The sequence below is a fragment of the Cornus florida genome, unplaced genomic scaffold (assembly GCF_030987335.1).
Source record: "Cornus florida cultivar Cherokee Brave unplaced genomic scaffold, ASM3098733v1 CherokeeBrave_3.0.0_Hap2_Chr07, whole genome shotgun sequence".
In the NCBI taxonomy this organism is placed as follows: domain Eukaryota; kingdom Viridiplantae; phylum Streptophyta; class Magnoliopsida; order Cornales; family Cornaceae; genus Cornus; species Cornus florida.
Genome location: NW_026775577.1, coordinates 12524296 through 12651017, shown reverse-complemented (window position 1 = coordinate 12651017; position 126722 = coordinate 12524296). Strand labels below are relative to the sequence as shown.

Here is a 126722-nt window from a genome sequence, read left to right as displayed (position 1 = left end):
TCAATTTTGCCCTTCTAATATCTGAAATGACATCTTTAACCTCCTTCACCCGTACGCAATTACAAAATTGCCCTTAATTTGTTAACTAAAGTATACAAGAAATTCCAGCCTTGGCAACAGCCTCGTCGTCTATCTCCGTCGCTTTAGCCTTCCCCTCTTTCACTGTCGCCGTCCAGTTTGGACCTTCTAAATCCCCAAAAGTAGACTTCACACTCGCCGACTTCATTATCTTCACCGGCAGTTAGGTGGAACTGATGGTCATCTGTGAGCTGATTGTAAATCTCATCCATTATTCGTAAATCGTCTCCAATTTTATCAAATGATTTGTTTCGGAACAAAATGGGTCTCCATTTCTAAACCTTATTGTTTTTAAGGCATTGAGGATACATAATCTTCAAACATGGTTACTTAGAGAGAGAGAGGAGAAAGTCAGAGAGGATTGTGGCTTCTGCAAATGATTTTAGAGAGAGAAACAATGCTAGAGAGATAAAAGGAGAGACAGACAGAGAAGATAAAAAATAAAAAATAAATAAAAACAATTAAAGCATAAAACTTCATTAAAAAAAAAAAAAAAAAAAAAAAGAAAAAGAAAAAGAAAAGAAAAGAAAGAAAGAAAGAAAGTGGTAAAAGTGGTACAATCTGGCAATCCAAACATGAGCGCCTTCTATTCTTCGCCATCGACGTCCACTTCGGCAGTGGTGGCGACGGAGGAGCCGACATCCACTTTGTTTTTCTTCACAGGAATGGAATCAGATTCTTAGGGTTGTGATGGTGATGGTTCGGATGGTGACGAAGTTACAAAGCTAGGCCGAATTCTTATACAGAGCTCTGGCGTGTGTATGGCCGTTTTGAATTGGGTTTCACCGAGGTGGGTTGAGGAATCGCTGCTCGCCGGACTGAATTGGGTTTGGTCGAACTTAGTTCGTTCTAGCTTTGAGAACGACTGAATCGCTGAACTGGGTTTCGTATGACTGAATCGCTGCTCGCCGAACTGAAAAAGGAGGAATCCTTAGTGCAGTCCAAACGCCGGTCTTCAACGCCGTCGAATCTACCGCCGTGTAGACACCGTCGTAACGCTGGACAAGAACGAGGTAAGCCGGATAAAAGACGACGGCGGCAAAGTTCCCAGCAACCTAGACCCAGTTCAGTCCGGCGATCCCAAGTCCTATGAAGCTCAATTCAATCCGACAAAGCTTCGTCGCCGGGAACAATGAAGAAGATAGGGAAAAAAAAAAAAAAAAAAATTTGCAAAAAACCCCCTGAACTATCCACTTTTTTGCAAATTCCCCCCTAAACTAGGCAAAGCATGCAAATACCCCCATGGAAGTCACCGGATCAGCTTTCCGGGCATGTGTAATGCCACGCGCCTGGTCAAAGTATTATAACGCCGAAAATGCCCTCCAGAAACTGAAGCACGAAGCCGAGAGGGAAGATCGGTGAGATTGGAGGGTAGTAAAAAATAATATAGACCTTTCTGCACTGAAATAGGGAAATATTTCATGTTTGATCCCTCACCAGCTGCCAACAATATTATTGGACTGTTCCGGTTATCGTCTTGAGTCAATCGGTTCATACTACCGGCCTGGTAAGATGTTGCGCCATTCGGTGGCCAAGGCGGAGATCAATGGGATGATGGCATATACAATGGGGTGGCAATTTGATAGCCTTTATGGAATGAAGTGTCTTATTCAAACTTGGGCCAGAGCACATATCATAGTAAACTATCCAATTCCACAATAAAGTCATGCCGGAAGATTGAAGAAGGCCGAATAACAAGGACTGTTGTTCATTACTCAACAAAGAAAACCACTCCTTTATACAATCAACAGGAAGAGATTTACTGACAATTGCTAGAAACTCGATATTACTCTTAACAAGGTCTTCAAAATTGACAGGAAGAAGCCCGAGTAAAGCAGTTATGGCAGCAATTCAAATGGAAAGACCCAATTTTCTTGTAGAGTTCTGAAATAAAAAAGAAGACAACCAAGATCTCAGGTATCCAACTCTAATGTCATCATATCCATTAGCATCAACTCTAATGTCATCAAGATCGGTGAAATTATTTTTTGTCGACGATGGGAAGATAGGTGAGATTGGAGGACTCTGCGGTGTAGAGAGCTTTGTATAACCCACATCAACGAGTAAGGATGTGCTCGAGACAGCGAGTTGAGGAAGACGGAGCTCACTGCCTTATCACAACCAACATATAAGTTCTAACCTCATCATCTCCCCCGCATCGTTTTAACACCAAACCAGTGTCGCGCGACAAAAACCATCAATTGGTTTGTTCGTTAATTACTCCACCATTGATGCCAAGTAACAATCACATAGCATCAGTGGCGATGAGGACGATGACTACCATGGCTGGAACAACATTGAAGACCCATCAGTGGCCGGAGTTCCAACATTGAACCGGCTTAGTTAGAACCCATATTTCCATTAAAAAACAGCTGATTAGACCAGCAAAAATCGACGAGACCTACTGGTAAGACGATGAGGCATGTTCATCGTGAATATCAGTGAAAGCTACAACTTCCTTCATCAACATGAACAAGTCCAGCCAGTTTCACCTTCATAGACCCACCAACTCCAGCAAAGTTGAAGAGACGGAACTCAAGTGAGAATTGCAGAACGATGAAAATTTCTCTTTCTAGCAACAACACCGGCGAGGAGCTTAAGCTCTCGACGGCCAACTGCAAGTGACAAATTAGCGAGACGCCGAGACCCAATTGCAGCAACAGTTCCGGCAAGCTTCAGTCCGGTGAAAAGTCTTTCTTTCCAGCAACAACACCGATTTGTGATTGTTGAGTTATCAGATCGGTGAAGATTCACAAAGAGAGATGACAATTTGTCAAAGAATGAAAGCTTAGGTGACATATTTGTGGTTGAATTTGGTGGTCTTGGTTTAGGGTTTTAATTGAAAAACAAAACTTTGTTACTTTTTTCCCAGCCTACACCAACCCATCATCACCTCCAATTATCCAAATAAATATTTTTTGTCCAAATCTTCAAACCCAATAATTGTGGACAACTCAATCATGGCGGCGACGGATTCCGATGGCCATGGCTGCCGAGAGAGGAAAAGCAGCAACGATAAAAGCAAAAATCCAGAGCAAAATCTTGGCAAGAATCCCATCCACTTATGAAAAGCAATACGGGTAAATTTGGATTCAAATTCAGGAAAAGAAGACAACACAATATTGCTTCATATGAAAATCAATGTTTGCAGTTGAGAATTCTCACTCACTCTTTCTCCATCAATTGCAGCCGCCACATTGATTGACTTTTGCAGGAAGAGTTATCTATTATAGGAATGAGCAAGATGCCTAATATTCATTAAGTTGAGGTTCTTTCTCTTGCCGAATTGACTGCTAATCAAGGCCAGTGAAGAAATTCCCCATTGTTCACTAAGGGTCCCCAGTTCTATCCACTCCCTATACTTGAGAGACCCAACATCATATGATGTAATCCTTAATATGAGAAATCGGGGTTTCACTACTCTCTCTCTCTCTCTATATATATATATTAAAAAGGGCAGTTTGGGCATTTTTATAATTTCACCAGGCGCGTGACTTTACACACGCCGGAAAAATTGATCCGATGAGTTCCAGGGGGGTATTTGCACACTTTGGTAGTTTAGGGGGGAATTTGCAAAAAAGTGTATAGTTCATGAGGTTTTTTGCAGTTTTGCCAAAGAAAAATGTATATATATATAATATATAGTGTGTGTATATATTTATATATATAATGGTGTTAAGGGTGTTAAAGTCTTTTTTTTTTCAGTTATAAATTTTAATATATAATTTAAGAGTAAAACGGTAAAATTACACATTTTTGTTAGTAAACTTGACGGTAGTTACTGACAGGGAGTGTAGGTGGAATTATGAAACATAAATGGGACGTGTGTAAAATATAGACAAACGTTAGGAGGTGTAGGTGAAATTAACCCTTTTAAATTTAGCCTTAAAATGGAGGATCAAAGTTTTTTCAACAAGGCGGGCTAAATCAAAATCTATTAACCAAAATCAACTATTATTTAAGTCAAATCAAAATATATCAACCAAAATCAACGGTTATTTAGGTCAATTTTAGTTAATTAACAATGTTTTCTTAAGACAATTGGCTGATTAAGGCATAGAAAATTCTATTTGAGTAATTAATAAAAAAAATTATCAATTTATATATAAACAATTCACCACTCAGTACCTATCTCTTCTTTTGACCAATTTACATCTTCAAAAAGCTTGCATGTTGATAAAAAATTGTTTCAGATTCAATCTCTGCAGATTTCTAATCCAATTCAGATTCTTTCTTCTTCTTCTTTTCTTTTATCAAGCCCAGATTCAAATTTTATTGTACACAAAATTGACAACCAAAAAAACAAATAGAAATAGAAGTTATAGAAATAAATTTTAAAAAAAAAAAAAAATTATTTGATTTGCTGAAACAAAATGAAGATTACGGTGATTGCCTCAAAATGCAATGCAAATTTTGTTACTTTATATTGTTATAAAAAAAAAATTATATTAAAGAGATCATAAAGATTAGTTTAACAAAATGCTCAATGTTAATAATCACTTCAAAAAAAATTTGTTGATAAGGATTGAAATTGAAAAGTTCAACTACCCTTCAAAATTGTAAAGCAAGAGACCAATTTTATTTTATAAAAAAGAATCTTGGCTTAGATAGATGGTATGTATACAATATCATGACCATATCTACAGAACAGTCCAGTGTATGATTCTTTATATATATATAAAACACATGTTTGTGTGATAGATATTAGTAAGAAACTTCAAAAAAATCAAACAAAAACTAACTAAAATGATGAAAAGAGGGGAGAGATAAAGAAAAGTGTAGGGCAATCCCCTCGCTTTGGCTGCAAATCAGATCAGCAAAGCGGTCATGGAGAGTCCCATATTGTTAATTTGCGCCTATCGCACTAACGTGCGCCACGATTAAAACCTCTCCCGGCATATCACGCCACCCCTTCCCTCACGGGGGAAGCGCTCGGCCTTAGGCGCTTTTTAGGGCAAGTTCAGAGTTGAGAACGAGAATAGAGATGGAAGCGATTGGGGAGGCTGAAATGATTTGCCCTAAAAATAGCATGGTCTGGTGGCGCATCGTATAAAATTTGAAGCCCTAGACGACCCGACCCGCCTTTGTCACCTTGGGTTAGGGCCGGTCCCGGGCTTATTTGGCTTGGTCCTTTATTTTAGTATGATAGCTGAGTTGCCTTGGGCTTAATTTTGGGATGGGCTAATACTATTAATAAAAAAAAAAAATTAGGCTGGGCTAAATTTAGTATAAGAGAAATATAAAATAAAAATTTTGTTGGCTCAAGCCCACTAGAACCCACTCCTACATCCGCCCTAACTGATAAGTTAAGACACTGTTTACATAAAATTTTATCTCATTTTTAGTTCTACTTAGTGTTTTCATAGATAAACAAATTATGTTATCAAACGTACTTAATTTGATAAGCTTAATCCATTTAAAATAAAGCGTTGAGTTGAGTAATCAATTGCACCTTAGAGAGATTGAAGAGAAAAAAAATATATTTCCAGAGATACAAATTCCGAATGTTAGCCTTCCTATGACCAAGACTATATTTTACAACTCCAAAAAAAAAAATAGAAAAGAAAAAGAGTTAGACACAATACTATTAATATAATAGTATAAATTTTCAAATATATACCAATTAAATATGAAAATTATAAAATTTAAATTAATTTATAATTTCTATAAAAACAAGTGTTATAATTTAGGAAACTATTTGAATATATATAAAAAAATATTAATATATTATATATGATACTTGTTATCATAGTTATATTTTTGTTCATTACATTATATTTCCTCATTCACACCTGCACAATCTTCATCAACACATCATATTTCCTCCCCTCTTTCATCTCCTTCATCACCTACTCCTAGCCCAACACCCAATGATAACAAGAATAAACCCAATCATGTGACATTGTCTGATTATGCTATTGAAACCTCTTCATCCAGTGAAGCAGTTAAATATCAACAATGGCGAAAATATATTGGATTACAATTATTGAATGTCGCACATGTACCACAAAATCCAAAATAAATATGTCTAAAAATACTAAATGTCAAGTAACACAACATCATGCATACACAGTTCTCCAGCGATTCCGTGTAGGGCAAGCCAAAGTCCATGAAAATAGATTTATAAAAAATAAATAAATAAATAAAAACAAAATATTAGGCAAAACCATAGAAACAAAAACAAACACGAAATGTGATGTACATAGTTTACACAGGAGACAGAATCAGAGGACTTCAATAGTCCAGTATGTATATGTATATTTAAGTTTAACTCACCGTAATTCTCGAAACTCTATGAGAAGAAGCGATGAAACAAATGCGGTCTTCAAGCGATTCCGTGTAGGGAGAGGCCAGAGTCCATGAATATTGTTTTTAAAAACCGAAAAAAAAAAACAAAATATTAGGCTGAGATTCAAAACTTAGAAACAAAAACAAACATGAAATGTGATGTTCATAGTTCACACACAGGAGGTAGAATCAGAGGACTCCAATAGTCCAATATGTATATGTATATTTAAGTTCAAAAAGTTGAGTATGAGAACTGACCGTGGTTCTTGAAACCCTATTAGAAGCTGAAAGAAATGCTGTCTTCAGACAGCCATCTTGGGTTTCTTGATGTCACAGAGTGGGATTTATATAAAATGTAAAATTGGTATATATTGTAGAAGAAAATCTGTGATAAAATGTAAAATTAAAAATACATAAAGAAGTCAATAATATAATTTTAAAGTATAAATAATTTACCGTATTAAAAAATGGTAAATTTTGTAAGCGGTTAAATGGAAAAAAAAATGAACTGGCTTCCATACTGTAAAAATTATAATTTTTTTTTTTTAACCCAACTTAGAAAAGAGAATAAATAAAATTTTTAGTGATTTGAAACTCAAAGTGAATAAAACTATCAAAAGTGGGACTGGTTGAAAATAAATAGGCCTATATGTCATTTTAAAGGAAAAGTGTGAGTTAGAAGTAAATAAAGTAAAGGGAAAATTACATATAAATGGAGTCAAAGTTTCATATTTACTTAGAGGCTGAGTCAAAGTTTCATATTTCTCTAAAATGGATTGCTGAGGTGGCACATGGTTTTTTACTGTTTAGAAATTGTGGTGCCTAAAATACCCTTCCGCGAAGGTACTACTTTTTCTTCGAAGGTACTACTTTTTTGAACTGAAGGTACTACTTTTTGGTGTCCAGGTACCATGTTTTTTAAACACCCGCGAAGGTACTACTTTTTCTCCGAAGGTACTACTTTTTTAAACTGAAGGTACTACTTTTTTGAACTGAAGGTACTACTTTTTTGTTAGGGAAGGGCATTTTAGGCACCACAATTTTCTAAACAGTAAAAAACCATGTGCCACCTCAGCAATCCATTTTAGAGAAATATGAAACTTTGACTCAGTCTCTAAGTAAATATGGAACTTTAACTCCATTTATATGTAATTTTCCCTAAAGTAAATGGCCTGATCACAGTATTTCTTAATTAATACGCTTATGCATATCCACCTATATAATCCACCGCGCAATGGTTGTTCCTAGCATGAAGTGGGAAAAATAAAAAAATAAAAAAAAACAAAAAAACATTTGGTCGGAATAAGTATTGTAGTTGAGATCAGGTTCAAATTTTGAAGTTGAATTCATTGAGCATTTAATTTATTGCAATAGAAAAAAATATTTATGTAGGTAAAAAAAAATGTTTAGGTACAAAATCTAATAATAAAAAGGGATAATTACATATAAATGGGGTTAGGGCTCCGTATTTACTCAGAGGCGGAGTCAAAGTTTCATATTTCCCTAAAATGAATTGCTGACGTGGCACATGAATTATTACTGTTCAAGAAATGTTTTGCCAAAAATGTCATTCTCACTTTTTTTAGTGTTGCCTAAAATGCCCTTTCTCCATAATTTAATATATTGCCCTAATTCGTTCGGTAAATACGATCTTCTTTGGCCCTAAAAATAAAATTCTCTCATTCGCTGCTCTCTCTCATCGCTGCTCTCTCTCTCTCTCTTTCTCCACGACTCTTTCTAAGCCGGTCCCTCCACCCTCTCTCTCTAGCTTTATCGCTGTAGGAATTGAGAAACCCAGCTCAATTTTCAGTCCAGCTACAATGGGCTCAGAAGAGGGATCAAGGGTTCTCGGTGAGCTTCAAACCATACATTTGTCAGTGCATTTTCATTGTTTCAGTTGAATTTTTCTTGTTTTCTTTTTTCAGCTGTAAATTTGGATTGAGTTATGATGATTTGGTGTTTCTTAAGCTTTTTTGTTGTAATGGTTCTTGTTTTTGTGTTTTCTTCTTATTGTAGGCTATTGGGTTTTCTAAAATTAGGGTTTTCTTCCTATTGTAGGCTATTGGGTTTTGTAAAATTAGGGTTTTCTTCCTATTGTAGGCTATTGGGTTTTCTAAAAATAAATATAGAAACTACACAACAGGAGCCAGCTGCAACTCCTTTTTTTTTTTCACTCAATTTAATAGGAAAAATGTAGAGAGCGTGATTTTACATCATGGATCGCTGGCACTTATAAAATGTTTTACATAGCACTTGAAAAACAAGAGTTCAAATTTGAGGAGTTGTCACTTAAGAAGCAAGGAATTACTCTTATCGTGCACTATGGTTGGTGTCTCTCAAATTCGTTGTGAATCAGTTGCTCTGTTTCCAATTTATTTTAATTTTAATTTTTTTTTAAAAGAAATTGTCACTAAAATTTTCTTACTTCATCATCAATCAATTGCACAGAGCACCATCACATCAATCACTACAGACTCAACTGATTGATTTAACTGTCTAACAAGCTATTGGTTGTTTGTGAATAGGGGAGTAATGGTGAGGAGCCAATGAAGCTGAAGCTATATTCTTCCTGGGGGAGCTCTTGCTCTTGCCGTGTTCGTATCACTCTCAACTTCAAAGGTCTCTCTCACTCTACTACTTTCGCTCTCTAAATTTTGATCAGTCAATTTCTTCTGCCGGTTTCACTTTCTAAAACCCTGATTTTTTATTTGATTTTAGTTAAAATTTTTTTTTTTTTGTTAATTATTGACCATTAGTTATCGCCTCTTTCAACATAGATCTCAAATATGAGTACAAAGCAGTTGATGTCATGAAATGAGAACATTTAGTCCTGGTGAGAACATACATGGTGTCTCAAGAAATTTCTTGTAGTATTTAGGCTTATTTATATGATGATAAAGTATGATATTTATAATAATTAACATATTGGGTGTCTGGCATTAATGTTACACTATGGACATTCAAACTTCAGAATTCATTTTTTGTTCACACATTATGATCAGTAACTTTTGTTGGTGGTGGATAATTTATCAAAGAAAGTTACTTTCAGCTGGAAATAGACATCAATTTAAAGGAGAAGTCACCCTCTCTTGAAAAGAGTCATAAGCTCTCTTCACTGGCTATTCGATTGAGAAAAATATCGTAATTTGTGAATGTAAAAACACAGTCTGAGAATCTTATATCAGTCCTATCCATAAAGAGAATTCATGGCTCTTGTCAACTGGAGATCTTTGGATAGCTTTACTATTAATTTAAAAGGTTTATTTGGAAATGCAGAAATGTAACACTAATTTCATAAGTTAGTGTTTGTCTTAACTTTTTGATCCATTTCATGCATCTAATAAGTGAAAACAAAATAGAAACTTGATTATTATCTATTGCTTGTAATATTATATATATATATTCAGTTTGGCTTTATAAAATAGAGTCTTGAACGGTCGTTGCAATTTAATCATTGGCCTAAAAGTTTTTGGGACTCTAGCTCCATATTCTTTTTTGGTAGTCTTTATATATCTTGTTAATGTGTTATCTGTTTTTTGAGTATAGAATATTTAAATATCTTGTCAATATCTTGCTATTGTAGGCTATTGGGTTTTCTAAAAAGAAAGATAGAAACTATTAGATATAAGGGGACTACACAAAAGGAGCCGGCTGCAACTCCTTTTTTTTTTCACTCAATTTAATAGGAAAAATGTAGAGAGCGTGATTTTACGGGTTGGATCGCTGGCACTTATAAAATGTTTTACATTGCAATTGAAAAACAAGAGTTAAAATTTGAGGAGTAGTCACTTAAGAAGCAAGGAATTACTCTTATCGTGCTCGTATCATACTCTTTAAATACTAACCAATATGTGTTCCATACTTTTTAAACTTAGTGCTTTCTAGACAGTGGCTTTAAATTGAATGTACCCACTAAATGGTTGATTTGCTAAAATAAGCTATATCCTATTATGCACTAAAATAATTGGATTGGTTATGTACTTTCTGCTACAATGGTTTTCACATAACATAATTGTCTGTGTTCGATGATTAACACTCGCAATCAGCATCTTTCTTGAGCCTCTTTGTTCTTTTGAAAGAATATTCTTTGAGCATTTGACTTGACCAATATATGAAAAATGATATATCTCAAATTTCTGTTGTTTCGAGACAGGAAACCTTCACTGACTTCAATTTTTTGTAAATAATGACAGGATAAGTTCTCATCTAGTGAAGATAAAGTGGAAGTTGTTATTAAGATTTTTTAAATTGATGTCATTCCTGTTATTGTGAACTTCAGAAGGTTAGTTTCTATAATCCTCTTAAGAATGTATAATCCTCTGAAAAATACCCCTGCACACTATCATACTCTTTAGGATATATAATCGAAATCGTTATAAATTATAGGGATTATTACACATAAATGGACTTAGGGTATCATATTTACTAAGAGATTGAGTTAAAGTCCCATAGTTTCTTTAAAATGGGTTTGACCCAAAAGCTGAGGTGGCACATGAAAAAATACTGTTTGATATTTCTGTTGCCTAAAATACACTTCTTCCTATTTTATGTGTTGCCTAAAATGCCCTTTTCTACACTTGCCTAATTTCAAGCCCTAAGGCCTTTCATATTCCATTCGGTGTAACCCTCTCTCACGACTCTTTCTCCCTCACTTGTTTCCTGCGATACAGATACAATATGCCATGGCACGAACAATCTTCGATCTGCTAAAGGGAAATCAAATACTCAGGCTCAACGGTTCCTCTTTCCCTCTTTGCTGAAACCCTAACCTTTCTCTTTCTAATTTCTGGTGTAGCGGCAATAACTGGACGGTTGCAAACAATTGGGGTTTTTTACCGTCATCTCAGCCTCCGGTCACGTTATAACTCTTGAAATAGGTACTTTGACCTAATTAGAGCCCTAATGCTCTTTCATATTTCTATTTGTGCAGACCCTTCTCTCTCCCATTCTCAAATGAGACCTAGCCCTCACTCTATTGAATCCATCAATGAAAGCCTAACCCTTTCTAAGCACTGACATAACTTTGCCTCAATCACAAAGGCTGATTGTTTGAAGCTTTGTCTTTTGCAAGTTTCACCTTCAGAGGAAAATCGCCCAGGTACTGGCCTTGTTCTCCTTTCTTCCTTTTCTAAACTTTCATTGATCTTTATTATTCTGCTTTCTTCCTTCTCTGAACTCTCATCAATTTTCTAATTTTTTCTTCAATCGCAGAAGTTATTTCTTCAAGCATAGGGATAAGCCCTAACCCTCTCTAACCCGGGTACTATTTTCCAATTTCTTCTTTCATCTCTGCCTTCCCCTAGAAAGTTGTAGAGTCTCTCTGTAAATGATACTATGTGTTGAAAATTTTAATCAATTAAGTTGTTGTTACTTTCTGCTGACATGATTTCAATTCATGTGTTGTTTACATATTCACTAGATTTGAGGATTCATATGTTGTAAGCTGTGTTTTTCTGTCTTATGAAGTTGCTGGTTTTTTTTATTTTCTTTTATTTATTTATTTTTTTAATAGAAGAATGATTCAGTTTTATCCTTTTTGGTTTTGGTTGTGCTACTGCTCCAATTGGGTGCATACTAATTTGCAATAAAAAGTGGAACTAAACTTTCTTGTTTCTCCAAAGATAAGATTAGAGGATTTTTTTTACTTTAAAAAAAAAAGATAAAAAAATATTAGAGGATTTTTCAAAATAACTGCATACCAGTAATACTGGTAATTTCTTTGTAGTCTCATTGTAAATATGACTATGATTACTATTGATAACTCCTCTGTTCATGGTAGGTGTGATGGCAATACAATTATTGGTTATATATTATGCAAGGAAGTAAATAAGTCAAATCCAAAAGTTAAGGGAAAAATAACTGTGGTGTTAATGAGTTCTCATTGGGAAACACTTGTAACTAATCATGCAGAATTTCATAAAGTTGTGGTAAATCTCAAATTTCTGTTGTTTCGAGACAGGAAACCTTCACTGACTTCAATTTTTTGTAGATAATGACAGGATAAGTTCTCAGCTAGTGAAGATAAAGTGGAAGTTGTTATTAAGATTTTTTAAACTGATGTCATTCCTGTTCTTGTGAACTTTAGAAGGTTAGGTTCTATAATCCTCTTAAGAATATAATCGAAATCACTATAAATTATATTAACCCAAAAAGACAATCAGAGCTACTTCACCAAAAACCCATAAGCCTGAACTCTCTTCAAGGACTTCACAACTGTGACTAGTACCATGTGATGAGAGGTTATATACAAATTTATAAACTCAATCTACCATAGAGCACAAATCCATGTATAATGGGTAAGGCAGTCAAGTAGTTCCTAATATAGTAGTAGTTATGTAAGGAAGAAGCTCTTCAATATTGGTATGTATAGAAGAGACTACGTACCTATGCTATGTCTGGCTGTGTAGTTAAAAATGCTATTTTATAGCCAGAAGTTAGACACATACGCGATAACTAAGTGGTTGCCATAGGGAATATCGGAAAGAAGTAGTACCTTAATCTGCTACAAAATAAGGAACTACGGCTACAAAATATTTGCTACAAGATATATGTATTGGCTACTAACTACCTCCTGGGACATAGTATGCACTACCTCCAATAATGATACTAACATTATATTTCTTCAATTATTTGGTACAATTTCAAGAATCTTGTTTAGTCACTTTTGTTTTTTAGATAATTACTCCAAAAATATTATTTTTAAGTTTTCTAGTTAAGTTTAATGGTGGTTAATAGCATGCTTTTTACATACGTGCTTTAATTTTGGTGAGAAGGTGAAGATAATGATTATGGAAGTATCAACTAGGTATAATCTCTTATATAGGAATAAGTAGTTGATATATTCTACCAACAATTGCAGTTATCTTATACAATAAATGTGTTAATTATTTCATCTTTGTCTTAGTTTTGCATCTTTAATCTTATGACTTTACTTCTCAATTATTAGGGATTAGATTCCATATTATGCCTATTTGATTACTGAAATGTCACAATTTTCTCCCCTTACCAGAAACATATGCATACTAAAGATTTCTTTCTATTAAAATGTTGAATTCCAAGCGAATAATGTACTTCTTTTGTAGATTTTATACCTCAAGTTGCTAAAATTTTGTTCCAGACATTCCATCAAGCTAAAGTACAATTATTTCTAATAACGTAACAGTAGAAGTGCATGTTATTCCCAGCCATGAAAATGGTATTTTCTCTCTATTTTTTTTTTCCTTGGCAAACTAGAAGGAGAAAGGACTCGAACACAGGAAGCTGGCCACTCTATCAATTAGGCCACTGGGTGATACTCTTTTCTCTATAGAATGAACAAGTTGACTGAAAAATAATTTAGGATAAGTAGATTATTGTTGATTAATTAATCTCATTTTGTTGGATTTGTCTTACTAATAATGGTGTATATGCAAAATTTCATTTTGTACCATATGTGGATGATGTTTCTTTGTGTATGTTGAGAATTAACAATGTAGGACAAAGGGCTAGCTATGTCATTAAATTTGTTTGCTAGAAGGCATGGACTTTGGTATTGATCATCCCAATCTTTTATAAAAGTTTAAGTCTTTGCTTGGACTTTTTAAGTTAAGATGTAGGTTAAATTAGGCTAGAACACAACAATTTTGAACTGTCTATTATTTGGTAGCAGAGAAAATAAGGAAAGAAGAAAAACTTTAAGATTAACAAGTTTCTATAAAGGAGTAGAATTGTTACAAGATTCCATGTTTCCTAATTTCTTCTTGTTTTCCCAATTTCTTGGCAACCAAACATAGGATAAAGTATAAGGACTTAGGAAAAGATTGGTTGAATGGACTTGTATCCAAATTTTCAGATTTTCCAATAGTTATTAGGAAGCCTTTTTATGCATAATGTACAGTTTATTGCAAATTTCAATCACTTGTGAAAGTAGTACAGCAATTATTGAACCTTTTTTTACTATTTCGTTGTTATTATTGTATATATGTTTGAATATTGTTGATGTAGCAAGTCTCATGATTGTTTTTTCCTTTATACCTTATGTGGATACATAATTTGAAACTTTGAACTAGCATTTAGAGACATCGTAGAGCATTCCTTGGCAGATTATCCTGTTAATTTAAGTTTTTCATGCGTTTCACCTATCTTTTAGATTTGATATTCATTTGTTTACAGAAAAAGAAGTCAATGGTCCAAATTTAATCAACAATTAAAACTAAGAATCTACAGTCACACAGACACATTTTCTCAATCTTTTGCTCCAACAGTGAGAAGTTGCAAAGCATGACGCGCGTATTTTATTTTGACTAACAATTATGATAACAAGGCTCCAAATTTCCCATCCTCCAGAACTTCTTAAGAACTCAATTCATTTATGCGAACCGAGCTGAGTAATTGGTTTATTTGAGTGAGTCAAGTTTGATTACAACTGTTAAAAAATTAACCAAGCTCAAACTAAGCTCAGACACTGCTTCTAACCAGCCAAGCTGAGCATAAGCTCTATAAAGTTGGCTTGACTCAGCTTGTTTACAGCCTACGAAATGGCTGATCTCATACTTAAATATGTCTCCTTATAGTGGCCAGTTTAAGCTTTCACCATGTCACCTGACCCCTTTTTTTTTTATCAAATATATATATATATATATATATATATATATATATATATATATAAAGTAGCATTTTGAATACTAAAGAGTTGAACTATCACAAAAATATACTAGGCCATGTAGAAATTCCCACGTCTTGAAGAACCGGCTGGCTGGTGATTGTCCCTTCCACTTCCAAAACCTTTTCTCCTTTTGCTGATCGAAATGCAGAAAGGAGAGATGACCCTGATTGGGTCTTCAATTTTCTTATTGCCCTTTAAGAAAGACAAAAAAATTAATATTTAGAAGTTGGATTTGATGTGACCTTATTTATAAATTCATGATAGGATAAATTATTTAAGCTTGAAACTTGAACGGAGACTCAAGAAAACGTCATCAGAATATCTCCCATCAGTTAACTGGACTCATGTACACATATTTTTCTGAAAGTAACATGTATGTGTGAGATTTGTCAAACCACCAAATTACAAATTCTGAGTTTCAACAAGAGTATATCTAAAGAAAACAAGGGTTGAAGTAGTTTTTAGTTTAGCATACAGTTGCCAGTTTGAAGAGAGCCTTGCATTCCTATGCATGCTAACTCTATTTTCTTTCATTAATTCTTTCTTTATTTCTTTGTTTCTGATGCACACTTTCTTATTTCTTTACACTTAGAATAGCCTTCCTTAATTTATAATTATAGTAACATAAAAGCTAAAGCATGTGGTTCCTATTTTGTAGCATAACTACTGCATAAGACTCAGCTTAAATGAAGACTGGACTTATAAATTTGAATATCTGTGTCATGTTCGATTTTCTATTAATAGTTAATAAGTTGGTGTATATGTCTTAAGATGACTGTTCGTGTTCATTCTAGCTTCTCGTGTTTATGGTTATCTTGTTCTGAGATTTGTAACTGTAATTCTTGTTTTGCAAACTAAATCCTATTTGGTGAAAAATTTTATGATCTTTTTTATATACTTTTTTTTTTTTTTTTTTATGAATTTTAGTTATAAATATTTGTGAAGATAATGACTGAAACAGGATCTCCCTTTGCAGGATTTGAAAGACTAATTGGTAAATTTGGGTTGAACTTTAGTCTTGAACAAGCTGAAGGCCCTTATTGTGGATTATAATTTTTACAATTGCAGCACCCTACGGTCTTACCATATTTTAGAGTGCTTTCATCACTTCATACTGGTAAGTCATATCTTTAATTATTTAAATATATATATATATTTTTTATTCCAGTTTTTTTCATGCTAATAATAAATTGGATGTTAACCGCATGAAGCATAAATCTGTCAATTAAGACAGGCACCCAATTGTATATGAAACAAAGTACAATATAAAGTAACAAAATTTATTAATATATAAACAACAAAATTTTCATTTTTTTATTTTTTTATTTTCTTTTGTGTGTGTGTTTTTGTGTTTGAAGGTTGAAAGATTTGTGTAGTTATTCAGTTGTAGAAGCAACAAAAACACTTCCAGTGCTTCCCAAAAATAAAAATCATCATTATCATGGTGTTGTCATAAAACTTTATTTGAAAAAGGATAATTCTTAACTTATTTATTTGACTCGAGAAACTGATGTTATTAATATTTGTGGGCCAATTTGGGTGCTTAATTGGTAATTGATTGTGTGTTTGAATTTTGAATGTCCTAGATTCAAAGGGGGAAGCCACATAAACTTGCACTGAGAATGGCATAGACTTTATAAGTTGTAACCTTCCAGCACAAAATGAGTAGTTGGTAGTCCAAAACTCCTCAATTAAAGGATCACAGTGCTGTTTATTCAGTCTATTAGACAATAATAAAACTCCCAAATATCTAATTGGGAGGGTCCTAATAGAGAAATTAAGCTTTCTGAGAATTAGGTTTTGAGTAGCAGTCTCTATACCAGATCAGAATATGACACCTCTTTGCATTATTTGGAATCAAGCTAGAAATAGAAGTTAAAACTAAATTGAGCTATTGATTCTGTCAGTATTTTAACAGATTCAACATCCCAGCTGTGATTAACATAAGATCATCAACAAAAAGGTCCATTACTTATCCTCTGAGCTGAGCATTTCCAATGGTAATCAAAACCCCCTAGAGTTATTCTCTAATTAAAAATACGAGGTAGAACCTTCATTCCTATAACAAATGGTATGAGGACATTGGATCCTTCCTCCTTCCCTTATTAGGTAAACCATACGACCATTAACATCCAAGGAAAAGAACTTTTCAACAATTTCAATAAAAGAAATAAAAATAAAAACTGTAAGTGTTTTTTTTTTTTTTTCCTTTTATCTATTCGATTGGGTTAAGTGATGCTTTATATATGCTTATTTTTGTGTGTTTTACCTATCATTAACGTGCTTAGTTGGATTAATTCCGAAGAATGTGTATTGAATTAATGAATTAGGAATATATGAGTACTCCCAAGTGCCTTTGTAAGCTAGCAGATTTGAGATTGAATCTTTTCAACATGTAATGTGTAGAAGTGCAAATTGGTAAATTTAAGTTGGACTGTTATGTCCATATATGTGCTCTATCCTTCCTTTTTGTATCTAATGTGCCTGTGTTGGTAATTTATTTGTAGATGTTGAATACCCGGTGTTCTCCAAATAAATTCAAGGAAACGGTTTGCAATTTAAGTGAAGACAAAAAGGTTGCCGTACAAGAGATTGGGTTTGGGTCCCTTTTAGACATCGAGTGTACCATTTTGAAGCGCAACCTGTGCTTATGGTTGGTAGAACACTTTGACCCTAGAACATCTCATCTCACCCTTGAATCTGGCGCTCGGATCCATGTTACGCCAAGTGACGTTGAAGAGGTACTTGGCCTACCCTCGGGAAGAGGAGAAGATGTGCCAAATTATATTGTACAAAGTGTGCATTGGTTAGAAAATGGCATTTTTTTAAAGGACGGTGTAATAGAAGTGCCAAACTTAGTGCATCAATTAGACGTTCTTCCTGTTGGGGATGACTTCAAGAGGGCTTTTGTCCTTTTCGCTTGCGGATCACTTCTAGCACCCATATCGAAAAATGAGACAAGCAAAAGGTTATTGGCAGCGGTTGACAATGTGGATGCTATTAAATCGTATAATTGGGGGAAGTTTGTTTTAGATTGGTTGAAAAAAGGAATTGCGTCCTATAAAGGAAAGGAAGGAAGAGAAGGTTGTACATACATACATGGATGCTTGTTCTTTCTCATGGTATGTTCTAAGATATAATATTTGTAATGTGTCTATCATTTTATTTTAAATAGCTATAATGTCATTATCATAATGGCTTATATGTTGTAGCTTTTCTACCTACACCGTGTGGATGTCAATGGACCAAAACCGAAGCCTGAGATGTCATGCGTACGTGGATGGACCAACAAATTAATAGGCGAGAGGTTGAATTTGGAGAAGCATAAATATAATGGTTTCGGCTTCGGTGAGGTAAAGTTTACAACTGATACATCTGAAGATGCCGATAAGGTAATCACGTCAATTATGGCTTTTTATAATTGGTACTAAATATACGGTTATATTTGCATATTCATAATTACTTGGAACTCTACGGTTACATTTATATATTTAACTGATATATATATTTATTAAACTTGTTTAAAATTGTTAGGAGTTGGCATATGAAATTATTAAAGTTGTTAAGAAATGGAAGCAACGGCACAATGTAGGCCAAGGCAGGGGGTCGAGATCCTCAGAACCCAGTTCATCCACACGACAACCTAACCCATCTTCGCAATTGTTTGCACAACACAATCCGATTGAGGAGGAAGATGAATCCCACATACCAGTGGAGGAGGAATTCGAAACCTCCACAAGACAAGCAAACTCACCCTGGCAATCTTTTACAAAACACGATCCCATGGAGGAGGAAGGAGAAATCCCCGCACCAATGGAGGAGGAAGTGGGAACCTCCACAGCAATGGAAGAGGAGCGTGATGTGCAGGAAGCAGTGATCCCTTTATTACGTGTTATAAAGCCTGGGCGCCATAAGGGATCACCTTGGGTTGAAATGAAGGTCAACCGATTGCGTGTCCTTCGTCCAGAAGCAAAGGCAGTCATCTCATATGCCATGGATGAGAGCAGAAATGATGAGTGAGAAATTATATAAATAATTTCTTATTTGCTCTATATTTACTTACTTTCTATGCTCAAACACTTAATATGTTATTGTTTAATTATAGTGAAATGCTGGTGAACATAAATGATATTTTCCTCACAAGAAAAGAGATGAGAACAATCTCTTACAATCATTGGATATCAAATATGGTATGTTCACTTAAAGTTCATTGATTTTTCAAACCAATCACACGCATGCATTAATGGTTTAAATGTGATCATTGTAGGTGGTTGAAGTCTATTGCCAAATGCTCCAGCTGAAACAAAAGCGTAGAGGAACCAAATTTTTCTTTCCGCCTTCGATTGGGGTAACAAATTCTTCTATCTATAGTGAATGTTTGTTTGACACATATTAGGTTATCAATTGTGTGCATTTTCAGATTGAACTTTCCAAGATACCTTCAAAAGTGGTTGATAGGAAAGGTAAAATACAAGCAGTTTGGAACAACTATAAAAGGATAAGGAATGTCGATGATAACAAAGTTTGCCAATTCAATATGGTAATATTTATCGCTTGCAAACATAAATAATTATTATACTTTTATCAAAAAAATATGATTCTAAAAGTAATTAAATTTTTACATTGTTAAATATGCAGCTTTTCTTTCCAATACTTGTAAATGAGAAACATTGGTGCTTGTATGTCTTTAACATTTGCGATAGTCGTATGGATGTGTTGGATTCAAACAAACATTCTTCGCATGATAAGCGTACTCCAGACAAGATGTCAAAAGATTTGGTAAACGCTTATTACATATGAGCTCATTTTTTTGATTATGTATTCATTTACTGTTAAATTAAGACGGTAAAGTATACAAGTTGAAGAACGTGGTACTGAATTTTTTACTCTAATCATTTATATATTGTGCATTTGTAGGTAATGTTGGTTGAGGTATTCACCGGAAGAGATCTACAAAACTTCATATACAATGTGCCCAACGTACCTCAACAGCCCGATAGGTAATTTTATCACTTAATGTTCCTAGTTTGGTGTACTGATTATGTTCACAATTATAATTAACAGATACCTAAACAGTCTTTTATTCAGTGATAGTTGTGGTGCTTTCATGTTGGACTTCATGGAGAAATGGGATGGTTCACTCAGTCACCCAAAAGAGAAGGTGAAGCCCAATTCTATTTTTTACATGGTCTTATTTATTTTTTTCCCCGAATGAAGAAATTACCGAATTACTAAATCACACAATCTCCTCGATACTCTTCGTTAATCATTTAATTCTCTGTTTTCTTCTAAACCATTGGTGCATTGTTAATCTAAGCACCAACTGGTCATTAGTCTTCAAAGGAAGAAATGGGTCTTGCCTTTAAAGGTTTCAAAAAATATATTTGTAAAACTGATCCACATTCCTACATACTTTTGTTCAAGGGTTGAAACTGGAGGGTCTTCAATTCCAATACATGCAAACATAATTTAAAAAATTAATGCAACCACAAAATGCATCCACTATAACGTTTTCCTTCCTCTTCACTGCACTCCCCATTCTGTTTTTACACGTTTTCCAGCTTATACCTTTCTTTTTTCTTTTTGCATCTTTTAAACCCATGTTTGTGTGCAAGTACTTCGCTTTCCGATCTCTCCCCGCTAGGCTGCAATGTCGTAGTGTCAATAGCGGGAAGACCAGGGGACTATGGCACGTGTTGAAACAAAGAGAGCGGTAAGCAACCCCTTTAGGCAACAAAATTTTCAACCTTAGAACCCCCTAATGCAGTATACCCTTAATGTGTGCCATTTTTTTGAAAGAGAAAGCATCCAGCTCTAGTGAGTTTTAATCTAACATGAAGTAAGCAACAGTACTCCCTTGTAATGAATGATATAGAAAATGTTTGACATCCACTGTATAATGGGTCCTATCGAGTAGAAACCAGCTTTGCTAGATGAGGTTTAAATGAATAGCATATTCTTAAATATTTTCAGACAGTTTTTCATTGTCAAAGAATTCAGTATGAGATCAGTAGCTTAAATCATTAGTCAACCTTGTTTTTCCTACATCACCTAACCAATTAGATACGCAAATACTGGACTCCTGTCATTTTAAATGAACATATTGCAGTTAATATGGTCACTTCACTGTACTTAGTGGTGCTCATTAAAAATGAACCGAACACAAAAGATACTGAAACTACGACATATTGAAATGAATGATTAAAAAATTTCAAAATAAATAGTCACTTTAAGATTACTTTTGGAATGTCAGAAAAAAGGTGTGTGCCATTGAGTGTTTGGAATCAGTAAAAAGGGATAACTATTTTGGGACAGGGAGATCTTTCGTATTATTAGATTTGTTTTGGTTTTGTTTATGTTCTGTCTCTGTGCTGATCTGACCAAATTGCTAACATATTTCCCAAGGATGAAGCTACCTGTTTATGCAATATTTCACATATAAAAGTTTAGTATCACCGAGATTTTGTGCATATGCCAAATTCAACATTGTTGAAAAAGTTTTCTTTATCAAATATATAGTTTCTGCAACACTAGATTCCTATCTATTTACACTTATATGTATTCACGCATGAAGTCCATTTCCCAATCCTATATTCATGATTTGTCTTTACCTGGTTTAATTTGCAGGTGGATGTTGATAGATTACGTGCAATTATTGCTTCAAATTTGCTTTCAGATGACAATAACACAATGAAGGATTTTGTAAAGAACAAAGCACTTTATCCATTTGGTCAAGCATGTTGATTTCAAGTAAGCTTCCATCAGCTTACTTGTGGTTAGTAATTTTATTTTTTATTTTTTATTTTTATGATTCTAACATCACCTCCATCAGCTAACAAGGTACCATTTACCTCAAGGAACCTCACATACCAGTATTTGCCCAGTTGGAAGCTAGAGGAAGTGGGATAGGACGATCGTTGAATTTTCTAAAAAGTGGTACCTGAAATGATGTGGGATATGGGACATTTGTATTGTTGAATAGTGTCATTTTTTTTTCATGTATTTTGCACTCTGTTGGTGTTAGCTATTTTTAAAGTTTTAAAGAATAGTAGCTTTGCAACTTTTGATTGTGGATTAGGTTGGTATATTTTTGTAACTATTGTATGGCTTATTATATTGGCATCTACCTTACATGAAATCAAATGAAGTTGCTCTTTTGGGTTCTCAGGAATTAGTATTGTATGGCTTATTATATTAGGGTCTCAATGAAATTTCTTTCACTACTATATTAATGTACTAATTTCAAATTTGATGGAGTTTAAAACTGAAGCAGTTTATAATGAATGAAAAATTGGTTTGGATCTTCCTCGGTTCCATGGTGTCGATAAATGGATAGTTTAATGAATGAAAAATTGGTTTGGATCTTCCTTAGAGAAAACGTGGTACCTTGACGCCAAAAAGAAGTACCTTCAGTTCAAAAAACGTGGTCCCTTTGGGAAAAAAGTAGTACCTTTACAAAAGGTACCAATTTTTGCAATTGAATATGGTATTACACCTCACATCGCTAATTAAGTTGCACATTACATCCACAAACAGTTCCATTAGCGCCATGAATAAGTGTTTAGAGAAAACGTGGTACCTTGACGCCAAAAATGAGTACCTTCAGTTCAAAAACGTGGTACCTTTGGAAAAAAAGTGGTACCTTCGCAAAAGGAATTTATTTTTACAGTTGAAAACGTGGTTTTATACCCCACACCGCTAATTAGGTTGCACATTACATCCATAAATAAGTGGTACCTTTAGTTCAATAACATGGTACCTTTGGAAAAAAAGTGGTACCTTTGCAAAAGAGATTTATTTTTGCAATTGAAAATGGTATTGCACCCCACACCGCTAATTTTCTTGCACATTACATCCACAAATAGCTCCATTAGCGCCATGAATAAGTGTTTAGAGAAAACGTGGTACCTTGACGCCAAAAAGTGGTACCTTTAGTTCAATAACATGGTACCTTTGGAAAAAAAGTGGTACCTTTGCAAAAGAGATTTATTTTTGCAATTGAAAATGGTATTACACCCCGCATTTCTAATTAAGTTGCACATTACATCCACAAATAGCTCCATTAGCGCCATGAATAAGTGTTTAGAGAAAACGTGGTACCTTGACGCCAAAAAGTGGTACCTTTAGTTCAATAACATGGTACCTTTGGAAAAAAAGTGGTACCTTTGCAAAAGAGATTTATTTTTGCAATTGAAAATGGTATTGCACCCCACACCGCTAATTTTCTTGCACATTACATCCACAAATAGCTCCATTAGCGCCATGAATAAGTGTTTAGAGAAAACGTGGTACCTTGACGCCAAAAAGTGGTACCTTTAGTTCAATAACATGGTACCTTTGGAAAAAAAGTGGTACCTTTGCAAAAGAGATTTATTTTTGCAATTGAAAATGGTATTGCACCCCACACCGCTAATTTTCTTGCACATTACATCCACAAATAGCTCCATTAGCGCCATGAATAAGTGTTTAGAGAAAACGTGGTACCTTGACGCCAAAAAGTGGTACCTTTAGTTCAATAACACGGTACCTTTGGAAAAAAAGTGGTACCTTTGCAAAAGAGATTTATTTTTGCAATTGAAAATGGTATTGCACCCCACACCGCTAATTTTCTTGCACATTACATCCACAAATAGCTCCATTAGCGCCATGAATAAGTGTTTAGAGAAAACGTGGTACCTTGACGCCAAAAAGTGGTACCTTTAGTTCAATAACATGGTACCTTTGGAAAAAAAGTGGTACCTTTGCAAAAGAGATTTATTTTTGCAATTAAAAATGGTATTGCACCCCACACAGCTAATTTTCTTGCACATTACATCCACAAATAGCTCCATTAGCGCCATGAATAAGTGTTTAGAGAAAACGTGGTACCTTGACGCCAAAAAGTGGTACCTTTAGTTCAATAACATGGTACCTTTGAAAAAAAAGTGGTACCTTTGCAAAAGAGATTTATTTTTGCAATTGAAAATGGTATTACACCCCGCATTTCTAATTAAGTTGCACATTACATCCATAAATAGCTCCATTAGCGCCATAAATAAGTGTTTAGAGAAAACGTGGTACCTTGATGCCAAAAAGTGGTACCTTTAGTTCAATAACATGGTACCTTTGGAAAAAAAGTGGTACCTTTACAAAAGAGATTTATTTTTGCAATTGAAAATGGTATTACACCCCGCATTTCTAATTAAGTTGCACATTACATCCACAAATAGCTCCATTAGCGCCATGAATAAGTGTTTAGAGAAAACGTGGTACCTTGATGCCAAAAAGTGGTACCTTTAGTTCAATAACATGGTACCTTTGGAAAAAAAGTGGTACCTTTACAAAAGAGATTTATTTTTGCAATTGAAAATGGTATTACACCCCGCATTTCTAATTAAGTTGCACATTACATCCATAAATAGCTCCATTAGCGCCATGAATAAGTGTTTAGAGAAAACGTGGTACCTTGATGCCAAAAAGTGGTACCTTTAGTTCAATAACATGGTACCTTTGGAAAAAAAGTGGTACCTTTACAAAAGAGATTTATTTTTGCAATTGAAAATGGTATTACACCCCGCATTTCTAATTAAGTTGCACATTACATCCATAAATAGCTCCATTAGCGCCATGAATAAGTGTTTAGAGAAAACGTGGTACCTTGATGCCAAAAAGTGGTACCTTTAGTTCAATAACATGGTACCTTTGGAAAAAAAGTGGTACCTTTACAAAAGAGATTTATTTTTGCAATTGAAAATGGTATTGCACCCCACACCGCTAATTTTCTTGCACATTACATCCACAAATAGCTCCATTAGCGCCACGAATAAGTGTTTAGAGAAAACGTGGTACCTTGACGCCAAAAAGTGGTACCTTTAGTTCAATAACATGGTACCTTTGGAAAAAAAGTGGTACCTTTACAAAAGAGATTTATTTTTGCAATTGAAAATGGTATTACACCCCGCATTTCTAATTAAGTTGCACATTACATCCATAAATAGCTCCATTAGCGCCATGAATAAGTGTTTAGAGAAAACGTGGTACCTTGATGCCAAAAAGTGGTACCTTTAGTTCAATAACATGGTACCTTTGGAAAAAAAGTGGTACCTTTACAAAAGAGATTTATTTTTGCAATTGAAAATGGTATTACACCCCGCATTTCTAATTAAGTTGCACATTACATCCACAAATAGCTCCATTAGCGCCATGAATAAGTGTTTAGAGAAAACGTGGTACCTTGACGCCAAAAAGTGGTACCTTTAGTTCAATAACATGGTACCTTTGGAAAAAAAGTGGTACCTTTGCAAAAGAGATTTATTTTTGCAATTGAAAATGGTATTGCACCCCACACAGCTAATTTTCTTGCACATTACATCCACAAATAGCTCCATTAGCGCCACGAATAAGTGTTTAGAGAAAACGTGGTACCTTGACGCCAAAAAGTGGTACCTTTAGTTCAATAACATGGTACCTTTGGAAAAAAAGTGGTACCTTTGCAAAAGAGATTTATTTTTGCAATTGAAAATGGTATTGCACCCCACACCGCTAATTTTCTTGCACATTACATCCACAAATAGCTCCATTAGCGCCATGAATAAGTGTTTAGAGAAAACGTGGTACCTTGACGCCAAAAAGTGGTACCTTCAGTTCAAAAATGTGGTACCTTTGGAAAAAAAGTGTTACCTTCGCAAAAGGGATTTATTTTTGCAATTGAAAATGGTATTATAACCCACACCGCTAATTTGGTTGCACATTACATCCATAAATAAATCCATTAGTGCCATAAAGAGTACAAACTTTATTCCAATCTATCTAACTTGAGGGAATGAGTAATACAAAATATAGTCCAACATCACTTAAAACATTACACATAAGCTAATTTTTTTTTTTTTCTATAAGATATCCTAAAAACAATTATTCTCTCCCTAATAGGTAAAGAAGCTGCTTTTAAGCCAGTTCCATTATGAAATAGTACTTTGCAAAAAGTTCTCCTTACCTGATTTGTGTCCATAGTTCTTCAAAGTTTTTCTCCCGGAACGGAGCTCTCAACGACTACAACTTCCACCAGCGTTCCTTAAGCAATTTGATAGAGTTTTACCTTCCAAGTCTATAATTAGGAGTTATGCAAGCAAATCGTAGCGGGTTGAAGTGAGAGAGGTTAATAACACAAAATATTTTTACAAGGGTTAGCATGAATTTATGGAAGACAATTCACTAGAGTTCGAAAATTTCCTACTATCTTATTATATATACTGAGGAGATTTCCTAGTATTTTCTTATATATGAAGGAAGAACATTTGATGGTTGAAGACAATGGCAAGCAGCAAAATCCTATACGTCGGAGGGGTCTCATGGCCTCACGAAATGTCGTGAGGAGTTAAAAATGGAATAGTTTCAAATATGAGGAGTTAAAAATGGAATAGCTTATAATGCTATAATGAATAGAAGCCAAATAATAGCAAAATAAATACAGGGTACATTTGTAAAAACACTTTTGAAACGTTTATTGAGGGAAAAATAAATACACACTTGAACACATTGAAAAATAAATACACACCAAATCTCGATGGAGGCGACGATGATTACATGCCAGGTTAGTTTTACAAAAAAAAATGAACCATCGATGTGAGGAATTATAAATGGAATAGTTTTGAGAACGATTGAGAATGTAAAACAACTACTTTCAATCCATGCATCTCTTAACGAGTACTTTCGTTCTATATACTTTCGATCCATAGATCAACAACTGAGATTTACTAGTGCTAATGTTATGGTTTTGTGCATATGCCATATGTCTATTTATAGAGCCCAATTCACAGACATGTGAATGAATTTTACCCATATCATGATTTGACAAAAGGGACTTACACATCTCTCTCTTTGGCATGATAGGGGTGTCTTCATAATAGTTGTCGTGTTATACACCTAACACCACTATTTTAAACTTTACCCATGTGATGATAAGATGAGAAAGTGGATTGGTTTTGTGTATCTACAAGAGCTGATTTTTTCAGTGAGAGTCATATTCTGTGACTAGCCATGTGATTGAAAAAAAAGCCAAATAATTTGAAGTGGCCTTACACCATGGCAGATAAAGATGAATGGTCACATCATCAAGAAAAAGCCTTAGTGTCTGAAAAAGTTATAAATAGTGGCATTGTTGTCATGAGGCAGAGTATTGACATCCGTATTTATAATTACAATTTACTAATCTAAAGTTTTTATTTTAACAAAACTATTATAATGTTAATTTATTTTTTAAATAGATTTCTAAGTGCACTTTGATTATGTAGTATCTTTATTTTTTCTCATATTTGATCAAAGCTATTAAAAAATCTATATGTCAGATGTTGCAGGAATGAGAGCATTTCCATTGCAAAGAAGATGCATAAGGATCCAATTGAAGTTATTCAAGCCATTACTAATGATCCAGACTTATAAGTTGCTTCAGAGTTGTCAGATTATTCAGATACAGGGGATGATGACTTTGTAATTCCACCTCCCCGTTATTGCTAAAAAAAACTTAGTAGTTGAGTTAAATTTTATGCAGTATGTATATGAAATGTATGTATTTTTTATTTATTTTATGCAGTATTTTGTATGAATTCCACCTCCCCGTTATTGCTCAAAAAAACTCAGTCCTTGAGATTTACTAGTGCTAATGTTATGGCATTGTGCATATGCCATATGTCTATTTACAATGCCCAATTCACAGACATGTGAATGAGTTTTACCCATGTGATGATTTGACAAAAGGGACTTACACCTCTCTCTCTCTCTTTGGCAGGAAGTGGGGTGTTTTGCATAATAGTTCATGCACCTACCACCACTATTTTTAACTTTAGCCATGTGATGATAAGATATGAAAGTGGGTTGCTTTTGTTTATCTACAAGAGCTGATTTATTCAGTAAGAGTCCCATTCTGTGTCTAGCCATGTGATTGAACAAAAAGCCAAATAATGTAAAACAGCCTTACACCATGGCAGATAAAGAGGTATGGTCATATCATCAAGAAAAAGCCTTAGTGTTTGAAAAAGTTATAAATAGTGCCATTGTTGTCATGAGGCAGACTATTGACATCCCTATTTGTAATTACAATTTACTAATCTAATGTCTTTATTTTAACAAAACTATTATAATGTCATTTATGAATCAAATAGATATCATCATCATTGACAAACAAAAAGTAGCGAAGAAACTACTACCAAAACGTACGAACAAAATAACATACATAAATAAACAAAACCAAGATAAGAGAGCCTAGTGCTAATTTGGGCAGTAGGCAACTTAATTCCGCCTACTCCTGATAAACAATACTGCTTTCCCATACAATTAATTTGGGTAATGGAGGTCTAAATCCCCGTGACCCGCCTAATTTAATTCCAAAGGTTTTGTATTTTCATGTAAATTTTGGTATACACCCAGAAAGACCAATTAATTATATTGGATTCTCAAGTACAAGTATAATTTAACTTGATTATCAGTGAACAAGATATGTAAGTAGTAATAGACTAAATAGTAAAGGGAACCAAGATCCAGTATAGGATATTTTCAGCAAGGGGTAAGAAAACAGGATCATAAAAGAACTGGACAAAGAAACTGCAACTATATTTCAAGATTAACCAGTTAAACATCACCTTTTGAGTCTTTAATTTCTTTAATAACCCTACTTTGGGATCACTCCTACACCAACACAGTTATTTTATTTTATTTTTTTTTAGTATTTTCTTCAGCAGTATCCTAAAGCCATCATCCATACCAAGACAGTTTTTGGTTTCTTTTAATTTTCTAATACAGTTTTCTAATACAGTGTGTGATTGTCATTGGATATCAAGAGAACCAACCCTTGAACTATGCCCGTCTTGCAAAGTCCTTAGCTGTTCAGAAAAACCATGAAAAATAGAGTACAGGATGGAGAGGTGGCACCAGAAAAATCAAATCTAATGCCTAGATCATGAGAAATGTGACAATTTGCAATAAATACATTTCATTTCACTCCAAATAAAGAATATAATACTCTTAGTTCTAATATTTGTTTTCTAAAATATAGGCCAACTATACAAGCCATAATCCTTCATAGTAGTTCACTTTATGCATTATATCAGTATAATAAAATCTTCAATGATACATGCCTCATTCAACCTTGCACTTCACCACTAAACTGGACTTTGTTCTCTTCCAAACTAAAAAAAACGTAAAAGAAACTACCAACTTTATCAGAACTTAAATGGGATATAAAAATGCATGTTGTGTTGCATTTAAACCCATGTTTTTCTTTAAGTTTTTCTTTTTCCACACAAAATGCAGTTAGAGAAACTGACAGAAGCCCAATTTCTTTTTCCACACAAAATGCAAGGATCCTCTTCCTGTAAGCTTCTTTGGCTGGAGAGCATGGTGTTGGGCTTTCTTTTCTTACCATCCCACCGTTGAGCATGTAATGTGCAAAATCAAAATCCATTGCAGATCGGTTGGGAATAAACCTATCCAGCTGCCATCCCAAAAGAACAAGATTAGTGTGAATTTCCAATAAAACCTATATATATATATATAAAAAGGCAAAATGACAGGAAAAAATCAGCCATAGAGTTTAAAACCCAGGAGCAAGATTAGTGTGAAGCCTATTGCGATGACAAAAGAAGGCAGGCAAAGATATTAAAAAAAAAATTAAATAAATAAAGAGAGTATATTTTGAAATGTAATATTTTCTTTATATGGAACACAAAAACAAAACCTGAAACTATCGTTACTGTCTTCTACAACTATTTTGGTTCCTTTCGAGTAAAAATTCTTTGTAATCCAAGACAATAGGACATATGATAATATTACATTATTATCTATTTTCCTCACTTAGAAACCTAACAACTGGAGAAATGAAAATGCTTACCGGTTCACCTTATAGCCTGTTGGCTTATGGTTTGAATTATAAACCCACTGGTCAAGGTTCGAGACTGGTATATATAGAGAGGAAGCTATATGAGAAGTCACAGATGTTAGATTGTGAATCTTTTGGTCATTCAACCCAATCTTGCTCTTCTAAGCCCACTACTAAGCATACACAAAAATGGAGAATGAAGGAGGACGGCTAGACCTAATTCGAATTAGTGGGAGGAAGTTATAAGGGGAAAAGGGAGAAGTGTTGTGGATCCCCCCAATGAGGAATTGTGAAAGGAAAGCCCAAAAATGGCTATACCTATTGCTTCATTATCAAATATATTTGAATTCACTTCTTCTATTTGATGTGTCTTTGATCACAATCTCATTGCACCTCTCTCAAGAGTTTATGGGACCTATTGATTATTTAAACTTTATTGGGTCTATTTCTCTGAATAAAGAAAGAACTACGTAAATCCAAATTTATACAAATAGAAACAAAAACATATTGAGTGTGTTTTCCCTGAATCTTCATGTTGAATCCCATGGAAATCCAAACCATCCAAAAAATTATCTAATGATGTCAAAAATTATAGTCGTGCAGAATCTATACAAGTTGAACAAATAAACCCTAAATTCCTGAAAACTCATATTCGTAGACAATAAACCATCCAAATATGCTAAAGAAACCCTTACGTGAAAAAAAATCAAAATCCAAGAAATTAATGGGAACATCAACCACAAAAATCTAAAGATATTGCAAACAACACTAGATATCGTCTAAAAAAAAGAAACATTCAAATAGTAGACGAAGAAACCGTAGTTCACAGTAAATCCAAAAGTCCAACAAATTCACGAAGACAAACAAAAGAAAGAAAATCAAAAGGAATTCGATACAAAAGCTAAAAGAATTTAAACTTTTCTCGTTTTCTTGAATTCATTGCAACGAAACAGAAAGCCGAAAATATCAATTGGTTGGCGAACATACATAAACACACACAAGCAGATGGAAACACATACTTTTTCGCACAAATTTTGCCTTCGAAGTTTCTGATCGGAGAGAGGGAATCGCAACATTTTTGTGTCCAATTCCTGAATCCAAAATTGATGTTTTAGGAACAGCATATATATATATATATATAGGGATTAAAATTGTATAAAAATAGAGTAGAAATCCTAGCAAAACGATGAACAAGACTAGAGAGAGAGAGAGAGAGCAAGAGAGCGTTGATGAATGAGTTGGGTTTAAGAGAAAATTAGCAAAACCTCTACATATCAACATGTACGAAGAACGTGAGAACTTGCATTAACTCATTAAACAACATATCAACAACTTCTCCTCCACAACAATCAATCAAAACCTCCACATACGATGATCCCATACTCCCATGCTTTCAACATTTTAAAACAAGAAAAAAAAAAATGGGCTCCACATGGGCCGATGTAGCAATAAGGTAATAAAGTTCATGATACACCATAAAATTGGTCACTTAAAGGCATGTGACCCCCCCGAGTATGAGTATAAAAAGCATTACAAATGTGCAATCATAAAAGATTTTTATCGAACATAAAGACCATATAACTTACAAATTTGATGTACTTGATAGCCATGCAATCGACGCTCCCGTTGTTATCTCTTCCCAGCCCCTAGCGGGAAGACTACATTTGAAGTACATGCAAATCAATTAAACAAAATATAACACCAAAATATTGTACAAGTGGAGATGGTTAAATGAAAAAACTCAAAAATAAGGGACATATGAGCAAACAACTTTTTTATTAGGCGCTAGTAACCAAAAGCAAGACTCTAAACAAAATAAATAAATAAATGGGGTAACAGTAGTCAACTAAGATTATAGCAAAATCCTTTTTATTATTGTTTATTTATTTTTTTATTCTATCAAACATGATTGGACAATTTGGACAACAAAAAATCAGAAGGAAGCCCAAAAATCTATTTGAAACAATTTTTCCCAGAAATACATACTTCACTTTGAAAAATCAATAAAAAAGAAATTCTCAAACAATTTGCATGAAACCAAGTCCATTGGAAGCTTAAACACACAATTTTTCTTCTATCAATTTAAATCAATAAATTTTCTTACCGATTAAATAAGGTTTGAAGGAAGAGATAGGAAGAATTCTGCTTACAAAACAAGGATCACAGCATGTTAAGATTAACTTCAAAAATCCATACTAATTTCAAAATCCAATCAATTTGAGCCAAAACAAAAACCTGTAAACTCATTAATAATAACTGATATCACATAATTTGAAGTGATTATTGTCAATTATGCTCGTGAGTTTGAAACGTATTCGTTCACGTGATCTTTTGGACATTTAATAGAGAAACAAACAAGTCTTTTTCTTTGTCATTGTATAAAAAAGAACAAGTGATAAATACCAAAAAGTGCCATACATACCTCATCGGTTCGCAACACAACAAATTGGTCTCTGCTGGTTATATGTGACAACACCTCACTTCAGGGACGGATATAAGTCCAAAATCCTTAATAAAGTAGTCCCCAAAGGCTCTAGACATTGCCAATCTGGGGCATTCCTCATTCGGCAGCCAAATTTTATGCACCACAGGCTTGTCGTTTAAACTGAACACTCTTCCTTTGTACTGATTTATCCATTCAGCCTCATCTGTCAAACAATGTTGATAATGTAAACACAATGTTCATATAATTTTTGAGACACAAAGAAAGTGAGGAAGAGAGAGACTCACGAGGTAAATTGTGGTTGAAATAACAGTCATAATGCAGTAGGGGAGCTCCAAGGAATTAATAGTGAGGAAACAAGTCATAATGACTTTAATATGATGTTATTTTCCTAGCCTTCCGTAAGCATGTAACATGTAAGCCCGTCCATTGTCACATAATCCCATAACCTCCTTGCTTTCACGACCCTCCAGCTGCCAGAAAACTCACACACCTATGATTTTTAAATAACACTCCACATGAGACTCATACGAGGACCCAGGAAAATAATTTCAATACCAAAATAAACCACCAGACGAATAATACAGATTCAACTTAGAATAAGTTACATCATACTTAGAAATGTTTTCTAAATAAGTTAGAAATACTATCACAACATAGTTATACTAATGCAGTAGGGGAGCTCCAAGGAATTAATAGTAATTACAAAATAATTCCATATTTAAGGCCTTAACACCTTACAAAATAACTCCACTAGAATTAGCAATTATATAACTATTCTATCCAGGTATAGGAGCCTTGCACTTTCGACGATTATGACCATTCTCGCCGCATCGCGAACAGTGTAACGACCTTACATTTTGAAATTGTGATTCGATTCGTTTAATACGAGGTCGTCCAGGGGGACGTGTTACCGCAGGAGGCCTAAGATGGGAAGCACCTTCACCGTCAGCTGCAGCAACAACAGCTGCATTCGGCATATCATGCATGGGGACAGAAGACATGAGATGTTCACATAGTTTTTGTTGTGTTTCAACCCTAAACCATGGATCAACCATCTCATAAATATTTAAAGATAATTCATGGATGGCATAGCATGCATGCGAACAAGGAATCCCACTCATGGTCCACTTCAAACAACTACAAGAATTTTCACTGCCAAATACCACCCTGAATGGTTTTCTGTCTCGATCATATATTGTACACTCAGTAGGCGAAACACGCATCGACTGAAAACCAAGAGCTAACTCTTGCTCTTTTTTTATTTTCTCCTCAATACGATCCCCAACTGGGATAGTCCACTTCTGAACGTCCAAACTCTTTTGGTATAAAAATTTGCTGAGTCTTTGCATGTGTGTATCCATCAACCTTGTGATTGAAAAAACCCTCTCTTCTTTCACCCATGCATTGAAGGACTCTGCTTGATTGGTGTATAATTTATCCCAACGCTTGGAAGTAAACATAGCATTTGACCAATGTTCAGGTGAATTCGCCAAAACCCAATCGCATAACTCCCCTCAAAATACCCGCATGGCAGCCAATGCATTCTTATACTCATCTACAGTTCGAGCATATGCAATTTTATCGAGTAATTTTTTCGCATGCTCTTTACCCGAAGCCCTCAATCCTAAACTTTGTCTCCCAAGAATGGATGTAGAAAAATTCGCCGTTAGGTGACGAAGACACCATGAGTGGTACTGGGAGCCAAAAATATCTCTAATACAACTTATTAGGCTCGGATGCCTGTCGGTTAAGATTGTCACAATGCGACCATCTAGAATCTCTTTCACCTTGCTCAAGAACCAATGCCAATCATCATCATTCTCAGAAGAAACAACAGCATACGCCAAAGGCCACAAGCCATCATTCGCATCGAACCCCGTTGCACCAAGCATTGTTCCTTTATAATTGCCACTCAAGTGGCAAGCATCGATTGCTAACATGGGCCTGCAATAGTTGATGAAACCTCGTATGGAGCACCCATAAGCTACAAACACTCGCTTAAATCTCCTATCATCCGTGCACTCCCACGATGTAATTGTCCCAGGAATATATTCTGCTATTCGTTCACACAACCACGGGACTAAAATATAGCTATCCTTGGGATTTCCCTCAATGATATGACGTGCACACTCCTTAGCTCTCCACGATTGCATGTAAGTCATTTTAGCAGAAAATTCATCGTTTATGTCTGTGGAAATAGTCTTGGGGGTGCATTTAGGATTGTCCCTAACCTTGTTCACAATAGCTCGACCCATTTCCTTCGACCAAGAAATGGCTTTATAATCTGAAATGTCTTGAGCAGTGTGAGTGTGAACATTATTAAACCGCTTGATTCTCACTATATCACCACTTCCTTCACAACCAGCTGATAATTTCCATGGACAATTATTAACCTCGCACACAACTCTATAATATTTTCTGCTATTGTCCAAGTACTTGAACCGAAAATGATTACGAAGACCAAACAAAACGAGTGCATCTTTGAAATCATTTGGGCTGTCAAAAAGCTGATCCACGCAAAGAATGTCATCAATGTGTCGGAAAGAATCCCGATGCGCATTTATCGGAGGAAATGAAGACGTTGACGCAACACTTTGTAGAAGACCAATTGGCGATGTGGCTTCAACAAATTGTCTACAAGTGGATAAAAAGGTATATTAAAAATCACATAACCTATGCAGCGCATACATCAATGTATTACTTTAAATATATGTGTCTTACCTCTCACTATGATCAGTAGGAATTGTGCATGATGCAATTACAGGCTCTGCATCTTCCATATACACATTTAGCATGGGACCACTCACTAGAAGCATCACTCTAAATCCAGATTCTCCCGTCATCCTCAAAAGTTCATTCTTGTTAGATTCGGTGGTATAATATATGACTTTACCACTCATGTTTGAAGATGAACGTTGTTGTAACTCATTTATAAATGATTCGTATGTTGTTGTTGTTGTTATCATAAAAGGGTCTGTGACACCGCCGATGTATATAATTTCCCCATTCTCATTTTTGTCAATTTTCCCATCAAATCGACAATAGCATATAATTTGTCTCTCATCCATTTGTCCAACTGCTTCGAAAATTGACTCATTAGTTTAAAAAAAAAAACTAAATATGAAGTTCAAAAAAAAATGAAATATAAAACAATTAAATATCATAATTATATAATGTAATTTAGAGATCTATTTACACCGAAACACTACTAATTCCCTCAATAGGGATAGGCGGTGTCAAGATTAAACTTTTCCTAAACACACACTACAGACCTTTTTCAAATCAAAATACAACCACAAAATCAATGCCATTGATTACTAGATAATTGTATCACTATGTGTACAACAAACATATATACAAGATGAGGGAGATTATGAGATGAATAGAGAGTTAAATGGGACAATATAGATTGAAAATAAAAAATTGAGAGTTAAATAGAGAGAGAGCAGAGTGTTGATTATTTTTCACACACAAATATTATATGTGTAAGTCTTGAAAATGGGGGAGACAAGTACAAGGGAATGTTGGAATAATAAATTAATACTAAATACATTTTTTTTATAAATTAATGCTAAATACATATATTAAAAAAGCCTCATTCATAGAGTTTGCTAGCTTTTGCATCAATTCTATCATGTGCGTAGATGCCTAAAGACATATTACACAGAGGTATACTCTACATGCCATTTGAGAAAGAGGCAACAATCTTGAATAATTCTTGATCTAAATTGAGTTATAATAATTAATTATACATAAAAACTAATTGGACTACCTATGTGTTGGTGGCTTTGAATTTTAACTCCTAAATTCCTACGTTCTGCTGAGGATTTAGTCTGCAGTCATCAAAGAGCCTTGAATATATAGCTTGAATACAGATATAGCTGATTTAGTCTGACTCTTTTTGTAGGAAGATACAGATATAGCTGATTTTACATAGATATTATTTTCTAACGGAGTGAATTGATACTACTCATAGCTATCGACCAATATTGTGGTGTGTATTGGTTATAACTGACAATGTGAATTTAAAATTTCAAATGGATATAACCATGGTCAGTATTAATGGTTTTAACTAAATTTTGATATTTCCATTAAAATGGTATCTCTCTTTGATTTTGGATCATGTGTGTGGTTATTAAATTATGTGTTGATTTGTAAGGTTGCTTTCAGATTTGGACAAAAATAAAATGAAAGTCTTGATAGTTTGTTGATGTAATGAGCTTAAAAATTTAAAATTATATGCTTTGAATATATATCTATATCAGTCCATGGCAACTACTGCTTAATGATAAATAAGCCGTGAAACTACTTTGATCATATGGAGCTTATTAGTTGCATCATGATTACTACTAGTTTTGTGTATGTGTTCCATTATGTACTAGTTAATGTGTGGTATTTAGGCTTATGGCCAGTGTGTGTGTGTTAAAATCATGTATAAACATACATATATATGACAAAGTCGTGTTATGTTTAAATATTTCAGCCTAACTCTTGTAAAAATTAGAACAAATTCATGTTGGTTTGGATGACTCCTAAAGGTTTTTTGTTTGGAAGGTTAAACAAGTATTATTATACCATTTCTCTCATTCCTTCTCTTTCTCCTTCCAAATCGAGGTACGTTAGGGTTTTCTCTCCCCTAATGGCACACGTGTTCTATGGACCTGTATTAGAGTATAGTTCACACTATGATTCTTAAGATTGATGTGCTTATTGACGGTCCAGTGCTGTTTCAATCTCCTCCTAACAGCACTTAACATAATCATAAACTAGATTTAGCTCAGCCATTTTGTCTTGAAGTTTTTCCTCAATCTCATTGGGAAGCTATTCATGTAGTGGCTGAAATATGTTTGTTTTTTTATGATCCAAACACACTCAAACAAACAAGAACAGTGACCAATAGCTAGCCGCAGAAGTTACAATAGGTGTAGCTAGCCTATGACAAGTGTGTTTGTGTTAAAATCTAGGTCATACAATTCTTTTTAACAGGTGTAAATCTAGCTCCCATTCTCACGATTTGTTTGTAATTTAATTTTGTTGCTTTTGCGCTCTATCTACCACTTTATGCGACTTAGTATAAAACCAAATATAAATATTAACTTACTGAATTTTTCTGTTACTATCAAATACCATTAAAGCAAAATTACAAAATTAGACCCTCCCTCACAAGAAACAAAATTTTAAGAATTTATTAATCACTCTAATCGATTGCAATAGGCTGCCAACATAGTTAATTGAGAGTCGATAATTCAAAGAGCATTTCATTTTATTTTTGTCCAAAGCTGAAAGCAACCTTACAAATCAACACATAATTTCATAATCACACACATGATCCAAAATCAAAGAGAGATACCATTTTAATGGAAATATAAAAAAATAAGATGTTTGGATACAATTGAAAATCAAAAAATAAAAGTACATGAAGCACCAGATTTAAAATTAGATTCCTCATAAGTACAAATAATTCTTTGAGACTACGCTTTCATGAGTACAAATAATTCTTTGGGAGCTCCGAGAATTAGTGGGGTAAAACCATGTATATCTCGATTGCGAGAAATATATATAATGCAGCTAAAAGAGCATAGGCAGATTTAATAAGGCAATCCCCACAAAAATCTATAAACTCTACCATGTTTGAAGGCTTTTCTCTTAAAACAGACTTTAGTAGTACTACACTTATCTGTTTCCCATTGAAAACTTTAAATCACCCATTAGCTGTTTTGATTTTGATTTTGATTTTGATTTTGATTCCTTTCCTAGTGCAAAGACATGTAGTATCCGTATTCACCTTCACATAAAGGTGGTGTCTTTGGTTTGATTGTAGTGCCAGAGTTTTGGACCAAAAAAATCAGATCCACCTCAAAGAGAGAGAGAGAGCTCTCTCATGTAGCCTTTTCAAAACAGAGCAAAATACAAAGAAATATTGTCAGTGTTCCCTCAACCTCTTCACTCCTCATTTATGAAACCTGTCTTTCTTTATTTATTTGACATCAAAGCTCTATCAAGTGAAATTCTCAACTCAACTCACAATATTATATATATATATATATATATATATATATATATATATATATATATAATATGTTTTTGGAGTAAGTGTTGTGATTCTGTACACAATAGGAGATTATTTATTATCTATTATTAGAAAATCGAACAGATAAAATGAGAAACTTTGGGAATACCCCCCCTAAGGTAGTGTGTTTAATTGTGGCATTCATATTAAGTCATCAATTTAATATGTATGTTCCACAATATATTTATATATATGCACGGGTGTAGAATATATTAGATAAAAAAGTAGTGTTACTCTTCAATTTATACAAAAAGTAATGTTACTCTTCAATTTAGTTCTAACTTCTATTTCTACTTTGATTCCAAATAATGCAAAGAGGTGTCATATTCTGATCTGGTATAGAGAATGCTACTCAAAACCTAATTCTCAGAAAGCTTAATTTCTCTATTAAGCTCTCCTCTTCGCACTTCTTCAGCTCTCACGGCTGTTGGGGAAGTTCTTAAAAAATCGGCAAACTCTCTCTCATCTCCCAGAGAAATGCTGCCCAGAATTGACGAGAGTGGCAGGTTTTGCAGCCCCAGAGCCGCCAGAGAGATCACCTTCTATGTCCCCCTCTTACCAATTTTTGTTTTTCTGTGTGTGTATATATATAGAAAGTTCGGGCTATTTGTTTTGGTTCTTTGATGGGTTGAAAATTGCTTGAATTTCAATGTCAGGATAATTATTTATGCGGCGTGTTTGGAGGGTTATGACCCAATTCGGCTATTCAAGAAGAGAATCAACGCCCGAAGAGGTATTAGTATTACCAATGCTATGTCTTGTTTTATGACAATATGTTTATCTTCGGAGGAGTTTTTCTGCATCCCTTTTGATAAAACTGAATAAGTACTTAATTTATTTATTTATTATTATTTATATAACTGGTGTTTAGATAACTACCTACTGCTTTATATTTTCTCTTTTTCATCTCGTTAGAAACTAAATAACTTCCAAAGCATCAGTCTTGGACAGAATTTTGATCGAAATTTACTTCTTTCTTTCATTCTCTCTTTCTTTTCCCGTAAATACAATTTAGACGTAAAGGTCATATAACAGTTTTCCCATTATTGTTCGTGTCTTGTATTTTCAACTGAATTTGGGCTTAGGTATAAAGCAGCTTGCACTCTTCACCGGTTGGGGGGGGGGGGGGGGGGGGGGGGGGCGCGGGGGGAACTTGTAAGCATATCTAGAAATTTGTTGTTTAAAACCATTCAAATTTCATGAACAGATGGTGAAGAAATCTTTTCCATTTCTGGTCATTGCATGGCAATATCTTAGACTAAATTTTTTAATCGTTTAAAAATGTTAACATATTCAATCAGTCTACTAAAAAGAATTATTTATCTAATTTATTTAAATGTTGGTAATTATCAGACACCAAGGCCATCACTGACATGCTCTAAAATGCTATGTTTCCCTAGTGAAAACATTTACCAAAGACTTCCAACCTTGTAAGCTAAGGCACAAATCATAGCATAACCATGAAGATTTGTTACTTCATCTATAAGGCACAAACAGAGTAGCTTCTTCCCTTTTGTTTTATATTGAGAACTAAAATCTTTATTAGTGATTCTTAACACCCAAGATATTAATCATGAAATTATTATAAAGCATTTTCATTTAATTGAACCAAACTCAAATTTTATATTTAATTACATTTCAACCACTAAACCACAACAAATATAGTATGTATGAAAAACTTGTTTTTAATTTAATATTGTAGAACCAATACTAGTAATCTTAAACAATTCTTTTACTAAGCAAATGCAAATGGGAATGTAGATTTCACAAACATTTGATAACAAGTGTCCCTACCCAAAGACTATCACATGCATGCCTCTTTACAGTTTACATTCATTGATTGTATCATAAGGTCTCCAGAGCAAATGACTTATGAAGATAGGATTTAAGCTTGTTACCTTGGCACAAGCTAGTTAGCTAACTAGTGAAATCCAACAAAAAGCCTGTAGGCACCACACGTACTGCCACTTGCTTCCACATGGTCCTAGTAAATTTAAAGAACATGAATTATTTGGATTTAGGGACATTGAATCTCTACTATACACAGGTAGGCATTAACAGTACAATGTTTAAGTTTTAAGATCAGATTAATGTTCTATAAAAAAAAATTCAGCAGGTAACAAAGGACATGCATGGAAATTTGTTTTTTATCCTGTTTAATTATGTTTTCTTCAGCAAATTCCGAGTATTTTAAGTATGAAAACCCATGCTAGTGGAAAGATTGTAGGATAACATTTGGGATTTCAGTTCAGTCAACGTATAAAGAAAGCATGAACTCTTCAAAAACAAGCAAACCTAATTACAAAAGAAGAAGAAGAAAAATAAAAAATAAAAAAAAAAACATTTGATTAATTAAGTATCTACTTTATGAAAATTTTGCCTTTGTTGGTGGGATAAAACTGAGTTTTAAAAATTAATTTTGTCACGCACAAGAGAGCAACATTTTGTTACGCACATTTCAAACATATACAACAAACAGAGCAACAACAATCTTGATTGCAGAATAGAAATTATATATATATGATTGCATAATAGAAATTATAAGAGGAGAATATATATAAACATAACCTCCATGAAAATCAGACATCCAATTGGAAAAAAAAAAAAAAAAAAATATTATAACACTAAATCAGGACCATAATCATCTAAAATATAAACGTGTGTGTGTTAAGAGGGAGAGAGTACTTACCATATTACTAGAACAACAATAAATGAATGGCAGAAGTGGAGAAGTGCTTCGCTGGGTTACAGAGAGGGCGCACCAACGACGGTTAGACGTGGAGAAGTGCTTTGCTGTTACAGAGGGGGAAAAAGAGAGGGCTTGAATGAGGGTTAGGGCTCAACGGCTACACTTCAATCCTGTTACAGAGATGGGGGGAGAGAGAGAGAGGACTCTTAAGGGCTCTTCACGAATGAGATGAGGGAGGGTTAGGGTTCCATGTTCGGTGATGCTGTGTTTGCCTGGGCTTGCTTCGCTGGATTTGTGACTGTGTATTTTAGGGCAACAAGTTGAGTGACTAAATTAAACGGGGGCAATAAGGTAAATGTGCTGGAATAGTGAGAAGGGCATTTTAGGCACCACAAGTTTTAAACAGTAATAATTCATGTGCCATGTCATCAATTTAGTCAACCTCATTTTTAAGAAATATGAGACTTTGACTCAGCCTCTTGGTAAATATGAAACTCTAACCCCATTTATATGTAATAATCCCTAATAAAAAATAGGGTAAAGTACATTGACACTCCATGAGGTTTGAGGAAAGGACAGGTAGAGGAAAGTTGGCTTGTTTTTGGACAAACACACCCCCTTGTGAAATTTGCCCTCCAAACAGAGCCTTAAATCAAGCGAAAAGTCCACTTTACCCTTCACTATTTTATTAATTTTAATTATAAAATATTTAAAACTTAAATGGCCAAAATACCCTTTTCATATATAGTTATACACACACACACACACACACACACCACAACCAGCCACCACCGCCCCCAATCTCTACCAACCCCCAACCTCCATAATCACCACCCACTAAAGAAGACGCCGAAAAGGAGCTCTGCCACTGTTACCTCCTCGACCTCGCCGAAGCTCAGCCTTGGTTCGGGCGGCGAACTCGGCCTCGGACAAGCCGGGTTTGACCGGGATTGACAGAGATGTTCCCCAGGCCGAAAAGGGCTCAAATTGGACTCAAAACGGACGGCAGAAGCGATGGCCACTTCAGCCTCCTCGGCCTTGCAGGTGACGGTCGCCGGACTGTGCTCATCTGAACCTTGTCGTCATCGGAGCTTGGTCCTCGCCCGATTATTGCTGCTCGTCGATCTCTTGTTGCTCGGTTTTTAAACTTCGCCACACTGTTCAGTCCGTGGCCGCATCGTCATCAGAGCTTGGTTCTCGTCGGCAATTTCAGGGTTTCGTCGATGCTTCTGGGTTTCGACACCACTGTCGCAGTCATCACCGCCACCCCCACTGTCGCAGCCATCACCACAATCTCTCTCATATCTTCTTCCTCTCTCTCCTCTTCACCTCATCTCTTTAACTATGGCCGCCCCTCTCTTCCCCCCCTCTCTCTACACCCACCACCGCGGCCACAACCACCATCCATCTGATCTCCCTTCTCTCTCCTCTGGTGAACTGTATAACATACACAGGCGAGTTCGGGTTCAGGTTTGGGTTTAATCAAAGGGTATTTAAGTCCATTAAAATGTTAATTTTATTTGAAAGGGCAATAAGGTTAATTCACCATCTTCAGGATCTCTTTGTTCATTTTTCAAACTTAAAGGGGTGTTATTGTCCAAAAACAAACTAACTTTCCTCTGCTTGTCCTTTCCCCAAATCTCAGGGGGTGTAAATATACTTTACCCAAAAAATAAAAAGATAAAAACAAGTTAGACACTTTGATATATAATGATAATGTTGTTTCGAAAACTGTCATGTTTTATTTACATAAGACAAAAGAGTGTAGAAGGTATTGTCAAGTATTCAAGATGCGTTGAACCAAGTATCCGAAATAATTTAAATTATTGACATGGTATTTGAGGGTCGACAAAAGTGTCCATGAATTATCAATATCTAAAATGAACACGGCACTTTATAAAAGTGTCAATGCTTCTTAGTTAGAGAAGCATTGTGAAAAGAATATCTTAACTATCACATCCTATATATATATATATATATATATGAATATGAAAATACGATTGGTGAATTTGGGATGTGATAGTTAAGCAAGATCATTTTGCACACCGAAGTCTGGTGACCACTGGATATCAAGGTCATATCACAAATCCACATTTCTCCATTCCTACTCTTAACAACACAACTTTTCCACAGATTCAAAGCGGCAGGGAGAATTTTCCAACCCACATTAGTTGAAAAATTCCATGGTATTGCCAATAATGTTACTTGAGTGGTGGCAAAGGCAGTGGTCTGAGTGAGCTTGCAAGGGAAACAATGGTGGTAGTTCTGATGCTGCTTTAAATGGCTAACATAGCATCATTAAAGGAGAGCCAAAGGCATACTGAATTAGAATGACAATGATTAACTGATTAAACGAAGGTGGTTTATATAGCAACATATTATATTGAAAAAGTGCAGAGACCTTTTTTTTTTTTTTTTTTTTTTTTTTTCTTCTCAAGTCAAATATTATTAAACCAACGAACGAAAACAGAAAACAAAAGAGATAGCCCCCAGAGAACTGTATAAAGGATCTACAAACAGATCTCAACAAAAGGACTGAAAAGAAAGCAGGAAAAAAATAATAATAAGTAAAAAAGAAGAAAAAGAAAATTTCAGCAGAACAGGAATATCCAGCAACTCAACAGAGAGGCAGAGAAGGATGTTGAGAACACCATCAATGTGCTCTTCCATTTGACATACCAAGTCCCAACCAACCGAACAACTGATCGGGAAAAGCTCCTGATGGTGTGATCAGCAGAAATAAGAAGTATAATCCAAATGTCAAATATAACCATAGCTACTGCAAACCACCCACCAGGTAGATAAGATTCCACGAAGCCAGAATGGATTATTCCTTCATATTATTATCAATGTCAGGCAGCTTAAGCTTCAACATGTCTAAAAATTGGCAGATTTAGCAACCTGCACACCATAACTAGTCACACTGAGCGGGAATGGGAGCATGAGAGCAGCAAAATTTTAAGTCACACAAAGTGAAAGCAGGAGCGGAGAATTGTGTGGCTTAGCCTGCACAGAATTTTAACCTGCATCGGCAGCACGAAGTATTTGGTTTCTCAACCTGGTGATTTTTGCTAGACATGGAAAACAAATCTCAGAGGCCTTGAATTAACCCAAGCTTCGTTTAGGTCATGTTGGTCGAAGATTTGAACTGAACCAAGATGCATAACTTTGAAACCTCATCTATCACACAGCCAGGCAGAAGTTACTGTCATGTCACAAAATGCAAGCATATATGGATGTGTTTTCATTTTTTTTCCTATTTTCAGACTGCTACATCTATATGAATGAATGAATGAATTTGGAAGAATCTCTGCATTGAGTGATAAATGAATGGGGCATTTGTGGCTCTTCTTGTTTTTTTGGTTCAATTGGCAATGTTGGGATGCGGCTATTATGACAATAAAGTAGAAAATGAAATGGCTTATAATTTACATGGGGATGACACGCCACATTATATTTATATAAATGCTTCCATTTTTAGACAAGGTCAAATATATCTGACAAGATTCAACAATCCACAATCATTTGTCATAACTTAGAAATAAACCTTTAAAGAAACTGCACAAATCAAAGACATGTTTCTTAAATTTGTTTAGCACTAAAATCGGCTACAAAACAAACAAACAAACAAAAAATGAGCTGCAGAAATATATAACCAGCCGGTGTTCATCAACATTTATAGCACATGTTATAGCCTGCACTGTGCTTACCAGTTCTTAATGCCAGCAGTTGCCAGAAACCTCACTTGGTACAGGAGTTCCATCCCAAGCTCAGCATCTAGAGGAAACATTGAATCCCCAAAATACTCTAAACTTAAAGCAAGGCTGTGCTCTTGAGGGCATTAAGGATGCACAACATCCAGCACAAACAAAAAGTGGCAGCGCAGTTTCAGTATCACCAATGCCACTGCAGCGAGCATGCTACCATGTCTCACATATGTCACAGGACACTATCCTCTCCCCGTCATCATCGTGTGCCCCAGACTTGCTGTCCAATTGTCAACTCACTTTCAAACTTAAACTCATCGCACAAATCCACCCCCCTGACTCAACCGCACCAAACAGCACTAATCCATCCTCCATTCCATCCATTTCTTCAATATCCGCCACCACTAACTGCTCCATGATGCAGTAGGTGTCCCTCGATGCACTCTGCACTGCTTCCTTCAACCCACTAATTGTAGGATGCAGTGGAACCACAATATACTCTCCAGGAGGAAATTTCCTCGGCATTTCATTTTCCGTACAAGCCTTTTAAGCTTTTTGCAATCTGGTTCCTCGCACACAGAGAAATACAAGAGTTCTGCTATTTTTGCACCCTCTTTTACTTATCTAGAAACTCTTGTAATTATAAGTCGAAAAAACCCTTTTTTTTATATATATCCTTGGAAAAACAGTCCACTTCAAGCCCGTTTCGATCTGATGCCTGATTTTTCAGGATATAAACTACTAGCATCACTGATACGAGTTTTAAGTGAAACCTTAAAATTGAATTATCAAATTTTTATCAAAGTAAAAAAATTTCAGCGAATACATAGTATCGTTGCGCTTACCCTAAAAAAATGATGATAATCATGTAAATAATCATAATAATGGGAACAATCTATATAACTTCTCTTAAGCTACCACAAAATGGGGAAAAAAAAACAATGAGGAAAAAAAAAAAAAAATCTTTAATAAAAACTTCACTAATGTGCTGCTTTAATTATGATTATTGACATCACATGATGTAAATGTTTTCATATGGCTCTTATGATGCATATAATATGATAATACAAACAAATCCAAAATATATATGCTGATAAATAAATGTAATTGTTTATATTGCCATTGTCACCTGATGCATTGATTTGGAAGATGACGCACTCATGATAATCTACTTGTGAAATCAGAATAAATTTAGCTATCTAATAAGAAGGTTTCAGGAGAAAATCGTTGGAATAGAAACTAAAAATTTATTAGAAAATTATCACCAGGGTTGTAGCCTAAAGGTATCTCCTCTACTTCTCAAAGTGAGAGGTGAAGGTTCAAGTCCCGACAATGGCAAACGGGTGTTTGAGTTTCTTGCCAGAGAAAATTTTGAAAAAATAACTTGTCTCTCTCTCTTTCTTTGTTGGTTTAAAAACAGATCATGGTGAACGAAAATAAGAAAAGTTTAAGTTAGATGCATGTATGACTTTGAGACTTGTGGATCAAACAAGTTTTCATATGCAAATGAATTTTGATTGTTTTAAATTAATAACTATAATTATATTAATAGACGTCAGCATAGTGTAACAGCTTTCAAAAGCATGTATATAACCATAACAATAATTGCAAACTTAAAAAGATAATGATAACAAATATCATATTTATAACAAGAACGTACCAAACCTACCAAATAAAGGAGAAATGAAATAATTTTTTAAATACCATTATAAATTTTTTTTTTTTGATAAGTAAAATGTATTAGAAAGCGTTCAAAAGGGGAACGCATCCCAAGCTATACACAAAAGAAGGTGAAATACCATTATAAATTTTCTCTCTTTTATTTGGTAATTGGAATGAAAAAAACATTTTCATAGTAGAGCTGTCATAAAATTTAAAAGCATGTAAAGTGTTAGGTGATCCATTATATAAATTACTTTTCACAATTAAAGTACTTTTTAATTTGTTTGGAAACGATATTGTTTAAAGATATTCTATTACAAATTCATTTATGAAAAAAAAAAAAAATCTATTACAAATTTTACAATAATGTCCTTCTTACTATTTTTGATAATAACATGACTTTATTAAGGAAATTGTATTTATAAAAAATATAAAAGGAAAAAATTATCTAATAAAAAACAGTTCAAAACACAGTATACCTCAAACAGACACATGTAAATGCAATTTTTTAAAATAAAAGCACTTTTAAGTGATTGAAAAAGCAATCCCAAACAAGGTCTTATTATACCTATCGACCTACAAAACAAAAGTATTTATCCCTACCAAACAAAAATGTAAGAAAATACTTTTTATAAATTCATTCTAAAAATGTAATATTTATTATTATCATTGTTTTAAATTTGCAGTACCTCTACCCATAATAAATGTCACAATTTATTTTCTGGCATGTCCCAAAATAAGTTTCCACTTTCCTTTTTGAGATGTTTCACATTTCAACATTTTAAAATTAACCTTTCAGTTTTGAAAGCCTTTTCCAATCAATAAAGTAAATGTAAAATTTTATTTGGTCGGTTTTGTAATTTCGAAAAGAGACAATACATTAAATACATCTTCCAGTTTAATAGTCTCTTTTCAAAATTACTTTTGATGGGACCATGCATTTAATGCTTTCATAAGTATTCATGAACGTATTCAAATGGGACAAGTGTTTTAAGATAGTCAAAAAAGGAAATATGGACTATTAAATTGGGACAAAGCATTATGTTAAGTAATTACTATTATGGTTATATATATCATGTGAAGATAAATGCTTTCATAAGTATTTATGAACGTATTTACACTGATGATATCAACAACAATAATAATAGTTGCAAATATAAAACAAATGATGAATCACATTTGCAAACGATAATCTATGTGCAACTTCAAAATTATTGATAAATCTAACTTAATTGTTATATTTTCACTCTCACCATTTTTAAACTAAAAACAAGGAAATAAAGGAAATTTAGTTTTCCTGAAAATTTTTTACACAACTTTTTCATAAATCCTTACTTTCTATCTCCAAGGATTTCGTTAAAACTCTTCATTGGCTAAATTTAATTTTAACTTCATAAGAAAATTGTCATGAGTGAATGCTTCCTAGTCAACTCTTTTTTTTTTTTTGATAAGTAAGATTTTATAAAAAGCGCTCAAAAGGGGAGCGAATCCCATGGAAACAAAAGGCCACAAAAAGCCTCAAGCCTTCAAAGAGGCCAAAAAAATAACAATCTCCTCAATAGAATGATAATCTCTCCCTAAAACCCAACAAAAGAGAGTGGAAATAATGGAGAACTTGAGCACAGAAATAGGCTACTCCTTTCCCTCAAAATATCTCTGATTCCTCTCGAGCCAAATGCACCACCAAATACAAAGAGGCGTAGTCCTCCATGCATCAAATGACCATAATGATGCAAATAATCACATTATCAATTAAGAGGGCTGTGGAGCTGGTTTTTGAGAGGGAGGCTCTTAGTAGATTGCTGAAGAGGGCTGTGGAGCTGGGTTTTTTGAGAGGTTTTCGAGTGGGCAGGGATGTTGCTAGTCAATCGGAGGTTTCCCATTTGATGTTTGCGGATGACACTATTGTGTTTTATGATGCGGACGCGTCCCAGTTGAGGTATTTGAGATGCGTTTTGATTTGGTTTCAAGTTGTTTCTGGCCTTAAGGTTAATGTTGGCAAGAGTCTTCTTGTGCCTGTTGAGGATGTTCCTGAGATTGAGTTGTTTGCTCAGATCCGTGGATGTTGTACTGGCTCTTTTCCCATTTCTTACTTAGGATTGCCTTTGGGAGCCCCTTCGAGATGTGTAGGGAGCTGGGATCCAGTTGTGGATAGATTCGACAGGAGGTTGGCGGGTTGGAAAAAGTAGTACCTATCCAAAGGGGATCGGGTTACCCTGATTAAGAGCACCCTTTCTAGCCTTCCTACTTACTTCATCTCTCTGTTTCAGATTCCTTCTTTAGTGGCTGAGAGAATTGAAAGATTGCAATGCAACTTTCTTTGGGCCCCGCCGGGGGGGGGGGGGGGGGGGGGGGAGGGGGGAGCCTGGTTCGGTGGGATCAAGTGTGCCGTCCAATTCGGTATGGAGGCTTACGATTAAGGAGGCTGTTGTTTCACCTCGTTCGGTGGGATCAAGTGTGCCATCCAATTCGGTATGGAGGCTTAGGATTAAGGAGGTTGTTGCCATTTAATAAGGCTCTCCTTGGTAAATGGCTCTAGCGGTTTGGGATTGAGAGGCATTGGCTATGGAGGAGAGTTATTGCGAGCAAATTTGGGGAAAGTAGTGGTGGGTGGTGATCTCTTGCGATGCGTGGCCCAAGGGGGGTGGAAGTTTGGAATTTCATTCGGAGGGGTTGGGATGATTTCTGCAAGCATGTTCATTTCCGAATTAAAGATGGAAGAAGGATCAATTTTTGGAAGGATCTTTGGTGTGGGGAACTCTCTCTTGCTCTCGCTTTCCCACGGCTCTATAGGATTGCTTCTCACCGACAGGCAATGGTTATTGACTGTTATCATCTTGATAACGGGAGATTGACTTGGGATGTTCAATTCAGGAGGCATTTTTAGGATTGGGAGATCGAGGATGTTTCTCGCTTTCTGAAGCTTCTGTATAGCTAGGTGATCTCTTCTGGGGAGTCGGATCGTTGGTTCTGGGTTCCTAACTCGCAAGGCCGTTTTGAGGTTAGGTCCTTTTCAGATGCCTATCGTTTAGTCACGGAGAACCCTTCCCCTGGAAGTCTATTTGGCGTTCCAAGGCTCCTCGCAAGGTCGCCTTTTTTGCTTGGACCTCCGTCCTGGGTAAGATTTTAACCCACGATAATTTGAGGAGGAGGAATCAGGTGGTGGTCAATCATTGTTATATGTGCTTGTGCAATGAGGAGTCAGTTGATCACCTCCTTTTACATTGCAGCATGGCCATTGATTGTTGGGATTTGATGCTTGGTTTATTTGGGGTCCATTGGGCTATGCCTTGTTCCTCTAGAGGGTTGATTGAGGCTTGGAGAGGCGTCTCTGTGGGGGCTTCCATTCGTGATGCTTGGAGGGCTACGCCGCTTTGTATTTGGTGGTGTATTTGGCTCGAGAGAAATAGGAGATATTTTGATGAAAAAAAGAAGCCTGTTTCTATGCTTAAGTTCTCTGTTATTTCTATTCTTTTTTGTTGAGTTTCAAGGAGAGATTATAGATCTACAGAGGAGTTTATTGTTTTTTTGGCCTCTCTGAAGGTCTAAGGCGCCCTTTGGCCCTTTTGTTTCTTTGGGTTCCGCTCCCCTTTTGAGTGTTTTTATTAAAATCTTACTTATCAAAAAAAAATTTATTACTTTTGATTATTTTTTAACCTACCAAATTAAGGAGGAAAAAAATAATTTTTAGACATTCGTACTATAAATTTGATACTTATTATTATATTCGTTTTAGAATTTTAATTGTTATTATGATTATATAAATCATAATAGCCATAAATACTTTCAGAAGTATCTACAACAACATTTACACTATGATGATGTGAAAAGTATAATAATAAGTAAAAATTTAATACATATGGCAAAAAATTTGCAAATGCAAAAACTTTGTGGTCCACAATTTCAAAGTCATACATGCATTTAACTTTAACTAATTTTGCAGCCTCCATTTTTCAACAATAAAAACAAGAAATAATAAACTTACACTTCATAATTCAGTTTGACTTGCAAAAAGTGATGGAACCAGCGATATCAACTCACCAGGTACGCGAACTTAAAGTATTACATAGCTGCCTTTTGAAATCTGCATCAGATATTTTCCATATATCTTGTAATTGTTTAACACTGTAATTCATTCCATTACAAAAACTAGATTGAAGAAGATGAACACTTACAATACAAAAATGGAATTTTCCTTCATTTCTTTTTCTGTTTAGAAATGATCAGTTTCATTGTTGCACTTTAGCTTATATATCCTAATTTGAAGGATTAGGAAAAAAATCTTCAAAAAGATAAACCAAAATGTTGATATCCTTTTTTATGTTAATGTGTATAACTTAGACGTCAATGAAAAACATTGTTGACTCTCTTTTTGAATGTGTGTATAGATCTACAAAGGTTGCATCTTCAAATTTGTATTCTTTTAGACCTAGTGCCATCATGGTTTTCTATGATTAAGTTTGCAAATCATTTAGAATTTAATTAAAAAGAGTTTAATGAAATTATATCAAAGCTAATTTCTGATTTATAATTTTTTAGACCATGGACCAGTATATAGATCACTTCATCTTGGATGCAAATCAATGCCCAATTATCAGCCAATTATTATCCGAAGACCAAGATTTATTTCTCATATCCAGTGCACCTCTCATGCTAAGAAGTAGCACTTGGCTAAATTGGAAACAGGGCCAAACCATCCATTAGATTATATATCTATATTTTGACATACTTAGAGAAGCAATTATTATATTTTTTATATAAAAAATCATATTTAATTAAGAACCCAGTTGCACTGATGATAACAGTAATATAATTAATTAATTAACTAATTCAAATTAACTTATGTATTTGTTTCTCATTAGAATCAAGCAATAATGCTCCCTAGCTGCATACTTTTCCCTTTTTTTCCCCAAAAGATGAGACATTAGTGAAAAGGCGGTCCCAAAAAAAAAAAAACACAAGGTATTAGAAAGAACAAAGATGAGGTAATATAAAGAACTATTAAACAAACCGATCCATTAAATAAATTGAATAATTCATCAAACCTAGTTTCCAAAGCTAGTAAAAGAAAATACCGCAAATTCTTGTAATTTAGAGTGGTGAAAACTGAAGTTGGTATGGAAGAGGGTTCATCAACTTTGCAGTGGACTAAAAGTCTGACCCTTAGTTCCTGTAAGATAGTTAATATTTACATGTGTCTAGAAATTGACGTCAAATTCTGGACCAACCACAGTATACAAACCAAATGTATGAACAGTAAACACAAGATCTCACTGACTTTAGATATTTTCTATATATAACTACATCAAATGCTCAAAGTTCTGGAAAAGACATCATTTACAAGGCACGATAATATTTAATATCTTTAATTATTAAGTGCAATTACCAAAGCGGGTCAATAATAGAAGAACGTCTTGACTGATATGTATTTCTTCTCAATCACACGAACGATAATATTTAATATCTTTAATTATTGATTCAATAATAGCATTCAACATGTCTTTCAGTTTAGAAGTAGTAAGTAGTTTTCCACTGAAAATAAATTTTCAATACCTACTTGCATTTAATTGATGCCACCCACTAGCTTCCACACTCTTTTCCACTACAAAGAAAGAATAAAGCAACTTATGAGCATCTTCAAAAAAAAAAAAAAAAAAGAAATGTCATTTCCTATATTTTTCTTTTCTCTAGGTATTATGCAAGAAAAACTTAACTGTAATCCAACTTTAAACACATAGAAAAACAGCTTTTGGAACCTAAATTGAGCCCACCGAAGGCACCAAAAATTTAAATTTCAAGCATAATCAAACTCCCCCACCAAGGTAAGACACTTCCTCCGTTTCTTTCAACATTTACATATTCCTGACACTTCTAAAATTACCAAAACTGCAATGGGAAACACAGTAACACAACTTACTACACACTATTTACTGGGTATAATAAATAACATCATTTACAAGGCACTATTGTACATATTCTCAGTTTGGTTTATGCTCTGTAGCTTTTTAATCATCTTAGTCATCTGCATTCATTCATTGACAAGGATTAATTTTGAAGGATGAAGGTGCGGTCCAACAAAAGAAGGAAAAGCCAGATTGGCTTCTGCCATTTCTGCAACAGACGTTCTTCAGCTCTTGTTCAGTTCGTGAAGCTAGCAAGAATGAGTTGAACAAGTACTGCATCACCTGTGAGTTACCTGCCTGCCAACACTGTATCTGTCCGGGACCTCATGGCCAACACAAGGTACTTAAAATTTGTCGATATATCTACAAGGACGTTGTCCGCATTAGCGACACGGAGAAGCATATTGACTGTTCTAAAATTCAGGTATTACTTCTTTAATTGAAAAGCAACATTTTAATTTTAAAATTTTTAAAGTAAGTTTGACCTTGTTTAGTAGTCTTTGATTATCCTATAATTGATAAGATCTGCTTTTGTTCATAAGAAATGACATAACAACATCACCCTCACCTAACGAGCAAAAGTTGTCATGCACTTTTGTCAAATGGAACATCCCTTGGACTAAGATGTGTGCATGTCATCATTTATAAGTTTCTAACTATTGATTCAATCAACTTATCAAAAAAAAACTATTGATTCAATCAAACATTTTCAATCTTAGTTTATATGTTTGAGAACTTATGACATCCCACATCGCCTGGGGGAGAGAAGTTATGGCATTAATATGTGTGGACACTCCTTAACCATGTAGATGCCTTTTGAGGAAAACTGTGAGCATCAAGATGAGAATGTGCAAAGCGGACAATATTTGCACAGACTGGAAGGTGTTGTGACAAATGATATCAAAGCCGATCCCCAGACGGAAATTTGGAGGCGTGCACAAATCCATGTGGGTCAAACCAACGAGGACTTGCTTAATCGACATAACAAGATGAATGATTTTATATTCATCTTCCACGCGATCTTACATAAAACAATGTTTAGAATCTTTTGATAGGTCGCCTTGAACAACATCTTGGCAAAACCATTAAGACTGGAAATAGTCTAAATGCTAAGTGTCTTGATCTACTTTACATGGACTCAAGTACAGTTGCCCCACTATTGTGCACACAAGAACACATACATAGTTTTCAAAGTGTCTAGATATAGGGTGTGGATACATCTCTAGAAAGATAATAATCATAAATTTAAAAATGGTAAAAATAACGACTATCAAACGTGAGAATGTGGGCTTGACTATAAGGATAACCAATTTAAGCAAATGATGCCAAGGGTAAGGTTAGTACAAAGTTCGCCACTCCAAGCACCCCAAATTTAAGCAACAAATATTGATTAATGGCAAGCCAACTAACCATGATTTCGAATAAATATATAACAATCAAAAAAGTTCATTGTTAATACTATAGGGTTGGCCACCAAGTCCATGCAAGCTCAATATTTATAATTCTCTTCCTATTCCAATGCTCCCTTTATCAAACTCATAGAAAATCTTACTCCTATTAAGAAAAAAATAGAAACTTTCTACTGAGCAGTCCAACTATAAAGAAAGCCTTTAGATCCCATATAGCCAAGACTTGCTGTTTAGGCAAACACTTAAGATAAATCATGAAAGGCTCTAGTGAGAGGATGTTTTAGAAATGAAAGGATCTAATCATGACTTCTATTATTGATGAATATAAAGGAGGCAAATTACTAAATTGGATTATTATAAGTCTTAAAATCAAGAGGATTAAGATGAGCAAAACTAAGGCTAAAAAAGAACAAAGGATTGACCTTAATGGACAAAAGATACCAATGAGTTTCCATTTATTTTATTAAGTCCTGATGATTATTTCTCAACTCCCATCACCACCCCACTCGGAGGAAAGTAACCCCATCCCACCCCGTTTAGAGAGAGAAAGTGAAGAATGCTATAGTCCCACGAGTTCAAACACATAAAAATAACAAGTTGTTCTACACAAATCAACGCTAAATCCAGTTGCAATCAGCCATCAAATCCAACAAACAATTGCTAGACAACTACACAAATCTTAAATCAATACCCAAAATTAGCGCAAATCAGATCAATGAGCTGAAGACAATACTTGCAGACTGTACCTTCTAAGTCCTAACCCACACACACATGCACAAGAGAGACATAAAAAGGGGAAAATATGAGAAAAAGACATAGTTTTGTATATGCTATAACTAATGCCACATGCTTGGCTAAGCAAAGATCCGCAGATTAGATAAATATATGAATGCAAGAATTAAAAATATAGTTTCTACCATTCAGGACTCACCGACAACTATCCCGGTGTATGGGCTACCGAAAGTCAGAAGATAGGCCAACAAGTTAATATAGAAAAGATACCGTCCTGATGTGAAGGTCCCAATTACATCTGATTCATGCATCGATTTTGATGATGAACGGCATGGAGCCATTGAACTAGTCCTGAGTCAAAGTAATGCAGTTGTATGGAGCGATGGGAAATTTGGATATAAATCAAAGAAGAGGAAGTGATTGTAGCAGTCCTTGAGAATTGTCGACGATGTACCGCCCCATTTTTCCACTACGATGAGACCTCCTTGTGTTCTTCACCACTCACTTCAATGGCGAGCTCAAGAGTCTTCCTTCAATTGAAAACTTAGAATCGATTGATTGAACTCAATTGAAATAACCGGCAACAAACATTGATGTCTTGGTGACCTAGACATGGTGAAGACTAAATTGGTAAGGGTTAACTTTTTTAGGGTTTGTGAGAGAGGGCTAATGGAGATCTCAGTTCTCAGATGCGCCGATTTGGGTAGGTGAGGGAATTTAGGTTAGGTTAGGTTAAGATTTATACATATGTGTGTGTGTGTGTGTGTAAGGGCAGGGGTAAATGTGTAATAGCAGCATATAAATGGTGTGGATACAGGATTTTATCAAATCCCAACTGCGCCCCATACCTGTGGTAGGTTCTATTTTTATATTTTTTTCCATACCCACCCCGACAGAACAAAAAGGGTTCCTCTACCCGTCGGCAGGCAAAATTGTCATCCCTATCTATGAGCATTTCGTGATTAGTTGGTGGAGCACAACTGTGAAAAAACAAAGAAAAACTAGCAAGGATACTCGGCTATATGCAATGAAGACAAATAACATGACCAATCAGAAAGAGTAAATCAATCTTAATTTGAGAGTGCTTCAAGGACAAGAGAAAGATGAAAAGGAAAGAACTATTTTTTGGTGGTAGGTATGATGGCATATGATTACCAAAAACTAAAAATAAGGCCATAAGGCATGCTTTGGTTGGGTTGGTTCAAATTCTTACTGTCATTATTATCATGATCTTCCCTGTTGTTGTGAAAAGTTATAATCCCGCTGTTGAGATAACATTACAATGTAGGAGACATATGGAATCATTTCTTGCCATGTCACTACTTGTCTTTATGTAAGAAATCACCTAGGCAAGACATGAACCTCCCAAAGTAGCTTACAAAGTGAACAGAACACCACTGGGCTATAAGGTCAAGTTACCATATCTACTTTATTCAGTTTTCTTCATTAAATCATTTCCAAACATATAAAAAATCTCAAAAAATTTCAGATACAGAGTAAAATCCCATTGAAGCAAATCATCAAACTGTTAGCATGCAATGTCAATTCTACAAATAGAAGCATTCCCAATAATTATATCACTTGACGTAACAATTATATTTTGTAGCAATAACATAGTAATCCTTCAATAAATAGAAGCAAAGCAAAATTTGTTCGGGGAAAACATTTATTGCCAAAAATCTTACCTGAATGGCCTGGTGTTGAATAAGAGGAGAATCTGAAGATTTGAGAGTAAAGTTTGCACCAACCACAGTTCCAACGGAGAGGATTTGAGAGAGGAGTAGCAATTTGTGTTTGATCGAATAGATTTCAACCACCAGTGATCAAGAAACCATAGTTGTTTTTTCTAGGAATAGGAGATGAAAATGGGGTTCTTCTCATAAACCCTTTGTTTATGGGAGAGGTTTGCGAAAAGAATACATATACACGTATATTTATTTATACTACCGCCGTCATAATAGTAGTTGTCCACTTTATTTATCCTATCATTTTTTATTTTTGAATTATTTGAAATTATTTTTAGTCATATTAATTTTTTATATTTATATATTACTTTTATTTCATATTATTTTTACTTACAAAAATTGTGAGTGAACGTTTTTTACGCAAATAACTAATATGGGACCGCGGGAATAATAATCGATAATATACTAATAATAAACTAGGTACATGATAATATATTAGTATATTTAGCGATTTGAAGGGAAAAGGGGTATTTATTGGAGGAGGATTAGTAAACAGGTGAATGGTCGTATATATGATAATATAATATAATAATTTTTTTCCTAATATAATACAATATAATAATAAATAAATTTTGAAAGTGACAAATATTTAATTTTTTTTTCTCTAAATAAAAAATTATAATTTTAAATCAACTAATTAAAGGAATTAAGAATAAAGAAAGAAGATGAAAAGGATCAAAGTTTAAATTTAACCAACTTTTTTAATGAGATGCAATAGTATTATCAAATATATGTCCATCACGATTAAGACTAATAAAAAATGCTACGAAGTTAGAAATTTACGGTAATATTGTCCGTGATTTTTACCTCAAACCATCTATCAGACAAAATCCAAGCTAACTTTGTAGCAATTTTTTTGTTAGTCTGATTAAACCTATTAAACACACATGGTGTACAATGCCGCTTCATGTTGGTCATGTGGCACGTCACAAAAAAATTAATTTAAAATTAAAATTTTAAACACCGTTGTAATCTCTCTTTATGACACCCAAAAATCATAAATGAGAAATACATACTAACTTTATATTTGCGAGCGCATATTGTCTCATCCTCAATATGCTAGTGCATATTGCTCACGTGTTCTATCATGTGACAAATAACATAGTATTATTGTTTTTCCATGGTTTTAACTTCAAAACAAATATATTGAAAGCAATAAATACTTTGTTTTAAATCGGTTCAGTCACAAAATGAGACACGTGAGCAATATACTCTAGCATATTAAACACTTATGTTTTAAGAGTAAAATAATCAAGAAAATTATAATCCTCAATATGACACCCAAAATTCTCTCTTTATGACACTCAAAAATCATAAATGAGAAATGCATGCTAAATTTATATTTGCCAACGCATATTGCTCGCATGTCTCATCTTGTGACAACCGATTGGAAACAGACTATATATTGTTTTTTTTAAGTATTCCTCTTAATGTTGTCCATGGTTTTCAAAAAATTATGATGAAACTAAAAAAAGATGACGGGATGATCGAAATTTAAATTTAAAAAACTTTTTTTAAAAAAAGTGTAACATGGGTGACATGCAATGGCATCTTCAAATACGTGTCCCCCTAATAAAAATTGCTACTAAGTTAGCCTAGTTTGTTTGTAAAAACCATGGGTAACATTAAGAAGAATACTTTTAAAACAATAAATATTCTATTTTAAATAAATTCCATCACAAGATGAGACATATTGAACACATCCCCTCTAAGACTAAACTAAGAAAAATATAAAGTTAGCATATATTTCTCATTTATGAATTCTTTGGTGTCATAAAGAGAGATTATGAGATGATTAATTTTTTTGTTTTAAATTTGTTTTTATATAACATGTGTGGTGTGAGCAACGACATTATACAACAAGCATTGTATGCACTACCATGTCAAACATGTTCACATAAGATTAAAGTAATTAAGAATAAAGAGAGAAGACGAGAAGGATCAAAATTTAAATTTAAACAAATTATATATAACAAAAACGACGTTAATGACATGCAATAGCATATTAAATATGCGTCCATCATGATCACGACTAATAAAAAGTGCTATAAAGTTATTATGGATTTCTACGGTAATTTTGCCCATGGTTTTTACATCAGCACCGTCTATCGAACAAAGTCCAATCTAACTTTGTAGCATTTTTTATTCGTCTGAATCTTGTTAGACACATATGTTGTACAATGCCGTTGCATTTTGCTCATGTGGCACGTGTCATAAAAAAATTGAGAAGCCCTGAGGATACGGTACCCCGGTGAAAGTCTACAATACCCCTGGGGTACCGTTCTCCCGAGATTCCTAATAGTTGGATGTGGTGGTGAGACTCACTTGATGGATGATCCAACGGCTGAGAGGCTCAGGGGTACGGTATCCTGAGGTATTATAGATTTTCTCCAATAAATACTCTGTTTTAAATCAGTTCAGTCATGAAATGAGACATGTGAACAATATACTCTGGCGTATTGAACACTTATCCTCAAAGACTAAAATAATAATCTTCAATACAACACCTAAAAATCTCTCTTTATGACACCCAAAAATTATAATTGGGAGATACATGCTAACTTTATATTTGCCAACACATATTGCTCACATGTCTCATCCTCAATATGCTAGGTCATATTGATTGCGTGTCACATCTTGTGACAACTGATTTTAAACGGAGTATTTATTATTTTTTGAAGTATTCCTCTTAATGTTGTATATGGTTTTCAAAAAATTATGATGAAACTAAAGAAAGATAATGAGATGGATCGAAATTTAAATTTAAACAACTTAAAACAAGTGCCACGTGGGTGACATACAATGGCATTAATTGTCAAATACGCGTCCCCCTAATAAAAATTGCTACAAAGTTTGCCTAGTATTCTTCATTAAATAAAAAGCATGGGCAACGTTAAGAAGAATACTTTTAAAACAATAAATACTTTGTTTTAAATAAATTTCATCACAGGATTAGACATGTGAATAATATACGTTGACATATTGAACACGTCCCCTCTAAGACTAAAATAAGAAAAGTATAAATTAGCATGTATTCTCATTTATGAATTTTTGGACATCACGAAGAAAGATTATGAGAAGGTTAAATTTTGAGTCTTAAATCAATTTTACATTTGTGACATGAGCGACATAATACAACAAGCATTATGCGCTGGCATGTCAAACATGTTCACATAAGATTAAAGTAATTAAGAATAAAGAAAGAAGACGAGAAGGATCGAAGTTTAAATTTAAACAACTTTTATATAACAAGAATCATGTCAATGCAATAGCATTATCAAATATGTGTGCATCACGATTAAGACTAATAAAAAATGCTAAAAAGTTAGTATGGATTTCTACAGTAATGTTGCCCATGGTTTCTACTTGGAAAACATCTATCAGACAAAATTCAAGCTAATTCGTAGCATTTTCTATTAGTCTGGAACCTGTTAGACACATATTTAACAATGTCATTACATGTCTCTCGCATGTTGTACAATGCCGCTGCATGTTGCTCATGTGGCACGTCATAAAAAAATGATTTAAAATTAAAATTTTAACCATTGTTATAATCTCTTTTTATGACACTCAAAAATCATAAATGAGAAATACATGCTAACTTTATATATGCCGATGCATATTGCTCACATGTCTCATCCTCAATATGCTAACACATATTTCTTACGTACCTTATCCTGTCACATGACCTATTTAAAATTGAGTATTTATTGTTTTCCCATGGTTTTAACTTCAAAACAAATATTTTGAAAACAATAAATACTCTATTTTAAATCGGTTCGGTATGAGACACGTGAGTATTATACTCTGGTATATTAAACACTTATCCTCTAAGACTAAAATAATCAACAAAATTATAATCCTCAATATGACACCCAAAAATCTCTCTTTCTGACAACCAAAAATCATAATTGGGATTTGGGAAATACATGCTAACTTTATATTTGCCGACGCATATTGCTCACATCTCTTATCCTCAATATGCTAGCGCATGTTGCTTACGTGTCACATCTTCTGACAGGAATGATTTAAAACAGAGAATTTATTGTTTTTTAGGCCTCTTAATGTTGTCCATGGTTTTAACTTCAAAACAAATAGTTTGAAAACAATAAATACTTTTTAAATCGGTTCAGTCACAACATGAGATATTTGAGCAATATACTTTGACATATTGAACACTTATCCTCCGAGACTAAAATAATCAAAAAATATATAAAATTAGCTTGCATTTCTCATTTATGGTTCTCAGGATGCACTGGCATGTCAAATTCCAATAGCCAAAACAATATAAAGTTAGTAGGGAATGGGTCCCAACTCCAAAAGCCAAAACTCTACCCCTTCTCCCTCAACATACATAGAATTTATCTCGTTCTGTATCTCTCTCATTTTCTCTGCCTCTCTATTTGGCCTTCTCCCTCTTTCTCTCCTCTTTTCTTTCCTCACTTGTACTATCCTCAACCCCTCTATTCTTTCTTTATATTTTTCTTGTTAATTTTCAATTAAGAAAAAGTTGTAAAAGATGGTGTAATAGATCATCTTGTACTATAACTTTTTCCAACTAATGAAGAAAATATAATGCGTATCGGTTTTCCCGTAACAATAAAGTTGCTTCATTGTGACTTGGAAGTCACGGGTTCTAAACGGGAAACAGCCTCTCCGCGTGTAAAGGTAAGATTGCATAAATCTAACCCACCCCAAACTTTTCAATGGTGAAATTCTTGTGCACTGAGTTAGCCATTTTTAGTGAAGAAAATATTACATTTTATTTTTATTTTTTCCGAACGGTTATATTACACTTTATTTATACTGTATGTTCACTATACACATGGACACTACATTTGCTATTCTTTGTTGTTGCAGACATACAAATACCACAAGCATTTGGTCATAGCTATGAACCCTCATACACTGGTTCACAAGTATATGTGAATGCAGCCTGTGAAGTGTGCCACAGGAGATTAATAAATCCAATTGCCAACCGCTACTGTTCAATCGCCTGCAAGGTAAGGAGGCGATGGTTGTTTCCTTTGTTCAAACATCTATTTACTTTGTTTGAAATTAAAATCAAAATTTGCAGGTTGAGGCTTTTTCAAGAAAAGAAAATGAATCCGAACCTCCTTTTCTTACTGTCGAAAGTCCACCTCCAGGCGAAGGCAGCAGTCAAGCGACGACAAGCAAGAGAAGGCGTGAGAGGAAAGAAGTGCCTCATAGGTCTCCTCTTACCTGAAGGCTTGAGTGTGCAAGCCTCTCACACATTCAGCATCAGCCTCAGGCTTTAGTGTGTTTCTATGTATGACTCGGCTTATTGTATGTTATTTTTTCCTCTTTTTGACATTATATTTGGGATTCCCTATCTTTATACTATTTAGAACTGCGTACATCTGAAGCTATCTAGACCCTGCAATGGCAAGAGTCTTGTGTACTGAGCTATCCCTTTTTGTATATAATGATGTTCATGTTGATATAAAATATTTCACGAGTCATTTTAACCAGGCAATATCAAGCACATACATCCCCTTTTCTTGTGGTTTGGTTTGGATTTTATTTTAAGCAGGCACTATAATGTATGTCAAGCATATACATTATTGTAGGACTTCGGTAGGTCTAACCCTACCACAATTTCGTGGACCGGAAAGAGACTTGCTTGAGGACAGAGTGGAGCTGAGAACAAGATTGATACCTTTGGACCACAAGGCTTCTGCTGCGTTAGGAAAAAAAGACGAAGTTAATTTTCCTTTCATACTTATAAGTTCTATCAATCCGGTAGAACATTTTAGACTTTGAGCAGGTGCAGTGAGAAAAGGCATTCTATTTGGAAATGGAACATTGTCTGTAAGCAGCTCAAACCAAACTTTTGGTGGACCTTGAAATATGACTTGACTTTGGTGATGTTTTTTCTCATGGCTGTGCTTTGGGATTTTCCTTTTTTTTTTTTTTTAATTTATTTGATTGCACTTGAGTAGTTTTTCTCCTTTTACATTGCATTTAGGATATATTTATTTTGAGACAAAAAGCTTACCCTATTATTTCAAGCATATATTAGTGGCATTTCCCCAATAGAGTAAGGTCTACCCTTACCATGAATTCCTGAACTGTAAAATAAACTGCCTAATAGATTTTAGTGTCTCAGCTAAAGGACCAAACTCTGAGCTGAGAACAAAATCAAAATTACAACATCCTCTCGATTCCGAATACTTAATCCCAAACCAAAATCTTTTCCTATTGACGAATACTGATTCCCCTAGGCAAAGGCTCATGGCGTACTGAAATTTTTTCAGTTCCTCTTACTATTCACACTCACGGTTTTTATTGATCGGTGTCTATGACAATAAAGTAGAAGATGAAATCAAGGATTTTTCCTAAAAGAAAAAGAAAAAATTAAAAAGAACAGAAGAACCACAAAGCCCTATTCAAACTGTCACATGAGTATAGATATTGACAGAGTTGTTATACTGTTCAGAAAAGCTCATCTGCAATTAGCTGGACCGCGACACATTAGGGTACGGCAGGCTACATTATATTTATATAATGGCTTCCATTTTTACACAATGTCAAATATATCCCATAAGATTCGACATTCTGCAATCATTTTGCATACTCATTATGCATGAGTTAGAAAGAACTCTTTAAAGAAACTGTAACTAAGATTTGACAGAATCATACATGTTACTTACATTTGTTTATCACTAGAATCTATTACAACAAGAAGAAAAAACCAAAATGAGCTACAAAAACCTCACTTAATACAGTAGTTGCCAGAATCCTCCCTTAGTACAGGAATTCCATCCCGGGCTCATATTCTGGAAGAAACATTGAATCCTCCAAGTACTGTAACTCTAAGAAAGGCTGTGTACTGGGGGGCATTAACGACGCACAGCATCCATCACACACAAACAGTGGCGGCACAGATTCATCATCTCCAATGCCACTGCAGCGAGTGTGCTGCCACATCTCACATATGTCACACGACACCATCCTCTCCCCATCATCATCGCGCGCACCACACTTGCATATGACTGTCCAGTTGTCAGGCCCACCTTCAAACTTAAACTCGTCGCACAAATCCAACCCCCTTCCTCTCAGCAACAGCTCTGAACCTGACTCAACCGCACCAAACAGCACTTCTCTGTCCTCAAATCCCTCCATTCCTTCAATATCCGTCACCACTAACTTCTCCATGACACAGTAGGTGTCCCTCATTGCACTCTGCACCGCTTCCTTCAAATCCCCAATTGTAGCATGCAGTGGAACCACAATATACTCACCGGGTGGAAATTTACTTGTCGCCTCATTTTCCAAAATGCTCAAACTTGGCATTACGCGGCAAATGAATCTCAACAAGTCATCATCTAGATCCTTAAAAGGCCACTCCTTCACAAAATGCTTGCTGTTCAGAATTGTTTGAGAAGCCAATTCAAACACTTGGGATTCAGGGTACCCCAATAGCACAGTAGTGTACAAATAGGCCACATCACTGTAAGCATCAATCCCGGGCGTTATAGCTGAGATGGGAAGGGGCTGTGAAACAATTTTTGGTTCCGGCTCATTGACCTCAACACCCTTCCCTACCTCCTGAATTGAGAACTCCAGAAGCCGGGTAGATAAGTTCACCACACGACGAACAATGTAACCTCCTACAATCACATTCTTCATGGATTTCAGCACGTAGTCAATCAAACCGGTGTCACCAATGTGCAGGCGAGCTGCATCTCGTGCTTCCTGCCTGGTCATTCCACAATGGCTAGAACCACTTTGTTCTCTCTTTTCCTTCAATGCATCGACGATCACATTTGCAGTATATTCGAGTCTCCTCATAGACCAACGACTGTCCAAATTGGCTGCTACGGTGGAAAATCTTTGGCACTTCACAGCTCTTTGCTTTGCCACAGCCTTGGTTTGCTGGGAAGTTCTCGTCGAAGGCTTTGGAGGAGACAACAAGACAGTGGCCGTGACCACTGGCTTTCTCTGCAGCAGAACTCGAGACTTGTGACTAAGAATGAATCTGAGAATATCTCTGATTGTGATCAATTGGGTTTTGCTCAAATCTCTGTAGCAACCAATGATCTGCTTGACATCTCTGCATTGCTTTGTATGAGCAAAATCTTTGATGATCTTATCGAGTTCCAACGAACTCAGAACATCGATTGCGCTTTCATAATTGTGCTTATTCACTCCATAGCTTCCATGGCAGAACTTGTAGCCCCATCTACCGAACCACGAATTACCATAAGTGACCCCATAGAGCAGCCGAAGATCCATCATTTGCTTCTTGGCCACATCCTCCAATGAAATTTTCCTGTAACGGACCAAAAAAACCCAAGAAATTTGGACCATTAGTTATCCATAAATCTGATGAAAGTCTATTAATTTAACAAATTTTCGCTACCGGGCATGAAGATTTGTGCAGATTCGATCCCAGAGATCCATGATTTCTCTTCCGCAGAGGTACTTAGACCCGCCTTCGATTCCATTGATACAGATCAGATGACCAAACCCATTGCTGTGAATCAACCCATGCAAGAGGTGGGTTTCGAGATCGAAAACACCTTCATTGAGTGGATTCCTCCACTCATCATCCACTGGAATTATCAAATGGTACTTTCGTTTCGACACAAAATGATGACTCCAACCTGCAACCACCAAATTTCATACCCATTTAACCATAAATAAATCCAAAATCGGAATTCCCAAATCAAATCTGTAACTACCCAGATTGAGAAACCAAAACAAACAGTTGGTGGGAATCGAATTTCATACCCAATAAACCATATAATCCAAAATTAAATCCAAAATTGGAATTCCCAAATCAAATCTTTAACCACCCAGATTGAGAAATCGAAAGAAACAGTGAATGGTAATCGAATTCGGGACTCACCAGCGCATCGGCAGTGATCACAGAAGGGTCGCATTGAGTTCTTGACACTCTCTTCAATGGCGTACAGAGGAAAAACGAAGCCTCTGTTCTCATGGACAAGCATTGTGCACCAAATGGGCATACCTTCGACATTGTAGTCCTCGAGCTCGGCACATTCTTGAAGAAAGTACTGAACGCTGTCGCGAAATGGACCCGAGTGTGTGATCGGGTAACCCGGGTTCCCAAACGTCTGGAGTCCGAAGAGCTTTGGCTTTCTTTTCCTCTTCTTGCAGGCTTCAAAGATTGAGATTGACATGGTTGAAGCTTGTAATCCTGCAAGACTTCACTTCTTGAAAGAAACCCTCCACACACAGAAGTATAGAGAGAGAAATCTACATATATATCTATACAAGTAGAGAGAGTGTGTGTAGAGAGAGAGAGAGAGAGAGAGAGAGAGAGAGAGAGAGGTTTCTGTTTGCTCTGTTGAGGTTTTAACAACTTGGAAGATGAAGTTTGTTGCAGAGTTCAAATGTTCGTTACTACATTACCCGCCAGAGCTGGAAGCTTTTATTATACCATTGTACCTAAATACCCTTTTTAAGCAAGACCATTACCTGGCATTTGTAAGGAAGTTCTGACGGTTTGTGCGACACTCTTATCTAGACTCGACATATCTTGACCGTCTAGTTTAGTTTTCTTGACGGTTAAAAGGTAGTTTGAGAAGTGGCGGCTTGACGCAGAGAATCTTTAGTTGATGTGGACGAACCGTGACACATGTAATCAAGTACATGGGACGCTCAAGGAGCTGTAGCATTGATTTATCAGACCACTGCCACAAATATTGATCATATAGTTCTACAATTTCTTATTTGCATTTGTAAATGGGGTTTAATTTATAAAAGGTTAATGTTTAGCTACTCACCGGTGACCAATTTGTTACATTAATAAAATATTGACTGACCAATTATTTGGCATGAAATTTATGTTTCTGAGAGAGAGAGATGTCAAAGCTAATTCGATTCTTTATTTTATTTTATTTTTCATTTTTAGTCCAATGGTTGCATTTTATTTTTAATAATTTTTGGTCTAATGATTACCAATAGTTTAGTTTTTCTTCTTTTTATTTTATTTTATTTTTATTTTATTTTTTTTTCACCCTACCTGCACAAAGCGAAAATAACTCTTTCTATGTCATAACAATTATTATATGGTTCTGGTCATTCGCTTGCGTGTCAGCTAGTGATTGGTATGATTGAGACCATAAAATAATTTCTCCCTAATACCCAATTTAAATTTATCAGTACAATTATTATTATTATTATTTGATCCTTTTCAACAAGGAAAATCATCTTCCATTTAAGTGACTTTCTTCTTCCCAAAATTTTATGCAGCAACTATCTAAAGTTCAAGTAGATTTTCTAGCTGTATTTTCCCAGAACTTCAGTTAATAATACTGGTAAAGAACTACAAATGTTTTAATCAGAATTTACAAACACAAGGACATTAGGGATCGTTTATTATGATGTAAAATATTTTTTTATTTTCTAGTGTTTGGTTGTCGTAAAATATTTACGAAAAAAAATATTATTAAAATCTAATAAAAATAACTTATCCATCAAATTTTGATAAATTATTTTACACTCCCCACTTGATGGACTCGATCTCAACCCCAACCTAAACATTTGCCAAACACCTAAAAATATACTAACTAAATAAAATATTTAACCCGAAAATAGAAGAGTAGGAGTTTTGCAACTTGAAGGTTGATGCCTTGATTGTTGACACAATTTTTCATATCTACTGAAGTGAAATCCAATTCAATCAATAATAGGTAATATTTGAACAAACTCACTCCTCCAACATTAGAGTGTGATCATCATAAACACTTAATTTATTTGTTCAACATTTCGTATGATCTGAGAAATGCAGCAGGGAAAAACATGCTGAAATATATACATACATCTTAAACTCGATATAAAGATAATACAAAGTCTGAGCTACAAGGATGACATTTTACAGTAGGCATCATCATATCTATTGTGTTTCGTTGATTAAATACAATTTCTGACCATCGCTTATCATATCCACGTCGACAATTTTACCTGCATCTTCTGATAATATACAAGAACCGCTAGGAAAGTTTAGCTGCTCGGCTGCTGTTTTGATCAGCTCTTCGACGCTGTGTGGCACCCATAACACAATGCCAGGTCTTTTCTGATCCTTTGAATCCCAAGGGTTGAAAGGGAACACGGTGCATTTCATCGGGTTCGTTTTATCTGTTATCAGCAGCAAAAATTCAAAGCAACCATAAACAAGAATGTCCAAAAAAATTATTGTTCCGAAAAAAGAAAAAAAAACATAGGGATAAGCTTTGATCAGTATGATATTGGTGACTCTAACAATCTTCTACAGTCTGCAAAGCATGAACTGGTGGTTAAGTATTAGTTGTTGATAATAATAACCATTTAGTGGCAGAATCAAATAGGGATAGAATTAAATCAAAAACAAGATAATTGAAATATAGTGATGCATTCTTCGAATGTTATTTTAAGCATAATCATCCATGACTTAACGTGATCGAGCTTAGGAACTTGCATTTAATTGAAATTATTATACGGGATTACTAATAATGATAAACCTCATAAACAAATACATTAAGCACATTGCTGGCGTAAAGCTGTATTCCTAAACTTCTTTGTATCCAACTATGTGTGACCTAGTAAGATCAATTTAGGATTGTTTAGTCAGCACAAGGCCCTTGTTTTTCCAAGCCAAGCCTAATTAGACCTCACTTTTTTCTCTGGAGAAGGAATACCCATTTTTACTTGACGTGACAAGCTGTGATAAATAAAACAATTACACTTCTAAACGATTGTATGACATTGATTCTTTAATTTATATTTTTTCTCTTCACAAAATAATTAACAAAAGGTCCTGATAATTTGCAGGAATAGATATTTCAGGTGATATCACCAGTTTCTGTTAGCAAAACACAGAAGTTGAAGAAGTATTTTTGCAATACCTGACACAACTTCAGAGCAGTCAGGGAATTCGGACATTTGATCAGATTTTGCGTCTTCCAGAAGCTTGATCATATTCTTGTTTCCGCACATTCGCCCTTCATCAAGTGGAGTGTTTCCCCATCTGCATAGTACAAATGGGCCAAAAAAATATTTAGTTATAGGAGATTTTCCTAATTTAAAAGCATGCTAGGTAGCTCATCCGCCTTTGTTATCTATGTTCATCAGTATATTTGTTTCCCTATTCTTCACATGGAAAATGACTTCCCAGTCACTTTTGCATTGTTTTACTTGATGAAAAAACACACGCATACAAATGCACACGCAATGATCTGTAAAAAGGGGAAGAAAATGATGACATATGATTAAAACTATGAGGTCAGGCTATAAAAATATGGACCTCAAGGTGAAATAGGCAAACAAGAAGGTTTAAAAATTGGCAAGGGAGGGTCTCTCAAGGTTTAGATTGGTCAAGAGTAGAAGTATCTTATGCCAAAAGTCTGAAATGAACAAGGAATAAAATTGGTAAAGTTGGCAGGCAGGATCCAATTCACAAACCTAAATTTTCAAAAAATTTAAAACAGATCCATTTTTTTAATCATGTCTAAACTGAATCAACTATTCAAGATTATATGCAGCTAAATGGAGTTTACTCTCACAAGATTAGGCAGGAAAGGTGTGAATGGAACTGTATGGGTTCAACACAATATGACGAGCACAGTGTTTTCAGTTTTGTAAAAGTTTATCTGAAGATGGATTTGAAATGTTTAATAAGACATTTGTGCATTGGATTGTCAAAAATGAGATATTGCAACGAGGGATTTAATATATCCAGTTAAAAAAGAAAAAAAAAAGGTATATATATTACTACATAGTGACAAAGGAATATATAATAAAGTGAGCGTATATAAACAGTATATAACTACAGATAGGACCAAAGGCTCTAGCACCTCCTAAGATGGAAGGTCTAGGATTCAAGTCCCATTAGGGGCAAAAAGTAGGTGTGAGAGTTTCTTGCCAAGGTAAAATATATATTGATATATTGTATAATATATATATATATATATATAGAGAGAGAGAGAGAGAGATGTGCATACATATATCCTGCATTATTTTCATTGAATCAGTAAAAATCAGCTCCTGTATTAATGGTTTAAATTATATTGCAGAACTGTAACACTCGAAAAGAACAAAGACTGAAGCCCACTTGAGAACAAATATATCTTCAACGGTCATAAGTTGCATTTTAAGATGAAATAACACAAAGAAACTGTGAGAAGGCTAAATGGATAGACTTATAAACATTGTTCATGATACAGAGGTAATTAAAGTCTACCTGTCCTTTAGGAAAACACTAGCTCCGGCTTCCAAAAGCAACTTTCCCATCAAATATAGTCCTTCCGAGGCAGCTACATGTAGAGGAGTTCGGTGATCATAGTCTTTGGAATTTGGATCAATGCCATTAGATAACACCCTTTTGAGAAAATCTGAGTCCCCCCTCGCAACTGCCTTACATAAGAAACTACCAGGATCTTCCATCTTTAGTGAAGCCCCTTTGTTAACAAGTACTGAAATAACTCGATCGTGTCCATTCTTGATGGCTTCTAATAAGGGTGTGTTTCCAAAACTATCTACTCAGTATAAAAGAACATGCACATGTATTACTATAACATGGATGAAACATAAAAACAAATTAAAAATATAAAAAACTTAAAACCCACAAACAGAAATGATAATTAACCATCTGAAAAGCTACCTGAAATGTTTATATCTACACCTTCTTGAATAAGAAAATGTGTAATATCTTCATATCCTCTGGATGCAGCAAGATGCTGTTAAAGCAGCAAGGATTAACTGAATGAGTGCTTCTAGCATATTTTGTGAACAATAACAAGAAATATCTCTAAATTTGAAAGAGTATTTCTATAAGTTAGTTATTAGTCAGAATGTTAGAAAACAGCATATTCATAAGATGAACATGATCAAAATATGGATGTTAAGATAATGTGTGACAAAGGATAAACTAGAGATAAACGAATTCTGAGATAGTTGAAGTAGCACCTATTGGTGATAAAATGAAAGAAAATCAACTAAGATAATTGAATTATGTGAAGCGAAGACTAGCAAGGGACCAATGAGAAATAGTTACATGCTCCGCATTGAGGATGATCCAAAGGGGAAGAGGAAGACCACAAAAAACATCGAGTGAGACAGAAAGAAAAAATATGACAAGCACATGGTGTACATGGGGTATGGCCAAAGCCTTAATAGAGCAGAATGATTAAACAGGCATGAGAAAGTAAAACTGCTTGAACTAACACTCTAAAATATCCAAAGATAAAATCATACCAGTGATGATCGTCCGTCATAATCTGTCTTGTTGGGATCAGCTCCAGCTCGAATCAAACTTTTAAGATGATGAAGATCTCCATGATAAGCTGCACTGTTCACCCTCAAAGCAAGTTCAGCTTCCTGCCTTCCAATATGAAATGTGATATCCGACTCCAGTTGCTTCATGCGAAGACTAGTTTCTTTTCCCTGTCAGCTTCTGATATATTAGTTGTCTGAAGCAGACAAGAAATTTCTAAAAAATTGTGTATAAAATGAAAAATAACTGCCCAAGAACTTTGAATGCTAACTTTCAACATATTCTCATATGAATTTCTACATATCACCGCCATTGAACGAATACATCATAAGTATAGGCAATGAATAAATAGAGACAGATATATTACCTCTAGTAGGTTGTTCAAGATTTTTCTACCATCATGAAAATAAATCTCAAGTATACTTGAGAAAGATTGTTTATCAATCCGCAGAAGCCTACATAGATCACTAACTTGAACTGTATAGGGTTGAGGAATGTTGCAAAGAATAGAAATTTCTCCAAATGAGCTATTAGGTTCCAGAAGGGAAACAATCTCTTCCGATCCTTCTTCCCCAATAACAATCTCCTCCTGTACAAAAAAAAGTTCTGAATCTCACGATGTTTAAATATTTAAATATGTGATCTATGAGAATGAGAGAAAAGAGTGAGTGGGGTTGAGAGTCAGCGGATTTACAATATTTGCTAACTGCATTCATCTTAAGAATTGTAAGATTCAAAATTCTGGAGTTAAATTAAATGTGCAAACTATACATTCTGACAAATATATGTTAAGCCAACAAGCATCATTTATAAGGATAAGTAGATTAAAGCTAAAAACGTGGACTAGTCAATGCACTACACTCTTAACAAAATTTGATAACGAAAACGGGATGGACCGGTACAAGTTATCATAAAATTAAAAATAAATAAATAATGAAGAACTGAAAAATATATGGGCTTTATAAAAAAAATTTAAACAGCAAAGAGAAAAAGAAAACCTGAAAATACCCACAAATTAATGATAAAGAGACAACAGGATAAGGAGTCATACCAGCCTACCATGACAGACAAAATATAGTTGATCCACCACATTTCCATGTTCCAGTATCACTTCTCCTGGAAGAAAAAACTCCTCATGGACTCTGATTACCTACAAGAATTGAAAAACGAATGGGAATAACTTCATCAACTAGTGCAAAGCTAGATTCATCATTCAGTAAACTAACAAATGCAGCCTTATTTTTTCATACGCAGACCAACATGTGTTGACACCAGGAGATGAATGGATAAGAGTACATAAACACCACATAAGCTTTATTAAGAGTAAAAACTACAAATACTAGTGTGTTTGGTCGTGCATTTAACATTATCTACTCACGCAAACAACCAACAAGACTACTTACAATTTGGTTGATGAATTCAGAAGAGCATCCCTTGAAAAGAGAAATATTTTCAATGTATGACTTGTATAAAGATTGGGAAACCTGCAAAAATAATGAGCTCATCATTGTGTGATAGAAGATTGAAAATAAAATTGAAGCAGACATCAAATTGATAAGCAGGAACTAAAGGAGAATTGGTTCTTATTTCCCACCATTTTGTTATACATAAAGAAACTTCTAATATTTGACATCCAAATAAAATGTTATGCATTCCAAATGAATGTCAGTGATGTGGTTAACATGGTCATGGCCACATGATAGTCCACAAAGATTTGATACCTATGCCAAGAGAAAGTTAAGCAAATTCCAAGTTTATATGATCAGAATTAATGCAGTTAATATTACAGCAGCAGAGAGAAACCTATTCCCCAAAAAAAAAAAAAAGAAAAAGAATGAGAAGCATAGAAGAGTAAATTTGTCAACAATCCCAGAAAGTACAGATTAACAAGCTTAAAGATACTTCTCAGATTTTGTGGTATTTTCAATGATGCACATAAATGAGTTACAAGTTACAACACAGACTTCCTTCAATTTTTACCTTAGCACGAATGGAGATTGGGATATCCTGAAGAGCATCAGCCTCAGTAAAGCTGCTCTCATACTGTAACCGCACGTGACCTTTGATCTGTTCACGTATGTCCCTCTCCAGTCTATTTCTGTTCATATATTTAATGAGATCAGTCATTTTATCTCTAAACTTTTCTGTTTTTGATCCTTTCACAATTAACGCTGTCATGTTTCCGATTAAGTAAGCACCAATAATCATGTCAAAAGAGACGTAAATCATAACGAATATCATTTCCCTCAGATTGACCGCATGTATATCCCCATAACCTGTAGCAGAAAGTGTGCACTTATTTTAGTAAAGTAGAAGACTTCGATAAAGAAAAACAATACATTATAATGACGGAAAAGTTTCCAAGTCTTATCTAGACCATTCGAGTAAAGACTACAAAATTATATTTCATAATTACTCAATAAAATTACTTTTTCCAACATTATAAAAGTTGACCATTTATTTCTCACAAATTTTAACCCCTCTGCTTGGTATTTCCTTCTCTTTCAAAGGCTATCAAAACAGAAATTTTCTATTCTTATTATTCTCGATTTCCAGATAACTTCTTAATTCCACCAAAAAGTTATATTTTTCACAGGACTCGAAACCAATCAAGTTTATTTTAAAAACACATCACAAAAGAACAAAATCCTAAAACCTTGGCTCATATGTTTTCTGGTAACCATGAATTTCTACATCTTTGTCATTGCTATGATGAAATATTGCATGAGAGCACTTAACCAAGGATAAAAAATACTGCATGAGAGTATCAAAGTCAAGCTTCTGGAAGCAAATGTATCAATTAGACAGAAATCTAACGCATAACAAGTTACACCTGCTACAATCATATTTCTCAAACCATCATGCATCTTACACCACATGAGCACTTCAATTCATGGAGAAAGGAACTTACCAACAGTTGCCATAGTGACAATTGCGAAGTACAGAGACGTTATGTACCGCTTCCAGATATCAATCTCTCTAAAATGTGAATAACTATAGTCACCCAATTGTAAACTCCCAATCCATGTGTACTCTTCTTCTTCAGGGGGCAGAGTGGTAGCCAGATGGTAAAATATGCAGGCTGCTGTATGTGTACAATAGAGTTCTACAGCAATAAGTTTTACAATTCGGGTAAACAGATAATTGATACGTGTATCTTTCTCCAACGTCTGGAAAAAATGAATGACTTTGCGCACCCGAGTCAACCTAAGCCATAGAAGGTACCTCACCTCTTCTTTTCTTCCAGATGCCTGATTAACATGGATTGCCTCACAATCATTATGGAAAGAATTACATGGTGCATAACAAAATTGAGAAAAATCTGGAGTAACAAAATCAAATATGAGGGCAATATTTGTCAGATAACAGATTCGGTCTTCATTATAGGACTTGTTGGTCTTAAATTAAACCTGTTGATGGAACAGTAATGGAGACAAACTTACTCCACCCAAACAATACTCACCCACCTCTCTGTCCCAACACCCGACGACAAGAGAAAAGGAATAAAACGAAAGAAAGAGCATCATATACATCTGCAGGTTTAAATCTGTTTTAAGGCCTTTACATGGAAAAGATATGCATTTGACCAACATCTATATGGCCGACTCACATGATTAATCATCCTGCGAAATTATATTTTTATGATGATATGTGATATAAGTAGCATTTGAATAAAGCACAAATGTTCATATAAATAGTGGTTAATTCAACTCCAACACAAAATTGAAGCCCCATGACTATCATTCTTCTAAAAACTTGCTAATGATTTTATGATAATATTTTATTGCTCTTTCCTGTTCCCAAATCATTGTACAAGAAGAATGATGGCAATCATAACTTCCGTAAACCATTGATCTTATTATCAGCTTCCATATCTGTACTGCATGTTCACTATCTATTTTCTCAAACTATCAAAAGTGAGAAGTTAATAAATGAATAGACATAAACGTATGCATATCTAGAGAGAGAGAGAGCAATGGCCTATCAAAGTACACAAAAGAATGCACAATTCTTTGTGCCATGAAATATTAAGCTTAATTGGAACACCTAAGAAATCCAAGCGTATGATTCACAGAGAAGATAACACCTATTTCAGATTTTATAATTTAAGAAGAGTCCATTTCTTCAAGGCACTGCCCTTAAAAAATCTCTTTAGTTGAAGAAAGACTAGTATACCTTATAAATGATATCCCAAGGCAAACAGGCAAGAAGATCAGGGATGAAGCTAGATTTCAAGTACCTGCAATATATAAAAGAAAAAAAATATAATAATAAATAAATAAATAAATATATATATATATATATATATATATATATATATATATATATGAAATAAGACAAAATATTTATTAGAATTATTCTGGGGGATTTAAGAGGGGGAAAAACTGACCGAAGAGCAATTGGGGTTCGCTTATAGACCATTCGATAGGTCTGACTATCTCTGTAGGCGACAAAGAATTGTATGACAATGTCAACAAGAAAAGCCAATTGTCCTACGATGTCCAATACGAAAAGGTGCTTGGGCAATCCCCTGAAGAACCCAAACTCCATGGGTGTAAAGAAAGATGAGTACACTGCCCATATCAGTATGAATTTCGTCCATGCCCGATACCATCTGCATTAATTCCAAGTTTTTTTTATCAGGTTTCTAAACACAGGAATGAATGAATATAACCAACCATCTAAAGACATGACAAAATATAAATGGATGAAACCCAGAGGCTGACACCCCCCTTTGGCGCGAAGCTGTTTAAAAAAGTTGGGTGCATATGCAAAAGGTAAGCTTATTAAGTAATGGTTATTTCCAGAAAGGCTTTAAAGCCCAAGGTATATATGGTTGAAACACACAGCCTGACCAAGCCAGGCCTGACGTTTGAAACTCACAGCCTAACCCCCACTCAACACTTGAATTCTGCCCGTTTTATCCAAAGTACAGATAGAGAGAGTACTCTAAAAACAATACTATGCTTTTGAAATTCAAACTATATTAAATATCACCGTGTGACACATTTAATTAAATAAATAAACTCACACGGACGCAATTGTGTTGTGCTTACTTTGTAAGTGTGAGGATTTGAACCTATCTTCCCGATTGAGCTAGTAGGTGGCTAAATTCTGATCACGATTTAGTAATTTATTCATTACTAAATTAAAAAAAAAAAATTATTAATTTTAAGTTGGACCACCCAGTTGAAAAAAATAATAAAAAAAAATATACTTCAAAAAAAAAAACACAAAGTTTAGGATAATGATTGTGTCACAGGTGGTGAATCGTGAACCGTTTGATTTCGAAGTCATATTCGGCACGTCAAAAGCGTGGAGGCTGGACAGCCTTATAAAAACATCGGCCAATTAAAGCATGCCACGTGTCTCACTCGCCGGGAAAGTGGGCTTCTCTCACTCAAACAGACGCCGGGATTTTGGAGAGACTCGGGGATATTATGTGTCGCCGCATATTTTTCCTGCTTTTTAGAGAGAGAAAAGATATGGCGAAGATAATAACTAATCTAGAGAGAGAAGCAAACTCATACCTGTTGTCAGGACGCATGACCAGGCCTTTGAAGCCATTGATCACATTTTCTGTGCTGAATTTCCTCGGAGTCGATCTGAGTCCGAACTCGTTCGTGAGCAAAGCGAATCGGCTTCCACGCGACGATTGGATTCGCTCTCTGAGATCCCCAACTTCATATTCTTCATCCACTTTCACCCCATTCTTCTCATCCTCTCTTCGTCCCCTCCCAGTCATCACCACCACAATCGATCAAATCAATCAATTAACCAACGAACAGAACACGTCTTTGAATCTTCAATGATTCGACATTGAAGACCCAAATCTTCGAATTAGCCACAAAATCTGTAAATTAATTGATTGTTTTAACATGAATATGAATCGACTATATATGCGTGTATATATATGTATATAAAGTTGAATATGAATGTGAATCGATTGTAAATGTGTATATGTATATATGTGTGTATATATATATAGATTTCGCCGCTTATATATATATATATATATATATATATATATATATTGATCAATCAGTGAGATGGGACACTTGAGAAAAAAGTGAGAAGGTTTGAGATTGGAGTCACGAGAAAGATGAGTCCTTGATAATACGGTTTCTTGAGTATGTAAGTTCACGGAGATCCAGGGGACTTTATATGATGGTTTTAGAGAGAGAAAGTGGATGAGAGAGAAGGTGGCGAGCAATTTGCAGGATGAGGAAGGAGAGCTGTTTCGCAGTGGGATGATATTTATCCGCCATCTCAACTATATACAGTCCATATCCACTGGCCATTTATTACACTAAGATTTATTTCTGTTATGGTGTGTTAAAAATAATAGTAATAATAGAAACTCTATTATTATTATTATTATTATTATTATTATTTTGACCTTTTTGGGTGCCCCAGTTATATTTTAGTTTTAATAATCATTAGGTTTTGGGTCAAACAAATAATAATAATAATAATAAATCAATCAATTTCCATTTTGAAATACTTAAGCCCAGCTTGAAAAGGTTGTAGTTTTCATTTTTTTGTGCTGTCATTTGACACATTTTTGTCAAATTAAAACATGTTTGATAATGTACAAACATGTTAGACTCATTTTTGCTGTTAAATTTTTGAAAAGAAAAAAGAGGGAATATGTTTGGTAAATTTATTTTTTTATTTCAAATTGACTCTTTTATATACTATGTATAATTGAAAATTAATAAAATAATATTTTAATTACTATTCAAATTTCAAGTACAATTAAAAAATAATAAAATTGACTCTTTTATTTACTATTAGAATATAATTGAAAAATAATAAAATAATATTTTATTTATTATACAAGTATAATTGAAAAATAATAAAATTGACTCTTTTATTTACTATTAGAGAATAATTGAAAAATAATATTTTATTTACTATTCAAGTATAATTGAAAATTAATAAAACTGACTCTTTTATTTATTTACTATTCAATTATAATTGAAAATTAATAAAATTGACTCTTTTATTTAGTACTTAAATTATAATTAAAAATAATAAATATTATTTATTTACTATTCAAGTATATTGAAAAATAATAAAATAATATTTCTCTAATTGTGAAAAATAATAAAATAATAGATAATAGTATCTGAAAACCAATACTAAAATCAAAACTTCATTTTGGAGTTGTGGGAATTGCGAAGGAAATGGCAACTAGTTTTCAAAAGTTTTGAAATATGAAAAGTCAAAATAAAGTTACCAAAGGAATTTTGTTGTTGTTTAAAAAAAAAAAAAAATTGAAAACCACAACTAAAAATCAAAACTGAAAACTTTACCAAACAAGGCCTAAGGGCTTGTTTGGTAACGCTATGGTTTTCATTTTTGGTTGACAAGTTTTGAAAAATTGTCTCGTTATTTTTGTCAAAACCAAAATAGTTTGGTAACATACTGTTGAATTTTGAAAAGAGAAAACAGTAGATAAAATATGTTTGGAATTTTTTTTTTTTTTTAAATAAAAAATGGACTCTTTATTTACTATTCAAGAATAATTGAAAAATAATAAAATAATATTTTATTTACTATTATTGAAAATTAATAAAATAACTTTTTTAATTTTCTTATTGGAGTATAATAAAATATTTTTTAAAATTTTATTTACTATTTAATAAAAAATTATATAAAAAATTTCACATTGTTTTGTTACATTTATTCTTTTATTCGGACTCAAAAAACATTTCTCTAGAGGGAACAACAACAATAATATATATATATATATATATAGTGAGCTATTATTAAAGATTGAGTGAGAGCATTTTTTAAATTTTAACAAAATTTATGATAATTTTGTAAATAAAAAAGTTTCAATGCCCGCCACTAATAACTTAATAGGTCCGTATGTGCTTCTATTAATTTTAAGAACTTTTATCATAAGAATATAATAGTATGATTGGTCTTGGATTTTTTTTTTTTGTTATTATGGTAATCTCTATAATTACATAATTAAAAAATGATAAATAAAAAAATCACAGACTGTGATTGAATTTATTTTTTTTAAAAATTTTATTCTTATTTATTATTAATTTTTTAAATTTGTAATTACAAATTATTTTTACATTTATCTCACACATCAATCAATAATGAGTAGGGACAACCCACCCATAAATATCTTGTCCTTTTTATATTTTGAAGATGCGAAACCAAATGTGTTTTGATTTTGCATCAATGATGTGACTTGACTGGTGCTTTAGTGCATAAAACAACCTTTCAGGATTTTATTCACACACAATCTTTCAGAATTTCATCATGATCAATTTACCTCTCTTTCAATCCTTGTCGCACGTATTGCAGGGCTAATTCATGAAAATGATAAAATATCATCATAATTTTACTGTTGTAATTCATTTCATTTTCATATAACAATAATGTAATTTCACCGGAGAATCTCCACCAAAACTTGAGTGCATTGGGCATGCTTTTTATTTTTAATTTTTTTATATAGATAAATTACAAATCCTAAACAATATTTATTATTTAGATCTTTCCTAAATTTTATAGTGTGTGCTCAGTGACATGCTAATTAATGTTTTATTTCTTAGTTACTGTTTTATTTACAACATATCTGTTGGACCAAATTTTATAAAAATAATAATTTAATCATTCTTTTATATGAAAAGACAATAACATAAATTACATTAACCTGGCCGTAATTCTATCTATGTTTAATTTGTCTAAACATTAAAACAGATTAATGTAATTTACTTTTTATTTTTCTAATTGAGTTGTTATACAAGCTTACCAGGTAAGTTTTACAGGAAATACTTGCCCATATCAAATCTGGATGAAAAGTGAAATGGGTAAAAAAGTCAAAATAAATAAATTTTATATTTTCATCATTATTTATTATTTTTAAAAAAAATTTCAAATTGTGTAACTATATATATTTAAATTAGAAGAGACAAGTTGGTAATTTTAAAAGGGCTAATAAAATGAGACAATATATTAAATGCATGTTTCCTTAAAAACTCCAACTTTTAAACACGGACCTAGGATGGAACAAAGGGAGTAATATTTTAATTTGTGCGAAGCCGTACATTTTATCAATCTAATAATTAAAATGCCTAAAATACCCCGTAATTATTTCTCATCTCACTCCTCATATTCTATCTCCACTCTCTTTCCTCATATGTCGACGCTGATTATTTGACCAAGGAGCACGGATGCCGACGTTGAAACGGCCTGGTCCAGCGGCGGTGAAGCTAAGCTTGGAACATCAGCGGCGAGGAACGGCGTGCAAAAACTGTGAATAGTCGGCAAGGAAGACGTCCTACCCGCTGTGAAGCAATTCCGGTTGAATTGCATCAGAGACGACCGCGAACTGTCGGCGGCGAGCTAGAAGTCTCCATTGAATTCGGCGGGAGTAGAGCCTCAAACCGAAGCAACAGAATCGACAATAACAGCTTCAAAAACATTTTTCGATGACGGAAAACCTCCATTAACTCCGGCGCCGAGCTTCAACCAGTGACGGTTCACAACTCTATGCAAACGTGACCAGAGGCTCAAGCAAGGTCACATTCTTTATTGCTCCGGTGACGTCGAGCAGCAGTTCAGACAGACCCGACCAGCTTCGACATGCACTAGCTACAAATTTGGAATTTTTAGACAAAAAAAAAAAAATTGGTCAAATTTATTGATTAGGAGCAATTTGCTCAAAAGATAATATAAGAGTTATATGTATTTTTTTTAAACAGGGTGTTTTTTTACACGTCTATTGTATAACAAGGGGTTTTTTTCGTCCTTAATTCTTTTTATTATTATTTTAAATCAACGCTGACTTATTTAACACCTTGTAAATCATTTTCCTTTCCAATTATCCAAACATGACTAGCTCTCACATAATCTTGAGAATAAAATAAAAAATAAAAATAAATAAAATAATTTGGAGCACGTGATGGAGTTTTTATGTAACGGGCCTAACTAATTTCGGATGCTAATTTTTTAGCCTAAAAATTTAAATTATTAAATAATACTGCATATTTAAAATTTCAAATTTGTTATGAAAAAATGATGCACCTCTAAAAATCGCGTGTTGGAATCTTTCACGATGCCTACTTTAATTTTGGTGTGGTGAGAAGGGCTTGAAAATTAAATGATCCAATAGTGTCAACTTGGTGAATGGATGGCTTTTTTTTTTTTTTTTTTTTTTTTTTTGGAGCTTTGATAAATTTGTGGTTCAGCTAAAATAAAAGTTAATTGAAGAGTGCTAGTTTTATATATCTTCACTAACTTCAAATTGTTTCAACAAGTTGGCACTTAAAAAAAAGAAAGTATAGTGCTCCCCCACTAAGAATGGTTTGCAAACTTGGTTTTGGAAGCAAAGATAATTAATTATAATTAACTTGGAATTTGTTATAATTAATTAAGTTTATGATACATATCTTAAGACCATAGTATTCAACGATTATAAAAGTATTCTGATTTAGGCATAAGAAGTAGTATATGTAGGGTCAATCTTTAGATCCCAAATTAATTAAATCCAACCTGATTAACATTTTTAATGTTTGAAGCATTTTATTAAACACAATGACATTTTTTAACTAAAATAAATTTACATTACCATGCCTAAGACCAACAAAATCCAATTAAAAATGCATCCATGCCTACTTATGGTGTTCATGTGACTCAACTAGGTCTCACACACTCATCGATGCAATTACTTCTCATTAATTAAGATTATTGACAACTACTAGTTATTACAATACAATTTATTTATTCATTTTTTATTTTATGAAAAAGAGGGACAATGACCCTTGGTTTTGAACAAGGTGTGCTGTGTCTCTTCTTTTTTTTTTCCGTTTGTTTAAAAGGTCTTCAGATTGGAAGACCTTCCTTCCTACCAGTCCCATGATACGGATGGGATTCAAGTAACGGAAAGAATTCAAACCCACACTCGATATACTATATACGATTCCAGACACCAAAAATCCATCCTATAATTGTAGCTTTAGTGTGTTGCGCTATTGATTCTAAGACTTTTAAGATGAAAACAATTATGGGTGATGAACAGGAGATGATGTGCATCCAAAATGTGCTCAAATTCATGCACTGTCATTACATCCAACATTAATGCATGCATATATATATATATATATATATATACATATACATATATATATATATACATATAGGAACAATATGAGGAAGTAGTAAGATAATCTGTATATAAACTCTAAATGCACCATTGTAGTGGCTCAGAAAGGAAGAAGAACCAGTGTCATGTCTCTGGCGGATTATTAACAATTTTAGTGGCTAAACATGCACCTAACATCTAACCTTTTTGTATAAACTCTGGCATTCCACTTTTGGCTTCTTTGGTTGGAGCATTGCCAATCAGTCACCCATATAAAAAATTAAAAATCTTATTTAATTACAAAAAAAAAGAAATCCAAAGTGACACAAACCAAGATCTGTTTAAATAAATAAATACTATATATATATATATATATATATATATATATATATATATAAACCTCAGACTCAAACAAATAGTTGATGTTCAAATCCACTTAATCAAAATTTAATCAAAATTAAATTAACCAAGTTGCTGATGAATTGATGATCTATCCTACTTAAGATCAAGTAAATTAATGCTAACCACGCACTAAATTAAAGCTTGTGATGGGTGATGATAGGTTCAGGTAACCAAAATATTGATGTTCTCAAAGTTCACGTAACTTCAAAAAATAATTTAATGGCAAAAGCTTAGATCCGAAATTCAAATCTCCTTAAAGGCACTGAACCTTTACGCTATAAAAAATAAAAAATAATAAAATAAAATAATCAAACGTTGAAGTGTTTTAATACCATTGAAATGATGAAACATGTTGCTACCAGACAACCTGTGTCTTTCAAACAGATGTCCATATCCATATAGCCATTTCAGTTGAAAGTCAATATACATTATCTGGCAGCTTATATGCTAATTAATATAATACAGCTAATTAGTATAATGAACCTAGCGTTAACCAGACTTAATTATATCACGAAATCAGTATAACAAATTATATATATATATATATATATATATTAATATATGTACGTATTAAGTTACTAAATATACAACTTTATACTTGTGAATATCAACTATAGTCTAGTCAACCTATCTGATACGCTAACCAAATTTGATCAAATCTTAGAAATAAATGATAGGTATTGATTATCCTCAAACTAGCTTCCTAAAAAATGTATTCCTTGTCTTTTGTATTTATAAAAGTTTATTTCTCAGCTTAAAATAGGTAAGGAAAACCCTAAAATAATTCAACTAAATAAAATCTAAATTTAACAGAATTTTGAGAAATTTTCTTTAAAACCACTTTGTCTTTTTTTCTTAATTTAGAGCGAAAAAATATCACTGCACTATTAGGTGTGGTTGGTATGATCTCTCTTTCGTTTGGTTTAACTTGAGAGAAGAAAAATAAAATTTAGAATGAAAATAGGGTTACCCATTTTCAATCGTTTTTTATTGCGTCTAAATCCTTTGCTGTAACGTGAAGTTGTTCGAGATTGACCAGATTTCTGCCAATATTGGCCCAACTTTAAAACCATCTTTTATGCTTAACGCCTTATCCTTGTGACACCAGCTGTAGTTTGGCCTCTCTCTTACGCCTATAACAATCAACTCAACCTACACAAATTGGAAGCAAGCAAGCGCAACACAATATATACATACACACATGCATATATACATACATATATATATATATATATATCATGCAAACATTGATTCAAGTGATTTTTTTAGTAATTAGGGTTTTTTTAGTGGTCACCCGTCAGGGTGTTTTCCTAATAACCCAGTTGGCGGCTGCAGAGAACAGATCATAAAATAATAAAAACAAGCAAATCGAAATTAATTATATAAATGTCAGTATATAAATATAATAAAACTCTCATGGTTCTATATATTTTTTAAGAGAAGCTGAAGGTGACAAAGCAGTGACTCATTCTTGTACTATGCATGGATAGACATGACTAGACTTTTTCCTTTTTCCTAAGATCATTTGCTAACAAGGTTCATATACCCCCATTGATTCATCAAAATCAATCAAAAGAATTACAACAAATAAGAAGGATATGAAAACAAAACCATGGAACAAATTCATGATCATGGTGAAAATCACACGTGTTTCGCTCAATTATTCAAAATCAAAAACAGAAAAACAGTTCCAAAAGACGACTTGCTATTTTAGAAAAGCTCGAGTTAGCAAATGTATCAGCTGCAATGCGACAAGTATAATTCAGATTTACCAAACATCGAGTCAGAAGTAAACACAAACGGTAACAATTTCACATGTACCACCACTGCGTTAATCGGGTAAACTGTCATTTGTAAAGAAAAAGTTTCTCGAACATAGGAACACCAAAATTAAATGGTGAAAAAACGACCACCCTAACTTCTATTCATTTCATTTGTTGGTGAGTAAACTATAACCAAAACTAAGAAGGAAGAGTCGTGTCCTTACTGGCATGGTAGAAGTATAAACAAACATCGGAGGGCAGGCTTGAGCTTAACTAGGCCAGCATACAAGTCTCCGTTAGTAGTTACTCGAGCCTTTCACAGGTTCATCTCTGCTCGGTTGCATGCTCCATATACAAAAAATAAAAAAAATTAATCCTCGTTTGAGCATTCCTTTGATGGGTAAAGACGATTCCCAGAAAAGTCGAGGCTCCTGCTGCATCAGATGGCGTTTGAATAAAACAATCTGGATCTTGCACAAACAAATGCTTCAGTTGATACCGTCAATCTGCAACCACATTGGCAAACACAATTGTCAACAACTTGTAAAGAACATTGCAAATGTGCAATGTGCTACAAGAAATGGAGAAGCACTTCTCTAAACCACTCATATACGGGTGAGAGAGAGAGAGAGAGAGAGAGAGAGAGAGAGAACCACCAGCAATATGGAAGAAGTGTTTATAAACGCTTAGCCCTCCAATCAACTGTGAAATTTTCATCACTGTCATCATCACTTGATGACTCTTCATGCCTAGACTCCTTGCCCTTGACTTCAGGACCTCTACTGTGTGTGGCAGACCTTGCAGCCTTTAGTTCCATTTTCTTTTTCTTCCACATCTCCATTCTTTCCTTAAGGGTCCTGCAGAAACGGAAAGGAGAATTGACAACTGAACATAAAAAAATGGTTAACAGCTCAATGATGAGATTAAAATATAACAATGTATTTTTATTTTTAACTTTTGGCCATTCTGAACTTACTTTTGCTCCGAATGCTCAGCCTCATCTATCATGTCAGCTGCATCATACTGCAAACAGAAATGCAACAATGAATTAATGATAGAAATCTCAATTGTAGATAACCCTCATGGTATGGTCCAGGAAGATAGCCCTGACCTCTTCTTCTTCCAAGCGGTTATCCACCTCTTGCAAGTCCTCCTGGATCAATTTTGCAAATTCTTTGTACTCATCTCTGACAAGGATTTGCCAAAAACTCAAGTTATGCCCTGTTCCATGTAATTACACATATAGAAAATTTGGGGAAAAGTTGTGAATTGACTCAAAAAGGCACAACAGCATATTGCATCATAGAGTTCAATTATGCCAGACTATGGGAGTCAGAGTTTTGCTAAATGACTATAAATTCCACTGTGGTTTCTAGCAAGGGCTTGAATGTCCCTGAACATTGTGAAATAACAACGAATTCTCCTGCCAATGCACCACAGCAGGCTAATAATACAAAACTACATGTATTTGTTTTCCCCTGGGTCACAACTACATATATATCTTATGTTTTCCTACGAGAGGTCGCATGTCTTGCATCAGTGTAAAATAAGATCACTGTATTGGTGAGGCCACAGAAAGAGGTGGTAATGATATTAGATTCACATGCAACCAAGCTCTGAGTCAAGGTTCCCGGATACACCTGAGATATTATAATGTAGTGGCTTTTTAATTTTAATCAACTGACCTTAATCATATATTCTAATCCTTAATCTGATTTATGTTAAATGTTACCCATTTACCAATGTATTTTGACGAAAAATATGGGAAGATAGTCACTATAAAATTGACCTAAAGTTTATAACAAAATAAATAGGTTCCAATTATTATATCAGACAAAAAACCCTCATCTGTTACTATAGTATTTAAAAAATTAAATAAAGTTCCCACAGAAAATTAAAGCATGCAAACAACTTATTAATCATACCATAGCAGCATAAACAATTTCTTGCCCAATGCACATTCCCAATACACAAGTATCTTAAAGAGTTCCACCAAAGGCATGTATAGAGTAAACAGCTGCAACGAATGATTGATCCTAAATCGACCAAATTCAACAGTTTGATTCAAGAGAAGAAAATTTTGGAAATGATACCCAACAAATTATCCACATCAGCAGTCACATCTACGTATCTGATGAGGGATGAATTATGGCCTTCACAAATACAGGCCTACAATTGGCCATTATTGGATCTTTCACAAAATCACAATATACGCAGCACTACTGCATCAACTTTGCTTAGACCTGACCATTTGAAGTTCAGGCAAGAGCAGCTCATGCATATCACTAAAAAGATGGAAAAATCATAACAAAATTCACTAATTGTTATTAGGGGTGAAATGGTCACTCAACTGTTCCCATTAATGAATTGACGATGGATTTACTGCAGGGGAAAAAAAATCATCACACAATATGACAACTATACGGTATGTCTCTGAAAGATGAAAGAAACCTCCTCTAAAGAAGAGAAAATCATATTCAAGCATTCCTAAAGTACCAAACAAAAAACTAGTACAAAGCCAGTAGATGGAAAAAGTCTCTTTTGGGAAATAATAGAAGAAATAGTAATCTTCATCCAACCAGGCAACTGCCAAAAACCTAGGTGAAGACCTTGCACAACCCTGCAACTATCCAACTTCCTCAGGTTCTATCGTGAAATTTCCAATTTTAAACAATAATTTGACCACTTCCAAGTTCCACCTCTAGCAATAAAATTTCTTTGATAAAATCCTCACCATATCTCTTCATGGAGAACTGAATATAACTGTAAAGCTCAACATATATATATCATTGGTCCCTCACATGATTGCTACCACAATACATCAAACACCAAACCCCACCACCACTAGCCATTTGAGAAATCGAGATGAACTGAAATATTAAGATTGGCCACTATTCCCCTGAACAAAACCAATGGGCAATGTACCTGACAAATTCCTTAATTGATAAATATGAAATAAAAGAAGCATACAGTAACGATAATCAGGATGATGATGATCAATTCATGGGCCTCTTTACAACTTAGAACTCTTATCATTTAAGTAGATGTCAACGCAAATTTTCAGACCCTCCTCCTCAAACAATGTGAGAAAAAAAAATTAAATATCAAAATTTTTATATGAAACATAATGCATTGAAAAAAAAAATAATAAATAAATAAAATAAAATTAGATACAATAATAATAAGGAAAGGAAAGTTAAGAAACGCTACAATCCAGAAAAGAAGCAAAGAAACTAAGAGAAAAGAGGAAAAGATGTAGACCATACTAATATGGCAAGTGGACTATTGCATTTTTAAGAAAACAATAACTAAAGGAAAATTGAGAACATTAAAAGATGCAGGTTGTACACAAAGTAACTTACTTGGCATCTAGCTTAACAGGTGTAATGCCACGTGCACGTAGATCAGCATCTTTGTCATCAAAGAAGCCTTCAGGGAGAGCTCCCTTCACTTGCTTGGTTTCTGAATCAACAATGACTTTTGATGTTTGTGTGTGTTCCATGGCTGGCTGAATTTCATCAGCTTTTGTCTCTACAACCTTGGCACTAGAAAATCCATCCATCTTATTATCCGAGTCCGGGGGCTCAGTTACTTGAGTTTGAGCAGAAACCCCTACCTTTTTGTAAGAATCAGGATTCCCTAATTTGGCAGCATCCATTCCAAGAAACATTATGAAGTTAGATAAACAATTTTCATTTTGGCAGATATGTCAAGTCAAATAAATTATTACTCTAGAAATATTATGCATGTATTTTAGCCAAATCCCCAAAGTCTAAATGATATATTATGCATGCATTTTACCCAAATCCCAAAAATCAGAATTTCATTTATATTTTGAATGCAACATTTAAATAAAGAATTAAGGCTGACAGACATGGCAGCTAGATGAACTCCCATTACCCTGCCCAAAGGCAGAGGCAATGACGAAGTAGCAACACCATTAAAGGCCTTTACCACCACCCACAATTCCACTGGATTATTCCCATTCTGTTTATGGAAGAATTGAATGATTTTCTTAGCACTCACTACTTAACCCTGTTACACTAGGCCTCCACTAAAACAGCTATAATATCTTTCTGCAGCTAATCTACAGGGGGTTGTTTAAAAGAAGAAGAAAAAAATGTCCATGACAGATTCTTACCAACTTTTTGCCTCTTTTTCTCCTGATTATCAAAAAAATCTGACGGAAGAACAGATGATGGCCGAGGTTTAGGCAATCCTGTGGAGGGTTCTGGTTTAGCATTTTGCAACTCCATAGTATCTACAGGTTTCGGTTTACGCAGCTCTACAGGGGGCTCAGCTTTTACATTGTTAACATGAGTTACCCCAGCAGCATTAGCTTTAACTTTACTAATCGCCTGTCCAAATATAAGCATCTCAATCAATAATACTAACAGCAAACAAAATTCAAAAGAACTTAAGGTTTACACATAGAATAGTGGCATAAAGTCTTCTACAAAAGCAATTAAACAGTTGGAGCAATGTTTGAACAATTGAAGTACATATTGAAAAAGAAAGTAGCTAGCACACTTATATTCTAAAAGTTCCCCCTATGTTCTCCCTGATATACTGTTTGAAAGATTATTCAAAGTTGCAAAAATAAACACGGGTCAAAAGTACAAAACATATATATATATATATATATATATATATATATATTGCTAAGTAAATATGTATTAGAAAGCATTCAAAAGGGGAACGCATCCCGAAACAACAGACCAGCCGAAGCCAAAAAGGCCAAAACATATGCTGACACAATGATTCTTGAATTAGAGTTAGGACAGGAACATGGAGAAGAACGAGCAATATACACAAGTACATATGCATCAAACTGTACTTTGATCAATATATTTATTTTTATACTAATAATTGCATACTTGACTAACAAAAATTATATATACAACTATATTATAGTACAACAAAGATGAAAATTGTGCTACTGAGTACTGAAGTGTATCTATCGAACCCCACATGTAACGCATAACATAATTAATTCTACAATAGCTGACCAAAAGGCATAAAACCTGAAGCACTAGAGCCCATAAACGACTCCTAAGCATCCCAGTCTCCACGAACCTTATTTCAAAACCACAAGATTACCACTAGGGCTGCAAATGAGCCGAGCTGAGCCAAGCTTTACCATGTTCGGGCTCGGCTCGCCAGTGCCAGGAGTGGGCTCGGGCTCGGGCGAGCCTGAACAAACCTGGCTCGAGCTCGGCTCGCCAGAATTTTGGCAAGCTCGAGCTCGCCTGGAAAAAAAAAATATTAAAAAAAAGCTTTAGATCTGTGTTTTCAACGAATCAAATATGGAATCCATGAATCCATTGCTGCATTTCTTTCATTGAACGCCATTCTATGCATCTTCCTCTAATCCCATTAACACTAAAATAAGATTGAGACCTCATAAGAGAAAAGAAACTCAAGAAAGAGATTTGAGAGACAGAGATCTGTGGATAACGTCACTGATGAGTGAGAGGAAAATGTGTTGAATTGAAAGGGATTAGAGAGCCGACCAGCAAGAGAGGAAGAAGGATGCGCAAGAGAGGAAGAAGGTCACTGCGAGATCTGTTGCGGCTGGATGTGGGAACTTAGGATCTTATCTCAAATAGTCAAATGTAATCAATGGTTGATACATACATAATATATATGTGATGATAGGGTTAACAGGTTAGTGGAGTTGGGCTCAATTTAAAAGAACTTGGGCTTAATGAAGAAAAAAGTTGGGCTATTGAACACACAGTTTGGACTGAATTTATATTATATGGGCTAAAAAAATTGTATAGAATTTTTTTAAAAATAAATAAATAAACTTTTTACTAAATGAGCCTAACTCGTTTACTAAACGAGCCCCAAAAATGTGTTCAAGCTCGGCTCGTTTACTAAACGAACGAGCCCGAGCCGAACTTTTAACGAGCCGAGCCCGAGCTGTTCATGAACAGCTCGGTTCATTTGCATCTCTAATTACCACTAGATAATTTAAAGGTGGTAAACATCAAGAATCAAATTCACATCACAAAATTATTCCCTGCTCACGTTAAGAAATTGATGTCCAGGGATCAAATTAATGACCCAAAAGGGTGGAAGCAAACTAAGGATACACTTGTAATCAGTCCACATTTCCGCTGTCAGCTTTATACAACATATAAAACAAGTAGGGTCCCAAGGTTTTACGAATCCATAATTCAACCAAATAATAATACTTTGATCAAAGCAAGGACTTTCAATGTTCTTTGTCAATTATAAAAACTCATGCACAAATACAGTTGATCTAAGAAATATAAGTACTGTTAAATCAATTTTATTATACCTCCAAATATACTCATCATACAAATAACACCCCATCAGAGAACAACACCAAAAGAGGCTTGATGAATTTCCAATGCTTGAGGTTTTCTCTAAACATTTGGGTTCCAAAAGAAATGCCTTTATGTGACCTATCACATCTCCAAAAGACACCATTTGTCCGGCACACATTTAAAAACCCTACTCTTAAAGGTCTCAAGAAACAATACCCTTCCAGCTATAACTATTAAATTAGTGCATCTCCTTCTGAAATGTCCACAAGATAAATACCCTTTCTGTAAGGAATGAGAATTTTACTAAGAGAAATAGACGGGGCGTCATTTTCATGATGAGTATTATTTCCACAAGGCATCAGCCAAGCAGTTGGTTGGACATTCCTCAAAACTGTCAGCTTACCACCAATGTTAGGCCAAACTATTAAGGCTTCTTGAGTTGACTTGAAAAAGGTTGTACTAGCCAAGCAAGACACAAGGTGGCCCCAATGGAACAGTGGGAGGCTCAGGGCTGTCATGTAGAGTCAAGAGTACTTTGCAGATTAGTAATCAGTAACCACAAAGATGCCTGTATTTATCATAATTTGCTGCATGTGTTAAATTTTAAACATTATATGCAGTTTAACTTATTTTAATAGTAAATGAAAATATTCTCCTGGTATTTAAGCATGCAACAAATTTACTGGAAAAAAACTAAGTGCGCAACAATATTTTGCAAGATGGCAATGCATGTGCTTATGTGTCAAAGTTGCTGTCATACGGTTGGACCAGTAAAGTATTACCTCATGGTGCTTACGAGAAGCTTGGTGTGCAGGCCAAAGGGACTCGGACTTCAAAACAACATCACAAACTCTACATACTGGTTGATCAGATTCATTGTACCTATATGCATAAAGATGGAAAGGAAAACAAAAAGGATGCAATGAGAACCTTCACCCAAATAATTATAGTTATAAAAATCATGTCATCATCTCGACTCAGCATTTAAAGAACCAATATAATAAATATATTAACTAAAGATAGAAGTTTGCAGGAAGACCACGAGGCCGGGGGGGGGGGGGGGGGGGGGGGGGGTGAGTAGAGATATCAAAAGTTTGCAGACCTCATACCTCCGTACACTACAGAATATCTTGATCATGCATATCCATCATTGCGGATAATAGATAATGATAAAATTTTCATGAGAATAACAGTATTTTGCTTACTAAAAGGAACTGCCTCAATCACGCGGATGCATAAGCACAAACATAAACATGTTTTAAAACAATAAACTCCTAAAAATGACAGGAGCAAATGACCTGATTCCAATCCTAATTAAAACAGTCCATCATCAGACCAAGTTTTGTAAGAGATAGGGGTTCCTTGAAAGCGAATTCTAAGATAACATACTGATGTTCCTTATTAGCCGCATGCTTACAATGAATTCCACCTAATTTATGGGACTTCCTAAAAAGTAACAAAATATCTATGCCTCTACCAAACCAATTTCTAGTTTAACACTATTGTGTGTGTTTGGGTAGTCGAGTTATCAGAAGGAGGAGAGAAGTGATTCAAGAGTTTGCCAAGGTAGGGACCTTAGGAAAGTCAAGGTTGGAAGAAAGGGTAGCGTAACTAGGAGGAAAGAGACAATACCGTAGAATACTTTCCGATTGACCCCCCAAATTTATAGGAGACTCCATATAGTTTGGGCATATCGTATCCAATGAACACACTTAGCTCACCAGATGTCCTACTTGTGGTACCTTATCGCGGTGCAAGGAGAACCAAGGGTAGTTTGCATCCATACGCTTGGACTGCTGCAGACATCTCGTGTGACTCCTCCCACTTCGGCTTGCCCAACTTACCATGTCTCAACAAACCCAAATTTCCAGTTTGTGATCATGTATCAGCACAATTAGCACTACACCATGAACACCACTGTCATAAAACTGCCCCCTCCGTAATATGATACATGGTTTATGACAATGTCATAAATTATCTTAAAGTTAGTTGGGTCATGTTGTTCTGCTATATAGACCACAGTAAAGACCATACTGTTATATCACTGTGGTTCAACTATGCTCCACAGCTCCCACAACTGTAACGGCCTTTCTGTGAACCTAAGCATCATGCCGTGTTTTCATCCCTTTCTTAAGCCAAACTCTATTGCGTGATCGTCCTGTCCGCAAGCCAGATGTCAAGCTCTGGTTGGTAACTTGGTAGGAGCCTATCTTTTTTATTTCATGTGTCCAGCTACAGTCATGTTTTCCATTATTCCGTGTCCCCATTTTTTATTTTTTTATTTTACCTTTTTATTTCATTTTTTGACTTGTGCTGGGAGTAGGACAATTACTTTTCTAAAAATGAAAATATGGCATGTCCTGTAACCAAGGCAGTCTGGACTGGATGCTATTTCTCAAAATAAATAGTTATCCAACAATGATGATACACAAAACAGCACCTCAAACATAAGATGTCATTAACAAGATAGACAGAAAAATAGCTCCTTATTTTCATTTTCTTTCTTTGAATATATGTTGCTTAATTACTAGATTTGCCAAGTATTAAATGTTACCTATATGTATCTTGTATAGGCATAGAAATTAGAACCTTGTGTGGTTTTAATGCTGCATTGGAGGAAATGCCATATACCATAAAGACAGCCAATTACCTCACAAGAGGAGAGTCTATGCGCTTCTGCTTCTGTGCATTCAATTTAGCACGATACAAGGCCTTCTTTTTTGCTTGAGCATCCATGACAAGAAACAATCAACCTTAAGCCTGAATTCAAGCAAAATTCTTCTAGATATCAATAATCTGAATGTTATTGATGAATATACAAGCTATAAAACCTAAAAATCAGATAACTTCATTTGAAATGCATATATACATATTAATGCAGGAGTTTATGTCAAACCACAGTACAGGCTAGATCACTGTAAATATGCCTTGGTAATAAAAAATAACAAATCGCAGAAAAGTGAAATTATGCAATACCGTATCATTTCCTGGCAACTCAAGTCCAAGTCAAGTTCACCATTATAATAGGGCATGTATGATATCAGCATTCATGACGAACTTGGAGATATTTCTGCGCACACAAGTACCCACCACTATTTTAACTTAAAACAAATGTGTGTGCGCTCGATCAATATGATTTTTTGCCATTCTTCTTCTCCTCATTACCACGCATCACGATTTCACTCAAACACATTTAGATATAAGCAAGCACATCAGGACCAAGGTAGCTTGTTAACTCTCACCAATCCTCTCTTGTTACATGGAGTATTTATGTGTGTATAACTGTATATACATGTACATATGTCTGATTCTGTCTATGTGCATACATAACATATAGATGCTGGCAATACTAGCGCTTCGGAACCATGAACATCATTCAACCTGATCATAAAATCGTAAGACCACATACAACAATTCATGAACTTTCTGACCTAAAGTTGAATTACGAGTGAGGTCAGGCCAAGTTTTAAATCCATTCTGCTGTCAAACACAATCAGTTGTATCAGTTGAATTTAGTCGAAACACAATCAGATCAAAAATTACACAGAGAGAAGAGTGACAGAAAATTGTATTATCCGTATAAATTCGTCTGAAACTGGGGAAAATTGGGATGGCGAGTTGTCTGCCACTAAGCCCTAAAATAAATAAATCAACTTAATGGATCATACTAGTTTTTCTTTTATTTTTATTTTCTCCAGTTTCTCGGCAACCAAACAAACAGGAAGAGCTGTGAACAAAGGGAATCAAATAATCATAAGATGAACATGATAATAATAATAATAATAATAATAATAACAACAAGGTCTAGCACTTACCACAAATTCTATAGCTAGTGCAGAATCGGACTTAGGGTTCGTTCCCTTCCGTGAAATCTGAATTTGTACTTTAACACACGGGTAGGACTGGGTGGCCCGTTTATTGTTTTTATTGCGTTTTCCGTTTATGGCAGTGTTTGGTTAGGAAGAAAATAATGCTAAAACTCAAAACAGAAGGCATATTTAATTTCCGGGAAAAAATAAAAAGAAGAAGAGGAAAAGTGAATATTTGCCTTAAATTATTTTGATGTAATAGTGTAGAATAGATCGTCTCAATTTGAAGAATTGCTGCTAAAAATAAAAAATAAATTTGAAGAATTGGATAGAAAAATATAAAAAATAAAAATTGAAGATTTGAGTAATGGGGTATTGGGATGTCAAACAAAATGTTACATGGCTACGATTAAAAAAAATGGACCATTTAACTCACCTATAATTTCAATTTCAACTTGAGAATTTAAAATTGCATTTAAAAATGACAGTCCAAAATGCATTTAGACTTTGTCACTTTGATGAATTAATTATTTTTGGAGTCAAAAGAAACCTATTTATTAATTAAACACGTCATCTATTTTGGCTTTTGTGGCATGGCATTTCTGGTAATGATTAAATTATGCAACAGCTTCACCCGAGACTTCAAATTGTTATTCAAAGTGCCTTATTTAATCTTCATATTTAAAAAAATAATATAAATAAATAAATAAAATAATCTTCATATGAATCTCTGCAAGCTCATTTTGTTGTAATCTGAGGTCACAAATTTGAATTATAAATAACCTCTGTTCTAAAATTATATCTCACATTCTCTCGATTTAAAAATTAATTATAAAAGTTGTAATTAATGTTTTCAATTATAAAATTTCAACTTTTAAAACCAAATTACCCTTTTAAATTATTTTTTTCCTTTATGCCTATATATATATATATATATATATATATATATATATATATTTATAAAGGCAATAAGGGTTAGAAGTTAGATTAATGCAGAGAGTCGAGTCTGACATTGCAAAATTTACAGAGGTGCTAACCTACTCGGCTATTGAGGCATCTATCCTACTCGGCTATCGAGGCATCTATCCTGTTTTTTTTATACCTAATAACCTTTTTTTCTTTCCTTTGTTACATATATTTCTTTTTTTTCTTTTATTTTTAACTAATTCTTTTTTTCTCTGTTTCCTTATTGGATATATATAGCTACACTTCATTCTTTACTTTCTTTCTTTTTTTGTTAAATAATCTTTTATATATATATAGATGTGTGTGTGTGTGTTCACCTTAGTGGATTTTTTATTAGGTTTTATATAATTTAATTGAAATAATATTATGAGATTAAGTTTTAATTGAACTAATATTATAAAATTTGAGTTTTAGTTAAGTTTTAATTGAACTAATATTATAAAATTTGAGTTTTAGTTAATATGTGAAAGAGTAGTGATACTCACATAGAATAATTTTTAATTAGCTATTTATACAAAATACAACTAAGTGAATAACTCTATTTTCTTATTTGTTACATAATTGACCAATTAAAAGAGTAAGTCTAACAATTCACTACAATTATTGGATGCAACACTTTGAGTGAATTGTTTAACCGAATAATTTTTAATTGATTATTTATACCAAATACAACTAAGTGAAGGGATCTAATTCCTTATTTGTTGCATGATTGATTAATAAAAGTATAATTTTCAATCTATTCACAGTATGGTTAATTACTATATATATATATATATATAAGGAAAAAAACAATCAATTCACATTATGCATTTGGTTAGTAATAATTTTTTTATTGTTTAATTAGTTTGGATAGCAAGAGAGTGAAAGAAAAAATGATTTTACATGTTAAAATTACCCATATGAATTTAATAGTAATATAATAAAAATAATATACAATTAAATAATAATAATAGTAGTAAAATAATATATACAATTAAATTACTCTTATGAATTTAATAATAATAATAATAAAATAATATATACAATTAAATTACTCTTATGAATTTAATAAAAATAAAAAATAATAATAATAATAGTAATAAAATTATATATACAATTGGATTTATGAATAAATATATATGTCCACGTATTTGGTATTTGTCTCTCTATATAACACTTTTTTTTTTTGTCTTTTCTTCTTTTTCAGGTTTGCATTATATATTAGCACTTTGCTATTAGGTTAGTTTCCGTTGCTTTGTAAATGTAGCCAAGAATTTTAATTTGAAGAGTAAGAGAGTTTTTGTTTGTTTTTTTTTAAAAAAATCTTTCACTTTCATGCTAACCAAACTACTAAAAAGTTTAAAAATTTTTTTTTGTTTATTTTCCTTTTTGGCCCCAGAGAGGGAGAAAGTTAGAAACCATCCATGGTGAGCATATATATATATATATATATATATAGTTAAAAACAATTAAAAAAAGAAAAAGAAAAAGAGAGAGGGGAAATAATAAGGTATGCAAGGAATGAAGATTGTATATATGTGTATATGTACAAGTGGACAGTTCAATCAATTAGAGGTGTCATTGTGAATAGCAGTCTTCTTAATTTTTTAAGCAATAGAATGTGCGACTGTAATCAGATAGTCCCATGCGCGACTGTGAATGACACTCGTCAAGTTGTTATGATAGAGATAATTAGGTTTTCATTAGTAGGATGGTTAGGGACATATTATGCAGTATTTTATTAATTGTTTATATTGAACATTACCTCCAATGACCTTGAATGACCTTGTTAATAGAACATTCAAATGTTCAACTTTCCGAACAGATGTGTTCGTATCCGTATTTAAAAAATTAATAATTTAATTCTTTATTTATATCATTTCATTTATTGTATCTAAAATTGTTATATTAGTATTATGTAATTTGATTTTATAAGGAAGTCTTCTCTTCCAAATAGTGACATTACTTTTTTCTAACAAATATGAGTTGTTGTTGTCTATTGATAATTATGTTATTTTTTAATTTTTTTTTTGTATTTTTCTAAAAATAATTGTATCATTCCTTTAAAAAACAAATACAAGAAAATTTACTAAGTAATAATCTAATGCACATAACATCACTCTTTATAAAAACAACGATTTTATCATTAGGTGAACGTGATTGATGTCAAACCTGTACTCATGAACAAACTTTTTTGGTCACATTTTTGTCCCTAACAAAATTTTGTGCACGACATTTATGAGCAAATTTTAAAATAAATTTTATTAGTTTGAACACTCAGTATAATTCTTATATAAAATAAACACACGGTATTTATTTTGAAAACAAGTATTGTGTGATACTTTACCATCTTCCCTCTCCGCAATCGCATTTACTTTACCATCTCTCTCTTCTCTCTCTCTCTCTCTCTCTCTCTCTCTCTCCTTGTTCTCTGGTTTCAATTTGAATCAAGAATGGGTGGGCTTTTGAGCAAGAAGCTAACCCTAGAGGACAATGCGAGCGTTCAAGAAGGTCTTTCTTCCTACAACACCGCCGTCAAGAAGGAACCTGATCTTCAAGAGTTTGATGCTGCACTCAGACAAAGCACAAGTGGTTTACTGAGTTCATTTTCTTTGTCCGACGACGGCAAGGTTTCGCCACTCACCCTGAAATCATTCGAGACGCTGACCTCCTACTATAAGTTCTCTCACCAGCACGTAGTCGAACTCTTCGACAAATGTAAAGACGACATTCTCAAGGACGACGAATTTTTTGATGTTGTGAAGGAGTTCTTCGACAGCAGTGTACTGGTTTTGGAGCTTTGCATTGCAATGGAAAATTGCCTGATTCAATTTCAGAAGGAGAAACTCAAGCTTTCATCGGCTATGGAGCAGTTTGGACAAGAACACGAGAAAGGTGAGAAAATTTACCACAAGACTCTAAAGGCGCTCCATGATTTCAGCAAGATTGGTAACCCTTTCAATAAGGATTTCTCTTCTTTACTGGAATCAGTTTGTGAAAAATATCTTATGATGTTAGAGAATCTTGTATGCAAGAAAAAGAAACTCGACAAAAAATTGAAGGATACCAAATCTTGGATTACATTCTCAAATGTGATTTTTGGAATAACCTTTGGGTCTATCTTTGTTTGCTCGTTTGTGGTGATTGCCTGTGCGGCACCACCAATGGTTGGTGCTCTGACGGGAGCCTTCAAGGATGTGTTTTCCCCCACGGGGGGATGGATGGACAATTTATGGAAAAAATATAAGGATGAACTCGAAGCTCGATCGATGATTAGCCCGATGAAATTTGATACAGAAGTTGTACTGTTCGAATTAGGATGTATTAAGACTCGTGTGAGCCAGTTAAGCTCTGCTATGGAATCGCTAGTAGGTGATGCAATGAAGGGTGATGGAGAAGTGGCAGAGTCTATAATACTTATTAAGGATAGAATTGAAGTTTTCTCAGAGGAGATTGGAGGGTTGAAGGAACATATTCTGAATTGTCACCATGACATATCAGCTGGCAGAAACAATGTGCTGCACACTATGAATAATTTTCGCATCAGCCACAACAATGAATAATTTTCGCCGCAGCGACAACAATTCTCAGCACGTTTCTTAATTGGTACGTTTTTTAATTGTTTATGATGTGTGTTTGTAGGTCATTTTAGCAATATGCTAATTTCTAGATATGGATACATTTTTCTAGTGTTGTGTCTTGTTCATCATAAGAATTAGGTAGCACTAAGTTATTGTTTGAAGATGGTTTCCTGCTAGTCTCTGATAGTTTCACTTCAAAGGGAATTATTGGAATGACCTCAATTTATCCCTTGTAGAGTTAGTTGGGGATACAAAAAGTAAGCTTCCTTACTGATTCATTTTCTATAAAATCCTTCTTTAAGCACAGTGGATAAAACTTCCACTGCAGTAGCTCCAACCTCCGTACCTTATTGTGCTTGACCAAGCTTGCTTTCTTTTAGATGCATTTTCCTATTTTGAGAACTTGCTGCAATTACCATTCAATGTCATATTTAATATTCTAGACTAGATGCGACAAAAAAATTCAATGCCTATAGCAGGGGTGTTCTAATGTACCATGAATTTTGTGTTCATGGAGACAACCCATGCTAAAAATGTATTCCATAAGGGCTTTGCCTGCAATATTAGTGTCATTCTATGTAACCGGAAATGCAAGATAATGGGCAAAGTGTTATAATTTGCTTAGAAGCAACTTCAAGACTAACTTTTACTTAAGCTTTTAATAAATAACTCAAGCAGATGTTACAATTTGATTGCAATCAATTCAATCAAGGAATTTTATTTTAAAAAACTCAGGATCATGTCCAAGTAATGCATAGATAATCTTATCTCTTGTTCTTTGCTCCATGCATGAAATACTCTGGAGTCAAGTACCCAAATGTACCCTTAATTGGAATCACAGCGTGGTGAGTCCATTTATTAGGAAGCCATTTTGCATGACCAGCTCTATGGGGCTCCACCAATTATGCATCATTATTGCAGGAGATTATTCATTATTTATTGGTTAGGCAAGACACGAGATATAGGCCTTGGTCTGAAAGGCTTTTGACCTATGAGATTTGGAACTGACTTGGAGTTAAGGCGGTTAGAGAGTGAGGATAAAGCTCTTAAGTCTTAACTGCTTAAGAAGGAAATTTTTTTCTCAGGAGATTTGTGCCCCCCTTTTCTTTGGGTGATGTTTTCTTTTATATTTCTTCGTGCTCTACTTCTTTTCTCATTTGTAATGAACAAAACCTCTTCCTTTGACCTCGAAGGCAGAGAAATAGAGGAAAGTTTGGATAAAAAGTTGGATCCCACTATTGCTATTTGTTGCTGCATGATAAATTACCTGATTAAGTGGGGTTTGGTGAACCACATTGTCAGCTTCCTATATTTTGAAGGATTTTTTCATAATCAATATTACCTTTAATAATCTTTTAGATCTGATATGTTTTAGTAATTGAGGCTTATTTGTCGTGTTAGTTGGTGTCGGGTTGTTATTGGAAAATAGTAGTAGGTGGCTGGTCATGTACTGAGTCGGTTTTATTCTTGTTTAGAATTGGTTGAGGTTCAGCTAGTTAGAAAAATGTACTGGTTTGAAGTTTTTGAATCTGAAAGCTTGTATATTGTTTTGATTACACTTATACATAAGGAAGACTTTTAGAAAAATTAAACATTTTTTTAAAATTTTTTTGAAATAGCTATATATATATTTATATATATATATATAAATTATAAGAAACATTATATAGATTAAAGCACCAGAGTTGGAGAGTGCTCGACGTATACCAAACAAGCCAGATTATCTATACAATCAAATGCATGTATAGATTTTGGAAAATTTCTAGAAAAAATGTGATCATAAAAAATTAACATGACGTGTTCCAATCCATGTAATGGATCACAACAACTTCAGGAGTTCTACAACTTCTTTCTCCCCACACACTCCACATTAAACAGTGAGACATTGCCTGCCAAGCTGCCCGAATTCTTCTGTTTTACTGAATCCCCAAGCCAACGAGCAAGGAACTCTCTTAGCAATCCTGGCATAACCCAATCAACACCAAATAAAGATAACAGCATGCATTACAATCACTAGGCTATCTCTTGACGAAGAAGAAACTGGTACATTCCTCTGTCTTTTAGTCCAAAAAGCATATATGCATTAGCATCGAGAATTGCTTAAAGAATTAGACTTACAAAGTAGGCAACATGTTCCCCAAAATCAATCAGTCAGTCACAGTCAGTCTACAAGCCAGAGCTCGATATGTCAAATAAATTGCTCCACACAGAGTTATTTGTCAGGTGTGAATTGCCTCTTCTTTTGCCTTGATTTATACTGCTCAGGATGAGCCAACCCTTGCCATGTCTTAAAGTCATTACAGTATTATATTGTTAAGCATGGATGTAAAGCTTCATTTTGACTGACACTTAATTATATTAGTAGTCGTATTAGCCGGCTGGTATTTGGATTCATTCACCAAAGAGTTGTTACTTACATAGATCTGTCAATGACAATATGATTATTCTTGGACCTTAGTTTGTTCACTGCAAATCCTCATTCCATGTTTAGACGGTAAAATAACTTCTTGATAATACCATACGGATGTTGATTGATCAGCAAGAGTTTATTATTCTAAGAGGGTTACTTGATCTAATTATTTCAAGCTGTATTTTTGTTTAAATAGTGCATGTGAAGTTTGTTGATGCTTTTACCAAATTACAAGAGTTTCTGTAAGCAATCCTTCAAATGAAGGGACACTTTGTATCTGTAGCAACCTGAAAAAGGAAATTACCCAATGTATGCCCCACTTACATGGGGCGGTGAGAGTGGAAGATTAGAAACATTCCTACCTTATTATTCTGCACAGAGTGGCTTTATTTTTCAATTTATATCTTTATTAGATAAATTGTATGGATATCTGTGGAGAGATTGCCCTTTTGACTGCAATATTGGTTCCTTGCTTCAAGTTGTATTTTTAATGCTATTACTCATACGTACAGCTTGCCATAAAAAATGAGAAGAACAAGGAAGCTTATACTGCAGATGTTGCTGAATTCGATTTGGTGATGCAAGTAAAAGATTATGTTGTTCAAGTTACATTTGATGATTATTTTAAGATCATAGTACAGATATTTGCATAGAATTTGAAGCAACTTTAATTGCATTGTAAATGCTTCTCTATTTTGCTACATATTTCTTTCTTGATAACTTCCAGCAATTACATCTGTTTTAGATGATACTAGTTCTAGTGCCATCCATATTTTGCTACATATTCCTTTCTTTGAGATGCTTTGATGTATCTGCATCGTTTGAAGAATGTTTGATAGGTTCACTTATAAGTGAACTAGTACTTGGAATGCCCTTGTGAGAGAGAGCTTCAAACAGATGAGTTGTTTCTATATTTTTCTGTGTGTGAAAATTCTGGGTTTTTTTTACCTCTTTTCTTTATTCCCATTACTTTGATGAGTTGTAGTTCATTACAGGCTTCTTTTGAGGCTGTGAATACTGAATGGACTGAAAATAGTTTCTGAACTCAGGAAAACAGGTGTTCAAGTAAATGAGCCTCTTTGCAGCTTCTGATATTCTCTACCCAATCCTTGTTATTTTTTCTATTATGTAGATTAGCCACCAGTTTCATCGCTAAATTAAGAGATTTAGATGTTTCTATGCTCAGTTGCTTTCTGATTAAATTTTTTTTTTTTTGGAAGGAATCCCCAGAATGTAAAGCAAGAGAAGGCAGATGGTGATGCAAGGAAAGATAAAGGCTGCATTACTTGATTAGTAGCTGATTTTTTTTTTTTTTGGAAGGAATCCCCAGAATGCAAAGGAAGAGAAGGCAGATGGTGAATGCAAAGAAAGATAAAGGCTGCATTACTTGACTAGTAGCTGATATTTTTTTTTTTTTTTTGGAAGGATTCCCCAGAATGCAAAGGAAGAGAAGGCAGATGGTGAATGCAAGGAAAGATGAAGGCTGCATTACTTGACTAGTAGCTGATTTTTTTTTTTTTCTGTATCTAGTTGCCTATAGTACTTTGACTTGATGAATTAAACCAAGAAGTTTAACTAAATTTTTGGAGGTCTATATGGTGCTTCTATATGATTCTTTAACAGGTTTTAAATTTGATGTTATGCAAGGGTGTTAAGTAATCGACCTACAAATCACTTTCCTAGGATAAAGGAGTTGATTTGTGCGAATTTGGGACTCTGTTTGATCGAGGTTTGAGTGACTTTTAATGGCTGTAACTTGAGTTGAAGAACACCCGGGCCAGCACTATGCCCACGCGCGCTTGCAGCGCGTGTAGTGGCCTGGAGTGGTATGTTGATTCGCGACTCGCAGGTCAGGTCCAAGACCTTACTCGCTAGTGGGCCCAATATAGGAGTGTGTGTGCAGTTGTTGGTATATCCTTCTTTCTATGATATTGTAGTTTGAGATATTATTTATAATTTTTTTTTTTTTTTTCTCTTCTCTAGTTGGGACTTACACACACTGCCTCCACTGAGATTCGAATTCCTGACTTCCCTTTGAAAAGTAGGAGCCTTATACGGCTAAACTACAGGTCTGTTGACGTTGTTTGTTATGTTTACATCATTGCGGTATTGGTCATGACAAATATCGATATAAATGATACATCGAACCTCGATTCACTCTATTTTACTGTCAATGCGAGATTGTTTTTATTTTTATTTTTTTTATGATTTGGTGTCGTTGATTTGGTTGAGGAGTTGGGTTATAAATATTAAGATAAATTGCATTGACACTCTTTGAAAAGTTGATTAATATCACTGAGTCAATAATTTTTTTAACAATAACATCAGGAAAGATTATACCTCTTGGGTTTGTCAAACTTGTACTTTTATAGCTGGTGGTTAGCATGGTCATTATTCATTAGACTTGTTATGATTGAGGAGAAAATTTTATGTTACTCTGCCCTTTCGAATTTGAAGTCTTGTTATCTTGTCAATTTTCACTTGACTTTCAATTAACTCAAATTTTAATAAACATTCCATTTCAAGCTGGTCGATATATATATATATATATATATATATATATGGGTTTCAAGCTGATATATATATATATATACACACAAACATACGGGTTTCAATTTTCATTTGGTTTCTTTGATCTCGCTGTATATGTATATCTGAAGTGGTTTTAATCTTCTTTGATTTGGGCACATATATGGTGGTGGTGATGGTGGTTTCAATTTTCAATTTGTTTTACAAATCAAATCTTTATGAATAAGGCCAGTCAAAAGTCTAGTAAAAAATATGGGTGAAAATAACCTCCACTCACATAGTATGCCATTTTCACCATTTTGAAATAAGTGGAGGAGAATTGGCCACATCAATTAAAAATCTTGGATAACTAAATTTTCACCACCCTTGTATTTTTTATATATAAACTTTAAGTATTGTATTCCATATATATAAACATATTTAAATATTGTATCTAAAATACACTTGTCTTCTCTCAAAATGTCATCTTCTTCCTTCTCTCTCTAAAAGCTTCCATTAATGGACTCTCCAAGGTCACAGTAATTTTTGAATTTCAAAACTTCACTTCAAAACCCGAACACACTCCAAAAACCCATGCAATTTCACTGGAGTATTATGCGAGTATTATGCAAAAACTCCAGAGTATCATCCATAGATCTAAGCTTTATTCATATAAATTTCGATTTTTGATCTGTTTTTTCTTATCTAATTAAAGAGCACAAACATCACTAATTCGCACTCTTTTTAGTAGAATTTTGTTGGGATTTTATATATAATATAAGCATGAAATATAGTTAGTATTGTTTGGGATACAAAATACGTATTGCTTGATGTTAAGTAGGATTATGTTAGGATGTTATGTACAATTTATAGTGACTTAAATTACAAACTGTTGAGATGTTATGTACAAATAATCTATTAGGATTATTTTGGTAGGATTATTTTGGGATGTTGTGTACAACTTATATTGATTTAAATTACAAACTGATAAAATGACCTAGTATTCGAAGAAAGGGAAGTAAAAATTTATGGAAACAAATAAATGGTGAAATAGATCTGAAAAATTTATGAAAACAAAATGATTGATAAATAGATGTGTAATTTGTTTGTGATTCGTTTTGGAAACAAATCAAAGAGAATTATCAGGATTTGAAAGAAGAAGAAGAAAATAACTAAAAATACGATCTCTTTCTCTCTCTAACTTTCTTTCTCTGAAACCTCTCTGAAATCTTTGGCAAATCTAAGCAAGGCGGGATTTGGGTTGATTGAAGCATTCCAAATCTCCACGCAAACTGCAAAATCTGGGTTGCTGAAATATTTTGGAAAGAAATCAAAATCAATATTTTGGGTGAAAAGAAAATGGCAGGATTTGGGTTGCTGACATGGGTTGTTAAAAATAAGGGAAGGAAGAAGAAATAGTATTTGTGAACAGTGTATACATATATATATATATAGATATATATATGGAAATTGTGTATAAAACAAATAAACATTTTTATTCACCTTAGTAACTACTGTTCATCAACACAAAATGGAAGAAATGGGCTACTGTGGGACTGGAGGTGATCCTGGTCCTAAAAAATATGTGCGTCAAAACTTAAAATTTAATAATTTGTTGATTAATTAATATTTTTAATATTTATAAGGGTTAAGTGCAAAAAACTCTCTGATATATAAAAATTGTGCAGAACTAATTCATACTTTATGAAAATGTGAATTTTAATCCATAATATTAAAAAAAGGTGCAAATAAGTTCCTTTGATCAATTTTTGACAAAAACTAAATATGAAAACTCTATTTTATCATTTTAATTCCAATTTTACCCCTCACCCATAAGTGCATATAAACTCATACCCATTTCCTCCACTGTTTCATTTGGGCAAACCCATATCTAATGAGTTAACCCGTTTTATTTGGTATTCCTCCACTCAGCTTCATTTCATTTGGTAACCCTAAAATCTCTGTCAACTACCATTCAAACCAAACAAAAAACCTAATTCTAATACAAGATATCAAGAATCCAATCCGATAATTTTGTGTAAGATAGATAAAGTCAAAAACCTTAATTCTCTACTCCAATACAAACTTCATGAAAGAAAAAATAAAATAAAATAAAATTTGGCATCCAAAAAAACCAATGGATGGATCACAGTTGAAGATCAGAGAAAAAAAACAAAGGTCGGATCTAAGTGTTCGTCGTCATCTTCGGCATATGCATCGTTCTGGTATACTCTGTGTTGAATGATTTGTGGCCCTTTTTTCATAGATTTTTCACCTCTTTGCCTTGTTCATTTATCTTCTTCTTCAATTCCTATCATTGCCGGAGTTGGAGGTGAAACATGGAGAGGGAAAAAGAGAGAGGAAGCCAGATCGGAGAGGCCGTCGTGATGCTGATCTTGCACCCTACAGCCAATTTTAAAAATCAACCCGATCCAAATCAGATCCTTTGTAAACAGTCCAAATCCTTTGTGAATGGTCAGATCTTTTGTAAACAGATTGAGCCTCATAAACGGGTTGTCCTTGCCAACTTGAAATTTTGTCTTCAAATTTCATATAATTAATTTCCAAGAAACCTATATTTATGAAATTATAAGACATTTCCCACCCAAACATAAAACGTTAATTCTTGTGCTCATAAGCTTAATGATTGTCAGTAGGTTATTCAGCACGAATGCGACTACTTGAAATTATGTTCCTAGAAAGCAGAGTCCTCTGTTTCTTATTACTGAAATCTATCCCCCGTTAAAAATACTTATGCCATAAGTGAAGCGCCGGTTCTATCAAGAATTCAAGAACTCATCAACTGATAATGCTCTTTTTATCTCTACTATGTTTATATTTGTTCTTGAAATTCATAATCTCACTTGACTTAGAATAGCTTTCATTGTTATACAAATAAGTCCATCTCACAAATTTAAACCTTAAGTTGACTAAATTACTCGAACTATTTTATAAAACATATAAAAATAAATAATTTTGTAAAAAGTTTTCAAGTGAGGACTTGTTTGATTTTTCATTACCTTAAGTCCATCTAATCCTTTTGAAGATGAAAAACTTCGTTTTCTATAAGCATGGAATGACACAATAAAGATCCACTTTACTGAGAATGTTCCGTCCAGTTGGCTACAGTTTTTGTTGCTTTTATGGTTTTTAAACATTGCAGAAAAAAAAAAATCAAGATAAATGTGAGCTTGCAATCTTACACAAGTTGTGTTAAAAGTAGTGTGAAAAGAATTTTAGAGCACAAATATTGCTTGCAATTGTATAAAGTAATTTATGTAATTCACTCAAGAAAATCGAGTTGTTTGGAAGGAAAAAGTATTACAGGCCCAAAAAACAATAAAAATAGTTTGGTAAATATTGGAGGACCAAATATGTTGAGACGACTGCAAACGAAACATATTATAATTATGAGAGGAAAATTGTGACAATTAGCATGAATGCAAACGAAATTTCGAGTTTTTGTTAGCAAAAAACTACGTGTTCGCAGAGTGCTTCAGTGCAACATGCAGCTAGCACTCCCCAACAACTGATTTTTCAAGGTGCTTCCAGTGGTGTCACTGCTCCTCCTAGTAGTGAATGTTCCGCCTTAGTTGTGAACTAGGATGGCTTTCAGTTTTCTCGTGATGGTGGTGGTCGTTTTACTCGTGGCCGTGGTCGAGGAGTCACATTTTGGCAAATGTCTCAGAAGTATTTTGTATGTGTCCAAAACTAAGAATTCATTTATTTTTTATTTTAATTTTACACATCCACAATGTGTCCAACAGGCACAGCTCCTTTTCAGAAGTTCTGCACGTCATTCTTTAGCACAATCCCGTTGCAAAATAGTGATAGCTTCCCAGTGCTGTGTGTTTTCAAGTTTGTAATTCTTTGCTTGCGTATATTTAGGCTACTAAAATCATAGAAGAGTATGCTAATATATTAGGACTCTTATTAAATCATTTGCCAAACATACTCGCCAGCAGGGGCGGAGCCAGGAATTTGTTTCAAGCAAAAAGTGATGCAAGATAATAAATCAAAAAATAAAATTGTACTAATGGTGGAATAATAGCATTTAATAATTTGAAAAATAATTTTTTTAAAAACATAGGAACATAAAAATTCCGACCTTAAGGCAACAAATTTAATTACCAAACTTTGAAGAGAAAAAAAAAAAAATAGTTTAAATAAAGGAATGAAACTTTTTTTTTAAAGAGAATATAAAGAAGAAGAAGAAGAAGAAGAGGAGGAGGAGTAAGAATGAAAAGAAAGGAAAAATTAAAGATATTTTTTAAAAATAATTATTTTAGTTGGCATTTTTGTAAAATTTTATAAATTATAGGCCTATTTGCAATAAAAATTAATTGGCCCAAGGGTAAATAATTATTTCAGGGGGCATTTTTCAATTTTTTATAAATTATTGGCCTATGTGTAATAAAAATTAATGGCCATTTTTTTAAAATAAATTATTTCAGGGGGGGCATTTTGAAAACTTTTATAAATTATAGGCCATTTTGTAATTAAAACTAATGGGCCAACATGGGCCCCTGCTGGCTCCTCCCCTGCTCGCCAGCTCAGATGAAAACGATTTACTCGCCATTTGTATGACCTGATGGTAATAATTAAAGACATTGGACCACATGATTGTGGATAGTCTTTTTATTTATTTATTTTTATCATGACAAAGAAGAAGATTTGGCTCAGCATGTTTTATTCGATACGGGTAGGAGAAGAACCCAACTCGGTATTCTTAAAAAAATAGAGGAAGCAGGACCAAGTCAAGGCTTAAACACTTCATCTAATGGCTTACTGATGCCATATCGCTTTCAGCTCCAGTAGAAACAGGGGCCTTGCTTTTCAAGAGTTCGCTCATATACCTAAACTTTAAAACAAATTAATAATATTATTATAATTAGTATATATTATATACTGCTACAAGTATTACTACCTATTCATGAAAATATTCATTGGCTATTTTTATATGGTTCTTGCGTTTGTTACTGATTTGATTAATGCAATTAATTAAACATAATTGTAGACATTGGACCTTTGACTATGAGGCCTATGCCCATGCCTTCCCATGGTAAACTTATTATCTCCATTGCAAACCATCATGTTGTTATTCATGGTTTATTTTCTTGGATATTATATTTTATTTTGATTCTCTTGGACATAAAAAAGTCGTCTTTTTAACTAGCAGAAGGGAAAAAACAACTGCAGTTTCATTGCAAGAGATAAAAATAAGATTTTAAAGAAATATATAAGATAACATGACTAACAACAAGAATAGAAACCAGATGATGGTTAGTAAATGGGAAATCCAACTTCTAGAAACTCTGCTTCCTTCTTCATATGGCATTTGCCTCCATAAAAAAAAAAAAAAAAAAAAAAAAAAAAAAAGAAAAAAAAAAGAAAGAAAGAAAAAGAAGAGTAATAAACAATAAAATGCCGATAGATATATATGCTTTGATCTCAAAGTTCCTAATTAACCATCAAAGAAGAAATTTAGTACCAATTCTAGATCATAACTATTAAGCAACAAGTGTACTTTTTTTCCCCCCCTCCTTTTTTTCGAAAAGTTAAGCAATTGTCGTCAATCTTGTCCAGGGCATATCTCCTCGCTCAGAACTCGATTTTCGACCCCCTTTCGTTTGTTGACCTTAGAATTCCATTCCAAAACTTTTTTGTTCAAAATTTATTACAAAAACCTACTTAGGATCACAATCTTATTCTTTTTAATATATTCACACTAGTAAATTTTTTTACTAGTTTAGCCAAATTAGAAAAATAATAAGAAAATTCGATTAGCTAGATTATAAAATACATGTCACTGTTGAGTCCAGAAAAGTCCATGACTTTGCAAATTGAAGGTTATATGCTCAATTTTAACAAGAAATATTGCAGCCTATGTTAAAACTTAAAACCTAGATCACTCACATGGCACTAGAAAGGGATAACTCTCTTGCTCTGATTTATTCTGAATCTGGTCCATTCGTTGAAATATGGGTGATGATGGAAGTGTGCTTAAATCAGGACTTTGGTTGGTGGAAGATTGAAGACGGAGGAATAAGCATTGATGGTACTACCAGTACCAAAAAAAAATTAAAGGACCCATTTCAATGCATTTTGTTATATATATATATATATATATATATGAATGATACTTAGGTCCTCACTAGTGAGGATCTACACCAACCTCACTAGTGATGTAGACTAATAATAAATTACTATCTATGTGATTTGGTTGTGTTTTATAAGTGTGTATTTACTCATCATAATAAATCACCATCTTTGTGATGGCATGTCTATTTATTATTGATCAACATCACTGGTGAGGATGGTGTAGATCCTCACTAGTGAGGACCTAAGTATTGCTCTATATATATATATATATATATATAATAGAAATCTTAATCTTGTTTCTTTCTTTTATTTATTTTTTAAAGAAAAAAAAGCTAAAACATCCTTTGATTCCTAAAAATGGTTAAGTGTGTTTTATATAAAAGGGGAATGTTAGGTATGGGTTTTTATTATATTTAATTTTAGGTTTCTTTGGTTTAGGTTATCCAAATTTTATATAATTTGTGGTTTATTTTATCCTTATCTCAAACAAACACAGTTTTACACAACTTGGACAAAAAATTCATTTTATATGGTCTGTATTTATAGTTATTAATTTATTCAATTGAAGTGAGGGTATTATCGTCATTTTATACCACACAGGGACCTATTTGCACCAAATTGATAATATAGGGTTTTTTTTTTTACCACACAGGACCATTTTGCACTATATTAATAATAGAGGGGTATTTTTTTCACTTAACCCTATTTATAAAGTCATTATTATAAATTTATAAGAATTGTGGTTTTATTATTTCTTTTATTAAAAGAGAGAAAATGAATTGAAAAAATTCACAAGAGATAAAACCTAACCGACTAAATATTTTTTAAAAAAATATTAACTTTGTATGGAATAGAAAAGATAACAAGCTCTGTTTAGGGGAGCTTTCAAATTCTAAAATTCCTTCCATTTGAAGGCCTTTGCAAAATGTATATAAGGTATTTAAAAGAAAAAAGTTGTTTGGTGGATGCAATTTTAAAATTCCTTCAACAATTAACATAGTTTTTAAGTTGAAATTTTTATCCTTAATAATTAATCTCAAAATTTTCTCTCCAAAGACATTACTAAATGCTTCCCCAGTTACATACTTATCAATATAAGTTTCATGCATTTCGTACCTGCATATATATTATACACACACACATCTATTTGTAAACAATAGATTGTAGAGAAAGCGAACCTTAAAATTAAAAGTTTTGGGGATACAGGGGTTGAATATTGATATTATGGCCATGACTATATTCTATTTCCAGAATTAAGAAGCTTGAATCTCTATTTCCAGAATTAAGAAGCTTGAATTACATGCAACATTGCTATAGTGATTACATATTAAACCTCCTAGTCTTTCAAGCAATAAAAAACAAAAACTTCAGGACTCCTTATAGAACTTGTTCAATAAAAGTATTATAGTAACGGAATTTGAATGGTAGTAGAAGACTCCGTAGAGTACTTGGCCAAATAGGAAACTTCTTATAATAATGGAATTTGAATGGGAGAAGAAGACGTTGAGCACAAAAATTGTACAATCAATGGCCACTAAAAAACATGTTTGTCGGCTTGGAGTTCTTCTTTTTCTCTATTTCATCGGTGTTCTTCATATTTCAATAACTTTCAGCAGAATACAACGATTGAGAGAAATGATCAGTTGCAATTTGTTAATAGACTTTCAGGGTTAATATCGAAAATTTGATATAATATGTAAGGATAATTTTGTAAAGCATAATTTATTACTTAAAATACAGTTAACTTGTCAAGAACGTGTTTTTAAAAGCCTCTTTTTTTGGCTTAATTTTGTCTAACGGGTTTTCAATGACTTCCATTCCCACCATAAGTCCTTTACAAATCATCTACCAAACACTCATTTTTTTTTTTTTGGAATGCCTTTTTGGACTTGAAAGCCCGTTTTAGAGCTCCAAAAAGCCACGCCAAACACTGCCTAAAAATCCCAACTTTGCATTTACAATTCTCTTGATTCTTCTTCAAATCAAAAGAGAGAAAATGAATTGAAAAAAATTCACAAGAGAGAAAAGGTAACCGATTGAATATTTTTTAAAAAAAATCATAACTTTGTATGGAATAGAAAATGTAACTGAAACCAAATTAAAAATCCTAACTTCCCACTTACAATTTTCTCTTGATTTAAGAAAAAACCATAAAAAAACCAAATTAAAAATCTTAACTTTGCACTTACAATTTTCTCTTGATTCTTCTTCTGTTGCAAACCTTGTAAGCAAAACAACAACTTTAGAAGCAAAACAAAGAAAATGTAATATCTTTAATTTTCAAAAGGATATAAATGGGATTTCATTATTTATTTTATTTCATTTTATTTAATTATGTGACCATGTGCTTATGTGACTATGTGTTTATATGTTATGTGCTTAAATGATTTAATTGTTTGATGTGTATTATGGGTTTTGTTTGAGTGTATTTGTGTGATGTGATCTATGTGACTTGATTGTGTACTTGTTTGTAATTATGTGTTAGTTAAATGTTTAATTGGCTATTTTTATTTTATTTAAAAAGGAATGGAGCTGAATAGTAGTAATTGACCAATCAAATGGATCACATAGATTACTTGGATAAAAAGCTTAGATGAGTAAGGATTCCGACCCATGGGGATTGGTTATATATATTTATATATATTGATATTGATAGAGTATATATATATATATTTATATGGATATTATTATTGTTATTATTATTATTATTGGATGGAGCAGTTATATATATGTATATATTAATGTGTATATATATGTATATATGTGTATTACTATTATTATGGTATGTTAATAATAATAATAATATATGGATGATTTAGTTATATATATATATATAGATAGATATATATGGATATATTGTGGTACATATATGGTGTGTGTGTGTGTGTGTGTATATGTTTATACGTGTGATGTTATAAGTATTATATTTATAATTATAATAGTTATTTTATTTTCTTTTCATTTCTTTATGCAATTAGGATTAGTTTAGGGTTATACAGTGTAGCGTATATATATGTGTGTGTGTTTGTGTGTGTGTGTGTATTGGTCGGTAGAAGGTTGTTTATTACGTGAAGTATATAGAAGGGCAGAGAGTAATAGAGAGAGTAATGTGAGAGCTAAGGCCAAGAAGCAAGGCCGAACCCAAGGAGGAAAAAGAAGAAGATTGTTCGTGTGGGTAGATCGGACAATCAGAGGTGCACGACGGCAACCCGAAGGCTTCTGGCATTGAGTTGAAGACCCTTAAAAGCAATTTCTATGTTTGTAACGACCCACTCCATCACATGGTATGATATTGTCCGCTTTAGGCCTGAACCCGTACGGTTTTGCTCTTGAGCTTCACCCCAAAAGGCCTTATACCAATTGGAGGTGACACACTTATATATAAGCACTTCACCTTTCCTCTACTCAGGCGATGTGGGATTGTGCACCCGTAACTCGCTAGTGTGGTAGCCTGATAGTGTCTCTCGCACCCGTCCACGGCACACCCGCCCACAGGGTCATCACAATCTACCCCTCTTTTTAGCCCGACGTCCTCATCGGCACACTTCCGGTTGGATCAGGTTCTGATACCATTTGTAACGACCAACTCTACCACATGGTATGATATTGTGATGACCTTATGGGCGGGTGTGCCATGGACTGGTGCAAGAGACACTGTCAGGCTACCACACTGGCGAGCTACGGGTGCACAGTCCCACATCCCCTGGGTAGAGGAAAGGTGAAGTACTTATATGTAAGTGTGTCATCTCTAATTGGTATGATGCCTTTTGGGGTGAAGCCCAAAGCGGACAATATCATACCATGTGTTGGAGTGGGTCATTACAATGTTCTACTCCTATTCTTTAATCTATGGTTCAATACATGTTTAGGACAACTTTAGGATGATTATAGAAGATTAATGAACCTGTTTGCATGCTTTAATCGGATTAAAACGGAAACTAAATATGTGTATATGCTTGTATTCTTGATTTATATGATTTTGTGATTGAAAGCACGATTTGTTGATTAATCTAGTTGTAAACAAGTATAATCGTCTTAAATAAATTATTGTGGATGTTTGGGACAAAGAACTGAAGCTTAGAACCCATAACAATGGAGTTTGAAGGAGTTGCAGAGGCTGAAAAACAGAGAAGACGACCAGTAGCAGGAACGAGCCGACTCAGTTGCTGAGGAGTCGACTTCTCAGTTGTAGAATGAGCCGACTCATTCTAGAATGAGTTGACTCAGTTGGGAACTAATCTGACTCATTCTGGAATGAGTCGACTTAGTTGGTCTGGACGTTGATTTCTGGGTTTTTGGATTTCAAATGGCATTGTAGCTTGGTTTAATCACTTTAAATGATTATTATGGATGGATTAAAATCCCAGAATGTCTAGTATACATTTATATGCTAGATTAGGCATTTTAAAGGCTCGAATTGACTAATATAAATTGTAAGTTAGTAATTGGAGCAAGACGGTTTTAGTTAAATGTTTTAGTGGTAGTACCAATTAAATTGTTAGCGTAGTAGGTTCATGGTTAATGGGAGTTATATTTATGATTTATAATGCTAATCGAATTATTAATCATAAAAGGATATTTTGCTAAGAGTTATATTATTTCTTGCATTGTAAATGGTAATAAACAGTATGTGATTACAATTGAGGAATAGGATATTAACCATACTGGATTAATGTGGACTAGGAGATGTTATGCAATTTAATTGATATGTAAGTTAATTACTTGTTTAGTAAGTTAATTATATGCTACTTAGAATTGCTATTTATATTGCTTAATTAAATGCAATGGATATCTGTATGATTATTATCATGTTTACTCCTGAATCATGTGATGTACATACATACTTGCATCATTTATTGGATTATGTGGGAACCATTTTCAGGATATGGTTTCGGATTAATGCACCATTATCAGGATATATATGGAGGCATATTATACAGATGGACTAGCTATTAAGTAAGTCTTATCTTTTCGTGTTAGGCCACGGAACCATTTGAATAACATGCCATTGAAAGACTACGGTGGATAGTTTACTTTATTGAATTTGGATAGGAGATGGATTTATATATATGTATGTACCATGATATGAGCTTGAGTTCACAGGATCGATAGTTAGGAAGACTATATTGCCCTGGATGCATAGCTGGATATAGAAGATGTGTGTATACCTTGCTAGATAACGGTGTTCATGACTACCTATGTGTTTTGCATGATGCCTAGTATCAGGATGAATCTGCCCTATAGTCCAGTGAGAATCTTTAGTGTGTATCTATATATATATATATACAGACTATGTAGCTATTGCATGAGTTGACTAAGATGTATTCATTCCTTAAATTTCTGTTACATGTAATAGAAAGAACTTGTTTGTGGGCCTGACCACTATTTATTTTTTTAGGTTTATGTCAGTACCAGGTGTAGATTTTGTTCGTGGAAAGCAGAGACCAGTCATCATCATTCTTCTGGATTATCTACATAGGATTTTACTTTATATTTTAGTTTTCAAATGTAGACAGTTGTTGATGTTCTTTGTATCAGTTTGGGATTTTCTAGGGGTCCACATAGCATGGATTCCCGAATTGTATTTCGAAGGATTATTGATATCAGAGGAATTCATTATTTAATGAAAGTTATTTTGAGGATTTTATTATTGTTCTAGTTTTCATTTCCGCATTTTATTTATTATATTTATTCTTTTTGTATTCTGTGTTCGTTTATTGCTAGTTTGTTTTTTATATCTCCAGGTATTCGGGCGTGAGCCTGGTCAACCAGCATTTGAAAATCTGGAAGTGTCACAAAAAATGAATTGAAAATAAGATACATTAAAAATTAAAAGAAAAAAAACCTAAAAGAAAATAGAGAGAAAAAATTGAAAGTAAGAGACATTAAAAATTAAAAGAAAAACCCTAGAAGCAAATCAAAACGACGAAGAAGCAAAAAAGCAAAACTGAGAAAATTAATTGAAAATAAGAGACATTAAAAATGAAAAGAAAAAACCATAGAAAACCAAATTAAAAATCATAACTTGCACTTACAATTTCTTTGTGATTCTTCTTCTGCTGCGAACCTTAGAAGCACTTTATTTTTAATATTATATATTTCATTCTCTAATTAGATTTCCTTATGAATTTGAAATAATATGGAAATAATATGAAAAAAAAAGTTAATTATTCAGTTGACAATTATAATATGGTAGTTAAATTGAAAAGAAAATATAAAGAAATCCTATTAAAAAATAAATTAATATATGTACTAAAACACAATAATGTATTGAAACTCTCTTTAATTCGTTTGAGGTAAATTAGAAATTATATTAATTGCTATTTTGGGAAGACTTAGAAATATGATAAATTCGACTTATTTATAATTATTACTAAGTGTTCCATTTATTGAATCATTTTCTAATTAGATTTTCTTTTATAGTTTAACTTTTTAATATTATATATTTTCTTATGAATCTGACATAATATGAAAATAATATGAAAAAAAGTTAATTATTTAGTTGACAATAATTATATAGTAGTTAAAATTGAAAATGAAATCTAAAGAAATCCTATTAAAAATAAATTAATATATGTATTAAACACAATATTGTACTGAAACTTCCTTTAATTTGTTTGAGACAAATTATAAATTATATTAATTGGTATTTAGGGAAGACTTATAAATAAAATAAAATTGGGTTTATTTATAATTATTACTAAATATTATTTTTTCTTTAGTAGTTTAATTTTTTAATATTATATATTTCCTTATCTAATTAGATTTTCTTATGAATTTGAAATAATATGGAAAAAACTTAATTATTTAGTTGGCAATAATAATATAGTAGTTAAAATTGAAAAAGAGATATAAAGAAATTATATTCAAAAATAAATTAATATATGTACTGAAACTAGGGCTGCAACTTGGGCGGGTTGGGCGGGTTTGAGGTATAATTTGAGTCCAGCCCACCATATAAAATGCTAAACCCAAGTCCAAGCCTAACCCTATCTTCAACCTTAATTACTTAACCCAAACCCAACCCATCCTTTTACTTTTAAATTCAGGCTTACAACTCGGGCTTAGATTCTGGGTAAAACCCTCGGGTTAATTCGGGCTACTTATATGGCTAATTCTTACATCGAAAATTTAATATGATCTAGAATTAGTTTTAGATTAAATTACTCTTAAATAATAAAAAGTTTATAGAAATTTTATTTTATTTTATTTATTTATTATTATTATTTTTTTGTAAATTTTTAATAAATTACAAACAAAGTTTTAGAAAATTAATTCTCATAAATATTAACATACAATAAGTTAAGATTTAACAAAAGAAGTTGAAAAGAAAAAAAATAATCATAGTTTAAATATTATATATAATGTATTTAAGAGTAAAAATATATATGAAAATAATATTAGAATTCGGGTTCGGGTTAGCTCAGGTTGTTAGCACTTCAACCCAAATCTAACTCTAATTGTAAAAATAATTGTCCAAATTCGTGAAAAGTCGAGCTGGGCTCGGGTTGGGTTCGGATTATCCAACCCAAGCCTAACTAAAACACAACAATGTACTAAAACTCCCTTTAATTCGTTCGAGGCCAACTAGTAAAAAATACGTGCATGCCATCAAAACTTAAAATTTACTTTATAACTTTTATAATCAAAAATTGTTTTTATTATTTCTTTTACGAATTTTTTTTGTAAACAATAATTAAGTACAAATAATAAAAAAATTAATTGTGATCCAAACCTAAACAAAACAATAATAAACAGAAATAATATAGTTTCTATATGTAAAAAATTAATTGTGATCCAAAATTAAACAAAACAATAATCAAACAAAAATAAAAAAAAGGACGAAAAAGAATACCTTTAATTCGTTGAATTATAAATTTTATTATTGTAAAATTACTATTTGGGGAAGACTAATTAGATTTCTCATTTCCTTTTAAATTTGAAGTAATATAAAAATAATATGAAAAAACTTAATTACATTTCGAATAAGAAAGTTATTAAAATTAGAGTCCGAATAATAATTAATAAAAGAATAATTTGATAATTACATTTCAAATCCCATACAATCTTATCTTTTTATTTATTTATTTATTTGAATTTATTCAACTTACCAATTTTTAAAAGAATAATTTGATAATTACATTTCAAATCCCATACAATATTTATCTTTTTATTTTATTTTATTTTTTTTGAATTTATTCAACTTACCAATTTTATTTTGGAATCACATCAAAACCCTTTTCCAATTCTATTTAAATTCTGAGTAATTCCTATGAAATCCCAAATTAAGTTTCGAAAGACCCTGAACATATTACTCTCTCTCACGGCGGCGCTAGGTGCTCTTTCAATCGCAGTGTCAATCGAAAGTCGGCTCTCTCCCTCATCGCGGAATCACAGCCAGAAGCCCTTCTCTCTCTCTCATCGCAGATCGACGGCTAACCCATCGATCTCTATCTCTCTCTCTCATCGCAGCAACGCCAGCCCTTCTCTTTCTCATTGCAGATCGACGATTTCTCTCTCTTATTGCAGTAATCGTGGAGCTCCTCTGTGGATTCAATCGTACTCCTCAATTCTCTCTTCGATCTTATAATATCTATGTTTTTGTCTAGCGATAGGGTTTGTCAACTCATGCTCGTGGTTTCAGATTTGACGATGCTCAATGTTTTATCAGAAATGCTAATCTATCTTACCATGTTATGGTCTCTTGATTGTACTAATTTTATTGGGCATATGATAGTTATGATCTCTTGATTGTAGTAATTTTATTTGGTATGTGATAAATTGATTGGTAAACCTGTTGTCTGTTATTGTTGGGTATTTGGTGAATTCATTATTGAATCTATGAATTTGGTTAATTCATTATTGAATCTATGAATTTGGTGAAAATTGTTCCTCAAATCAAAGTTGTCACAAATCAAAGTTGTCATATGGGAAAAAAATTGGAATAAATAATAATGAAATTGGCAAGGGTCTGCTTACCATTATATAATAATTGGGGAAAAAGCAAATCAGAGGCGGCAAAGAAGCTCATTTACTCGAATACCTGTTTTTCTCTATAGTACAGAAACTGTTTTCATATAAACGAAATTTAGACCATCTAAATTTGAAAAAAAAAAAAAAAAATTCATGATTCATGATTTCTTCTTTGTATGCCTGTAGTAATTATTGTTGTATCTGCCATTGCAGCTTAAAAGTTGAGCTCATCATCCCTCACAATGGGTCTCCTGGGTAGCAAAATAAGGGAAGAAGATCCATATTCAGAGTCGGTTGGCCCCCTCCGAGTCATCAACACCCTTGGCGTGGGCGTCAAGGGTGGGTCACTCTCTGTGGAGTCACTGGGAGAGCTCACAGACCGCATCCTCGAAACGAAACAACAAGTGGTCGAGTTCATTGACGAATGCAAAGAATTAAAGGACGTATGGTGGAATGAAGACGGACTGTTGGATCTTGTGGTATACTACGTCGGTAACACCATGCAGTTTATTGAACTTTGCACTGCTCTCAACCAGTGCCTCGTTCATGTCAAAGTAGGAACACCCATGATTCAAGCCACTTTAAAGAAATTTGAGGAAGGACAGAAAGAATTAGGGTTGGATGAGAAGAGGGAAATCTATTTGACGACGGTACAGGAATTGAAGAATTACAAGACTGTAGGTCACCCTTTAATACAAAAGTTCTTCTTGTTGTTTCAATCTGTTTATACAAAGCAAATGTTAATGTTCAAGACATTGAAAGCTAAGAAGAGTAAGTTTGTTAAGAAGTGGAAGAAATTAACTTTTGTTGTGGCTTTTGCTTCTGTTATGATGTTTTCTGTTGTGGCGGCGGTGGGGAATGTTGTGATGGTGTTGATGGGTGCTACTACGGCAATGGGGCAGATGGATGAATGGATTGATTCCCTTTGGAACCAGTACGAGGATTTGGTGAAAGGACACAAAGAGACGGCTCCTTCATTATTAAAGATTGAGAATCGGATTGAGATGGGGGACTTGGAGGACTGCATTGGAGCACTAGTGTTGAAGAATGCTGATTTTGATGTTAGTGAAGAGGACGGTGTGACGGTAGCTATGGATGAGATCAAGAAGAGGTTGCGTGAGTTTCTCCAAACTATTGAGAAATTGTATGAACATACTACTAAGCTTAGCACTAAAATAATGAGTGGGTGGAAGGAGGGAATGGTGATCTTGAGGAACATCAATGACCGCGCCTATATGACCTGAATAATATTTGTTACCCTTCTTTTTATCAACAGATTGCGTGTTTTTATTAATTATGGAGTGTGTTTTTATTAATTATGGATCAGCTATATATCCCTAATACTTTGATGATATGCACTGTGGTCCATTAACTTAATTTCGACACTCTTAACATTAATTATTTTAAGCTATGCAGATTCAGCACTTGTTTTCCAGCATATATATGAAATTATCAGGTAATTTTGATACCCCTGACTCAGTGCTCATATTATCACAGGATCTAAACTTGGATGGCTCTTGGGCAACAAGGGCATGAAATTACAAGTTCGGTAAATAATGGAATTTCAGATTTGCTTATTACAAGTGTTGTGGTAAATAATACTACTGAAGAGGACCTACACCAAGCACTGTATAGGTTCCACCTCCTACTAAAGTTGAGCTCATGATAGGGGTGTGCAAAAGGATCGTCAAAAAATCAAACCGGATTGGACCAAATCGGGCGATCTGGGCCTGTTTCATAGCGGTTCGGTCCAATCACAGTTTCAAAATAATGGAACCGTGAATTTTTTGTTCGATTCCAAATTAGGATCCTATAGGACTAAATTGGCCCAGACCGAGCCGTTATAGTATGTATATAAATATATGTTATATTATATATATAGCTATAACTATGTAGTACTCTTAACTTTATAAGGGATTTCGGCACAACGATCAAATGGGAGTCAACACTCATCACCATTATCTGATACTTTTTTATTTATTTATTTTTAATTTTGGGTGCATGCCAACACTATCTAATTTTTTTTCTCTGCTCACACTGCCTCAAAAGGAATAAATATAGTGATAATTTGATTCTTCGTCGCTATAGTAAATAGGAGAGAAAATGGAATTTATTTCTTCGTTTTTTCAAAAGAAATAAAAATAGGAGTAAGCTGTGACACGTTCACTAAAAAAAACCCTTTTGTAGCAAAATTATGGGCGAACTGTTCTCATCACTGTGGGATTCAGTTGTTGATCAATCTCTTTCAAACAACCTTTGAAATTCGGTCATCGTTGATCTTTTATAGTTGCCGTCGGTGACATCCTCTTTCTCACATTCTCTCCCCTTCTCTCTCACTTTCAGTTTACAAATCTCTGGATCTCATGTTTGCACCTCAAGCACAACAATGACAAGTAATCAAGTTTCTTAATTTTCAACCACAGATTTGTCATCTTTTTCAGTTTCAACAAAATTCAACCTTATTTTAATTTATAGTGTTTAGCTTTTGGGTTTATTTCACCCACTTTTTCCTCTCTTTTTCTCTCTATTTTAGTCTTGGATTAGGGAATGTGAATGCTTTTATTGATATTTTTGTTATATATACAATTCAAGGGAAAAATAAGAAAATAAAATTCAATTAGAACAGTGGAACGGAACTGAACCAAACCGTTTTTTCACGGTTTGTGCTGGTTTGGTTCCATGGCTCAAATGGTCTAGTTCGGTTTCAGATTTTTTGGAACTATAGAGAGTGATTTGGTTCCAAAAATTCTCAAAATCAAACCAAACCAGACCGTGTGCACCCCTAGCTCATGATACAATTTCAAGAGACAAATTGAAAAGTTTACAAGCTTTCGTAATGGGTATGAATTATATACTATTATACACTTTCATGAATCGATCGATTTGACTGATTTACACTTATATTCGTTAGAATTTATTATACCATGAACTATGAATACAAACATAATATTTGTGATAAGAAACAAGAATGACTTTCATTTTGGCCCACAAATTACCATCAAATTAGGTTTTCCTAAATTCCAATCTACGCTTCAATCTCGCAAATCATCATCACACACTCTTGTGGTATGGTCACAATTAGGGCTGCAAATGAATCGAGCAGTTCATGAACAACTAGGGCTTGGCTTGTTAAGGGCTCGGCTAGGGCTCGTTCATTAAACAAATGAGCCGAGCTCAAACTTGATTTCTAAGCTCATTTAGTAAACGAGCTGATCTCGAGCAATGTTGGGTTCGGCTCGTGTAGGCTCGTGAACATAAGCTCTTGTAGGTTCGTTTAAGTTCATGAATATGAGCTCGTGTAAGCTCGTCTATATTCATGAACGGTAGGCTCGTTATAAGACTCGTTTACATTAATTTTTAATTTTTAATTTTTAATAAAATTCTTTAATTTTTAATTTTTGAAAGTATAATATAAATATACAGTCTATAATACATTTACCAAACGAGCTTGAACAAATTTTGACTATAAATTCAATTTATTTTCTTAAATGAGTCAAACCCGAGCTTAATTTTTTGAGCTCGTCACGATCCCGAGCCAAACAATAAACAAACGAGCCCGAGCCCGAGCCCGAGCCCAAACAACCTAAGGCTCGGCTTAACTTGGTTCATTTGCAGCCCTATTCACAATTGAATTGAATTGAATCAAATTATGGGTTTTTTTTACCTCTTTTTATTTTATTTTATTTTTTATTTTTATTCCCATTACTTTGATAAGTTGTAGTTCATTAGAGGCTTCTTTTGAGGTTTTGAATACTGAATAGACTGAAAATAGTTTCTGAACTCAGGAAAACAGGTTTTTAAGTAAATGAGACTCTTTGCAGCTTATGACATTCTCTCCCCAATTCTCTGTTATTTTTACTATTTTTTTTTTTTTTGGAAGGAATCCCCAAAATGCAAAGAGAAGGCAGAGGGTGAATGCAAGGAAAGATAAAGGCTGCATTACTTGTCTGGTAGCTGATTTTTTTTTTTTTAGTCTCTAGTTGCCTACAGTACTTTGACTTGTTGAATTAAACCAAGAAGTTTAACTAAAATTTTGGAGGTCTATCTGGTGCTATAATTTCATTTTGTACGTTGCTGGTATATGGCGCTTATATATGATTCTTTAACAGGTTTTAAATTTGATGTTATGTAACTGTGTTAAGTAATCGACCTACAAATCATTTTACTAGGATAAAGGAGTTGATTTGTACGAATTTGGGCCTGTTTGATCGAAGTTTGAGTGAGCTTTAATGGCTGGAACATAGAGTTGATCAAAGAATAACTACTTCAAGGATGAATAACACCCCAGCCAGCATTATGCCCACGCGCGCTTGCAACGTGTGTGGTGGCCTGGAATGGTATGTTGATTCGCGACTCGCAAGTCAGGCACAATACCTCACTCGCCAACCCCATCTAGTGGGCCCAATATAGGAGCGTGTAGTGTGTGTGAAGTTGTGATTTTGGTATATCATTCTTTCACTATGATATTGGTCTTCCTTCCCTTCTTGGCAAATCCAAAGTGGCAACCTTCAATTATATTTCGGACAGAGTATTCTCCAAAACAAAATCCCTGAAGGGCAAGTTATGTCCAAGGCTGGTCGAGAGGTCATGATCAAGGCCGTGCTTCAGCTTTGCCCACCTATTCTATGCAATGTTCCAGGCTTCCCAAACACAACGGTAAGGTTCTCACGAGTAAATTTCTCAATTTCTGGTGGAGCGGGGAGGAAAAATCCAACACAATCAAATGGATCAGTTGGGATAAGCTTTGCAATTCAAAGACGGACGGAGTATCGGCTTTAAAAATGTTGAAGCTTTTAATACTACCCTCTTGGCTAAACTGGCATGGAGAATGGAAGTGGGTGACGAATCTCTATTGTATAAATCTTTCAAAATGAAGTACTTTAAAAATTGTGACTTTGTTGATTATCCATGTAACTCCAGTGCTTCTTGGGTGTGGAAAAGTATCTATTCTGCCAAGGAAGTTATCAAACATGGCTTCCGGTGGCGTAGCAGTGATGGTAGGAGCTCGGCGCTTGCACTCCACAGGCCAGTGTTCGAACCTTCCAAGCCTCCTATGTTCTCGACTCATCCGGTGTGTGGCTATGGGGCTGTGCTACATTGGTTGAATTGATTGCAATCAATAAATAATGAAGAATCTCCTACAATTGTGATTCCAATTGAGGGTACATGTGGGTACTTGACTCGAGAGTATTTCATGCATGGAGCAAAGAACAAGAGATGAGACTATCAATGCATTACTTGGACATGATCCTGAGTTTTTAAAATAAAATTCATTGGTTGAATTGATTGCAATCTAATTGGAACATCTGCTTGAGTTATTTATCAAAAGCTTAAGTAAAATTCAGTCTTGAAGTTGCTTCTACGTAAATTATAACACTTCGCCCATTATCTTGCATTTCTAGTTACATAGAATGACATTAATATTGCAGGCAAATCCTCTTATGGAATATATTTTTAGAATGGGTTGTCTCCATGAACACAAAATTCATGGTACATTAGAACACCCCTACTACGGGCATTAAATTTTTTTGTCACATCTAGTCTAGAATATTAAGTATGACATTGAATGGTAATTGCAGCAAGTTCTCAAAATAGGAATATGCAACAAAAAGAAAGCAAGCTTGGTCAAGCACAATAAGGTATGGAGGTTGGACCTACTGCAGTGGAAGTTTTATCCGCCATGCTTAGAGAAGGATTTTATAGAAAATGAATCAATAAGGAAGCTTACTTTTTGTATCCCCAACTAAATCTACAGTGGAAAAAATTGAGGCCATTCCAGTAATTCCCTTTGAAGTGACTATCAGAGACTTGTAGGAAACCATCTTCAAACAATAACTTAAACCTACCTAGTTCTTATGATGAACAGGAGCTGGAGACAGGACACAACGCTAGAAAAATGTATCCATATCTAAAAAAGCATATTAATAAAATGACCTACAAACACACATATCACAACTCTTATTACTCTCCATGAACACAAAACTTCATGGTACATTAGAACACCACTACTATGGATAATATATATATATATTTTTTTTCATCCCATTTATGAGACATGAATTGTAATTGCAGGAAGTTCAAAAAATAGGAACATGCAGCAACTTCAATATTAAATAGTCCATGCCAGTTGAACCCCTTGCCCAGAGACTGAAATTCATTATGGATTTTGGTCCTTGTGAACTTCAAGATCCATTTAGAAGGGTGTTTGAATGAATTAATTGAAGTGAATAGCTCGCATAATTTCAATGTGGAGAGTATAAAACGATGTATCTATACATAATACATTAATTAAGAAACGTACCAATATCATAAACAATTAAAAAACGTACCAATTAAGAAACGTACCGATTAATATGGCTAATAATTGTTGTGGCTGCAGCGAATATTAATCATAATCTGCAGCACATTGTTTCTGCCAGCTGATATGGCAAGGTGACAATTCGTAATATGTACCTTCAACCCTCCAATTGCCTCTAAGAAATCTTCGATTCTATCCTTAATAGATATTATATTTGAAATACGTATATTTTTTCCATAAGTTGTCCATCCATCCCCGGTTGGGGAAAACACATCCTTCAAGGCTCCCGTCCGAGCACCAACCATTGGTGGTGCCGCACAGGCAACCACCACAAACGAGCAAACAAAAATAGAGGCAAAGGTTATTCCAAAAAGCACATTCGAGAATGTAATCCAAGATTTCATATCCTTTAATTTTTTGTCCAGTTTCTTCTTCTTCAATACAAGATTCTCTGACATCAGCAAGATGTTTTTCGTAAACTTATTCCAGTAAAGAAGAGAAATCTTGATAGAAAGGGTTACATATCTCAATGAAATATTGGAGTGCCTTTAGAGTCCTGGCCTAAATTTTCTCTCCTTTCTTGGGTTCTTGTCCAAAGTGCTCCATAGCCGATGAAAGCTTGCGTTTCGCAACTTTTCCTCAACCTGGGATGGATGGACAACTTATGGAAAAAATATACAAATGAACTCTATGAAATCAGAGGTAGGTGATGCAATGAAGGGTGGTGAAGATTCTTAATGCATTAAGGCAATAATCATCAATCAAGCTTTGATATGGATGGGGAAAAGTTGCGAAACGCAAGCTTTCATCGGCTATGGAGCACTTTGGACAAGAACACGAGAAAGGAGAGAAAATTTACGCCAGGACTTTAAAGGCACTCCAATATTTAATATTCTAGACTAGATGTGAAAAAAAAAAATTAATGCCCGTAGTAGGGGTGTTCTAATGTACCATGAATTTTGTGTTCATGGAGACAAACCATTCTAAAAATGTATTCCATAAGGGGATTTGCCTGCAATATTAATGTCATTCTATGTAACTGGAAATGCAAGATGATGGGCGAAGTGTTATAATTTGCTTAGAAGCAACTTCAAGACTGAATTTTACTTAAGCTTTTAATAAATAACTCAAGCAGATGTTCCAATTAGATTGCAATCAATTCAACCAATGAATTTTATTTTAAAAACTCAGGATCATGTCCAAGTAATGCATTGATAGTCTCATCTCTTGTTCTTTGCTCCATGCATGAAATACTCTGGAGTCAAGTACCCACATGTACCCTCAATTGGAGTCACAGTGTGGTGAGTCCATTTATTAGGAAGCCATTTTGCAAGACCAGCTCATGGGGCTCCAGCAATTATGCATCATTATTTGTGTGAAAAGGCTTTTGATCTATGAGATTTGGGACTGACTTGGACTTTGGGAGGGTAGAGAGTGAGGATAAAGCTCTTGACTGCTTAAGAAGGAATATTTTTTCTCAGGAGATTTGTGCCCCCCTTTTCTTTGGGTGATGTTTTCTTTTATATTTCTCCGTGCTCTACTTCTTTTCTCATTTGTAATGAACAAAGCCTTTCCTTTGACCTTGGATCACACTATTGCTATTTGTTGCTGCATGATAAATTACCCAATTAAGTGGGGTTTGGTGAACCACATTGTCAGCTCCTTTCATTTTGAAGGATTTTTTCATAATCAATATTACCTTTAATAATCTCTAAGATCAGATATGTTGTAGTAATTTAGGCTTATTTTTCGTGTTAGTTGGTGTCTGGTTGTTATTGGAAAAAAGTAGTGGGTGTCTGGTCATGTACTGAGTCGGTTTTATTCTTGTTTAGAATTGGTTGAGGTTCAGCTAGTTAGAAATGTCTATTGGTTAGAAGTTTTTGAATCTGAAAGCTTGTACTTTGTTTTGATTACACTTATACATAAGGAAGACTTTTAGAAAATTAAACATTTTTTTTTTTAAAATTATGAAATAGCTATATAAATTATAAGAAACATTATATGGATTAAAGCACCAGAGTTGGAGAGTGTCAAACAAGCCAAATTATCTATAAAGTCTAAT

General features: G+C 34.0%; 6 protein-coding genes and 2 long non-coding RNA genes across 18 annotated transcripts; 3 read left to right on the top strand and 5 right to left on the bottom strand.

The window, feature by feature from the left end:
• Positions 1–10547: 10547 nt before the first annotated feature.
• LOC132266401 (uncharacterized) lies at positions 10548–22089 on the top strand. Of its 4 annotated transcripts, XM_059767254.1 has the most exons (13): positions 10548–10648; positions 15987–16127; positions 17518–18132; positions 18223–18402; positions 18545–19026; positions 19116–19200; positions 19278–19358; positions 19431–19550; positions 19649–19789; positions 19928–20010; positions 20087–20171; positions 21638–21760; positions 21843–22089. In XM_059767254.1, the coding sequence occupies exons 3-12, from the start codon at positions 17518–17520 to the stop codon at positions 21752–21754; spliced, it is 1989 nt and encodes a 662-aa protein (XP_059623237.1). In that variant the 5' UTR covers positions 10548–10648; positions 15987–16127; the 3' UTR covers positions 21755–21760; positions 21843–22089. The 4 variants fall into 4 exon arrangements, with proteins under 4 accessions (XP_059623237.1, XP_059623239.1, XP_059623238.1 ...); XM_059767256.1 differs by lacking the exon at positions 10548–10648 and having other exon boundaries at positions 15289–16127; positions 20099–20171; XM_059767255.1 differs by lacking the exon at positions 10548–10648 and having other exon boundaries at positions 15289–16127; positions 21868–22089.
• An 8937-nt stretch (positions 22090–31026) lies between these two features.
• On the bottom strand, positions 31027–41185 carry LOC132266400 (uncharacterized). Its single transcript, XR_009468606.1, has 5 exons — positions 41064–41185; positions 40273–40358; positions 32589–32794; positions 32281–32506; positions 31027–31516 (listed from the first exon to the last, which is right to left on the bottom strand). It is a non-coding gene; the product is annotated as an uncharacterized LOC132266400 (long non-coding RNA).
• A 1423-nt stretch (positions 41186–42608) lies between these two features.
• LOC132266399 (uncharacterized) lies at positions 42609–56390 on the bottom strand. Of its 5 annotated transcripts, none has more exons than XR_009468602.1 (5): positions 56162–56390; positions 51986–52034; positions 50418–50516; positions 44087–44243; positions 42609–43964 (listed from the first exon to the last, which is right to left on the bottom strand). It is a non-coding gene; the product is annotated as an uncharacterized LOC132266399 (long non-coding RNA). The 5 variants fall into 5 exon arrangements; XR_009468604.1 differs by having other exon boundaries at positions 50474–50516; XR_009468601.1 differs by having other exon boundaries at positions 51990–52034.
• A 6459-nt stretch (positions 56391–62849) lies between these two features.
• LOC132267482 (PHD finger protein MALE MEIOCYTE DEATH 1-like) lies at positions 62850–65516 on the bottom strand. The gene is made up of 3 exons (XM_059768642.1): positions 65097–65516; positions 64608–64851; positions 62850–64517 (listed from the first exon to the last, which is right to left on the bottom strand). Exons 1-3 carry the CDS (start codon positions 65389–65391, stop codon positions 62990–62992), a joined length of 2067 nt encoding a protein of 688 aa, XP_059624625.1. The 5' UTR covers positions 65392–65516; the 3' UTR covers positions 62850–62989.
• Positions 65517–66912: 1396 nt separating this feature from the next.
• Positions 66913–76735, bottom strand: LOC132266398 (potassium channel SKOR). 2 transcript variants are annotated; one of them, XM_059767252.1, is made up of 13 exons: positions 75995–76735; positions 74854–75078; positions 74640–74703; positions 73375–73714; positions 72444–72739; positions 71867–71947; positions 71515–71613; positions 70831–71052; positions 70445–70633; positions 69852–69927; positions 69432–69726; positions 68098–68219; positions 66913–67351 (listed from the first exon to the last, which is right to left on the bottom strand). In XM_059767252.1, the coding sequence occupies exons 1-13, from the start codon at positions 76207–76209 to the stop codon at positions 67110–67112; spliced, it is 2466 nt and encodes an 821-aa protein (XP_059623235.1). In that variant the 5' UTR covers positions 76210–76735; the 3' UTR covers positions 66913–67109. The 2 variants fall into 2 exon arrangements, with proteins under 2 accessions (XP_059623235.1, XP_059623236.1); XM_059767253.1 differs by lacking the exon at positions 75995–76735 and adding an exon at positions 75521–75539.
• A 6977-nt stretch (positions 76736–83712) lies between these two features.
• On the bottom strand, positions 83713–94051 carry LOC132266397 (protein ABA AND ROS SENSITIVE 1). Of its 3 annotated transcripts, none has more exons than XM_059767248.1 (10): positions 93850–94051; positions 93011–93761; positions 92685–92794; positions 90817–90916; positions 87880–88096; positions 87101–87377; positions 84850–84925; positions 84715–84761; positions 84395–84595; positions 83713–84244 (listed from the first exon to the last, which is right to left on the bottom strand). In XM_059767248.1, the coding sequence occupies exons 3-9, from the start codon at positions 92768–92770 to the stop codon at positions 84415–84417; spliced, it is 984 nt and encodes a 327-aa protein (XP_059623231.1). In that variant the 5' UTR covers positions 92771–92794; positions 93011–93761; positions 93850–94051; the 3' UTR covers positions 83713–84244; positions 84395–84414. The 3 variants fall into 3 exon arrangements, with proteins under 3 accessions (XP_059623231.1, XP_059623234.1, XP_059623232.1); XM_059767251.1 differs by having other exon boundaries at positions 93011–93104; XM_059767249.1 differs by lacking the exon at positions 93011–93761.
• Positions 94052–97241: 3190 nt separating this feature from the next.
• LOC132316267 (UPF0496 protein 1-like) lies at positions 97242–105706 on the top strand. The gene is made up of 3 exons (XM_059814774.1): positions 97242–98303; positions 101292–101363; positions 105554–105706. Exons 1-3 carry the CDS (start codon positions 97242–97244, stop codon positions 105704–105706), a joined length of 1287 nt encoding a protein of 428 aa, XP_059670757.1.
• An 11950-nt stretch (positions 105707–117656) lies between these two features.
• LOC132266396 (UPF0496 protein At2g18630-like) lies at positions 117657–119714 on the top strand. Its single transcript, XM_059767247.1, has 2 exons — positions 117657–117948; positions 118576–119714. Exon 2 carries the CDS (start codon positions 118605–118607, stop codon positions 119604–119606), a length of 1002 nt encoding a protein of 333 aa, XP_059623230.1. The 5' UTR covers positions 117657–117948; positions 118576–118604; the 3' UTR covers positions 119607–119714.
• The last annotated feature ends 7008 nt before the right edge of the window (positions 119715–126722 follow it).

Bases quoted from the DNA above. Each gene is read 5' to 3' on its own strand.
- LOC132266401 (XM_059767254.1), top strand. From the start codon at position 17,518: ATGTTGAATACCCGGTGTTCTCCAAATAAATTCAAGGAAACGGTTTGC. The intron at 19,201-19,277 runs GTATGTTCACTT...TGATCATTGTAG, and splicing joins ATCATTGGATATCAAATATG to GTGGTTGAAGTCTATTGCCA. The intron at 20,011-20,086 runs GTAATTTTATCA...ATACCTAAACAG, and splicing joins GTACCTCAACAGCCCGATAG to TCTTTTATTCAGTGATAGTT.
- LOC132267482 (XM_059768642.1), bottom strand. From the start codon at position 65,391: ATGTCAATCTCAATCTTTGAAGCCTGCAAGAAGAGGAAAAGAAAGCCA. The intron at 64,852-65,096 runs GTGAGTCCCGAA...TGGTGGTTGCAG, and splicing joins TGATCACTGCCGATGCGCTG to GTTGGAGTCATCATTTTGTG. The intron at 64,518-64,607 runs GTAGCGAAAATT...GGTCCGTTACAG, and splicing joins TGCACAAATCTTCATGCCCG to GAAAATTTCATTGGAGGATG.
- LOC132266398 (XM_059767252.1), bottom strand. From the start codon at position 76,209: ATGACTGGGAGGGGACGAAGAGAGGATGAGAAGAATGGGGTGAAAGTG. The intron at 73,715-74,639 runs GTATACTAGTCT...CATGTTAATCAG, and splicing joins CTTGGGATATCATTTATAAG to GCATCTGGAAGAAAAGAAGA. The intron at 69,727-69,851 runs GTAGCTTTTCAG...TATACTGAGTAG, and splicing joins TGTAGATATAAACATTTCAG to ATAGTTTTGGAAACACACCC.
- LOC132266397 (XM_059767248.1), bottom strand. From the start codon at position 92,770: ATGGATGCTCAAGCAAAAAAGAAGGCCTTGTATCGTGCTAAATTGAAT. The intron at 90,917-92,684 runs GTAATTGGCTGT...TTATGCATATAG, and splicing joins ATAGACTCTCCTCTTGTGAG to GTACAATGAATCTGATCAAC. The intron at 84,596-84,714 runs GTAAGTTCAGAA...CCGTTTCTGCAG, and splicing joins GCTGAGCATTCGGAGCAAAA to GACCCTTAAGGAAAGAATGG.
- LOC132316267 (XM_059814774.1), top strand. From the start codon at position 97,242: ATGGGTGGGCTTTTGAGCAAGAAGCTAACCCTAGAGGACAATGCGAGC. The intron at 98,304-101,291 runs GTGCTGCACACT...TCATACGTACAG, and splicing joins TATCAGCTGGCAGAAACAAT to CTTGCCATAAAAAATGAGAA. The intron at 101,364-105,553 runs GTAAAAGATTAT...CTTTTTTCATAG, and splicing joins AATTCGATTTGGTGATGCAA to ATTTTTCACCTCTTTGCCTT.
- LOC132266396 (XM_059767247.1), top strand. From the start codon at position 118,605: ATGGGTCTCCTGGGTAGCAAAATAAGGGAAGAAGATCCATATTCAGAG.